General features: G+C 40.5%; 1 protein-coding gene across 10 annotated transcripts; it reads right to left on the bottom strand.

The window, feature by feature from the left end:
* Positions 1-4,358: 4,358 nt before the first annotated feature.
* Positions 4,359-86,501, bottom strand: KLHL13 (kelch like family member 13). 10 transcript variants are annotated; one of them, XM_086756347.1, is made up of 10 exons: positions 80,239-80,281; positions 76,124-76,188; positions 68,832-68,890; positions 65,280-65,325; positions 24,572-24,713; positions 23,443-23,575; positions 22,989-23,185; positions 14,964-15,759; positions 7,873-7,986; positions 4,359-5,913 (listed from the first exon to the last, which is right to left on the bottom strand). In XM_086756347.1, exons 4-10 carry the CDS (start codon positions 65,285-65,287, stop codon positions 5,426-5,428), a joined length of 1,878 nt encoding a protein of 625 aa, XP_086612473.1. In that variant the 5' UTR covers positions 65,288-65,325; positions 68,832-68,890; positions 76,124-76,188; positions 80,239-80,281; the 3' UTR covers positions 4,359-5,425. The 10 variants fall into 10 exon arrangements, with proteins under 10 accessions (XP_086612473.1, XP_086612469.1, XP_086612468.1 ...); XM_086756343.1 differs by lacking the exons at positions 65,280-65,325; positions 80,239-80,281 and adding an exon at positions 86,417-86,501; XM_086756342.1 differs by lacking the exons at positions 65,280-65,325; positions 80,239-80,281 and adding an exon at positions 86,417-86,478 and having other exon boundaries at positions 76,116-76,188.
* Positions 86,502-122,145: the final 35,644 nt, after the last annotated feature.

Here is a 122,145-nt window from a genome sequence, read left to right on the forward strand (position 1 = left end):
TGTTTTTTTTTTTTTTTACAGTGATGTTGAACCAGGAAGGTAAAGGCAAGGCTGTTAATTCAAGAGACCAAGTACTTTGGAACAATCGTGGACATAGGGAACACATTAAAATGGATCAATTTTAATTTTTTCCTTCATTAATTGATACTGTTCAGTGAGTGAATGTTTAAAATCTGAAGTGTTCCTATAGTTCTTTTTTCCCCATATTGTTGTGCAGATAGATGAGAGTAAACAAGCTTGCTCTCTGCTGAGATCTGGAAAGCGTGACCAAGCCCCGACCTTCCCTTCTGCAATTTCCATACAGGCACAGAAGAAAGAAAGGGCAGAGTCAACGGCCAAGAGAGAAGTACTGCAAACCAAAGTGTTACTGCGTTTACCTCCTTCCAGAGGACACAGCAGCTCTGGTACACAACCCTCCTTAAAAAGAGGACGCGGAGATTCTGGTGATCTTCAGATGGCAGGGTAACTAAAATTTTAGGTCAGCCTTAACAGATCTGCCAGCTGCACACAGATTTTAGCTGCGTTCGGGAACATCTTGCAGAGCAGTGAGGGGCTGGCGGGTAATCAGGTGTCAAAGCCATGGTCCTCATTCCACAGCTCCACGTGATCTTTAGCAGGCCAAAGCCACAATGTACTTTACATATAAGAATCAAAGCTCAGATTTATCTTGGAACTCAATCAGCAGGCAGCATGGAAGACAGGAGAGGTGCTTTTACACTTGCCCAGAGAAAAGAGATACCAGCCAGTGCAGAATGCTGTAGTTTAAGGTTAGCCAGTGACAGGCCAGCCAAGAGCGCAAGCAGGTATGAACGATCAAGCTCTAGTTCATCTAAGACAACAATAAATTATTAAAACACAATAGCTCCAGAAGGTCTGTGGGAGCTCAATGTCCAAATAAACCTCTGAATTGTTCCAAGAAACTCTACAAAAATGCTTTTTCTACCTAGAATTATAATTTTACTCTGCAAGTTACTAGCTTTCTGTGTTTCCAGTCCCAAACATATTTTCATGTGAGATCTTTTCACATTGCAAACTGAATTCTTCTAAACGCTTAGAGAACAGAGCCCCGAACAGAAAACTTTTTAATGAATATGTGGACATCCTGACAGCATGCAGCTGAAAAAACCAACTGAACCTTTCACTTCCACTACAGATTCAGAGAGGCATTACTCATTTCATTAATAAAAAGTGAAAAACTCTAACAGCAGCAATAAACACTCCCAAAGATGGGGAAAAAACAGCATTCAAGAGCAGGAGGCAATCCCCATTCCAGATCATCCCATGTAGGGCTCCTGCTGTAGCACCACTCCCAGGTTATCCCAGCTGCATCTTCTAAAAATCACCTGGTCGTTAACTCTGGAGGTCTCCTGCACATCACTGATGCTAGAGTTCCTGACAAAAACTAGCCATGTTGTGTCAGATACGTTGTGGAACAAAACCCATGACATTTTCCCTGGGATAGGTAATCAGCAGGTCCAACAGAGCTGGACGTCAAAAGATAAGAGCCTACGGACCAAGAAAAATTCACTTAATGACATGTAGAAGACTGGCACCAAGAACATGTGAACTGGTGCCAGTCAGTAGTTATCCTAATTCCTCAGCTTGTTCTCAGAACTGCGATCACCTTCCAACAGCTGAATGGGTCCTGCAATACTCATCGGACCAAAACTTTATTGTTAGGCAAAGCATGCATAACTCTGCATTTTAAGACCTTTTTTTCTGACCACATCTGTACAGAAAGAACTACAATTCACATTTTAACTAAAATACACAAGATACCTGATAAGCTACATACACTGTGCAAATAAAGAACACTTCCACAGAGCATGGAAAGCATAAAGTGCTACATGAGAGCTTGACTCATCCTCCAGATCTCTGGGGAACCTATCACTACACACAGCCTAACACACCACAGAAGGTACAAGCCAGGAGGAAACGGGACACGCGTTACTCCTTCACACACCCACCTTTTCCTAGGTTAAAAATGCTTATGTATTTCCAAGTATGCACACACTGAATTATGCTTACGTTTATCAAAAGGATATTAGACACCAGCAGTGGGCTATTTTCTCCCTTGATACGACCGACGACCATGCCACTAGAAAAGCTTCAGCTTTATCAATTCTGATTAGCAGCAGAGGAACTAACAAAGATGTCAGCTACAACAAGGAAGAACTGAAAAACTAACAAAGATGTCAGCTACAACAAGGAAGAACTGAAAAACTAACAAAGATGTCAGCTACAACAAGGAAGAACTGAAAAACTAACAACCAGCAGAGCCAGTTGCTAATGCAACAATGAGGTAATTACCAGCTAGAGGGTAAATTAAGAAGGAACAACAATTCTAGTAGGTAGAGTGAACTTCGCAAAGAAGTGCTCTGATCATTCCAGATCAGATAATCCCCAAACCTTTGGCTATAAACGTCTCCAGACATTTGTATTGCGCTTATTGCTGTGGCATGAAATTATTTTTTGATGTCCAACCAACCCATCAGCTTAATACTGTAAACCTTTGGGGAGAATTGTATTTCTCTATAGGCAAACTGCCCTAATCCAAGATTTTCATTCTTCTGCTAAAGAATCACACTATTGGTTTGAGCTTCTGACTGTTACTAAAATGCTACTCATTGAAGATTCCCCCCGCCCCAAAACCAGAATGGGCAATTTAAAAACACCACTGGTATGAGAAAACAACTCATTTTTGTCCTGGGAACAGGTTAAGGCTTACTCTTCATAAAAGCAGCCTTGCTGAAAATGGAGATTGAATATGTGCTGTATTGTATGGACATCTACAGCTGTGGAGTCAGAGGTGGAAAGGGTTTCTTAGGCTGTGGTTAAGAAAGACATAACAAGCATCAAGTCATTTTATACTGCATTACAGAAGAAAAGTTTGCTGGTTTGGCAAATCTTTGATGTTTGCTTTTCAGTCCTGACAAGTAGATGTTAACTAATGTCATTATGACTACTTTAATCCAGAGGGAGATATAAGAAAAAAACCTCAAAGATTATTTTGATTGAAGCACTACATTTAATCTGCTAGACTGTGTCCAACACTGATGACAAAATGACATTCAAAAAGAGTTCTTCCACTTTAAGTAGAATAGGTAATGAGTCACTAAAAAAAAATACATTAAAAAAATCTCTACATTGTGGCCATAAAACAGTTTCTGGGCTAGTCTCAAGGCTCAGACACAAAAATCTGACATCCTGACTTCTAACCATCTCTTAATGGTTAGAACCCACCCTAAGCTTCTTCCAAATAGAGTACCAGTGAAGATAACCCACTTTTAAAGCATGCAGCTCCCCATCCCCAGCATACAGCCAGCAGGTTATATTTACATGATCCAAAAGGAGTTGCAACTACTTCAACTCATTTTCAGTTTAATTAATAAAACAGAAATGGAATACAGATTTCAGGGGATTTAAACTCAAGCAGGCTCCAAAATCTAGTCTCTGAGCTGGAAAAAAATAAAATTAGTTGCATGTGACATTTAGATAACTGACACATACTTAAAGGACAGAACTACAGCTTCCTATTTGGTGCTTTGCACAGCATTAGAAGAGTATTCTTAAGGTGATGAGTCAATGCATCTTGACTGGCTACTTTCCAAGAGCATCCACTATTAACACCTCTAACACCTTGCACAGCTAGGCAGAAGTAAGATTTTTTTTTTTAAAAGAGGAATGATGCTTTGATTTTAAGCAAAACAATTATAAAACCTAAAGCTTACACATACATTTTGGTAGTGATCATTACTGGTAAACTGCATAAAGAATAAATATCAGTACTTCCATAGTAATACTGCTGCCTGATGCATCAAGCAGGGACAAAATACAAACAGTACACTCCCATCAAAAGCCTATTAAGCTTTACAGGGTTACTGGTAGTGGGCAGCACAATCAAATAAGCTAACTGATTTGAACAGTTTTCCCCAGATGATGCCACTCTGACTCTGTTCATTAGCAAAACCACTTGGAACAGACAATGGGAAGTTCAGAACAAGCACAACGGTATGAGCCTTCTATAAGAACTCAGAGTTGCAATCTGTCAGCAGTGTGCTGTATTTTGGAGCAAATAAAGATTTCTGTAAATCTGTGCAGCTGCACACAGAAGCAGTAGTTCTCCAAGGAAAAAAAAATTAAGACTGTTCTTTTGTCAGTCCTTAACAATAAAATGAACACATCAGGCCAAAATAGTCTCTTAAAAGTAGGTCAAAAATACCCATGCATGATCACTTCTGCATTGGTTTCCTAGCAAATTAATCTACCCACACAGATATACGTAATGCGTATCCTGGAGACAGTGAGGCAGAGGAAGAAAACCAAATACATTAATGAGGTAGCTTAGACTGAATAACTGCAGTTAAAAGTTTTATTGAACAAAAGAAGGTAAAATGTGGTAGTCCAAGTTCACTGAGCAAAAGCAGCTCTCTCGCTGAAGCTGCACTTTGTGCTAAATAACCTTATTAACTGAGACTATACAGAGGACACATTATGCAAGTTATCTCAACAGCAAAGGAGAAAAGGTAGATTAAATTTGATCTGATGGAACAACTGGGTCAAATTCAGTGGCTTAGGTTAATGTTTCTAGCCCTTATCTACCTATATTCAGTACAGGCATACAACAGACCATTCAACTGCACTGAATTCCCATTTGTTAATAGTGTGTGCTCCCATGCAAGCGGAAGCCAATTCCTGAAGAAAAAAAAAAAATTAAAAAATCCAAACATTTTTAATCCTCTGTTTGAAGCATCACTCAGACTCAGGAAAAACACTCAATATATGTTATAAAAACTCCCGGCCTCTATAAGGTCCGCTTCCTGTATAGTGCTAGTATTTTAAAATTATTGTATTTCTCCCCTCTGCCTAAGAAACTTCATATGCTCTGAAAGCACCCACAAAGTCAAGTGGGTAAACAGATATGTCAAAAATACTCTGTGAAAAGAGGGAGGTAGCTCAGGCCCCTTGGCAACCTTCTGTCATAGTTCACATTGATGTGGTCTACCTCCCCTTGTAACTGGCAGTCAAAAATGAAAGGAAAAAGGATATCAACTATGAAATTTAGTGAAAGAATGTATTCAATACAAAGTCTTCAAATTTGACTCACTGGGCTTCCAAATGTAAGCTATAAGGTACCTCACATCCAATACACAACATTAACAACGTACCTAGTTCATACATTTTATAGACAATGTCTTCTCGTTTGTTAAACATTTGGCTCGGGTGAGTACATCTTTTTTGTTAACCACTTGACAAACATTCTAGGCCAAACAAACAGCACAAATAATGTCAAAGTCTTTTTTTTTTTCCAGTAATTGTATGAAATGCTGTAGGCTAAGCCTAACAGAAACTACTGAAGAAAAATAACAGACTCCATGATGCAGTGCAAAAGTGTTATTACAACATCATAAGTCAAGGGATGTTTCTAAGGTGCTGAAAGAGGAGATTCTCTAGACGGTGACCCTGTATTGTCCTCCGGTGGGAAAACAGTAAGAGTGCAGGCTCGAATGCCACCAAGTGATTCTGGAAGGTCAAATACTTTATGCCACTCATCTTTTTCTGGATCATATTTCTGAACTATTTCCACCATACATCGGTTATTCCAAGAATATCCTCCAACAACATAGATTTTATTTTCAAAGACAGCAACCCCAACATCACTTTGCCCACGTAACATGGCGGCAATTGGAGTCCACTGGTCTAGAGTTGGTGAGTAATATTCACAGCTTAGAACATCATCATAATCGCTCGTTCCTCTAAAGTGATTTCCACCAATAACATAAAGCTTGTCTCCTACAGTACACATGCAATGCAGACCTCTGACTGTCGTCATCGGAGCTTTCTGAGTCCATTTGTCTGTGTCAGGGTCAAAACACATAAGTTCCTTTTGGAAAGTATCATGGGTAATTCCCCCTAGAGAAATAAAACACATGTTAGAACAGTGCTTACCCTAATAAGCAATAAATAGTAGAAACAAATTTCAGTGAATGAATTCAGCCTTCCCTAAAACTTTTTAACATTAGCTTAGATTACTATCACATATGTGCTCCACTTCAAATGACATTTTAAATATACCCTGTTCCTTTAAATCTGAATAGGGAAAGAAGTCATGTCTCATATAGTACTTCAGATTAAAAGAACAAAAAATTGCTACCTATGCTTCCTTTTGGCAAAATTATTTGCTTACATTTGCTCAGTTGGATAGTTTTGTGTCAAATTTTGATTGAACACTATTGTGTTTTAAGTGGTCCTATCACATAGCAGAATCTTCTTCAGAAAACTTTTTTCATCAACTTGAACTGAAGAGAGAGGGGACATAAATTTCAAATATTCTTCTTTCAATAGATGCCTACAGTTCTCTCTATATTCACCTCCTCCATGGTTCCCCGCAAAAGCAGTTGGAGAGGCTTCAGGGGAAGTCACAGGATGATTTCCCTCAGTGGATGAAATGTCCCACCTTTCCACAAGGTCATCAGGCAGGTCAGAAAGCAGTCACACCAATTTCAGACACTGCAGGCTTATTAGCTATGGTTTAAGACTATAATGCAACTATATTTGAGGTGCTAAAAAATATGCAGAGAGCACACTGCTACTGAACAACCTCCTGCCAGGCTAACCATTCAACACTGAATTATCACGCTTGGATTATTAGCAGACAGAGATGGCACGGTGTCTACAGGAGTTATGCAAGAAAGTAGTTAATTCTTCAGTTGGACAGTAAGAATTTAATACAGAAAAAATAGGACTCTCCAGCCCTGACACTTAATGACAGTCATAGCAGTTCCCACGCCTGTCAGACAGAAGAGTCTTTAATGACAAAGGAACCAATCCTCACATTTTCAACCCCAAAAGTGTCTAGACTCACGGGGATATCTGAAAGGACAGGAGAAAAAGAAAAACCTGCAGGAAATACACAGCATCTACATGAAAAAAACACAGCAGGTAGCATATACATGTGGCACCTGTAGTAAAACAAGCAAAATGAGCAAAAAGTACAAATAGCACAATGATTAGAAGCTACCCTAATGGACTTGTTCATAGAAAAATAAGAAGCTGTACCTTATGGCAAATTTTAAAACAAATCCCTCCTAGTCCACTGGCACAAGGCCCCCTGATTCAAAATACCAAGGCTCAACCTAGTCCAGTGCGTCACCCCACCAGTTCTTCACAAGCTAACCAACCTTGTCCCACCTCCTGCTCTGAATTTCAGCTTAGTTCTTACAGGAGATCCCTTAAAATCACAGCAGGAGAACATATATGGGTCTGATCTCTGTAGAGATCACTGACAGACAGATTGAATCTTCTTTAAAAATTGAGCAGATACCAGATTTTCAGAACAACTGTTGCCCCTAGTTTGGAAAAAAATTGAATGAAGCTGTAACCTCAGTGACTGAGGACTGAGCATATTACAAATGAAAGACCAGTGAAAGTATAGACATCATTCACATATTGTGATTAACATGAAAATACATCCCTTTCTATTAGCTCAATGAAGGCAGATGTTGTTCTTTAAAGTATTAAAATTTCCCATGCTTGCCAAAATGTATCAAAGAGGATGTCTTTAATGGTTATTGCTATAGAAATGTATATATGTGGCGTTGCCAGAGAAAAATGTATCCTGACAGCTGAAGCGAGTAACTGCCTTGGAATTCAGAGCTGTCATTTACTATGCAAACACTTATTATCTACAATTATTTTCTCACTCTGTAGCATATATGCTATTTGACTGGCTTCATATAACATTGCATCACTGCTTATACCACAGCAAAACTACTGCAACCAGAGACTTATTTTTATTGTTTTGCACTGAAATACTAAACATTAAATAAGTAATTGTTTCATAACAATTACATGATCATAGGAATTATTTACCTGAAATATACATTAATCCCCCATACACAGTTCCAGCGTGACCATAGTGGGGTTCATTCATTTTTGCGACATAGCTCCATTCATTCATTCTGGGATTATAACATTCCACAGTGGCTGTTTAAAACAAATGAGAACATAAAAACAATGAAGTTAGCATGGCAGTTTGGTTTTGGGTACAGTCACAGTGGCAGTAATGTATTCATAAACAGAGGAAGTATCTATGAGAAACATTGTTCAGCTGAGAAAGTGTCAAGGGAATTATTGAGCATTATGTCGAGACACAACACAGAAAAACCTTAAGCTTTATCCCAGAGGAACAAAAAGGAAGAAAACTCTCTCACATTCTCGCCTTCCACTTGTCTCATTCCCATTCCTGCTTGACACACAGCCTGCCCTGGCTCATGAACCCTGCCAGAGGTACAGCTGTGGGACATCAGAGAAAACAGCAATGAAGCTGGGTGAATTCAGCTTTTCTACCTTTTCCTCTTGTACCCTCAGTGTCTGCTGTAGAGAGATAGGGAATAAACTTAAAACCTGCCTCAAAAAGGATCAATATATCTGGCAACCAGAACAGACTCGTGTCTTCAGTAATGTCCCACCCACACAGAAAATCAGGCTAGGTTTTCTTCTTGGTATTTTGCACTGAAATGATCCTATGTCCTCAAAAAGGGGCAAGAACTGTTGACTAATTTTCTATTGTCTTGCAGCATTTTATTATGTATTTGCACAGCAACATACAGCCCAGCATATGCAAGTCACTAATTCAAACAGTTTACAAAAGCCAAGCTTTAAAAAGATACAGGATGAAACATCATTGAATCTCGAATAGAGCAGCAGTGCCTGTGTTGAAACACAGCTCCATTTGTGCAGCTTGCTTTGTGAACTGGAATGTTAAAACGATCAAAGGATTTATCAAATCAGAAATCACAGAGGTTAGTATTAAGTTAAAAAGAAACCCAGAGCCCAGTGTCCTTGCAGAAAGAACTTCTGAGAAGGAATCTTCTCTTCGAAGTGGGGTAGGAAAGATGCGTGGTTGCAGGAAAAAGGCTATGCAATAAGCGCAGAGAACAGAAACAGAAAGCAGATGAATAATGGATCTGAGCAAGCTGCAGAGATTGGCAGCTGGAAGAGTACAATATGACCAGAGGGGCAAGAGATCCTGAAAAACCCTGTAATACAGTGACCTTACGATGCACAAAGCAATTATCAGTAACTGTTATCTTAAAGACAAATTAAATCTCATTTTAAATTAAAATTAAGCATTGGATTCTAATGCTTGTTATATAATGCTTAATCTCTAAAGAGATGTTTATGAACTGTGCATACAAAATTGAATCTATCTTTGAAAGGCATTTTACTCGCTCTAGAACAAGCCTTTTATTCAATCAAGGGTAGAAAATCTAAGCCAGCTCTATGGAATCAGTGATGGTGATTTTCAATTTAAGATCACACATCAACTGAAGGACACCAAAAAAAAATCTAGAAGCTGAGAAACTTGTCATTTTAAAGGCAGAAACTAGTTAGTGTTAGTATAAGCCTGCAGAATTAGCAGTACTGGCCAGGCCAGTTAAGTACATCAATCGGTATCACTCGCACAGTGACTATAAGGTACCTCACACTAACTCCAGATCTGTCTTTAAAAAAAAAAAAAAAAAAAAAAAAAAAAAAATTCCTGTGGAGAACTTTGGAAGAGTAAGGTATAGCTATGGTCTCAGATCACCACCAAAAAAATCCCTAGTCATGGAAAAATTTAGCAAAGAGCACATTATAGTGACCTTCTGAATTATTTTTTAGCTGGTGTAAAACACACAACCTCCTAATTGTTGTAAAACAGGATGATGTTTGTAATTCCCTGCAATTAGTATCTCAAGATATTCAAAACAGAAGCTTCCAGTTCCAATATCAGGAATACTGTTTGACAACCAGGTCAGCATCATCTAAGGTTGAAAAAAAAAAATTATGGCACATAAGAATTGCTAAATTATTATAGCACACTGGATTTTCCTCAGCTTTTCCTGCACCCAGCAGCTGAAATTTAAATTTAAGAAATACAGAAAAGCGCTGGTCCAGAACATTAAGTTCAGGCAAAACACACTAAATTCCTGTTTCTTTTGAAACAAATTATATACATAGATTTCATAGGTATGAAATTATTAATTTCATATTGTCAAAATGTTTTAAAAACAGTAATGGAAAGCCTGAAATGCTTCTGCTTTTGTAAGCGCCTTGCACATGGGCTCCCACAGTTAGTTATGCCAGCTATCTCAGGGCTTTTTAAGATAGACAAAAGATAAAAACTGTTGCAAAGTAACTGAAGTCAAGTGTGTCTATACACTACTGTTGGCATGCCAGATTTGTGATTTTAAAAACCTGCCCAATATGGGTAAGTTTCCAAGTTTAATTGAAGAGATCGGTTCTTCATCAAACACTTTTCCTACAATCCGGCCTTCTTGTTTCTGCGTTTCCTACCTCAGCCACTTGAAATGAGCCTTGAGCTGCCCTTCACATCACACAAATGTACAGGTAGATAAAAGTCTGTATAAGGAAAGGTACGAAAACCCATTCAAGCATTCTTCTACAATGAAAAGTATTGAAAAAAAAAATCAAGCCTGACTTTTAAAAAGTCAAAAATATATTCTTTTTAAAATGTGGTGTTTTTCCCGTTTGATATCCTGCAGACTTTGTATATCCACCAAGAACTTACACAGCCATAAAGCCAGTGTATGCTGGAGACAGCCTCTTGCCCAAATAAAGGTATAGACACAAAGAATTGATTCCACAAATTACACTTAAAATTAAATCTATGAGTTGTATTTCTGTGTACTGCCATCTTGACACCACATGCAGTATTTGCCCAATTCCCAAATACACCCATGCATCCTTGTATAAATGTATGCACCCATTCCAATATTCTTTCCAAAAAGGAAAGCTCCTTTCTACTCTGCTCTATTTAGCAATCACAAGAAAACAAAGATATGCAGAAATTCCAAAAACAGAAAAAATCAGATATGACATGCAAGTAATTGTAGCTGTCCCAGTTCCACCCTGACAGCAGACCCTTCCAACCCGTTCACTGCTATGCTGCACTGAAATCATCATTCTACTTGCGTTCACACAAAGGCATCCTCTTTCCCATAGCGCATCCACTCTGTGCTGAGGTGAGGACCTTAAATTTCTAATATAATTTCTAGTATAATATTCTAGTATAAGGATGTGCAAAGCAATCACAAAGCCAGCAGCAAGCAGATTAGTATGGCATTCAACACTGGACAACGGTTTATCTCATTTTCCACTACGGATTGCATTTAAAAGAGAAACCATAGCCAAAAGATCACTTCAGCAAGAGAAGATAAAAGATGCAGAAACCTGTATACATTACTGCTGTCACCACCACCACGTTGTAAAGACATCAGTTACTGATAAAGGATGCTGTTGAGTCCAAGATCCTTCACTTCCTGATGTGGCTTCAAAATTCTCCTGAACATCACCAGTAGAACTAAAGTACTGTTTGACAGTACTTCAAATGGTTCCAACTCAAATCTACTATGCTCTAAACAAAGCTAATTATTTCCTAGCTTAAAAAACCCTACTGTTCTGTTTGCTTGTTCTGTGCAGTTGTTTCCCTGTTTCCTTCGCAAGGTCTTTCCACTTCTCTCTCTTAACAAGATCTCCCTCTGCACTGAAAAGGAAAAAAATATACAAAATTTCAGCTATTAACGATGCCTGTTCATGTAAAAGAGGCATAAGGATGTTCTACACATCATCTCCAGACAGAGCATCATTCACAAAACACTCAAAAGAACTGCTGCTTTACTGAATCTAAGTATATATTCTATGTAGCATGAGACTGATGGATTCATTCTCCCAACAGCATGAATGATTCACATCAGGCTTTATTTATGTTTCACATTGGAACTTCCGATCTGTTTATGTTTCACATTGGAACTTCCGATCTGTTTATTACCATAATCCAGGGAAGACAGGCCTCATTTTAATAGAATTAAGCAATCTCAAAAAGACACAAAGTTTTGGCAGTCCCAAAGGACACTCAGTCTGCACTCACTTTATAGTGCCATCTGTGATGCTACTCGAGGAGTATAGAGATATTTACCTCTTCTCTGTCAGTGGCTTCTAACGTGTCTTGAGGTTTACCACAGCAGCACTTTGCAACTCTGCATGATGGCCCAAAACCCAGGAGCTTCATTTTGTTATATTATTTCTATATTACAGCTTGCTTCTGCAGAACCCAAAGCTGACTTGGTTAAATTAAAGAGCCCCGAGTAATTTTGTCCCTAGCATAGCAAAGAGCCACTTCAAAATAACTTCCTATGCCAAGAGGTCCTTCAGGTCACACTTCAGGTTGATATTCACAGTACCATACAGACAGCAAACAGCCCACCTGGGTAATGATGCATATTTTTAAGTATCTGGGAAGTAGTAACTGTACAAGTTTACAAGCTTTCTAACACTTAAAGGCACAGCTTCTGCCATCATCATCAAGAATCACAACTGAACTCTTTCAAAAAAGAACTACAAAAATCTACTTGTCTGAGACAACATTATCAGTGCTCTGCACAACAGCACAGCTGGAAATTGCCAGTGAGCTCTGCTTCATGAGTAACTCTGTGAACCACACTTGGTTTTCCCTTTGTCTCCTTTTCCAAAAAGTCTTGCCTTTTGCATGCCTGCCTTCTCCAGGCTGGTTGTCTTTTCATGCCAGAGTGCTGTTCTCCCTGCTTTCTGGGACTACCTTTGGCAGATAGCTGCTTTGACATTTTCAAGGAATTACGTGCAGTCCTTCTAGTCCTTCTGTACATGCTTCTGCACAGCCCTAAGTTGTCACAGGGCTGAAAAATCTCAACTATAATTTCATAATTTAGTACATTTCAAAGATACATTTACCATATTCCAATGCATGTACCACATACATGCAAATTCACCTGTCCTTACCAATAAACCAAACTTCATAGTGCCATCCACTGTTAAAACAGCAGCTGTTTATTACTGCTAAAGCACATGCTACTGAGGGAGAAAGTCATATTTACAAAGTTCTCAGAGGATTAAACATGTGAAAACTGTTTTGGGAAGAGTCAAAAAAGTATGATTTTTATTCCAGTGAATGTCAGGAGTAAAAATAATAAAGAAATTCATTTTAGTAACTTTAATCCTTTGGTCTTTTTCCTTAAGAGCTCATCTTCTGGAAAGCTGAATTCAGGTTTTGGGAATTCTTCCTTTCTAACAACAGTCTGAAATTAGTTTGAACCCAAGGGCAACTTTTTTAATACCTGTCCAACACACATTTGACCTTCTCTTCTATGAAGAGCTTGAGAGTTTCTCATCTGAAGAGAATGGGAAGTTTAAGCTGCATTTCATCTTTCAACTGTCAAGGTTTATGAAAGAAACATGAAAATGAAAAGTGACTTGCCTCACAATTAAGAAGAAAAGAAACTGAAGCCCCAAATCAAAGCATGAAATAGCTACAATATTTAGCATTTATACAGCACCCTTCCCGCAGAATGATCCAATGACATTTTTCAGGTCTGTGTGGAAATCGTTGCAGCATTTTAATGATATCTTTACAGCAAAATTTTAGACAGGTGATAGATTTTGTACTTCAATTAAATCTGCAGAAGAGTTGAGGTTAGCAGAACAATACAGCTTCATCTAATTTAAGAAAAACACTGTGCTTAAAGCCTGCTGTACACACAGATTGCATTGGCTTAGTGACAGTATTATTTCATATTGATTTGCTTAGACTTGCAACTTTCACGGGACATTCTTACAACCCTACTCTGTTCAGATGGTACAGTACACAAGGACAGCAATGTAAAATTATCTGCTATTAATTCACACCATTAGAAAACAGCTCAATGAAGGTCAGGTTTTCCGATACGCAAGGTGAAGATCAATACACATTAGTTTGTACATTTGGTCTTTTACAGGGTATTAAGCTTGCTTTTAGAATACGTTGTCAGGTAGATAAAGTGACATGTAAGAAAAACTGAAAACCTCTGATCTACATCAGAAAATGGCTGTATATGGAAAACAAGTTATTGCAAAACAATTTCCCATTGTTTTTTTTGAAACAGGAGGCATTTTAAAATCTCTCATTTCAAACATTAGAATGGATTTTAAACGTCTAGCAAAACCAGTCCAGCTTTGTGTAGTGGAAGCAATGTACTATACGTTTCCTAAGAAAGCCTGCAATATCATCCTGAAACAAACTGTGTATGTGAATGACTGAGATGCATTAATTAAAAAAAAACCAAACCACCACAGATGCTGCAGCACAAATGAGGTTTTGTATTGTTTCAATTAAACGTGTTTCTTACTGCACTTAAATATATCAGCTCATTTCTAAAAAGCAGATCTTGGGAGCAAGAGACAGTGCCACAAAGACTTGACAACATACAGTTAAGTAGTGGGCTGAGAGCAGCAAACACAATAATGAAATGTTACATCTGGTTTAGATATAACATTAAGCTAAAATCCCAAGCATAATCACAGTAACATTTCAATCTTAAAGCACAAATTTACAAATGAGTGTACGCTCCCAGACTAGACTACAAATGCTAATTGTTATGGCTTTGGAAAATGCACGGGACAACTTCTACAGACTTTTGTTAAATTAAAAGTTACCAGGTATTTATGTTTCCAACCATCTTATTTCCCTGAAATCGGGGCGGGGGGGGGGGGCGGGGAAGCAGGCAGCCTTCATTCAACAGTGAGTTTCAGTTAGAAAGTCAGGTGTCCCTTAAGAAAGAAAAGAGTGGGCTTGGTTTCTCAGCTTAAGTAATTTTTTTTTTGTATAGTTGCATTTATATATGCACACACTTCATATTTGATGATAAAGGTCAAGACATTGGATATTATGCATTGACACACATGTAGTTGGAAATTTTTTTGTGGAAGCTGTTCTAAAACTGCTAATAGTATCCAGACAGATTTCTCTATGCATTTGCAGTATTTCCAGAAAGAAGCTGCACGTCAACAACTTCAATTTGTTTCCTCTCCACCCAATCATGGGGCAGCACAGTATTTTAAGGCCTAAAAAGCAGGGCAAGAAGCCATGCTTCAGGAGAAGCACTCACCTAGCTCACCCGCTGCATTTCGACCACCGACTGCATACAAATGTCCTTTGAGGGCACTTAGGTGGAAGAAGGTGCGCTTCTCATTTAAAGAGGCAACTTGCATCCACTTGTTGTAGCGAGGATCAAACCTAAAGACCGTGTCAACTGCCGTCTTTCCTTTTGTGTCGTAATTGCTCTGGCCCCCAACTACATAAAGAAAGTTTCCAATCACGGCAATGCCGTGCTGGTACCTTGGTGCATCCATGGGAGCTAAGGATTTCCATTCATGGGCCTTTTCGTCATACATCCGTAACTCTTTGCTGACAACCAGCTGCTGCCTCAGCACTCCCCCCAACGTCACCAAGTGAGTACTGTCCGACCGAATGGCAGTTCTCTCCGACTGCATCACTGGTTGCATGTATGGCATCATTTGGTAATTGCTGGCTTCCAAAAGCAAGTTGACACAGGTATTGTCAGTTCTCATGAAGTCCACTGTTTGAACATAGTTAATAAGATCCTGGGGCGTCATCAGTGGAAACCTGATGTTCTTCATTAGCTTTGCGGCGTACTCCATCCGAGGCTCCTCATAGCGTAGCCAGCGACAAGCCGCCTTGAAGAGTTCAAGTTCAGTGCAGTGCTTAAGGCTATTACTTGAAAGCACAAAGGCAAGACGTTCAAAGGGGAGTTTCACAAATTCACCAGTACTTAATAATGCAGGGAAGTTCTTCAGGATGAAATTATTAACATATTTATCCACTTCTGTGAGATTGTATGTGTTGGCAATTCGCCCAACCTCAACACAGTTTTCCAACGAAACCTATTAAGTAAACAGAAAGAGGAATCAAAACACTTTCTTAATTTGGTGTCTAAATGATAATGTAGAATTTAATGAATACTATAGAATTAGCAATATTTCACCATTTTGCAATGCTCAAGGTGATTTACACATGAGCAAATAAATATTCAATGTGATGCATATATTCATGACTGCAAGGGGAGACCCAATGTTTTTCTTATTTTGAAGAAAAATTAGACAAGTAACAAGCAGATGGCATATATTAATTATGTCAAATACATTATACAATGATGATACATAGCAATTATACAGCACTTCATCTTTGAAAAGCTCTGCAAACATCTTTGTAAGACAGACGTGGAAAATACAGTTAAGGAAGAGGTGATCAGCCCAAGGTTACAGAGAATAATGCAAAAGTAGGTCTCGCCATTAGGCATTGTCTAACATTATTGAAATTTTATTGTCGTAATGCAGCCAAAGAGAATAGCACAGCTACCTCTCAAAGTCACGTATTTCAGACAATTTATTTAGTGTTCAATCCCATGAATACATTCCTGAGAAATGAACAAAATTAGATCTTTAGTAAATCAAGCTGGTGCTCTTACACAGTATGTTCAAAATTAAATACATGTCAAAGATAAGACAAAAGTAGTGATTTTATTTTTTATATATATAATTTCTATAAGAATAATGGACCTATGAGGATTTCCCCTAGAAACAACCCGCACATGAAATGCTTTACCATTATGGATCATAACATAATTTAATTGAATATTTGAGTGACCATATCTTGGTAACCATTCCTTTTATACTGCTGCTGCATCTACCGTTCTTACATTTTTGGCTTCTAAATTTCTGAGGTCACTTAGGATCCAAGGCAGAAGGAGGATGAAAGACGGCAGGGACGGGACATAACTTCAAGTGGGTCTCCCATGACCCCGATCAATCAATTTCAACAAGCTCTATGGTACATATTGCAAAGCAAGTCAAATTTTAAATGCTTCTTGCTAAAAAATTGCAGCTTTTTTTTTGCATTCAATCATTATTCTACTCCAAGCTTCATTTACACACGCTTTCTAGTCTCTGTGCATGTCAGTCCTACTCAACATCAGCAGTTTCCACAACTTTGTGATTCTTACTATATTTGTAATACCAAAATAATTTAAGCTTCCGAATCTCAAGCTTATTTTTAAAAAAGATTATAAGATTGAGGACTATGACCTGATTGCAGCAAAAACCTTCAGATGACCTTGTGGTCATGACAGATTACAAGATTTTAATACTGTATAGTTCAATCTGATCATTGCCCTTTAATACTACACAATTCAAAAGTCTAATGAGCATGGAAATGGGAGATTATTTTAATTCACTAGAAACTGATCTAACTTGCCCTAGAGTTAAGTTCCACAGTCATCCAAAGTCTTCATTCATACATCCTGAAATGCCTTCATACAGTCAAATGTTCCAAATCTTATTCTTCATCTCCAGGAACACTAAATCCTGTCATCAGGTCCTATCTATAAGATGAATATGTGGCAGACTGTCAGGAGTTCTATTATAAAAATACCCATACGATACATACATGGAAATTATTTTTGTATAACAAGACAGATCACATTGTTTACATCAAAATACAATCACATCAGCTAGCAATGACCTATAAAACATTCTCTGATGTTTAAGAAACATTTTTTCTTCTTTTGGCTGTTTTTGAGATTCACTATCAAACTAATTTCTGTACATCTCCCTCTAGGATTTTTAATTTACAGAAATTAATTGCATAATGAAGGTAACAGCATACCTTAAATCAAGTAAATGTAACAGGACATTCTTCCTTCTAAAATTTCTTTCAAGTTATATAATAAAAATAAAGCAATGGAAAAATCACCCCTTAACAAACAGCTGACTTAGAGCGTACCACAAATCTTAAGTCTTGCTACACAGTAATCGTATTTTAAAACTTCTTTGGAACACTTTTACTGGCATCAAACTACAGAGATGCAGCATTTTCTCCATATCAAGGTAAGCAGATATTGCACAGAAAAGTATAAACTTAAAAGATCAAAGCAAAAAAGGTACAGATTATGTACCATTAATACATGGTGTTCAGGTTGCAATGAAGTACTTGGAACTATCGCAGAATGCATGCCAGTCATCAAGTGCCCAGCATACATCCAGTTGATGTTTTTTCATAACTATGTTACACTGTAAATCTATGCAACTGAATGTATTTCTGGAATGCTTACATTTGAGAAATTTATTGACACATTACACGCAGTTAATGACTGATGAACATGACATCAGTAGTTTCCAGTCATCCCCTAATTCTTGGAAAATTTACCTTACGCTGCCTTAACTAATCCACCAGAATTGTACTGCACTCAGGGTTGGTTTTTTCATATTATGATTGCAAGTACTCCCCATTATGCTTATGAAATTGTGCACTTTGTCTGGCTTACTAACAAATCCCACCACTCACCTCAAATCAGAGTACACTATTAAATATTTTCTTAAACGTTACTTTCCTTGGCAAAAGTACTATTACCAATTTTACTGTGCTCTAAGATAACAATGTACCAAGCTAAATTATATTGCAAAGATTTCAGTCATAAAAATATATACTCTAGAGATTCTTAAGTCCTGAGCCAAAAAATAACCCTTCAACAGAATGAAACGCAATAGTTGTCTTCTACCACATTGAAGTACAATGATGCTATTCAAACATTTAAGTTACTCAAGGGTTGAATTTTTTTTTATTTATTTATTTAAAAGAAAGCAGTTTGACTTATGCTATGGTACTTAAGAGAGGTGTGGAAACCATTCTCCATGGAAGTCAGTCAATCAGAAGCTCATCATCAAACAGAAGGAACTGCTACTTCTGAAAATCCCCCTGAAGTGAATGGGAGGAATGGCAATATCAGATGAAAATATAAGACTGGCTGTACAGTGAATCCACCAACTAGTAAAGATAGTCAAGAGTTAAAAGCCATAATTGGTCAAACAGCTAAGCAACTTCAGAGAAAATCAATAATTTTAAATAAATCATATTTTACTTGGACTTTGACTACAGAGCCAAAGCTGCTCATTCACATTATTCACTGTAATCGCTCATTAAAAAAGTAAAACTTTCAGAAAACACTAAAAACCTTTTCAAAAAAGAAAGGTCAAGCACAGTACATATTATTACAGTCTGAGAAACCAAATGCAAAAAGGCAAAGTACTTTCTTGAGAAAGCAGTTGACTTAATTCTTTGAAATTCTGAAGCAATCACTTCCCAAGTTGTGGTAAAATAGACCACAAAATACTACAAAACTGGACACAGAGCAAAATAATTGCAAAGATGAGAACCTTGGAGAACAACTCAGTAGAAATAACATGCACAGAAAATCAAGTCCTCAAGCCCAGTACCACAAAATATTTAGGCATCTAAATTTCTCCTGTTTCAATGACTGTTAAGACACTGAAGCACTTAATATGGTGTTTCAAAGGGTCTAAGTTTAAAAGGGGTTACATTCCCCTGAAATCCTCAATTTTTCTGTGGGCTCCCATTTACAGAAGTCCAGAAATAACAGCACAGAAATTTAAGCAGCTCAGAAAACAGAATTAATCATACCCCCATGTTAGCAAAGGTGAATTCTGGTGGCTGGCAGAGCTAGCCCTGGCATTAGACCCAACGCCCCCACAAAACTGAGACTGTCTTGCGCCATTCTCAGTTAACCAAGTTCCTGTGACAAGACAGGACTTCCAAATGGTGAGACTCAGTATTTGATAATTTGCTAGTTGTAACAAAAAATGTCAAGTACAGAGTTACAGAAGGAATAAAATTTACTTATGCAACTATATGAAAGATACAGCCAAGACATTAATTTTCAGTGTTTTAGAATGTTTTCTTTGATTACAGTATAACATCCCCTTCCCCATTACACTGTGATTTTCCCCCGAGTGCTGTAATTTACTTGGATAGGTTTCTCATCTTTCTCCATTTTATAGACTGCTGCTATGTTTGCAAAAACATTATTGTGCCTTCTCTGGCACTCCCTTCTCTGAAAACGTTTCCACAGATTTTTTATTAATTTTAATTACATTATGGCTCATCTAGATGTGAACCTGGGAGTAGTCCTAGTCTGTTGTACAGCTATAAATATTTAAAATCAATATTAAAAGTAAGACTGAAAACATCTTAGGAAACATTCCAGTGTTTTCCTGAGAGTCTGTTCAGCTGCAGAGCAAAGATTGTCAAAGCGACAGGCTACTTGACAGGAGAGGTGTAAATGCAGAATACAAAAAACATTTACAAGACAGCTACAACATATACCATTCTTTGAAGGTGTCACTATTTTTTACATAAATTAAGCTGTTACCTTAAGCCTTTGTTTTTCTTTGTAAATATTTACAATATCCTCTTATGAAGTAACACAGTTGCGTTATGCTTTACATAAACTAATTTCTATAATCTCTTTAATAATAGATTCCCTAGACAATTCAAAGACAATGCAGTATTTGTCTGAGAATGGTTACATCAGCTCTTAGATGCTACTCTCAGTCAGCTAATTTCAGTAGGAATAAGCTCAAGACTTGCCTGGAAACTCATTTAAATTACAGAAATGATCCTTCAAAAATGGAGTGAAACTAATATAATAGGGAGTAACTTTTGTAAATCTAAGATACAGTAACTTAAAAAACAAAAGAACTCAACCCATTTGCTCATCAACTCTTGTTCCAACAAATTCAAAATTAAGTTCATTCAAAAATTCTTTACATGAGGATGCTGAGAACATAATTAGGCTAACAGCACAAACTTAGTTTTGTACTTCCTCTACAGTTAAACAATGAGATTATTAGACATTGGTATAAATGAAAGTATAAGAAAAAAGAATGAATAAAGTTAAAAGAATGAATAAAGTCTTCCTGATTATTTCAAAAACTGGTATCAAACAAGACATTTCTTACTTGAACCAAAACAGTGACTGAGTCAACATCATAAGTGAAGGAACCTTCAGAAAACAAGCATTTTAAATGATGAAAAAAGTTATTGTAAATAACATGATCTAAGATGACAGAAGCTCTTTCCCTATCAAAGCAAAATAAACAAGCAGCTGCCCTACCCAGAAAGGGGAAAGAGCAACACTGTGTCCCTGGAGCTCACCTCCCATCAAAGGGAGGCCACTCCAAATCCCTGCTTAAAAAAAACAACAAGACCTTATTCCAAGTTGGCATTTACAGCAACAGCATCCCTGGAGAGGCATCCTTCTGGAAGGTAAAAAAAAAAAAAAAAAAAACAAAAACAAACCCCAAGCAACAAAAAAATAGATGGTGTAGGACTTAAGAGTATTAAGATTAATAAAACATCATCACAACATTGTCAGAAAAATGACCATCAGAAAATACACCAAAATTTAAACAGTAGTGTTCTAGAGCCTAAACGCCTTTAACACTTTCCTTATGAAACAGATTGCCCTTACTAGCAACCTGGAGTCCTCTTGTTTGCACAAATCCCAGTACAAGTCTTCATTAGGGAAGTCACATTTCTACACCTGCACCCTGAGCAGCAATGGGAATACCCGCCTCTTTATTTCTCATTACAGATTACCAGAAAGCTAAATTCCAAATAATATTATAATTCATGTAGAGCACACCAGTTTCCCTGTTACAGGTAGTTATTTCCAGTAAGGTATATAAGTAATTTACATTAACAACAGAAAATCTCAAGGAAACATTAGAAATCATGCCAAAGTGTCTCTCTAGGCAGAACTGCTTTCACAGCACAGCTTATGGCTCTCTTATTCTGCAACCCCACAAAGTAGGTGCTCCTTATTGTGTCAGGACACACAGTTGTATTAATACAAGACAGCACGGCAAGAACTAGGAAAGGTATTGAAACATCATGTATTGTAATTGCTTATACACTGTGTTTAAGTAAGAAAACAGGTAACTGCACCCGTATTTGAGATTGCACTGTTTTAACTATAGAAATAAAGTGAACATAACTGAAGCATACAAAATGTATGCAGTAAGTTGACTATAATGCTAGAATGAGTGTAGTCATGCAGTGAAACTCTGAAACCTCTGATATCTTAGATTTAAGAAGGATATTAAAAAAATAAAACCTCTGAAGAGCAACCCAAGCTGATCAAATGTGTGAGCTATGCTTAATACACAACAAGATTGAACAGAGGAGTAGAAATCCATTGCTTTTAAGAAAAGGTTGGAGCAAGATAAATGAAGTATTTTCATGTCACATCTTTTTCCTTACACATGCCTTTTTCCACCCATGAAGACAGAACCCAAGAAAATCTTACACAAGAAGCCAGTTACCATATAACAACCTAAATCTTGTAACAGCTCTCTTGCTTTTGCAAAAACAGAAGTTTGTTTCTCATACAGGGAAAACTGCAAAACTGTTTGACATTCAATTTGAAGGGAGCATGGCATTCTTCTGCAAAGCACAGCCTCAAAACAAAAGAGGGCATCAAGTCTGAAAAAGCAAAGGAAAGGAGGAGGAAAGAGGTTGTCATCTAAGTTCCCCCTCCCCCAAGAGTAGGTTCAGAACCTGAGATTTTCATCTCTGTAATTAACAAAAAATCAGCAGGGCAGCTCTAAACACAGTACAGGGACTGTACTGCATTGGAACTACAGTACGCTGTCTTGCAGGGCAAACTTTTTATTTGTTCCAATTGCACAAAAGCAACTGCACTACAAGCTGCCTAAGTATTATTTTTCTAACTAACCATTACTGGTAGAAGAGAATCAGGTTGTTACTTCAGGGGCTGTCCCCTGCTTACAAAAGCACTTATTTTGGTGATTGTGAAAAAGTATTTCCCAGTATGTATTCAAAGCCATTTTTAGTTCTGGCAAAATATGGCAATCAACATTAAAGCCTTGCAGCTACTTTTCTCATATAAACAACATCCCTATTAGCATCCCCTGTACTATCCCTATTAGCAATCTCCTTAGAGGATGTGTTATTCTAAAGAACTGCGACGAAGTGCACTGGCTTAGAAAGAATACATAATGGTCTCTGTGACAATCACTACAATTGTGGGCTTCATGCCCCAAAACAAAAGGTTTTCAAGAAAGGATATTAACAGACAGCAGCAGCGGCTTGGTATTCCATTGTTTCAATTTAACTCACCAAGTAGCTATCATATGGAAGGATACAGAGTGTGACAGCATGAAGCAAGAAACTCAGTAAGGAATCTGGGAACTATGATTATCATCATTGTAAGTGTGAAACAAGTAGTAAGTCTTACCCCAGAGATAAGAAACACTTTACAGAAGTCCAAAACAGGTAAAATCTGCAAAAAACTTGCAGCTTCCAGAGTGTCCTGAAGGTTGTCCATATTCAGGGAAAGTTTTGCAGTATAAATGAAATCAATTATCTTCTTTAGGCCTATTTTGTTCACACCATGAAGCTTAATGCACATTAAATCCTGTTCCTTCATTCCTCCTGAAAGAGACATGTAGGTAAGTTTATATGATCATTTTGATTGGGTTGAAATAATTTCTTATAAAAACATATACAAAATTAAAATATAATTTTAAACTTTAATTTAAAAACCCATATGCAGGAGTAGATAGTACAGACACATGGAGCAGTTTGCAATCCTGGCCTGATTCACATACAACACTGAACTTGTGTGTGTGTATCTCTAAACAACAGCAGTCTGAAGACAGCTATGTGCACTACTGTAACAAAAACACCACCTGTGAACATCGCCTTGAAGTAATCACTTGCAGAAGCCATCATTGCTCTGTGAACAGGAAAGACTTCATCACCATCTCCTGGAACAAGCGTCACATCACAAAGCAAACCTTCCACTCGCAGTTGGTCAAAACCCTGCAAGAAGAGCATAATGAGAAGCATCCATTTGATTTGGGAGGACAGTAGAAACCCCTTTCATTTCCCTTTTGTAAATACTTGTTAAATGTAAAAATTGAATGAGGAAGAAATAAGCTCTCAACACTTTGCTTAGTATTCAAAGGAGGTAAAGCTATGTGCAGACACCCAAGCCACAGGAACTAGAACAAAGGAATCCTTAGCTTCTCGAAGGGAAAAAAAGAAAAAGGTCAATTTTTTTCCCCGAATTTAAGCAACATATTTAGGCAGCAAATCAAAAAAATAAGTGGCAGTTCTCCAAGGAGCCATGCGATATAGAAGTCATTTACACTCTTGAGAAAGACTGCATTAGAAAGCAGCAAAAGCTGTGCAAGCCACGAGATTGACTCTGGCATGTAAAAGCTCCAGCAGAAATGTGAAGAAAAAAAATGACTTTACTCTCAAATTCTTAAAGCTTCATAGAGGATAACATAATCTTTTGGGTAACATTTTTATCCATTCTACCATACAGTAGTGCCATATAGTCAGACTCAGCACAAGGCATTACACCAAACCTGGCAGGACTCTGCCACCTTAGGGACATGAAGAAGGAGCATGGAGCTCTCCTCATCACATCCCCAAGGCAGCTTTCACACAGGAGACGATACAGCTGTATGCCTAACATAATTACATTATTAAATTCAAGAGAGCTTCTTTGAAACAGCTGTCACTTCATAGTTTAAATTACCTCTTAGAAATTAAGAGTGGAAAGAGATACAACCCAAGGAAAAGGCCAGCGTTTTTTTCCAAGCTGTTGCTAAAAGTCAAACCTTTAACTCCACAGCAAAAGAAATTACAGGCCATGCTTGCTTGTGGGCATTTTCAGCACACTAACAGGCATTTTTTGGAGGCTTTTTAGGAACTACTAGTCTGATAAAGTCTACAGAGCGGAGGCATTGTTTAGAGCAGCCAAAATTCTCAGTACAGATCAATATTGACACAACTGTATTTAATTACCTGTAATACCACAGAACTGTGAGTATTGCTGGTGAAAAATCTTGTGGTCCCTGTCTTCGAAGACTGTAGATGGGCAGAGACGCCCATATCGCTGGTACCAAGAGATACTTTCATATGAGGATCCTCCTCTTCCACCAGAGATCTAAGAAGATTAGAACAAAGAAACCTTAAAACCAAACTCATTTTCATTCAGTGCTCTTGTGTATTAAAACCAGCATCTTCTGGAATGAAATGCAACAGCATAGAGGCTACAGGTCAAAAACCAGCAGATGACAGAATCAGTCCTTAGTGGTCCTCTTCAGCTAGTCTAAGAAAGTGAAGCATTAACAGTCTCTAAAACAGCCTAACTTCAAAAACTTAATTTTCAGCTAATAAATTTTTCCTTTTCGTAATAAATTTTTCTTCTCTGATTAAGATACTTGCACACTGTTTTATTTCTATGTGTGCTTCCAGTATTGTAGGATGCTTGTAGGGGTTTCATTCAGTTTTCAAAATCAAGTATCTTGTCAGATTGCCGAGGAAAGCTACAAAATTGAAACTCTAAGTGTAATATTAAATTCAGTAATTTCAGTTTTACAGCTGTTACTCAAGTATAAGAATAGAAAATATACATAGTGGAATTTCAAGCTGTAACTTTAAGATACCTTTAGAAACAAACAACTAGAAGAACTCCTTTAGAATATGATATCCAGTATTTTGTGACTGCAGGCAACCACTTCATAAATTTAAGATTTGTCAGTGTGAAGTCAATACTTACGTTTTCGACTCCAAGCAATTACTGTCTAAATCTAAATAGGAAGGGCTAATTTTAGGTAGAACTGTTAAAGAATTCCTGCACTATTATTAGCCTTCCATTTTAATCTCCAAATGTAAATTAGGTTTACATAAAGAGATATGCATATGAGATTCTAACTACCCTAACCTGCAATTATTATAAAATGTAAATAAATTTCATCTCCAGAAATATTAACAATAATTAGTTCCTCTAATTTCCATGATCTAATGTACTACCTATTAGCATGCATAGCGGTATAATGCATATATACACAATATTAATTAGCACACATAAGCTGTTAATCCAAAGATGAGGGCATCTTCATTATTAATAAAGACTCCATGTTTCAGAAAAGATTCATAGCGGTTTGACATAATTGCTGCAAATCTCAGATACAAAAAGTTTTCCAAATTTTAAATGTGCAGGTAAAAACATTGGCCTCCAAGCTAGTTTCAGAAATTACGTAAGTGGCACGAATGTGCTTAAATTTCCCCCCCCCCTCAAATTTTAACTGTGTTCACTATGTTAGAACAAATTTGGAATTTGCAGATGAAATATAATTTTTGTAATTTTTTTCCCCAAAATTTTTGTTTCTTTAAAAAAAAAGTCTTCTCCCATTCTTTGAGTACATGGACTACGTACAGCAGTTTCTGAAACTCACACATCACCCTGATGGCACTGATGTGCCTTGTTCAAACCCGTGAGTACATAAGGTCAGCTATGAAAACATATTCAAAACAAATTCAACAGCATACATGGGTTTGAAACAGTGAGATTTTATGCACACAGACATAACAACAGATTTGTAGGAACAAGAGTACATCTAATAGTTTTGACTTCTAATGTAGCAACCCAATACTCAGCCATCTGAAAAAATTAATAAATGGGGATGTACTGCAGCATACAAGAATTGTGTCTTTTTTGAAACAGAATTCTCTCTACTTTATAACACTAATTTAGAGTGTAATTTAAAAGAAGTTTTACAGGATGTACCTTAGAAAAGTGCTCTCCAAACTACCTTTGGCATCTGTCAAATACATACAATGATGTCACACAGCAGCAAAGCAGATGTTACCTCATGACCCAAAGTATTTTTGTTCACTTTGTTCTAGGGTGCTTTGGGTTTGGGAAGGGGTTTTTTTTTGTATTTTCATTTGCTTGTCTTCGTTTTTAATAAAATCACATCAAGGAAAGAGTCTAATATAATTTCAAAGGACACCCAGTCTCTAAATTTGTACATGTCTTTCCAAGAAGAAATAGAAAGTAATGTGGTGAGACTTGTAAGCGTGGGTGGGAAGGAACTGCGGACTCAACTAGCACGAATCTGACTGTATTTGCTCCTGAAAGATCTTCCCGAAATGTCAGATCAGATAGGCATTATATGAAGGGGCTTTAAAAAGACTTCTAAACTCAGAAGAAAATAGAAAATGTACACATCAGTTAAAATCATTAGGAAAAGAAACGTACAAGTAAACCAACTTTCTTGGCTATTTGGAGTGGGCTTTTTGCCGTGTATGCCACATACACCATGCTACTTTAAGTATTTCCCAACAGCCAGCATACTTCTTAAGTTTTACAAATGAAGGCAAAGACCTTGGCCATGATTCCTTTATTCCAAGAACGGCAGCCATAATGGAAGCATTTTTCTGAACAGGCCACATTACTCAGAGCTTCTCAAGCTTTGTCCTAAAAGGTCCTCTGCAGCACAAGATGCCATTACAACTGCACAGCCAACAGAGAGGATACAATATATGTCAAAATACTTGCAATTCCTAATGGTATGCATTGGACATGCCAGGTGTGGCTATAAGCAGTTATTTCCCCTACCTGATTTTCAATACGTAATGGGCAGTTGTCTGATACACATAAAAACGCAGCAGCTCACAACTTGATGGTCTTCTGCAGAAGAGATTTTTCACTATTTTTTTCCACATCTGCTGTTACATATGTACAGGAACTTGTGTATGTGAGTTAGTCATTAAAAATTGCAAACTTCCACACTATAAAAATCTACCAGAATATAAATGCTACAGTTCTAGTCTCAAACATTAACTGTGCTGCATATGACTCCATGAGAATAAGCTTCTTTTTTGCTTTATAGCTAAACAACTATGACAATTTTTTTTTTTTTTTTTTTTTTAATATACAACCTTTTCTACCTACAGCTTAACAGCTTTGGAAGGCCGAGCATCCTCTCCCATTTTACAGAAAGTGACATTCAGGAGCTAGTTTTGCCAGAAGTTACAATGCAAGACAGCAACAAGACCTGGCGAGAGCACCCAGCCCTGTGACATTCACCGCGAGGAAAAGAGCTCTCCCGGAGCAACCAGAAATTATGGGTTTATCCTTGGCTTTGTATCAGTGTCAGCATTTATCTTCACACAACAAGAGGAACCCATCTTTGTAAGACAAAGTGAAAAATGCAACAGCTCTTACACACCGTGTTGGTACCAATATGCAAAGAAACAGCAAAACCCAAGCACTGTATTATATACAACGGCAGTAATTTCAAACTGCCCTGCAAAGAAATGTTAAACTTTATTCAGAATATAACTTCTGAGGGGCTGTAAAGTGAATATTCAGAAATAGGTCTGCCATTCACACCGAGAACAGACAGGTAACACACTTTCTATCTGACTGAATTCCCAACAAAAACACGGCAAGTAGATCTGTCTTGTTTGGACACCAAAGGCATTACTAACATTCATTAACACAGGTCTGCTAAGCACTATAATTAATTAGATAATAATGAATGTAAGCATATTAATTTTTTTACTTTATTGTAAGTACAGTATATCACAATTAAGCATACCACCAAAGAAGAAAGCTATTTCATTTTCTAACTAATTTTATTGTTCTGATCAACAGAAATCATTAAACAGCAAGTGCAGCAGTAGCATTTTAATCAGGGTTAGAAAAAAAAGTTGGAGGAGATAGCTAATACTGCAACAGCACGTAGTGGTAATTCACAACAAGCTGCTCTAAATGTGGATATTAACACCACTTTCCACGCATACACTTGCTCGGGGGGGGGGGGTTGAACATTATCATGTTAAGAACAAGGCAATCTTGGAATTTAATGTGAAATGAATATTAACATTGCAATAGCAAGGCTGAGGAGCTGCCTGACTCCTTCTGCAACCTCTGGGAAACAGTGGCTCGCGGTTCAGAGAAAGGCACCGGAGGTTAATTAGTTGCTATCACAGAATAAGCTGTCAGGTAGAACTTTCTTTCTAACTTTATCTTGATTTCTCAAGTTTTTTCCTAGCTACTGTAACTAAATATGCTTTTTTCATTACTCTAAGTTATCCTCCAAGTCCTTCTAACTGGTATTTGTAGTGATTAGATATTGAGTATATATTAAAATATATTATATTATATATCTTAATTTCCTAGCTTCCTGTCAATTTTGAAGGAAGATAGCTTTGCTTTTTACCCTTAAAAAAAAGATGTAAAAGTACGTTTTCTTTCTGTAAAGACTGCCCACTAGGTTTGCTTTCTTTTATTTTTCCCTCTAAAGATACTATTTTTGATCTTCTTCATCTACTAAAAGGTATCTGAATATCCTCTTTGACAATCTGTGCAATTAGCAATTACTTTAGATCTATAAAGATGACTGTAAGCCAAATGTCAAGCTATGGGAAGGAAAAAAAACAAACAACAAAAAAAAAAGACAAAAAAAAAAAAACACCACAAAAAAAAAAACCCAAACTACAATAGTTCAAGAGTCTTGCCAAGCTAATGTGAAGCTACACTGACCTTTTGGGTTTAGATTGGTTTGGGGGTTTTATTTTGGGTCTTTTTTTTTTTATAGCACAGGCAGAGAAAAAAACATAGCTAAGGACTACACTAGTGGAGAAAACACTTGAAATTGGAACAATTCAGTAGTATTATTTAATATTTTATTGATTTGCAAGATACAAGTTCAGTTGCTTTTAAATACTATCAGGTATATAATTCCCTAAATATTGTCACAAGGCAGGATAAAATATGGTGGGGTAACAACAACAACAGTTGACTTCTGTCAATGAAAAGAAGATTGGAAATCATCTCAATTGGTCTTTATGAGTTTCTAGGTTTAGTTGCTAACCCCTGCACAAGTAAATATCCAGACTGGCACAAACATTAAGCAGCTCAGTATTCCAGGAGAATACTAAATAAGCAATTTGAAAACACAGACTGACCAAAGTATTTGCAGGACTTCTGTCCATTACTGCTCCCAATTCTGTACGCAGCCTCTCTAGCTTATTTGCAGTGAATTACGGAAACTGTGTGAACTGACTCTAAAGGAGAACCTGAAATATGTATAGAGCAGAAGAGCCACCAGCCCTGTGACCAGGACAGAATAACAAGATCCTGTTGTCAGAATCAGAATCTGAACCTTATCCACTCAATCTTTAGCTGAAGGCTTGCTAACAAATGTAGCTGCCCACATCTCTAGCATAACTGTGATTCATACTTTCCTTCAAAATATGCTATGGGTACTGGAAATTTCCACCAAATATTAATAAATATTTTTAACTGGTTTGTGTTAGAACATGATTCACAGAGCACATTCTAAAGCACTTACCAAATATTAATCTGTTAAAATAGCTCGGATGCCTCCAGACCCATAAGCAGGGATCTCTGGACACCAAGACAGGTTTTACTGACAGCTAAAATATTCAAGTATAGCATTGTCATTTTGTATGGCACTCAGTGGCAGGAATGAAATAAAACAATATTCTGCTATGATGTTTTCTTCAGAGGTAGTTGAACTCATTCTGAAACAAGGCAACAACAATTATTATTGGGGATTTGTTCATTTATATCTGTAAACCATTGATCTGCTTGAAATTGTCAGCACATAGTGCACAGTCTTTGAAAACAAAGCGAGGAGATGAACCTACAGCTACAGATATTTTAGAGTGCATGTTCTCTGATTTATTTAAAACCCACAGTCTTTACATAATGCAATAAAAGCTTGCCAAAGCCATATTGGCCAGACAGTGAATTGGGGAAGCTCAATAGCTTGTTTTTGAAAGGATTACAACCTTGTTTTCTCTGCCAAATTACTGTCCAACGAACCGTGACTGCAAGTGTTCTGGTCACTGGTAAATGGCATCTTCAGTCACCCCTGGTGTGCACCAGTACTCTGGTATTCAGCAGCAAAGAAGCAGATTTCAATTTCATATTAAGATATTCTTATCACAAGACAAATCCTTACTATTTTATGATCTATCAAAAAAATCTGGTGTATTACAGAGCTATCCTACACTTGCAATTATGCATGTATTTTGCTAATGAACTTATTAAAGAAAAGCGAAATAGAATGAAACTTCAGTTTACTATTAGATATAGAGTAATTCTTTACTTTGTATGCATAGCGTGCCAAAAATTATTTTAGTATGCTTAGTCTGCCAAAAAATAATTTAAGTATTGACTATCTTACTGCCATCCCATTATGAACAGATGTTCCAGCTTCCTGACTAACGAATTTAGGAATTCCCCAAATTACATGGCCACCTAGGAGCTCAACAAGCATAACTGATATGGCAGCACTGTATAAAAGAAAATCTCATAATGCTTCTATTAAGAAATTCAATTATTAATATAATGCAGACGAACAAATGACACAATTATGGTATTTCACATTTTTTCCATTCCACATCATCTTCCCGTACAATTTCAAGAAATCCTTTATTCTGACAAAGAAGTCACTTTTACACTTGTCCTCCCCTAAAATAACATTTTTTTTTATTACTATTTTTAACAGGAGTTTCTAAGTTAATTCCTTGGTGGTATCAGCAACCCAGTAAAACTAGCCCGTTTTGTAATTTGTTAATGGTTCCTTACTACAAAAATACAGCAAACATTTCCATAGGAAATGAAAGTTTACATTTTAAAATAGATACCTGACCCAAGCTAGAAGAGAAAAAGACAAAAGGTCATTTTTGTTCCAATAGGTTGACGGAGTTAACTCCTCTCTTAACAGACCAGCCAACACATTCAGTAAACTTCAGTTCTTGCTTTGAGGGCATACAGATTCTGGAACAGGCTGCTGCTAAAGATCTGAAAGCAAGATGAACACAAGGACAGCGCTGGAAGGTAGGACTGAGATGATCAGTGAAAAACACAAAGCACTGGCAGTACAAATCATGGCTTTTTTTTCTTTCTTACTATGACCAGTAGTCCCATGCCAGCAGCTTCACATGTCACTGTTTTTACAGAGCAGTTTAAAGCCTGTATTTTTAATAGGTGAACTACAGGCTGATAATGTAACTAGAAACACTTTGCATTTATCAGGTTACTGCACTTCTTAAAAATGTCGGTTTAACAGTGTACTTGAAAGGGACCACCACTACCAGAAGCCTGCAAACCTTTCCCTTAAGTGATAAATGCAATAACATTGCATTTTACCTACTGTGGGTGTGACTTTCAAACGTCGCTACAGCAGGCAGTGCAGAATAATGCTCACTTCAGGCAATGCTCTAATGTTTTTATTTTAATATTTCATTTTTTACATCTGAGCTTATTTATAAATTAGAAAGACAACCATAACAGTAGAACATTTAAACATTTGTTTAGTAACTTGATACTGAAATCTTCTTCTCTGCTCCAGAAGAAAGGGATAAAGCTTAATATTTCTCAAATTAAAAAAACAGATAGATGTTCCCATATCAATTTTGGACCTTTTGTCTTAACTAAGGGTTTTCTGTAAAAAGAGAACAGAAAACCAGGCTCTACGTAGCAGAGCAAACTAGTGAGAAGTGGCATTTTACTTTCATAAGGCTCTGGCCAAGAGCAGCAGGAGAGGAGGATATAGGGCTTAGAAACCTCCCAAACCGGCAGAGACTGTCAAAGATCATTTCTAGACACATGACACTGGGCAGAAAGCAGAAGCAGGTAGGTCTCCAACTTTAACTGATCATAGTTACAGCATGAGATGCCCATTGCACTGACAAGCTTAAGAAGGTGACTAAAGGAGAAATGAAGTACTGAAGCAACATAGCCTGAGCAGCTCTGCAAGCACAATCACCAAAGGTAGCAAGGCCCCGAGGGGAACAACATCCTAAAAGCGACTTGAAGGACGGGAACACTGAACCTTGTTCCAACCAGAGTCAGCTCAAGGTAACCTACTCAAGCTATTCTGGAAGCAGTTTTGGAGACTAGTGCATAAAAGTCAAGCCTTTAACTTTTTTTTTTTTTTTAAATACAGTTAAGTCTCTTTGGACACACAATCTTGTGTGCTTAACAAAAGGTTTCTGCCCAAACACACAAGCCCACGATGTAAAGAGAAATGAAGAAAGCTACTAGAAACACTCAGATTGAAGACACAATCACTGTTCCAAACACCAACGGATCTGGGCAGAAGGGAGGACTACACGAAAATGAGGATATTCCCAACCTCACCTGAACATTTTTGTGTTACTTCAAAGTAAGGCCACATCGTGACCAAAGCCAGCACAAAATTAGGCCCCACAAAGCCAGCAGAAGAGGAGAGAGCAGTAACATCAACTATTTCTGTGTGATTTCCCAAGGATACATGCACAGAAAATATTCTCAAAATTCCTTCTTAAACAACTAAACAATCAGAGGTCTCAAGCTGTTTGCAGCATAATTACAGCCCACTGGTTAATTCAAATTTGTTTTCCACCGAAACAAAGCAATATTTGGCTCAGTCATTGCTATAAAGCTTTTGTTCCTAACAGTATTTAGTCTCTCTGGGAGCCTTAGTATCACATCCACATTTATCTATTTGACAAAGGGTTTACATTCATTGAACCATTTGTTGCTTAAATTTGCAGACTCAGATTGTTTAACAATGCTAAATTAGAAACAGCTCTCTACTGACTTTTTGCCAAAGTTGGTGTTAGTTTATTGATTCCTACTATTAAAAAGAGAAAAAGTAAAGCAAATACACATGCTTTGTAGATTTTCTACAGAAGCAGAACAACCATTTCCTTCACATTCAAAAAGATAGAATACAACAGTCACTCAGAGGTTTCACAGCTTGGCTGGACAAACACTGCACATCCTATTCTCCGCCCCTTATAATTAGTCTTCAGGCAAGTCCTAATTTTAGCTAGGCAGCTTAATATTTCCTGTGCATTACAAAATACTTAAGGAAAAACATTTGGCATGCACTAGTGGATTACAGTTCTACCTGATGTGTCTTTAAACATAGTTTTCATACACATAGGTGTTGTTAAGTGTACAGAACAGTTCCTTAGGGACAAAACCCTATGTATAAGGTGGCACCCGCACATTCAAGATTCGGCCATAGAATACACATCTCACTAACAGATTTACAAAAAACTCCTTCCCACAGTCTTGTGATTTTTTTTTTCTTATGTATGCTACAGAGTAATTTTGATAGCTTAAAAGCCAGCAAAAAAAGTAAACAAAATTCTGACATTAGGATTTGGTAATCAACCCCTTCTCTTTCTGCTGCCTAGGTCTGCTCTACCATTCTTAACTTTGTCATTTTTCAGAGTTGTTTTACCATTCCTTTATTACAGTCTCCTGGGGAGAATGTAGGGGGGCATTAATTACTTTACATCGTAAAATATTTTCCCCCTACATGGTAAAGAGTTTAAATCCAAGCATGTCAGATAACAGGTGTGGGTGACTTGTCCATCCCATGAAAAAAACCCACATTTTTTGCAACTTAGATATTGCAACAATCTCAGTCACTGCTAGACAAAATATTACAGCAATCATATGGATATGCACTTCCACTTTAGTATTATAGCTCCACATTATTACACAACAATTCCCACTATTACCATTTAGAACAAGTGACTATTATTTTAAAACCCCAATATTCACTAAGTACATTGTGAAAATCCATAGGTATCCCTGTCTAAACCTCAACAGAAAATACTGCATAACACTAGGAAAGCCAGTGAGTAGAAAGAGATTGGACAACAAGATTTTTCTACAATAACAAGGAACTAATGGCAAAAATGACAAACTGGCAGAACTGACATGCTGGCAGAATAGGCTGAGTAGCATATTCAAGATAATTCAATAAAGGTGCTGTAGCATGTCACAGCATAATGTCAGCATTGCAACATCACACTGTATAAGGAGAACGGGATTTTGAGGACCTGTAAGCCACAGTATTATCTATAAAGGTCTGCCCAGAAAAATCACTAGCATTGGGAAACTTCATGACAAAAAGGGTTGGGTTTTTTCCTAGTTTTTGCTAGTTTATTATTGCAACAGAATTTCACATTTTGAACTTACAATAATCTATTGAAATATCTATTATTTAAAAAGCAAAAGTAAGATCAACAGGCATAAATTAGAACTCAATTTACAAAATTGCTGGGATTAAAAGCAGTCTTCTCTTTATAAGATACAAGCCCCTTCTATTCTCCACCCACCCACCTCATCTGTTTGCATGCATTGTCAGATTAGTTTAAAAAAATATTTGGGGTGACCTGCACATTGACTTTCACATGTTGAAATCTGAAATATCTAGGAAGTAATTGCTCAAAATGGAAATGTTGCCTAAGACAGGTGAGTCTCTTTTGGTGTGAATACAGAGTAATCTGTCAAATGCTCAAGAGCCCAACAAAAGGGTATTTTTACTAAAAATGACCCATGAAGAGAGTAGAGACATAGGTTGGTTTCACAAAGGAAAACTGCCTAATACACGGTCTGATGAATTATGCATACACGCCTTTTCCCATTTAAGTATATTTCATTGTATAGCATAAATTCAAAGAGCTCACTGTAGAGCAAATCTTTTGAAAGACGACACAAAAGCATTAACCTATATAACCTATATAAGCAGCTAAAACTAACACTGATTACTCCAGAGTATTAAGAATTTATTCTACTTTTCTGCACAGCAACTGATTTCCATTACTGTGAAGTATTTCCTATCGGACAAATTTCACAGCCACATGACTCAGGACAGCCTGCTTTGCAAACCCGTTGATAGCAATATATTTGGAATATCACATTTGTTTATTTCTCCTGACAGTTATTTTTTAAAACATATGCAAAGGATATTTTCTATTTAAAATATCCACACACTACTCTATGTAAAAGGACAGAAGGCACTAAGTTCACAAACGGATTATTCTCCATTAAGAATTTTTTTAATTTTACTTATTTTTAAGCACGGCATGTTGGAGACAAAAAACATTTAACTGAAGATTTAACTTTTAAGAAAACAGCTAACAATCATTCTCATGACACAGGCTTATAGACTAAGCCTATGTAATAGTATTTTTGAAAATAGTATTTTTGCATTATTGAATTATTTGTAGATGTCCATCATAGTACTTTAACCTCCAGAGTTTCCACAAACATTTATTCAATTTGTGTTAATGGAAGATATGCACAACTTCGGAAGATAATACAAATGACATTGCTAGTGTGAATAAGAAAGACTTCTCTTCGTTCTTAATCTGTGAGATTACATGACCCGTGAGCAATAATTAGGATGCACATCCCTTTACACCTCAAAGCTGTTACATATAACCAAATTCTGAACTGTTCCTCACCCTCTCTGAAGTAGTGCTTCAATTCTGAACCTCTGCTTATGTCAGTCCCTGGTTTTTTTTGTTTAACATGTGGCCGCCGATACATAGCTACAATACCAAGGAATACCACTTTTCCAACTCTGTATTACCCTGTCTTCTTGCTGAAACTGCTCACCTGCCCACATAATATATTAAGTCACCTAGGTCTGTCCCCACATAGTTAACACAACCACAAATATTAATGATTTCATTAGTGGAGCATAAATCTGCTGTAACAGCTTTCACACTCATTTTGACAAAATAAATCTATATTCTAAACGCTAACGCCGTAAGTGTCATGAAAGAAAATGTAAAGCAGCTGACAAAGGCATGTGCTTGCGCACATATCTGCACATTCCTAACACCTGCACTAAGCCAGGCTGCATTACACCTACATACATTGGTCACATGCCAGTGCTCCAGTTCTAATCCCATCTAATTTTCCTTATGCAATGTCACTGGATCTCTCCATCAACTTGAGGGAAAGCTCAGGCTACTCTGGATCAGTTCCACAGAAGACAGGGCATGCCTGCGTTTCCCTTCAGAGGGACCCTTCATGCTTTGTGTAACATGAAGAGATACCTCTTGCAGTGAGGATATCCTGAAAATATCCCTAATAAATAACTGGTGGGAAATTAAATGACCAGCCAGAGGCAGCAATTTGCTGCTGCTCCTTCCCATTGCCAGGAAAGCAGTACCAAACTCAGCAAAACCAGCAGACTTCCCAGTTAAGAGAACCACATCTTCACCTGCAGTCATCAGCTCAACTCCAGCAGGTTCCTTATTTAATGCACTACCCAGCCACAAGTTTCCTGCACCAGTGGACTCTCTGGGACAAGCCCTTCATACTCATTCCCTATCTTGGGAATTACCGCAAAATTTTCAACCAGAAACTGCAGCTAAACCATCCCAGCTGCACAGCTTGCAGGACAGTTAACCATTTTATGGTGGTACTTTGTACGCAGATGCCTGCTTCATCCGAGAAGCCAAATGTGCTCATAAACACCAGTCCCAGCATTTCAATACAGGGAAACTGAGGCAGAGTTCAGGTATTGTGTACACAGACCAATAAAAGACTAATAAAATCTGTCTTCTGACAACCAGTTTAACCTCTAGGTTACTTGAAAATCACACGCAGAATTAAGCTTTTTAAAGTCAAGGTCAACTTTACTAGAAAAAAAACTGAAAAAATTTAGTTTAATTTTAAGTATTAAAAAATAATCTTTAAGACCTTCCTACTTTACATTACAAATTACAGTACAAACTTATTTTATAAGATTAAGATGTCAAGTATTAAAGACATTAAAAGCTCAATTATACCTTTGTATACTCTAGATCCAAAATATCAAGTATAGAAGCGTTCATCTGTGAATTCAAGAGTTTTATGGCTATTTATTTTACATCAATACATGTTCTGTTTCACACGTCACTTATTCCTGAATCTTTTACTTAAAACATAAGCCTTTTACCAGTATGCAGTGTTACTTATTAAAGAAAACTTATAAATACGAATGTGAAAAATATCAGATTACATGAAATAGTAGCAAATTTACTGTAATCTCTGCAATGAAGAGGATTAATTCCATCACCTATTTTACCGGTCAGCCTAAACGATAAGGGGTTTTTATCAGTTGATATATACTGCCTAATCAAATAGGTGCCATTTTGTAATGTTTCTCATTCTTTATTATAAAGAATATTAATAATTTTAACATTAGATGTAAGAGTCTTGCTGATGTCAGAACTGTGTGCCAGTGAAGAAATGCCTCCATAAACATTGGGATACACTGACTCATTATAAAAAGATGATTAAGGCTGCTGATCACATTTCTCATGCTCCAGATAAGCTCAGCATCATATAGTTAAGCGTGATCACTAAACCTGTTCACATACTTTCAACACTCTGAGATAATCAGCAAGACGATCCTCATCATGAGAGCTGGAGCATGCACAGAGCTAGATTAGCAATTTAAAGGCAACACACAAAAGAAATGCTCCGTTTCAGCAGCAGATAGATCAGACTAGGTTATTTCTGATTTTTCTTGCATTTAGTAACTACCATATTTCAAAAAAACAAAAACATAACATACAACACTAAAGATAGTGCTTCCCTGAAAGAGGTTCAAAAGCTTCACAATTCTTTTTTATCATTACACTCTCTATTTAGCCATTTTTTTAAAAAAAAAGTCGTAAGAAGCAGTCTGTTGGAAACAGCTTCTTGCTGGTAGCCTTAAACATATTTGATGCATCCAGTGAATGAAAAGGCTGAAGCACTTCCATGAAAATTAATCTTAAAATTGGAGCGTGCACGGCACAGGTTCTGTACAGCCAGGTTAGCTCCCTAAACCTCAGCCCTTCTGACAGAGAACAATAGTGACCACGCACACGGCACTGTATTGTTTCAGCTCCACTGCTTATCAATGCAATTCCCAGCAACAATCACAAAAGAATACATTTAGAGGACCTGTAAATACTGATTTCTTACAGCAGCTGGAGCAAAAGTCTATCTGCAAAAAGACAATACAAGCTTAAAAGTACTAATATTGTCAGTATTAGACTGGAATACTATTGGAAAGTAATAGTCTTTATAGTAATTCCCAGATAGGGAACTCACCTACACTGCTACTTGTGCATTTTAAAGCAACTCTTCCTCATTTTCAAAAGAGCTGCTTCCTTAAAGACAGAAGCCACTCAGTACCCTACACTTAGTTTTATTTCACAGAAGGAAAAAAAGCCACCTGTATATGCTAACACAGAACTCACTGCAAAAGGTGAACAAAAGCTTCATCAAGATTTAGCAAGAGAGAGGCATATTGTTTCCATGTGTATTAAAATACTCCTTGATGTGAAGCTACTTTACATGGACGAACTGCATAACTATATAAGTACTCAGATATGAATGATTTATATTTATGTTTTAAGCTTTTATTGTAACTTTGTAAAAAGACATGCAATTTGTATATTAAGGCTAAGACTTTCAAGAATAAAACAGGACCAAAGCAAGATGATTTCTTTTACACAAGAACTTACACAGAAGTGCAGTACAATACAGGAGGTGATTCCGTGTTTAATTTCTAAGTAGAATAGTCAGGAGGAGGAAATGTTAGCATATACACTACAAAGAAAGTCTGCCTCAGAGCTTAACTTGTCAATTCAACATCAGCTCTACAAATTAACAGCAACACGAACTTTTCAAATGAACATATACAATATTATTATGTATATTATCTGCACAATTCCTCTATGTTTCAACAAAGAGGGAAAGACTTGACACAACATCCATCATGAAACATCCAGGATAAAATCTAGGGGTCTACACAGAAAACAAGGTAAAAGTCTGAGTGCCAATGTCATTCAATACATAACAGAGTATTTTGCCACAGGGTAGTCTCACAAAAGCAATCCCACCTTATTATCCTCATTTCTCTCACTTACATGTATGCTGGAGAAAGTGGCGATGACCTGGATGTTTTAAGCACAGGAACTGGGAATTTCCAGATAGCAGGAGAGCTCGTTTTCCATTTCAATGGCATGTTGTCACCACGGTACTACAATAACAGTAAACAGCGTTTCCATAACAGACTACCAACTAGGACTTCCATTCCACACACTACTGACACAGCAGTGGCTGCTGCTAAGAACAAGGAAATTATTCTGCCAATGCCCTTAAACCGATGCTTCCAATCTGTAAAACGGGGCTGCAAGGCATCTCCTTTCAAATCCTGCTGTCCCCTAAAGCAATATGATGATTCTATCCTTCTAACTCAACAATAGTGCCACCTCGTTAGGGAAGCGCTGACTGCAGTATATGTTTAAAAAAAAAAAAAGACTGCACTGTGCACACCAGCACAATGCAGCTTTATTTAATAAAAGCAGCTAATTTTTAAAGAACTGTCTCTGATCCTATTGTTCTACCTTAACAGGGACACTGCAGCACTGTACTATATTCTCTTCCTATTAACCTCATTTCTGACCAATGGAAGCAGGAAATAAAAAAAGGGTTTCATATGAAAATGAAACAACATACCTACTCAGAATACACTTGTCATCCTCTGAACATTCTTCTTTTGAGCTGCAACAATACAAATGGGATATAAATCTCAGCATAGCCTTAGGCCACGGCTAATAGAGATCAGTGACTAAATTCAGCAGCCTGTTTTCCTCCTGTGCAAGCTCTGACCAAACAATACAAGAATGCCATTATGGAAAAAGCCCATTGCAAAAATCGGTCCTTCTAATCCATAGCTAGGAAGACAAAAAAAAAGCATAAATCGCTGCAGGTTTCTGCATGCTCTTCTAATAGCTTCTGCTTCAGGATGCTCTCATTTTCCTATTCTCATTTCCAAGGAGCATGAGCAAAACCTCATGCATTTTACAACATGCTATAGGAACACAAATATCACTCTGTCTTCTGCAGCAGAGAAGCAGAGTAGCACGCTGTTAATAGCGGTCCTTGTAGGGATGCTATCAACAATCTCATTCTGAACGCTCCCCCCAGCAGCTCACAAATTGCCTGAAGAACTGACGACGCAGACGGTCACCCAGGTGTCCATCAGGGACCACTCTGCAACTCTCTGCTCTTCTTGGTGACCTCCCAGGGCTGATGACAACGGGGAGCATAGAAGGCAAGCTATTAAAAAGGCAATGTAGACTTTAATAGCATATTATGCATAAGCAGAGCAGGTTTCTAGGGAAAAGAAGGTAGAGCTTCGACTATATTGACTCCCTTACAGGGGGGGAAAAAAAAATATTTTTAAAAATCCCTTTTACTATATTGCTGTAGAATTAACACCAAGACGTTTATTCTACAGATTTCAGAACAGTCTTTGTACAGCATGACAATTTTTCTGTTCATGAGGACAGCTTAATCCTATCACAAAAAAGTCAACACCCTGTCACGCTCCTCAGCAATAAAGAATATAGAAATTCTGCTCCTGGTTTTAAATGTAAGCGTTTTAGTAACATTTAATAACACTCTGGTAGGTTTTTCGTAATTGTGAAACCTACCTTATTAAGTTTATTTTTAGGATTAAGTCAGCAGGGAGTAATTGCTGCTTCTGGTCATTATTATTGAAAATGTTTGCCCAAAATAGTTTGGGCATTTGAAGCTGTTACCATAACCACAGGCAAGGAACTAAAATAACCCAGGATGATCAGAGCCGAGGACCAATTCAAAACCAGATGCACCTAGTTGACAAACAATTGAGGAGCTCTTTCCCATCTCTTTAAAGAAGTTCTAAATCACACATAAGCATGACACACGCAGGCAACAAATTTCATAGAAACTGCTATTGTGAACACTGAGCATACATTTGCTGTGCAGGACAACCATGTTTATAAATGCCATAAATATTAAGAAACACTAGCCCTGCAGAGAGTAAGTATGCAGTTTTAGCAAAAAAAAAGTCTTACTTTCAGTAAAAGAATTTATGCATTTACATGCCAACAGCCATGCCATGCTTGTCTGCTTGCATTGTGAATACTGTGTGCAACAGCCTCGTACATACAGATAGCATCGGACTAGCAGAGCACGCCTTCTCTGCACTGAAGGGCTACAAGTTAAGTTGAAAGGATAGCAGCTATTATAACCACAAATAAAAATATCACTAGTTTGAATTCAATACACTCAATCTTGCTTTTACATTTGCCATCACACAGAAACTGTCTTAAAAGACAATAAGCAAATGCTGTTACTCCCTCACGTGAGCGCATGGCCAGCGCAACCAACTGATAACCACTCCTAAAGTCTGCATCTCCCTGCTCTACCAGCCCCAAGGAGCTGACTGCACATTTTATTTATTAATAGCAGCATTACTAATGTAACAGAATGAGGCTAAGGACAATCACTGGACCACTTTTTCAAAAGTAACTCCTGAAATACTCTTTTGACCACTAAAATAAAAGCCATCTCAAGGCACACAGTCATCTCCAAGCACTGACTGGTATTTTAAGTCAATCAATGCACATCCAGAAAGCAGAGTTACTTCTCACTTCTGGCCCCAACAAGATCATTCAGCATAGAGGGCACCAATTGGTGATCAAATCCCCACTTTCCTTCGATTCCCATTTATTTTACATTTACTTCACAAGCAACCTAATTAAAACCTTTACAGAAAACACTGTAGCAGCAAACTTCACATTATTTTAAAAGTGTATGAATCCCAAGTAGTGCCCAACTTAATCTCCTCCTAATATCCAGCACACACTACTTGATCAAACAGTTAATGTAGAAAATACAAATTGAAGGATGTAGCAGTGCAGGTACTCTAAAAATAGGCAAATGCCTTTCACTTGCAAAAGAACCACCACATGAGAAATGAATCACCTATGTGCAAAATAAGGAGGGGAAAAGATTACCTAAATGTATTCTATGCTTTACATAAACTATTCCTAAGATAACAGAAAATCACAGTACATTATTCTGTTATTTTAACTTAAGACTTCAAAATAACAGTTTAGTTACACATTTAAAAATATGGGAAAAATAATCAGATCTCCAAGTGCATCATGCCCACTGAATAGACCACATTTTCTGTTCTCACATTACATTGCTTTGCCACCCGTCCCCAAATTAACTGCTACCGAAGGCCAGAAGCAGCATTACAGCTCTGAGCAGAATCCTACTTGCCGAGGAAAGTTATTCCTAGACAAGTGCTATGAAAACACACCAAAGTGGAGCACCAAACTGGAGATTGCTTTTCTTTAAGTTTAAAACTCTTAAATGCTGAAGACCCCATGATAATCGCAGATTAAACAGCTTCCTAGGACCATTCAAAGGGCTTGTTTTCTGTATTTTTCTCACAAGCAAGTTCACATTGTGTATTAAAAGCATCTGCCTTTTATAACTTGCTTAAAGTTATATTCTACTTATACCTGCGTCTCTTAAGTATCTTTATTCTGTACACAAAGATGAGAAAGAGGAAGTAACTGGTTTTTAAGCAATTATTTCCATGTTAGCATTTCCAAAGCTGCACTGAGAAGATCAACAGCAAAGTAACCGTCAGGATACCAAGCCCTTCTGCAGAGAACTCCTCCATAAAGTAACTGAACAGGTGGCATAAGAAGGAAAAAAGAAAATAAGAACAGCAAAGGCAAGATCTCAAGCTTCCATTTTACAGACCTGAGCTGGCAGCAAGGCCAGAAGCTATCGACTGGGGCTGTACAGCAGCGCAGCTCTGATCCCACAAAAAGAAGGTACAGAGAAGAGTGCTTAACAGAGCAATGCATTTCTTATCCCTCTTCCTACACCCCTCACCCCAAATCCTTCTTCACTGTTGATCAAAAAGCAAGGTTTGGCCCCAAATGAGGGAAACAGGCACGCAGCACCGGACTCCCCAAGCACATGAACAAACCACGCATGGAACCGCGCCTTGCAAGTGTGCTGAGCACAGCATCTTTTCTTCTGCAAGCTCTCCCTGATCTTCAGGGTAGGAATGCAGCTAAAACTGCTTCCCTTGTGATTCTCTTCCTTTTTCTTGCAATATCCTCCTCCTTCCTTTGTGCAACTTGAACACTAAGCTGCTACCACGTTGTTTCATACATACTGTCAATATGTATGCCTTTGCTGCCTTTTACCTGCATTATAAAATACAACTTCTCCACTTACAACCCAGTATGCTTACATTTCTGGGTCGTGTACACTTCCAATAACACTTTTAAACCATCTCTGCATTTCCCATAAGGCTTCCCTTCATGACTGTTCAAAGAAAGAAGAACTACTTCTTCACAGGCAGAAAGATGTAGCAGAGCCCAATAGCAACATAAAACTATACTAGTCTGGAAATATTTATTCTTAGCATTGGAATACCATAAGAATTTTGTAGGAAAATTAAGCAGTGTAAGTTAACCTCTAGACGTGCCACTGGATTTTCATCTGGTTTACAGATTTAGTTTAACTTCTTTTTTCAGTCCTCAAACTGATAAAAACAAACAAAAAAAATTTGCTCATTCAAGCAATTTGCTGCGGTTACAAGATCTGCTGTTCCACTCTAACAAGCTGCTTTCCTCCTTTTATTTATCTACCAAGTATCGGAGGAACCGAAAGCACTAGGTGGATATATGATTATGCTAGATGGAAACTTTCTCAAGTCTTGCAAACCCTTGCTAGCATGACCTGAAATGTCTTCTGCACTTCCTGAACCCCCAGCTTCTCTTAGCCTTACAGAAAAAAAAATGTTCAAAGTTACAGTGACTGGGTGATTTACATCTCCCATTTTCATCTCGAAATGTAGACAGACAGGTCTAAATATCTGTGTCACAAATATTATGTTTTCTAACATTAGACTATTTCCTACCAATAAAGTGTTTGTTAAAAGATGCCAGACTCAACAACACAGAAAAAACAGGCTAAAATGGTGGCAATTAAGACCAGTAAACATCTTCAGACTTTTGAGATTCTTTTCCCCAAGACCTATGTTCTAATAATTCACTGATACAAAGCCATGTTTCCATTTTAAACTTCTACATGTTGTTATATGATTAAAGCCTCTGATGACATTAGCACTAGCAAAGCTCGCTCCAAACTGAAGGCAGAAACTCAGTTTCACATTGGAAGGAATTGCTCACATCTTTTGCAGATCTTACAACAACCAGCCTGCTGAGCTGATGCATACTACTACACAAGACCATTTTGATACAGAAGAAAATAAAACAGAAACCCCAAAACCCAGTAAAACATTCATAAAGCTATGGAGCTCAAGTGCAGTGATAATTTCAACATCAAATCCTTTCAGCATTTTAAGTGTGGCTGTAAAGCCACAAATCCAGAAAATGAATGAGAACAGATAAGGATGCAGAATATGTTTCTCAGGATCCCTAAAAAACTGACAGCATGGTAGTTTCATTGGCTTGCTTATTCGGCTCCTTCCCCTGCACATGGATGCTTCTCACGTCTCTGCCTCTGGCTTTTCTACCTATCAAACTGCAGCTGTTCCAATTACTGGAAGAGAATAATTAAACGACAGTGTTGACAGTACTGCCCTATATACAAGTCAATTAATTAATGCAATTTATTTGACCATATATTCTGAAAATATTCATACTAACATTCATATGAAGGGAAAGTAGATCTCTGCCTAAAGAAGAATCCAAAGGAAACCAGTGCAGTTATGTTTGCAGTCCCCTCACAGTGACACTGTAACTCTCCCCAAATATTGAAGTACAGAAAAAAACTGGCAACAGGCACCTGGCTATTGAAACTACAACTTTTTGAGAAACCTTACAAAGAAACAGCCTTTCAGTTAATTTTTTTAATTAAATTAATAAGCAAGCTTTAAAACAGCTGAAGACAGTTCTGATAATTACACCTGTATTTTGACTTACTATCCACTATGTAGTCTCAAAGAATATTTTTTTTTTTATAACTGAGGGAAGAAATGCCCTCAGACATCAACTATAAGTTACAGTATCTTTTGGAAGTAATTGCACTGTAGTCATCAAGATGTACACAGCCTCATAAATGGAACAGAGATGCTTACAAAGTACTTACTATCAAATGTATTTAATTCTTTTAAATTAGGCTGACTGCTCAAAGAACAATCATAAATTGTATGGCATAAAGAAGTGAGATAAACTAGGTTTTGTAGCCAATCCCTCCTGCTGTCAAAATGCTGAAGCAGTACAGGTTCCTGTCTCTATCGCAGTATGTGTAGGGCATTTCTAAAACAGGAGGAAAAAAAAAATCCCCAAATCTTTAAATATTAAGTTAAGCAGTCAGAGCATGTACCATGTGTTTAACAAGAAGTACTGAAGTTTATCATCCACCCACTCAGCGTTTTTTTCCTGTATAAATGAGGAAACTGCTGCAGTGACATTCTAGGATGCATCATTTCAGTGAATATTATTTTTATACATAAATATACATATGCATACTATATATGTATCTGTAGCACATGTGTATATATACACATACTATATATATCTACACACACTTTATATATATATATATTTGTCATATATATATATATATTACCCCGCATCTGACACAGTCACTTCCCCTTCCCTCCCAGACACCTCAGTTAGGAAAGGTTCAAGTTCTCACGTGGTTTTTCAGACTACCAAAATGTACATACTTCAACAAACCAAAGAGGTAGTACCAGCTGGCTGACTGAGAAGTAATCCTGTTGAGTAATGAGTTTTTCCACTACACTCATTCTCCAAAACTTCACAACCTTGGTCCTTACAAGTATCACACATTAGTGAGAAAAATATCTTGATAGCCTAAGTATGAAATTTCTGAAATTATTCAGCAATAGTAAACAGTTAAAAAAGCCCACACCATTTCCTATCAGGTCACAATCAAATATTTTTAAAATGATTTTAAAAACATAACTTAAGATTTACCCTAAGTCAGCTTCCCAGAAACTCACAGGAAAAGGGGGACACACAAGAAATTAACAAACCCCCATCCCTGTAGTATTCACACTTCTAGTATTTAGAAGGGTTAATTTATCAAAATATTAAATTCATTTTCAAGTATATTTTGTAACTATACAGGCTCAAAAATATCTCAAATCTATTCTTAAGTGTGCGTTTCTGGCCATGAAGGTAGTTTTTATTTTATGCCACTTATGGATTCTCTGAATTTTCTTGCGTGTATTCCTGAAGAGGGCTTTGTTCTGAAATTGAGGTAAGATTTCAAGCAAGAAATCACTTCCAAGAGTCAAGATGCACTGTTAACTTAATTAAAAGCTACAGGTTTTAATATGGAAAAAATAAAATTCAGCTTTGCTTCAGCAAACTACTCTTACATAAAAGGCATTAGGTAAAATAAGGTCTTAAAACACTTAGTAGGAGGTAAAATCAAAGTGAGTTAATGAAGGTTTCCAACTTTTCATCTAAACCCATGTACTCTGCTGACAGCGTACTGCTAAGAAATACTTTTGAATTAACAGCGATTTATTCAGAGGACAGTGCTCATCTTCCCCAGGTGATTATATTTAATAAATCACCGGTGAAATCTGAATGCACAGTCACAGCAGCTAGACTGACCCAGCTGAAAATAATTGGTCTGAAGCAAGTTATTTTTATTAGGTCAAACTGTGAACTACAAAGAATTTATTTCTAAACTACTTCTCCACAGCTGTTATGATCTGTTGGCTGCGCATTTTATTTCAGTAAGTATGTCTAAACAGATTTACATATCTAACCCATATGATGCAAATATATTAAACAATTAAGTAATTAAAAGGAGGCTAGGATTTAGCACCAGTCACTAACAACTTCAGTATTTCCTGGGCCACAGACAGCAAACTGCAAATTACATTAGTCATGTGTCGATTAAAGTCTTTTGAAAATATTTTTAAAATAAAAGATTGTTGGCTTTTTCTTTCCTCCTTCCATTATTTACACGGATTCAGTTAGCCATTCTGCATTCCCTAAACCTTACTGTCTTCATCCATTGCAGTGAGTTTTTGTAGCCCTGCACACCTATGCAAAGCAGTCTCTAAGGAAAAGAGCAAGGATAGGGAGGCAAGAATAAAACATTGATCACTGCTCTTATTCTGCATTTCTGTAATGATTCCATTTCTTTAAAAGACAAAAAGATTAACTTTTTCTGAGCACAGGAATTCACACTGAATTGTCACCTCTGCTGGATCCAGTCGGCTAATCCACAACCTACAACGTTTCCAGATGTCAGCAGTCTGATGTCTTTATCTGAAGGCCAAAGTCCCTTAGGGAAGACTGACAGAGAATGAGACCAAAAAAGGTTTTGAGGAAGATGTTGATGCTTCAAGTCCAGGTTGTCAGAAATCACTGTGTGCAATCTGGGAGCCAAACAGCAGGAATGCGTCTTCTCCTAGAAGACTTGAAGCTGCTGCACCATGCTGCTCACAGCCACTGCTGCTGGCTGGATTCCTTTAAGGAGTCACAAAAAATATGATACTTATATAGATTCAATCAATTGAATTACTTGCCATCAGCTAGTCTTAAGCATGTTAGATACAAATTTTTATGAAATAGCAACTTGAATTTCAGCTTGCCTTCACACACAAAGGCATGTGAAAGGCTTACACAGCAAAAAGTTCAGTTTCAAATTTATCATTAGCATTAGTATTTCTCCTGCTTGATGGCGGCTGGTGTTGGGGGGGTGGGGGGAGGAGGGTGTGGAGAAGTACAGTTTCTCTACACTAGATAAGGAGTTTCAAGTCCACAGATCATTCCAACTAAATGCAGTGAGAACAGGTGGAATTAGTACCAAAGCTGGAACAGCTGAATAGGTCATGTGGGACAAAGGGAGTCTTGTACTACACCCCAATACTTTAAATTTCTTCAATTTTTTGGCCTATAAACCAGAGGCAATCAGGAACCAACTCCTCCTGTTTGACAAAGGTAGATCTAGTCCAAAAACTTGTTTATAAAAGACAACATGGGGGGAACTCCCTGGTTTGTTTGTTCAGCATCCTCCCTCCCTCAGCAAGTCAAACCAGTGATAACCTCCACACTACCTGTCCTGAAAAGGAAAGCAAAATCGAGTAACCAGGCCTCTTGTTTTGATGCTCTTCCATTCGGCAGCAGTGAAAAATTGACAAAAATTGATCGTTCTCACAGGTTCTTCCACTTCGGAGGGTGCCAGGAGCAAAGACACTGAAGATGTGTGCTTGCAGCTCGAGGAAGATTTACACCTCAATGATATCTGTAACCATCCTTGCACTCCTAAGTGCATGGAATAGCTTTAATTGCAAGATTTCCACAGAGCTGGATAGTACCTCTTCAGAAGATACCTAGTCATCTTCTATGGAAAAAAAAAAAAAAAAAAAAAAAAAAAAAAAGAGGTTTTCTGTTAATTTCCACTGTTGAGCGTTGTTATACAAAGGACCCAAAAAGGCACAGCCTTTAACATTCAGCTGAACAGGGGTGTAGGGAGAGTGTACAACCAATGATTATGTTAATGCCACAGAATTAACATAATCTTAGATGTTATTAACATTTAAACAAAAAAAAAAATACACAAGACTTTCAAAATTTATACCTTGCTTACACTTAGATTTTTCCAGAAGCTAAAAAAGAATGATCACAAAAATGATAATTCATATTAAATCGTTCAATTTCTCTGAAAACATAATTATATTCTAATTTGCCAAATGTCAAAATTCCTGCATAAGAATTAGAGAAATTTATAAACTGCTTGCTTCTCTAGCATCTATAGGAACATAAATTTAAAGAAAACTCTATGTTTCCTAGTCAAAGTTTCAAAAGATGCCAGTTATTTATTTCATTCCAGTTTGTTATGGTGGGCAAATGTACAAGTTATGAATTCATTTCCAAAAGCAGAATTAAAGTAATGTTTTAAGATATAAATTTAGCACACTGGAGCAACTTTGCAGTTACAACATCCCTATTTAGGGCCAACATAATTACCCAGATAATTTAGGATCAAATTAGGACATATTGCTTTGCATTTAAAAAAAAATTTACATAGCAAGGAAATCTAAGCACAAGCTGGTTTTAGGAAGGCCCACAGAAGAATGCTAATCTTCATTGGATTTTTTTAAAACCATGAAATATTTAAACCAAATAGTTTAAATCTCCTAATTGTAAACCTTTATTTCATAAAACTTCAAACATCTGACTTCTAATGAAAATTGAAATTCAGTGATTTCAGAAATGTCCATGTAGCAGCTTCTACAGGCATCACTGCTGAGCCATTTTACCAGTACTACCACACACTCCAGGCAGTCTTGCACAACATTAGAAAGATGTAGATGTGATCACTCAGGTTCACCCTGGCAAATGTCCTTTGTAAACACAGAATTGAAAAAAAAAAAAAAAGGCAAAGCTCTGAGAAGGAGAGGAGTGCAGAGAGGTGGGTGGAAGGGCTTAGCCCAGAGGATGACTTCCAAGAGCAGAGCTGCAGCACCACTTGCCTTCCACCTGCCCCCACAGCAGTTCAGTCAGTAAAAAAAAAAAAAGAGTTTAACAATTCTGCAAATAATGCTAGACTTCTATGCCAAACAGTCACATCACTCATTTGTGCTGCTTTAGTGAATCACAGCAGGCTCAGGAAAGAATACATCATAGAGGGGGGAAGAGAAGGAAAAAAAAAAAAAAAATCAATGCATGAGCATGGTGTAGAGGTCCCTGGGGTGAAATAGCATGGCACAGTTGTAATGTGCAAAAAGACTGTACAAAAGTCAGCTAAAACAAATATTTGCATTTGCAGCACTTTCTGCAGCTGCAGTCATCTACTTTTCTACAGCTGAAAAATCTCTTTTTGAGGCATACACATACAGCACCAAACAACTGTGATAACTGAGTTGGGACAAGCCTTTCTCTGAAATAAAGAGTTTAAAATAAAACAGATGTAATTCAGGTGTTTGTCTGCCAGAGGGAGCTGAAGGAAAGAAAAAAAATCCCATATATCCCCCTCAATACTTCAAAGTTCTGGTTCTGTCCTATATCAATTAATTTAACTATTCATATAGGAAAGGTTTCAATGGAAAATCAACCCCAGCTGTGTCTTGCACAGGGCAGTCAGAGCCTCATCCTACACAGGGCACCCCTGCATCAACACCCCCACTTAGAAAACCTGCCCAACTTTGCCCAATACACTCGCTCTACAAAAAAAAAGTCCCCTCGAATCTCTGAATGGAAATCTACTGTTAAGGTATATTTAAGTACTTTTTGATCCACACCACAGTGGAGATGACCGTGTCGAGACAGGCTCCTCTAAAAAGGAAAGTATCACCTAAGACGGTATCTAATGCCGTATTACATCACCTTGTCATTAAATGCAAGACAGCACTGCGCAAAGACTAACTTTCCAGTTTGCTGAAACGAAATATATATATTATGCTGAAAAGAGATTTTCATTTAAACTGGTCTCTTTTGCACGCTCTTTCCACTTACTGCTTCTAATACTTGATATGGGCATACCCAGACACCTGCATGTGGTCAGAGCTGTTACAGCATGAAACTATAATTTGTAATTTACCATATTAATAATTTATTCTTGCATAGCACTAGCTAATGTGAAGAGTTTAAAACAGACAGAAATTGGTCTAATTTTGGACTTTAGTAAAGCAAAATATCTAAATAATGTGTAAACAGGAAACCAGGATTCTGTAAAACAGTGGAGAGAATTCCACTGGACGCACAATGGACAACCCCTTCTTTCCATCCTGCACTTCAGTTAAACTACTGTTAAACTACTTTCAACTTCAAAAACTTTAGATGTAAAAGCCAGCACAAATCCCACCAGAGTTTCCACGTTTTGAAAACAAGCAGAATGTGTACATCCTTAAATTGCTCCCTTAAATATTTAAGGGCTAAACTGATCCAACTTCCCTTAGATCAAAATTTGACTAACAGCCTTAAAATAAGCTCAGTAGCATCCTATGTATTTCTTGCAATCAAAACACCTTTAGGAAAATCAGTTATGCCACCTTCTGGTATTCATAAGAACTGCTCTACATACAAATATGCATTTTCATAAATTCCCATTTTAAAAAGGAAAAAACAGCACAACCAGAAAACTCAATTCATATAGGACACTGATGCAAAATGACTTTTTTAAGTCAGTTTATTTGTGCAACATCATTAGCTTGGACTAGCTTGTGCCCAGTCTTAAAGTTCCTAAGCCTGTACTATCCGCTGTCAAACACAGCATCCTTCCCCCACACATCACCTGGTTTCGGATATGCGCTAGTCTGCTCTTTGCCCCATCACCAGTTACAGCGATAGAACCGGAAAAGGCAGAGAGTGAAAAGGATGAGCAAACATGTGAAATGGCTTCTGTACAAGAAACAACTTGTAGACTGATGTTAGGAGCATGGAAGGCAGATAGGCAAGAAGAAATAGATCAAGATTCTAGTGTCACAAAAAGCGTGGCAAAGGTGTACAGGGAGTCATCATTTACCAGCTATAAACACAAAGAGAACACTTCAAATGAAACTAGATGTCTGGTTAAAAATAAAAACAGAGGAAACTCCTTCACATAGCATGCTTCAGCTATTGCACCAGCAGCTTTTCAGTAACCATTTCTTCTTACAACATAGATTCACAGAAGCAACTGTGAAAAGTAATTTTACAAGTGGTTTGTACTGAGAGGCACAGTAGGTGACTCAAGCAGAGTCACATGCAAGACCAGCAAACTTCTCCACATTACCTCCCGCTGCCAAAGTATCATTAAACCCACAGTAGGACAAACATACAGATACATAAAAACAACTATAAACACTCTTCCTTCTGTATTATACCTGCATCTGTGCAATATAATCTGTACTGCTAAGCACAAGGAAGGATGAATTTAAGCTAGAACTTCATTTCAAGAAAATTTTTAGCATTTCCAATCTAAGCCTTCAATATAAAACTGCTTCCGTATGTGAAATTTAAATAGACAATTTGTCAAACAAAAAAAGCAGTGCATCTTCAGTGAAGGAAGGAAGAAGGCATCAAATGAGGTATGACATAAGATTAATAAATTATGTGGATAACTGACTCCAAGTCATGCTCTCATGCTCCACTGTTCTAGACAAACATCTAGAGATTCTCCAACCTTAGACAATCTTTGACCCACAAATTAAGATATTTCTGGCTATATTTTTCCACTGTAAATCTGAACTACACAAGTTTAATGTAATTATGAAATTGGGTGTAGGTATTAGACACAGCCAAGACCATGCTCAGGTACTTATGTACAAGTAGCAAAACCAACATAAGACAGCCGAAATACAAGGACATCCATAAGCATCTCACTTGCTCATCACACCTTCTCACAAGCCTTTGAATATTCTTTCAGCTATATATATTCAGCTCTTGCAGTATGTGTCCCATCGTATAATCATTTTTTGGATCTCTAAACAAAGCAAAATTTATGTTAAGCAAAGTTTTGCTCTAACTTGTTCTTACAATTAAGGTTTTTTACTCATTCTTAAGTTCAGCAGTATGGTTTCTGGAAATACTTTGGCCACACAAGGTAGAATGATAATATGCAGAAGGGTATACACACATCATGAGAGGTACAAAACATTACTTTAATCAAAAACAGCACCAGAAGTCATGCTGCACCACCACTTTATTTGCCTGAAAGATCTTCCAAGAACCTCAAAAATAACTAATGTAACACCAAAGTTGCACAATAATACCTCAGAAGAATCATGATAGTAGCTCAGGCCAGGCATAACATGACTGCGGCCACCTGAACAAAGCCTTGCTGCATACTGCACAAAGCATTGCCCACTATCATCCCACATAACGAAGTGTTAAAATAATTAAATTAAAAAAAAAAAAAGTCAAGCATTAACATCAGTCATGCCTGAACTGCTCCTGCCTGCCCATGTATTTACAGACATTTATAACTGACACTGAATAGATTTTTGCAGTTTAGCAAAGCATTTCTTCACTCACTTGTAACACCAACTCTAAATTGCAAACCTTAAACTGAAAGTAGCGATTCAAAGGCAAACTCAAACGTACTCAGTACTTTCATGCCACTAAAAATCCCTGAAAGCTGAAGCTTTTAAGGCCCTTGAATAGCACATACTGGAAACATGAAAAGAGGGCAAGATTAATTCTGGGGGCACCTGGGAAATCTCTATTGAGCTAGCCATATGCTGCTCTAAATCCAAAAGCACAGGATACAGCAGCCAGATTAGGGAAAAAGGGAGGGCAATAAGCCAGATATTTATTCAACAGGGTCAGTACTGAACTTTATGAAATGCAGTTGGTGGCTCGAGATAAGACGAACATTTGCCACAAGAGTCTCCTGTAAACAGCGAAATAAAAACCGTCCAGTGAATAATAAACCTATGCACTGAAACCAACAGATACAGCAACTACTGGACCACAGTAGTTTTATATAAACACTATTACAGAAAAGTGTTCTTTCTTTAGTGCTTCTCATCAAAGTCCTGCAAACTTACATTCTGGCTCATATCCTGAATCAAGCAACAACATGCACAAACATACCTTTTTCTGTTTGATTTTTTAACTGAAGTAGAAACATAAGCAAACTACCAACACCTTGCTGCACAAAAATGAGCTGCCAAGGAGAAATTTTTTTAAAAAAACATGACAAAATTTTGCTGCGTCCTGAAATGTGCTTTCAGGGATTTGGAGGAGAACAATGGCAGTATCCAATTTAAGCATAAAATACTGACTTATTAAAAAGAAAAGACCTCTTTGAAGACTACTAGGGAAGCTGAATAATTACATTCAATAAAGAGTTAAGAAGTTCTTCAGGATTCTCAGCCATCATATCAAGCGCCTAGATGCAAAATAACTAAATTCTAGAATTTGCAGATAAGCAGCGCATTTAAGATTATCTTTTATCAACACCCCAGAACAATGCACGGGACACAGTGTGACTAAGCTTTTACTTCATTGCTATAATCTGATGTAAGCATACAGAATCCAAAGGGCAAAAGTAAAATTAAGTAAAATTACTGAGCCTTAGCCTTCCATTGTTGAATGCACATAATAAATTCTTTTTAACAGCAAATTCCAGTAACGTGATTCAGTTCATTTACCCTCCTTCTCCCTCCCTTTGCTCCCAAGTTCTGCATTGTAAATGGTCTCATAACCCAGTACGTTAACTGTCCAGAGAACAAGGCCATTCCTGTTCTTAAGCAGCACTCCTCCTTACTCCTAAACCACACGTAGCAGAGATGGCTAGTCTAACGTTAGATCAAGCCAGCATCCATCACATAATTACTCCTCATCAGCCATAGTCTTTGTCACGCTGCACTAAACAGGAGCAATGAAAAGGATTTCCGGTTTACAATGACAGACCAGTGACATCCTGGCAAAGCCCCTGAGCAAAATCCAAGACAGACTACTATGTATTTTACTATACGGGCCCAGCTCTAATTATCTGAAAACAGAACTGAACACAGTCACATTGGTGCTCTAATTACTGGGGAGACAGAACAAGAGAGGAGAAAACCCCGCTGTGAGAGCAAAGAACCCAGACAACAGCCAAAGACGCTGCTCTAGCCAGGAGAGAACAGTTTTACAAAGCCGGCAAACGCTTCTGCTTCAGTTCTCACATTCTGCTTTACTCCCACATTGCTCTGACTCACTCAAATCATGCTGATCCACATTTAAGCAACTGCAAATACGGTTTTGCTATACTTTTCCAGCTGAGGTACTGAGGAACTTGCTGACTTGTTGATACATGACCTCTACACTCTTTGGGACAACAAAGGTAAATTGAGAACATCTGAAGAATTAACACAGTCACTTATTAAGTTTCCTTCCATATCCTTGGCTGGTACACCTCCACCTACCTGGTTGTCAGCTTTGATTCAACTAGTCTGTAACAGGTGAGCTGGAGCAGAAGAATGAAACTCGAAGTCTGGAATTTGGAACAGCGCAGTTGCACACTAAGAACATTTGGAATCCAATGTAATAGAGCTGGATGTGATGATATAGCTTGGGAAGATTGAAGGAGATTAGCAAGATGCTCAGGTTTCAGAAATGTCATAGGAAGGTCAAGCATAAACGTACACACAATATCGTAATGAGGCAGAACAGTAGTAGTTAGAGCTGAAAGCTTTCTGTGACAGACATACTTCTGCATTTTAATAGTGCACTGTTATTTTCAGTTGTTAAATTTATTACCTGCAGGAATCACATGGATACTTGGATTTCAGATTCCAGTGTGCATCTCTTTATGGGACTGGTGCATCTATGGGGATTGGCAGTCCCTATTCTATAGGAGAACATACTGTCTGAAAAATTGAGTTTTTTCTCTCAGCAGCCATCACTGTTCCTCCAGGACGCTTCTACAGGACCTCTAAAGATCACATGAAAACTTAACAGTTGCTTCAGCTGTCACTGTCCAGAGCAGGACACTAATGCAAACATAACCTAGCACTTCTCATTTTTACATGATATCCTTAACAACGTTAGCAAGCTTGATGTGCAGCTCATTAAAACAAATCAGTTTCATATGCAAAACTTACCGTTCTCCCCATATAGTGAACACCCAAGCAAGACTGAGTATTCTGTTTTTCCAGCATGGTCTCCATCACTGTGCAAATATTTTGTAAGATAAACCTGATTCTGCATTCAAGTGAACTAAAACATGAACCACAAACACATCTCAGATGTCCAAAGACAAATCATCAAGCTGCATGCATGGACATACACACATAGAACATCTCTAGCATTAAAAAAATTGAATATACAAGTGGATGGTTTTGTGGATTGCTTGGGTTTCGTAATACAAGGGCATTTTGGTGTTCAGATGTGGGAGTTTTTTCCTCTTCAATAAGGCACAAATATACACATTCTTCAGTTGTTCGGGGGGGGGGTGTTTGTTTTTAAGTATAGGAAGGATCAACACATTACTTAGCACCCACAAAGAAAGGTATACTTCCTTTTTCAGAATTAGGTGCCTTCTTTTCTTGTCAGCAAAACTAAATCAAACCGATCAGAAGCACCCACAGAAAAGTTTTACATTTTCTTCCCTTTCCCTTTATGAATAAACAATGTAATTCTTCCATATTTGACTATATGAGAGGACACTGATTATAGCTGAATGCACCAGAATTATTTTCTAGGAGTAAGAAATTTAAAGATAGTATTGTTGCTTTTCAAGATGACAACTTTTATTTCAAAAGTGTCCATAATAATTTTATGAACAGCTGCTACCTAAGGCAGATTACACTGCACATTAAAATGATTCATTTTTGAAACAGTAGGAGTTAAGTTTTTTAATGGTCTGTGCATTATCAATTTAAGAACAGTCTGTACTGAAAAGTGATATGCTCAGTTTAAATATAAGGTTACAATGAATAAATTACATGTAGAAAAACAAATCCCATACTCCCCTCAAAGCAAGAATGCTATACACACTATTTGAGTAGATTCTTTTAGATTTAGGACTCTAAAGCACATTACTATAAAGTCACTGGATAAAGCTCCTCTTCTTAACTGGATGCATTCAAATAAACACCAAACTGAGCAGGGAAACAATTACTCGTAACACTACACCTACCACTCGCCGTCAAGAGAACAGTTATAACCGATACGCATCCTCCGAAGTGACAGGAGACAGAGATACGGAAACAAAAGGAAAAGAGACAATCAGCATGAGATTACATTACACTGCTAACAACACATCACCAGTTGGGAGAACTTTCCAGAGTTGTACCTTTTTAGCAACAACTGCTCCTGCAGTATTGAACACAGCACAAACCACTCAGATTTTCCAAGCAGCCAGCCTGGTTTGCAAGCCTACCCACTGCATTAAAAGCAACACCCTCGCTTCCTTCAGAAAGAAAATAAACTATTTTAGATCCACACTTATTTGCTGCCCACATCAAGATGAAGTTGCAAACATGTCATGTGTCAAAGGCACTGGTTTACAGAAAATATACTCAAGTTACCTTTGGACAGATGTGAGGATCCAGAAGCCATGTATAGAGGAAGTTTAATTGCAACTAACCCACAAATATACCTGAACCAAAACCAAAACACAGCTTTACATATCCAAGAGGGTGTTACTACTTTGAACCATTGTTCCTTTCTTTATGCAAAAACAACAACAAAAAAAAAAAAAACCACACCACCAGTTAAATGCCACCAACTTATTCATCAAGCCTGCACATTGATTTCTAGTCATACAAGAACAACTTTTGCTTTTTTATCAAATACTCCATCATTACAAAGAAAACATTTTACCTAGTCAATATTGAGAAAAACTCCAGAGATTATATTTAAATGCAAGTCAACACTAAAGCTGCGAGTTTTTATTTTATTAATCCAAGTCATTTGAAACAGTTGGTTAAAAAAAGTAAATTTGAAAGGCTACAAGCATTAATTACAGAAACAAAAATTTGACTGAAGAGGTTAATTCTTTCCTCCTAAACAAGCACAAACATTGTCATACACACCATACTGTTACCAGATGTGACCAACACAAGTGTCCAACAAATAAGAAACTTGTAATCGCCTCAAGAAAAAAAAAAAAAAAAAAGAAAGGATTTTTTTCCAGTTCTTCATTTTCTAACTTTAGCTCTTACATAAATATATTCAAAAAGTTTTATATAAAAATGTGAACATTCCCATTTCAAATCAAAACACACTTGTTCTAAAATATCCAAGTGCACATGTCAAAGAATGTAAACCTAATGAGATGGAGAGAAAAATATAAGTAACATCACTGCTATGGACAGAGGCATGACTGCTAAATAAAATCAAGTACAACAGAGTAACTAGAGGGAAATTGGATGGAGTAAGGTAGTACAGTTTGGGATTACTAGAGACTGGAAGCTTCTGAACATGGAGACAATACATACATCCTAACAGTGCTCTAAGGAAAGCTTTTATAATTTTTAATTCAAGTTTCACAGCATTGTTCATCAAACAGCCATTCTTCGTGTAAGCAGAAATGTGACTGACCAAACACTGCTGAAAGGCTGTGTGCATTCCCTGAGTGACAGCAGCGTACAAGAACTTCGCTCATACAGAAGTCTGAAAAGTGAAACTTGAGACTGAATATGCTCAAGTCACCACAAATGTATCCAGCAGACAAAAGGCACTTGTGTGCCTGTTTTGAAAAAAAGGCAGAAAATCTGTCAGTTCTAACCCAAGATGACACTCGAAGTGAAAAATCCCCCCGGAAGCAGAGGAGCATACTGATGAGTCTGATCATTCTTCAGGAACAGTTTAGCTAATGCCAAAACAGAACTTCCATAATTTAAACTGTTTTCCCATTAATTCTGTTTCGACTGAGACCAAAAGTACACAAGATCAGTCAATGAAACTACAAAAAACAACTCTATTAGATTTCTGCAGTCCGAACTTGCTAAAAAGTAAGGTTGCTTAATGTCAATGCAACTTTTGGAATGGAATTGAGCATTTATTCTTAAGAATAACGCTCAAAACATTTTAAACATATATTAATCTGGCTAAGTAAAAGGTTTAAATGTCATTAACAATCAAAATGAAGAATGTGGAAGTCTTAAATGGCCTTAACAGAAAATTGCTAGTCATGAACGATGCCATTTGATGCAGTAATATTTTCAACCACCTACAAAGGAAAATAAATCCTACCAAGACTACTGAAACACTTATATTCATGCTACCGTGTTTCATACAGTGGTGCAGAAAAGCACCCAATAGATCCTTGTCCTGAGAAGAAAAATCAAATGAAAACTAACATTCTTGGCATGATGAAGCTCCTTTACAAAGGGGTGTCAGAAACTTTTGTGCCAGCAGATATTTTATCATAAACTTAAGACATCTAATCTTATGTTTTCTTTTCCATTTAAGCATGACAAAAAGCAAGAAAACTAATCAAGAAATAGCATAGGTCTCAGATTTTATACAGAAAGACACTACACAAAAATTGATTTTTCAAGTTCCTTTGAAAGAACGAAACCAGTCACTACAATACAAATTAATCAGATCAACCAAACTACCATTACAGGCGTGCAAAGTACAGCACAAGATAAAAATACTAAGAATTTTATAGCTTCCAGGTGCAACTACTTAAAACAATTGTTCCTTTATTAAGAACATTATTTCAAGAAAGGAAGACATTGAAATAAGGTCACTGGAATTTCTTCAAGGATAAGGTAATCATCTCAACTCTTCCTTTAGATCTGTGTTTTTTCTTTCTAAAAAAAGAATAGCACCAAGATTAAATAGCAGGTAAAATAAAATAAAGAAAGATAGAATTGTTAATTTTAGTATATTTTAAGACAGACATTCCTTTCCAGCCATGTCAGGAATGTTTTTAGCATACTCTGAAAGATTTGATAAGCAACTGTTATTGCCTCCTTGTTCTAAAATTGGCCTTTGGATACCTGAAAGCAGATGCAATGGCAGCTGGATCAATTAAATAAGAAAAACCCACAGAAGTCTTTTATTAGAGTACTGTTAAGACTAAGGCTGGTTTTGGTTTTGTTTTTCTTTTTTTCTGCTTGCTTTGAAAATCACAGTCTATTATTTGATGAACAAATTAGTTTACAACTCACTAACTAGGTCCTTTCATTTCTTAACTCACTTGCTAATTAGCTTTTCCAGAATTCCTTAGTTTTCCAGATGGAAAGAAAGGGTTTCCAGGCTGCCATCCTGAAAAACATACTCCACTGATATCTCTGCAGGCATTCAGGTACTTCCAACATACCTCTCATGCAGCACTGCTGACACCTCCCCTCTGAGCACAGAATGATCCATGCCGCCCAGGTTAGTGACTCCCCAAGGAGTCTCCTTGGTCCAAAGGAGATAAATGTAACATGTAATTCTAAATGAGAGTGACCACCCTGACATGTGCTTCACATGGCAGAAAAATGAAGTTACGGCAAATAACTGCCGAAGATCTGTGGAGTCCATCTTGGTAAGAAAATTAGTCTTTTTGTTTGAAGAAAGAATAATGAATCATAGAAAAGCACAAAGTAGACGAGACACTTTCTAAAGTTTATTCAGGCACAACAGTATCCGCAAGCTATCCATCTCAATACTACCTTTTGAGGTTTTTACAGAAATACATCAAGACTAGCAGCAGCAGCAAAAAGAAAATCAACTCAAGAATACATCCCATCAACTGAAAAGTCTGAAGTTAAAAAAGGACCAAAAAAGTGACACTATAAAAAGTGCCAATCTCAATGAAAAGCCTTTACCCCAACCTTCCACAAACCGAGTGCACACAAAACCCTTTCTGCATGAATTTACTTACTCTCTGCTGCTCTGCTGTGATGCCTGCATTGCTGCTACTCCCTTGCCTACCATGAACTTCAATTAGTCGTCTTCTGGCTTGCAAAGACAGGATCTCATCTAGGATGCTGATTTCTAATTAACTTGTCCTGTATTTGTGTGTACTTGCTTCACAAGGATGCACTTATTTTTTCCTTTTTTCTTCATTAAAAATCCTTCTTGAAAATGTGTTACAAACTGAATTACTTTTCAATTAAAATCCAACATTAAGTCACTTTTGTCACCACAAAGCATTCTATAGGAACAAAATATTTTGTATTTAAAAAAGCACTGATTTTCCGAGTTGTTCTCTTTGCCAACAAAGCATCAAGAATGAAAATGACATTCAAAAGTTGAGCTAGGTCTTCAGGCATTTTAATATTATAAAGCGTTGGGTGAATGTGACAATATTTCTATCAAAATCTTTTCATTTCTTCTTTTCTACCCATATACTACTTCACGTCTTTGAACAGATCTACATTTATGTTTTTCATCTTGCCTGCAGTACTACATCATCACATATGTGCAATTTTGCCTGACTGGTAATTTGTTTGCTGGAGGGGAGTAAAGAAAGTGTTTTGTTTGCAGGATCTTTTTCCTTGGCAAGAGAGTAAATATATAGGAAACACGAAGGGTGCTGATTCTCTAAAGAACTTAAACATTCAGATCAGCAACAGCCTTAAACAAATGCAATTACATTGACAAACGACTTGCATCAATTTATGTTATTAAATCAGCTAGGATAAACTGGGAAAAAGCCATCTTCCACAAGCATACGCTGCCTGTATAAAGAGTTAAGTCAAACATACAACAATTCTTTTGAGAACTATTTCTTCAGCATTTTCAAGATGCAACCTTTTCTCCCTCATTATCTACACAGGTAAAATCCATCTTTCACAAAATTAAATTATTCTGGTTTCAGGCATTTCTTAAATCTTTGAAATTTCTGAAATGTTTTCCTGCCTTGTCCCTTCAGGCACATTAATTTATTACTGTACATCCAATACTCCTGCTTCTCTCAACATCAAGCATGAAAAGCTGCTTTCTAATGCCCTTCAGGGCTCAGCTTTGCTGTTTTTGCAACATTTGTTCCCCTTAATTAGATCAACCTTTGGCAAACCATCCAACAAGCACCTCTGTTTTCTTTCATGTGACCCCTTGTGCACAAGGTGCCTTAAAAGATGTCTTAAAAAAAAGTTATAATTTCTCCTTCAAAACAACCAAGTCAGCATACGGCACTTGATATTCGTCAGAGTGCCGAAACATTGCAACTGCTTCTTCTTAGTCACTGTTTGATTTCCTGTAGATCACCATCTGCACCTGCTCTCTTTTTGCACTCCAACTTAAAAGCACTTTAGATGAAAGATGTTTTGTTTTACCAAGCATTGCTTGTCAGGTGAGTATTCATAGAATCATAGAATGGTTTGGGTTGGAAGGGACCTTTAAAGGCCATCCAGGCCAACCCCCCCGCAAGAAGCAGGGACATCTCCAACCAGATCAGGTTGCTCAGAGCCCCGTACAACCTGGCCTTGAACGTTTCCCAGGATGAGGCATCCACCACCTCTCTGGGCAACCTGTGCCAGTGCCTCACCACTCAATATTCAACCAACACATTACCTAAGGAGAGTTTCTGCAAACTAGATACTGAGCTGTACTTTCCACAGCATTTTCACATACACGCAAAATTAAGTAAGAGTGTATAATCATATATTCAAAAGAATAAAAGATCTAAACTTGGTCACAGAATCAATTGTTTATCCATATAAAGTAAAAAATGAGAAGTCTGCTTCCTAGGAAAGTTCATAAATTTCTTCATTTTTTTATTTTTTAATTTAAAACACAAGACTGCATCCAATAAGGTAGACTAACCATAAGCCAGCAAGAACCAAGAGCTCAAGGCTGACACAGCACAAGTAAGCATTTCAAGTGCAAGTAGGCAGCAATTGTTAAGGTAGCACTTTGCCCATTACAAAAAGCTAATTATATCTGCTCAAAAGCCACCGAAACTAAACATGATAAGAGAAGCAAGCCTATTGCTGAGAACTCTGCTAGCACAATAACAGCAGAGATGCAGGCCCTTCCATTGGAGGCTATTCTGATCCAGCTGCAAACATGCAGATGCCACATCTGTTGAGTCAGGGTTGCTCAGGAGCAAGTGTTACAGAAGGCATCAGACAAACATTTTTAAAAAGATTCCACAGGGATTTTTCTTTGATGAGACACTAAAACAATGATCCTTATTATGTTTTTAAAAATAAATAAATCAATGAACAGTTATCAGAGCTATTCCATTTTCATTCCTTGAAGCAAAAGCAAGAGATTATAAAAAAAAAAACAAAAAGTGTTGTGAAATTCTGCAAAGTCTGAAATTTAAGGAAGCCTCTGTTACTAAAAAACCAAACACACTTCATATTGCACACAGGAGTCCATTAAAATGCAGCAGTAAGCATATGCTGGGTCAGTTTAGACTTCCTGAAATGCCACTTACAAGCAGCATAATTTCAGGTAAGCCGCAGATACTAAAAAGGAAGCGAGACTGTTGCCTAGAACAGGATCCACTACACTGAACTCTATAATACAAAACCATATTTAAAATCAGTGCAAGTAATTCTTGTTTTATGTAAACCATTCTACTGCAAAACTATCTTGTACAGCACACAACAGAGTACTATTAAAGCAATGTAAACATTTGGCTTGTGAAAATTACACTCCAACATGCAGGATGCAAGCTGGCAATGGAAACACTATGAATGTACAGAGTGTAAAGCTCCAGAAGATCTCCTGCCTTCCCCCATTGTCCTAAAATATGTCCCAAAACAGTCCAGAAGGATACCTGCAGCAAAACAGAATACAAACTGTTTCAATGCACAGCTAAAGCAACCCTTAGTAAGACATCTATCAACAGCAAAATAAGCCTCTAGAGCTGTTACACAGCGAAAGAAAAACCTTTATACAATCTTAATGTAATCAAACCTATAATCTCAAAATTATTCAGCAGTTTCAACCTGTGCATAGCATTTGCAGGAGCACAATCATGCTTCTGTGCTCCCAAGCTAAAACGGGATTATATCATTGCTCAAGTGAACTGGCATCTGTGCCCTAACAGATCATGGCTCTCAAGTCAATCTGTGTTTTGGCAGTTACGGGCTTCCTAATTTGAACTCTAAGAGTGACAAGTCTGACAATACTGGACTCATTGTTACATTTCGAGGCAAATGCAGTGTGGCATTTTTGGTAAAGGTTTATGTAACTGAAGTTTAAAAACAGACCTGTCTGCTTACACACTTGTTAAGTGACATACAGGACAATATGCAGCTGGACCACACTCTCACTGAAACTCTAATCCACTAGTTTGTGTCAGTCACAAGTCATCAGAGATGCCTCCTCTCCTTGTACATTATTTCTACAGTTTACCTGGAATAAATCAGTTACTCTTTCCACACCAATGACCTTGAAGATGCCACTCCTTTCAACCTGTACCCCTGTATCTAGACTAACCCCTCAGCCATCTCCTATGGCTGACAGCTTCACCAAGAGCAGACAGACAGCTCTTCCTCACCAATACTTCATATCCAGTATACCCCACAGACACATCTCTCCAGACTGCAGTGGAAGGGGTACTTCTTGCCACGTCCACCATTTCAGGTTGTATTTCACAGTAAGCTGTGAAGAACCGGGCTAGTGAGTCCCACGCACCTAAAATGGGTTACAGGTAGCAGAAAGGTTCTCCCTTGCCCCCTTCCCTTCCATTCTTCAATGCCCTTACTTTGCTGTCAGCAAAGTTAGCTTTTACCTGAAGATGTCCAAGGATGAAAAAACCACCTTGTTATACAGCACCACATCTTTCCCACAAATGGGGCAGGTACCTGAAACTCATCTATTTCCACAAGCAGCTGCATGTGACACCAGGTCAGGGAACTGTGTAAGGACATTCTCAACCCACTGCACTGAAAGTAAAGTACCAGAAAGTAGAATTTTTGCAATTCTGAGGTGTGTGCATCAAAACATTGTTTTAAATTAAATATTCTTTTGAATTGTAATTCAGCTCATCAACCATTTCATGCCTGGATTTGCACAATGAACCAAATATAAACTCTCACATATTTATGGCAAGATTAATCAAAATATTATGAAGCTTACTAGTTGACCCAAAAACATCTAATCAGTGTGATATAGAAGCTTTCCTAAAATGTTTGAGTCCTTACAGATTTACTGTATCTTCAGTGTTCTGTAAAGGATTTGCATTTCACCTGTATTTTCCATCCCTCAGTAAAGCCCTTCTCCAATATAAGTAACTGATGCCTACAATTTCAGCATATTAAAGCTCATACATCACCATCTGTATTTAATCAATTCAAAATGGTGAAATAGATTCCACTGACAAAAGTTTGATCAGACAAGCATTGCATGTGAAAACAAAACCACACAGAGCAATCCAGTAAATGTAAGTAAAAGAAAAATGTGTGTTATTTACAGGAAGACAACAGGACTCGTGACACTTGGATCTCACTTTCTCCTCACTAGCAGTTAAAAAAATCCTGGTAAGAAACCAGCTGCTGACTGTCAGTTATTTTAAGAGCATAAAGCTTTATGTGGTTACTAAGATCAGGGAAGGCCAATGGAACATATTAGTCCATTCACAAGGAAACTGAATAGCTTAGATAAAAGCATGTCCCTTTGGTGTCCAACTTGTCACATACACCCCTAATCTACTGATTACGGAGGGCACAGCTCAAGTATCTATTACTATTGTACAAATTAGACTTACTCAGACATGGGCAGATGTCAAGTAGAACCACGCACCCTCATTCAGCCTGTCAGGAAAAAATCAGCGTAGGGAATGGGTGTGCATCTCTGTTTCAGTTGAAGTACTTAATGGCTACAATTTTAATTCCTAAGTATACTGGATAATATTTAACTTAATATTTCTGATGTTTATGAATGTACGAGTCAATAGTACTAAACAAAAAAGCTTTTATTGTGCATTCTCACTTTATTAGCAAAGACACTTTTTAACTTAATAAAGATGCAGTATATATTTTAAGCCCTTTAAAGCTTGCTGCTTGACCATTCAAAAGGTGAAACATTTTTCCACTTTTAATGAGAAATACCGCACATTCAGAAGTGCACAGTAATAACCATTATAAAAACAACAGTAACAGGTTTCCATTATACATCCCACAAACTTTATATAACTATAAAGACCACTCACAGAAAGAGATATTACAGCACAGAGGTTAAAGCTAAGGTTATGATCCTGTAGAACTGTGAAAGGAAATGAGTTCCCGCACCTCCACTCTGCAACAAGGACTAAACTATTAAATTCACAAGCTATCCCATTATGTCTGACTCATTCACCTTTGCAATAATCCCATAAGAAGTAATGAAACTAGTCAAATAGACATTACCTGTTATTGCAGCTACTAATGCTGACACAGAGGAGTCTTAACGTAGGCAAATCCAGAAACAGTGCTCACAGCGGGTGTCATTGGCTGTAAGCCTTATCCGCTCTCTTAAGTATCAGAGCACAACCTGACCCAGCCATACGCTGAAGACCATGAAAAGCTGACTGCTATGCAGCTAAAAGGTCCTTAACAGCAACCATCTGTACAAATTAAATGCTGGCCTCACAAAATAACTGCTGTCTATTTTTCACAGAGCCTTTTCTGAAAATTACCACACTAAAATGATAGTCAATATCTATAAATACACTTAAAAAAAATGTATGTGCTACCACTAACTATGAAAATATTTTAAGGTATGTAGACTGATACTTGGAAAATTTACACCTAAATTATATTTCTTGTTAAGAAAAGAGATCGATCAAGTTCCAATTTTATTAAGCTGCTAACAACGACAATATTTTATTAAAAAAAAAAATGAACTTCTTTCTACTGCAAACTTTTCCAGGCTCTGTAGAGTGATAGCCAGTTGGCAAGTAAACACAACTGTACTTATCTAACACACTGTACCTGTCTAAAGCACAAACTTATGCAAGCCTGTACCGACCAAATGGCCACACAACTTCTACTTCCATCATTTACCCTTATACCTACTAGAAAGCTAGAGCAAGAGTTTAATTTTTTTTTTTTTTTAAAGGGCACAGGTTTTCAGTTATGGAAAAAAGCTCCTTTGTCCTAAGGAAGCAGCCTAGAAAGTTGGAACAAAAGAACTGGAACCAAAGCAAGTCTTTGGTGATATGCCCTCACCTCATTACTAACAGCAGAAATCTTTGTTGTTGAGCTTTGAGAATTTAAATAGGGACACTTTTAAGAACAGTGTCATTCACAAAGGAAGCAGCCTAAGAAAGTCCTGCCTGACTTACTGGGTCAGAGGTGGGACTGCCGAAGGACAATTGTCTCTGGGGCAGAGCAGAGCAGTTTGAGAAGCTGCAGAAGGAAGCTCTGCCCCCCTCTCATCAAGGGACTCTGCTTGAGCCCTGACCAGAAACTGAAAAGAAGGAGAACAACATGTGCCATGACCAAGGAATCAAATAATCCACTACGCCGGTTTATCTGCAAAAGGCATCACAGAAAATATTTTTATTTAAAATATTATTCTTCTTAAAAGTTATATTATTAAATAATGTTCCATATTATCGCTGCTACTCAGCCAGCTGTCACTTTGACCACAAGAAAGTGATCTCAAGGTCACAGAGTGAATCAAATTAACACTATCTCCTGGGTAAGTCAGCTGGATCAGCACAAGGATTTCTCCTGCTGCTTCATAAAGAATCCAGCACCTGGCTAGGACACCAATACAAAGAAATCCTCCTGCAGCCTTCCTGAATTGGCAAGCAGAGCCTAGAAGAAGCCAAAAGAAAGACGACTACATGCCAATATTATCTGGAAGTAGATTTTCTCTTGACTGAAAGCAAGACAGACTACCAGCCCCTATTTGCAGATGCTGATCTCAGAACGAGGAAATTTTTAAAAATTGTCACTAAGGGTTACGTAGTTACTAAACTACAAACCACAAAACTGTACCTATGAAAGTATGCAAATGGCTCCGAGACATGGGAAGCCTAAAAACCATTTAAAAACATTTTTCTTAGACCTAGGTAAAAAAAAAAAAAAAAAAAAAAAAAGGCAAGTCCCAACTGCTTCCTACCTAGGAGTTTAAGCAATTACTAGTCTATTACAATAAAAGGATATTTTTCAATTTTTAAAAAGAACAATTTTCATGGTGTAGCATTAAACTGCAAATGCAAAAAAATATATTAGAAATCAAGGTGCCTGATGTAACAGCAGTTCTTCTAACTTGAGCTCTTCAGTGCAAAGAAAAGCACTGAAGTTGTCCACAAAGGCACCATTCTCCTAGATAATTATAATTAGAACAGAGCAGCAGCTCCAGAGTGTCAAAACTTGTGGTTTAAAAGGAAGCACTCAAGACCACACTACTTGTATTATACCTTTAAAAACAAAAAAAAGGCACAAAGACTATAATGGAAAATGCTAAAATAACATGCTGCTTTAATTCTCAACTGTTACTGGAAATTTGGCAAACTGAAGGAAACACTGGGACTAATCGTCCCAAAGGAAAGAGTTGGTTGATGAATCTACAGCATTGAAACATAGCATATTTATGGAGTCCATATGACAAATAAGACATTGCATCACCTTACTGCGATCATAAAAAATTATCTTCTTGCCACAGAAGTAAATCCTTTAAGTACTTATTTAGATACAGTTATATTCTGACACAGACATTCTTCCTTTCCTGTAATATTTTGTGAGCACAGTTCAACTGCACGCTCCCAGAATACTGTTGCGTTCCAGCAGACAGAAATCAAAAACTTTAAGGAAATCTTCTATAGACAGCTACTATTCTCATCCTCTTTTACAGCAAATATATCAGAATTCCAATCAAAATCAGACAAAGACAATACAGTGTTAATAACCTGTCATGCAGAATAGAAAGCACCTGGAAGCTTGACAGAAGAGCTTCTGTCAGTATGTAGTTAACCCTACTAAAGGTTACCCATATGCCCACTGTCAGGGGGTTTTACTGATGTCTAGAACACATTCAGCAGTCAACAGAAAAGCCTTTGGTAGACTGATCACTGTAGAAAAGTTAGGCATCATAGTTAATCATTTATGAAACTGTACATATTCTGTTGCTCAGTCCTCCAGCTCTTTATTTCAATGATCAGCTTTGTCTATGCTTTCCATGAAGGGCTCTATATTAACAGCTTTCCAGAACCAAATGAAACTTAGGCAAATGGCACAGTTACTCTAAATTAGAGGAGAAAAATAAAATAATAATAACTCCCACATTAGCATTTTTGGCTTTTAAAAAAAATCATACGTCTGTTACTCACAAAGTGTCTCTCCACATCATCTCTGATAAGCGGAAATATCGCCTCTGTTCGTCATGCACCTGTAGTCAAACAGAAAAGAATTGAAGTAGAGTCACTCATAGACATCCCAAAATAGCACCTGCATCTCAGATCCCATGGATTTGCACAAAACAAACCAAGATTTGTTCTAAACGTTCACACACAATACAACTTTTTCCCCATTTCACTAACTTTCTCCAGTAAAATTACAGAGATAAAAGAGCACAAAAGAAAGAAAACTGCTTCTTGTTCACATGTATTACACTGCTCTTTGCTGTGGAAACAAGGATGAATTATGAAAACTAATCAACTGAACAGAGAGAGCACATGCCCTAGATTTTTCAAATAATCTCTTGGTTTAACCCAGTTGTTCCTGAGCCTGCCTATCTTATGAACAATTTACTAAAATGGAAGCTGTGACTCATTAAAGCCACCTTTTATTTTAAGAGGTAGAGAAACAGCTCGAATTATTTATGTGTAAGACGTAATCACATTAATTCGTAGAGAAGAGGCCAAAACTTTAATGAGTTCCATTTTTAAGATCTAATATAGTTGATAAAAAACTCCTCCTATTTTTTTTCTATGTATCAAGAGTACAATATCTTACAGTCATTAACCAAAATTAAAGACTACAGATTATATTCAAGTTTGTGAACTCATACTTCCACTTGAAGGGACAGTGATAACATTGTAACATTTCAATTTGCTGATATCATTTAGCAGCAAGCATTGCAAAATATAAACTATGCAATATTCCTGGAAAAAAGCCACACGTCTGATTTTCAGTCCTTTATATATTTTACATTGTTAAATGTAAGTGAATGTTTAAAAAAAAAAGTAGCTGTATGAATTAGATATTTCTTTAAAGCAATTTACTATTAACTCACAGCCTAAAGCAGAAATTCCTATTTCTTAATTAATACTTTTAACATAAAAAAGTAAATTAGTATATTTAGATATGATCATAAAACAGTAAATCTAAGTAACAGATTTGAAAAAACAAACAGTTTATATATAACAAAAAACAGAAACTTCTGCAAATTATTCTCTCCCCTCCAACTGCTCCGTACCATTACAAATAAAATTCTGACTGCAGAGAGTAGGTCCCAAGCAATGCTTATTTAGGAGTCTCTCTAAAATTTTATTTTGTCACAGCAGGTTTAGACATTCAGTGGAAGGAAATCACACACAATATTTGTAAGTATGAATTATAAATTCAGTGTATGCTTTGCGATACTTAGATATGCCTTAATAGAGACAGCATCAAACAGAATTGCTTAACAGCATCGAACTTGCCCACTCCCTCCCACTGATGCTACAGCAGTTGGCAGAATAAGGTGGCTCTTAACTCTTGGTGTTGCTGCACCTGGTGACATCCTCTTGTTTCAAATAAACTTGAGGTTTTCCTATATTAAAGAAGTCTACTGAGTAAAAAGGAGATGTTTTATCTATCCTCCACCATAAAACTAATATGTTCAAAAAGTACCACGTACACCTGAACTGCTTTCCTACTGCCATACTCAAAAACAGTTATTTGCAAAGTCTGACCTTTCAATTATTAACTACAAATAAAAGTTTAAAAAAATCTTCCATTTTACAGTTTCCCTGAACAGTTCACTCCAAGTCAACTTAGCTGCAAGTTTGTTAAAGTTTTTGGAGAAATAAGTGTTAGTAGCACACAGTAAATTTGTGCTATACCAAACAAAACTAGACCTGAATTGCTGAAAATATCAGTTTCACCTTTTCTTCCAGAGATTGTTTAAGGCATCAGACTGAACAAACTATTTACATACAGATAGTACTACTTCTAACACCTTTAACCCTATCATCTACTTTCAAATAAAAAGCTATTAGAGGAAGACAATTTAAAAGAGGTGTGGTTAAGACCTATGTAAAACTGACTAGCATTTCACACAGAAGTTAAACTACTTCCAACTCCATAAAATAAATAAAAACACTACCTGTGTTGGTCATATGCCAGCACACACAACTTGCACAGCAGACACCCTGTGAAACCGTTTTATTTTTATGTATATATCTCATCTTCTACCAGAGTGCTCTAGATTTTTCAAAGTTGATAGATGATGCATATGGCTTATGTAGGTTATACCTATCAGTTACAGTCAGCTCTTCAGAAATAATAGCAAATTAGTGACACGAGACATGTCAAGGAGTGCACGGGTCAGTCTAGGAAGCCATTAAATGAACAACTCCATGCATTCTCAGTGTCAAACATATGAGCAAACAATGAACAGGAAAAATATACTCATTAGGTCTGAGGACAGACCTCAAACATATTGTTTCTACACAAGGCAAATTGTTTTCAAATGATGCTCAGAAATTACAAAGCCAGAAGATGCTGTGATTTAGCCTGATCTAAAATCTAACACAGTCCTTTCTCCAACACAGTAGCCAACGAAAATCAAAACCGTAACAAAACAGAACTGCTGAAAAAAACCACACTTTTGGCTAAATGAAAAGGGAGCAAGAGGCTAAATTCTAGTCTGGGAATGTTAATTAAGGATACATTTGCACATTACACTTAGTCTGACCTAACTACCACTTGCCTACCTTGTGCTGAACCTAACAAACCAACAAGCTGCACAATGCAATAGAGGGAAAGAGCTGCCCAGCACAGCTAACATGGCCCCCCGCTCATCTGGTGGCAGGCACACACCGCTGGCACCCACTGAGCAACCATGCAAAGGAGCAGAAGAAAGCAGCATTGTCCCTTTTAGCAGCTCCTGATTAAATCTGACATTGAACTATACTCTTAAAAAACTGCTTTAATCTCTGAATAAGTACCACCAATAAGAGAATCTCTCTCTAAATACAGAGAAGTACATGCCTTAAAAGGCATTTTTAATCTTAAAAGTAGGAGGTAGCTTGCCTAATGTAGGCAGTTTTCACTGTGAACTTTGTACACATTTCTAAACATTAGCACAGCCTCTCATCTTTTTGTAACAGGCATCAGAGTTGCATTACCTGAGAGCAACATTAACACATATCAAATATCACCTGATAATCAATAATTAACAAGTTGAATCATTACTATTTTCCACCTACAAAATAGAAGTATGTAAGTATTTTAACATATTCAATAAAAATCAAGTCCACATACAAAGGAAACCCAGTATCTTAGACAATAGAAGATACCACTGAAGTTACTAATTTGCTTCAGTCAAGCAATGTACTGCATTTTGGAAAAACTCAGTGTCACAAAGGAATCCAATAAACTGTTGAAATACAACTTTAGGGAACAGATCTTATCCTAACGGAAATTTAGTAATTGTATTAAGTGAAAAAGTTTTACTTGCCAAAACAATGCTACCATGCTCGTTAACTGCAGTTACATAACGTCCTTTGTTAACGTACTTTAAAAATATGTTCAATAAAAATTTTATTTTACTTATTTCAGGAACACAAAATAAACCAAGCTTGAGCATGTTCACACAAGGCTAGAAGTCTTCAGTAATATTTTATCTATAAAAACAAGCTCCTCATTAGTATGGTATTTCACTCATATAGCAAGACAAAACAGTTCTCTGAAGAAGATCAAACCATTCATTCACTGCTTATAAATCACATCCAAGTAAAACAGCTGCAGTTTAAAATGGCACCATAGGCAGTAGGAAAACACTATGCCGTATTGAATGCCCCTATATTATGCTCTCAAAGTCAGGAGCTTCAGCAATTACAGTATGGAATAAACCAACCCCAGGGAATGTGCTTTTCTCCAATTAGGTTGAGCCCTGATGAGACCAGGTCTGCACATAGCAATCCTAGACTGAGACCAAAAGAGAGGGCGACAGGGAAGAGGCTGCAGATGACACACCACAGTGACAGGGAGTTTAAGGTACCAGCACAGGAAAGGGGCAAGGAAGCAGCAGGGACCAGTGTTCCAAAACATCAGACAGCACAAGTGAGACAAGCCAGCTCCCTGCCAGAGCCCTGCAGATCTGACAGGCTTTTCACATCAGCTTTCTTGCTTGGACAGCAGCGCTGCTCTGTCTCTTCTGCCCTTGGCCCAAACATCTCCACCATCTCTTCATCCACAGCTGCAGTTCCAAGAATCGTTCAGAGCTGTGCACAGTACCCAGATGGTCTGGCAGCAGCAGCTGCCTAAAACGCTGTTGTCCTCCTGCTACCACTACACCCACAAGCCGGAGCAGGTCCCTACTGATAACAGTGCCTGTACTCCTGTTTGTGGGTGCCCAGACTATAAAGCAAGCATCTTCCATGCCACCCCTCTGTTAAAGGCAGTGTGGGCTTCTGCCCCCAAAGATTTTAATAATTATCTCTCAAGAGCCCTGAAAGTACTGAGTTATGATTCTCAGCCTACAGGGATTGCTTCCATTTGTCAGGAGCTCCATTCTGGGGAGTGTACGCCAGATTTAGAGGCAACAGCTAAATACTACTCTGGAAGGAGTAACGAGGCCACTTCATGCCAGACTGAAAACAAGTGATAACAACAGGAGGTGAAATGCTGTGAAGCTTCCTAGTAAAATAATGAACACTTCAGTAGACTGAAATCTTCCAGTCTTCAAAAGTGACTTTTGGATAGCCAGCTTATGTTATCTGACCAAAAAAAAAAAAGCAATAAAGCTCAAATATTAAAGCCCACTTTCCCATTTTCTGCCGTAAAACGTTTTGGTATCCCTTCTCCTATATCACACATTGAGTATCATAGCCACCTGCTTCACTGAGAAATTAAATCTATGGTATATCCTTAAGCTACCATTCAAGTATCCAGGTGACAAGCCACCTTGGAATCACTTTCCACTAAATTAAGAGCCTTCCCACCTGCTGTTACTTTTGTCAGCCACATCCTTTACCTGCAGGCTTCATCTAAACTACATCCTTGGAAAAAAAAAAATCTCTCTACATATGCAAATAAAGGCCTGGGAAAAATGCTTCTGGACCAGGTTAGTCAGGATGATCTCAAACACCACTGTCAGCAAGCTTACTAATTCTGGAGTGCTATTAAAGGTGGAAGCTAAGTGAACACTAGGCTGCAGATCAACTTAAAGGCATCAGTTTTCCTTTGTCTTCTAACAGCTATTTTGAGCATACCTTAAAAAGACACAACCACTGAACCAATAATTCAGGAAATACTAGGCCATAAGGCTATCCAGAGCACAACACAGCACACATCTCTCACTGGCTTATCATAAGCCAAACAAATGACGTGAGAGCTGGATAAAGATGCATTTCACATGTTGGTAATTTAGCTTATTACTTAGTAGCATGTGGACATTTTCTAACACTCTAGGATTAATAGCGATGACAAGATTTGGATTTCTAATGCCACGTGTCCTAGAAATGGACATTAAGAATCTCCTAACCGCAAAGACCTTGAACACCAGTGCAACCACAGTCCGGCTCTTTTATGCTCAAAAACCACCTCAAAAGAAGAGCTGGAGAAACCACACAGCTTTTAGATAATCAACTGGCAGGGGGCAGAAAAAACAAAACCAAGATCATTCTTGATTTCCTGACTTGTACTGAAAATCATTTCCATCCTTAAATTCCTGTTAACTGCACTGTACATGCATGATTATTCTCTGATATTACATACCTTTGTTCTCAATTCCACAAGAAATCACAAAATTTTGGTCAGAGCAAGTCTGTGAACAGCAAAGTTCCCTGGTTTACCTTTCAAACAGTTAAGCTTGCTAACAGGATAGTTTAAAATGAATCAATGTTTTACCCTTCAAGCAGCACAGCTTATAACTGTTAGCTCAGTCTACCCCGATCAGAAAAAGTAAATTGAAGTTTTAGCCACATTCTAGTAAGATTTCAAAGCTATCTCCAAATACATACATTTGTCTTTTTTCCAGCTGAACAAACTTCTCAAAAAGCAGAAAGCAATCAGTCTTAACAGTATCTCCTTTTGTTGCATACGCTGTTTTGTACAAAGAACTAAACAGTCTCCTGTGTCTTTATCAATTGTTCTGATAAATGACCTAAGGCTATATAATTTGATCCACAACAATTTAACAATTATACTGTTTCCATCAAAGGAGATTTCTGAGATTTTCAAGGTATTACCATTGCCTAGCATTACAAGTATATTAACCAGCTTTTGAAAGCCCTGGGTAAAACACTGCTCCCATGGAAGAATTAAAACTACATGGTCAGTGAGTTATACAAAAGAAAATGAAATATTTTTCACTTGAATATTTGCATGTTAAGCATTACAGCTGCTGCAAAAAGTTTACATACAAGAGTTTCCAAGAGTTGTTCATTTCCAATTGACTATATCCAAGTCATGATATTTAACAATAGAAAAGCCTTCCAATTTCTGTCCCAGTGAAGGCTGGCAAATAGCGTCAATGGCGTCTGCTGAAAATTTGCACTTCACAAACACACTACTCACCCCCACAGTCTCTAAGTCATCTATTTTGTACTGGGAAAATTCATGAGAATAAATTTTCAATGCATCCAATTAAGGATGCTTACTGCAACATCTGGAAAAGGTTATATAAAGAACAGAGCATGTACATATATAAGTGTTTATTTATCCTTCAAACTAGAAAGTTTCAGGCCACCAACAAGACAAAAACATCTGAATATTTCAATCAATACTCAATAATAGGTGCCTGCTTTCTTGGATACACGAACCATTTAATCAACATCTATTAAACATTAATTTTCATATAAGGAGAGCACCACACTGAAGTCAGATATGAAAGGTCAGACCAAAGATCTAGTTAGCCAAGCTAGCTGTCTAATAGCAGTCAATTCAGGAGCAGTGAGAGTAAAATGACACTGCACTGTGAAATCTTCCCTCAGCCGGCATTTTAGGGACTTCCTCCCAGAACTACATCCAGAATGCAGTCTTTACCATTCCACAATTCACTTTTTTCTTCCACTAATTTGTCTAATCACATTTCAAACTAATTTGCATTCAAGACATTCTGTGACAATGTAGTCTGAATATAATCATAACAACAGAGTCCCATAATATAACTACACATTACAGGAACATCCTTCAGCTACCACCTCAGTAAGTTCGTAACACACCAACCTCCAGTGTCATACTGGCTGCAGAGACTTCCCCAGTATTGTTTCCCAAAAGAGTGCTCCCCTACTGAGCCACCCCTGACTTACTGTACTGCCTCTTTACTGCATGAAAAGTTGGAAGCACATCCACACTGAACTACACAACGTGTTGCCTAGTTGTGTTAACTGAACAGGAACAGTTTCAGAGGAGTTTAGTCATTAAAAAAATTATTATTATTTGCATACACAAAGCATCTCAACTTTCTTACTGTTCATGGCAGGATCCCAGGGCTATGTTTCGCCATTCCCAAGTAGTCCAGGTTCATTTTGACATCTAGAACAAGGTTCAGGAAGAGAAAAAAAATTGTCACACACGTTTGCACACTATTATTCACTGTAGACGTTATTTTAAAGAACTGCAGGTTAGAGTACCTCCAACAGAGTTAACTGTTGGCTTATGCAGTTCTTTGAGCTCTATCTCCACTGCAAGTGGAAAATTGGATAGCCTCACTTCTTGCCTGGAGGGAAGGTTCACATAACTCACTACAAATTCATGGCATCCTGCTCTTTGCCATGTATACAGAGTATTTAATACACATCTATGCAAGACCACAGCTTAAAAAAAAAAAATATATCAATTTCAACAACAGTGAGGAAGAAAAAAAAGTCAGAGCTCATTTCTGCTTTTAAATTAGCCCATCTCTCTGTAGTAGAGCCATCATTTTACGTAAATCACTAAATGCATACAAGTCACAGGAGGTACAGAAGTCCTAAGCAGAAGTAATAATGCCTTGCATCATGATACTAAGCCAAGCATGCTGTTCATAAATTCACCCCACAGTTGCTATCACAGCAGGAAGCTATCTGGCTGGGTTTGCAAAAAGCATCGGTCACAGCAGAGTTGAAAGAGCACAAAGCTCCAGTGAAAGGTTTCAAAGCCAATTGGAAGTCATTTTACTGGCCAGAATGAAGAACTGGAGAGCGGGAGTTGAGAAGAGATGCTGCTTTTCTTTTTAATGCTGAAAAGATAACATGTCCCATTGAAAAAGAAAAAAGCAGCCAGTTACCCCAAAATGCAAAAAAGCAATTAGCAGTACTGTAATATGCAATGGCAGTCTTTTTTTTTTTTTTAAACTCATTCCAACGTAACTCAGAGTGAGGAAACACTGTCAACAATGCTGCCGGCTTTGGCTTCCTCTGCGCTTCCTCTTAGAAAAGAAAAAAAATTGAAACATTACACTTGGCAACTCATTCTCACATTCAGTTAGCTCATAGAAGTGACCCGCACTTATTAAATTCAATGAATGGACATTTTTTCAATTACAAGCCTTCGCCAATCTGAAGTTATTAATTCAGTTAAAACACTAAACCAATACTAACAACAAAATCACATAGGAAATCACAAGTTAACCAACAGTAACAGGTAAGAACTATGGGACACACAAAATTCTTAACCGAAACAAAAGAGTTACCTGAAGATTAGAGAGGCTATTGCAGTCTTACTTCACGAAGCTTTTTTCCTTTTGATACTTCTCCTTAAAATGTGTCAAATTATTTTGGTTTTTATATATGCAGATCTATGCCATCCGAAAGACCCACATTCCAGAATTAAAATGTTAATGTGTCAGGAATGACACACACAATTCATTAGGAAGCATCTTACACAGGTCATTTTGGTGAAGAAAGCCAGAAAGACAAGAAGTTAAAAAGTAGTTTCCGGTGGCAAGAAGCCCTCTAAAACTGGGAGTAAGATCCAGACTTCCCACCATCGCCTATCACAGCATTTTGCATAACCTGCATCTCTGCAAAGCCGTGTCAGGCTGCTCCAGTAACACACACGCGCGTTACAGTGGAGGGCCTTATGAAAGACTCTCAGTAATGAAAATCTCAAACAATGTCAGACTTGTTAGACACATCTGGGATGGCACTGAAACAATAAATTCAATACAAAGATAGCATTTTGTTCTCCAACCCACTCATTTTTTTCCTCCTCCCATTTATTTTTCCACCATTATTTATTCTTGACTCCATGTTCAGGACTGTAAAGTGCTGCCATGCAACCTCTTCTCTTGTACATTCTCATTTTCCAGCCCAACTCCCTCCTACCACTAATTTCACTAATGAATAAACAATCTGAACTAGTACTGGGAGCTGGTTATAATCATAGTGTGGACTTTTCTGTTCGCAGGTGGTGAAGACAGGACACTGCAGTCTTTTAGCTTGTGAACCTCTGCCCTGGGTTTGGATCTCCTCCTCTAGATACAGCTGTGCCCTGGAAGAGCTCAGCACCCTCAGCTGCTTGTCATTGCTTTCTGCCAGAAGGCTACCAGCTGAGCTGCTCTTAAGTACTTTCTAACCTATTTACTCAGGATCAACCAATACAAATAGTGATTATTTAGGCTGCTTAAACCACCTCAGCTTATTTTGGTTGCCATTCTGCAGAAAAGCTCACATAATTGTCTCAGCTGCCAGAGGAAAGGTTTACAGCCCCGTCACTGAAATATTTACTCCTTCTACAAACCAGGAATGATGGCCAACAGCAAAACCAGACAAGAAACCCCTGCCAGCATCCCAAAAGAAACTAGGGCTCTCCATACATTTGACATCACCCAAGGAATGAATTTTAAGAGGAGGGTAAGTCTTGTTTATATTTGCTCAACCCTTTCCAGGGAAGTAATTTCCCCTAGCTCTCAGCAAAGATACAACTCAGAGCTCCACAAGCCAGGACAGCCACGCGAGCACCTAGAGTAACACTGCATGCAAGCCTTTGCCCTTGAAGAAAGGCAAGAGATACTGGGAAAAATCTATTAAGTTGTCTCAGAGCTACAAGTCTTCAAAGAAAAAAAAAATGCTACTGCCATAGGCTACAATTAGATTACATGCTTACTGAGATGTTGCCTACGATGTTAACCATTTTGTTATTCTGCTGTACTCACCCCACCCACAAACCCCACAAAAATAACAGGTGAAAGACAGACTACAGTAGCATAACAAGTTTTGGGAACAGAAACTGCCTTTTTGGTCTATGCATGTGAAGCACTATCACACCAAAGTCTTGGTCCACCACTGTGGCTCTTTAAATAGTACCATCAGTTTTACAAGGGAAAAAAAGTACGAGGATAGACTAGATATGATCATATCAATGTAAGTTAGACGTACTCATTAAAAGTTATACAGTATAGTTTCCCATTAGTGATTAAAATTTTCTTTAAAAAAAAAGTACAAAATCCTAAAATTTAATATCAACCAAAAATAGCAAACTTTCTAGAAGTCCATGCCATCAGTATATAAATCAGCAAGATCATTTTTTTTAATGATCAATAAGGAATTGTGGTAGGGGAAAAAAATAAATAAAAAAGATAACCTCTAGGTCTCTTAACTTCTTACTGAAAGGAGGTGCTAGGGGAGTTGTATCATGGTCCATCTAGAGCTTCACTGCAAACTCCTCCATTTATTCAACCTTACGTTACGATAAGCTACTAAACCATTCCCCAAAAGAGATTAGCCTACTTGCAAAGATATGGGCCAGGCTCTCTCACAGCAAGCGATACACCACCAACTTCACTAAGATGACTAGTTGAGTTAATGACACTTCCACCAACTCCAAGATAGCTGATAACATGATCATCTCATTACTGCTCTCCTTTAAATAATAAAACTCCCTCTTTCGACATTACAGACAAAGTTTTCAGACTCAGGGGAAAGATACGGTATCAAGTCTCACCTGGATTACAAAACTCCCCATGTTAGCCCTTCTACCAGTGTCTTATATTGCTCAAGTCTAATGAAGAACAGATACAGTGAATGCTTGCACATTTACCATTACTGCTCCGTGACAAATGCGGGCAGCCACAAGAGACTGGTCTGATTTGCATAGCCACTGAGGGAGCAATGTAAGGCAACTTGAGCAATCTAGTAAATTCAGATTCAATATTGCTGAATTATCTAGATTTTTCCTTTGATTCTTTTGCAGCTGAAGAGTTTAACTCATCATTTCCAGCTTGAAGGTGTAAGCTTGCAAAGTCTTTAGTTTATATAAAATATGTCTTATAAGGCATATACCTGGATGGAAATACTGTAATTCTGGAAATGGAATATTCTGGAATATGGATGGAATGGAATATTCTGGAAATACTGGAAATTCCACTGTATGAAAATACGCTTAGAACAGCAAATACCAGAGCCCAGCTTAAATTTCTAGATATAACAACATCACTGCTAAATTACACATTTGACATTAAAGAGAACAAAATTGGTTACATTCTGTTCCTCTTAAAAGCTTCCAGCAAAAAGAGGCAATAAAATATAGTTGTTAATAAGTGACAGCAATACAACCACATACGTATTTTGTAACTTCTACTTGCTACTACTTAAAGTTACTCACTAGTAGTGAGGAGAAAGATCATCAGGGAGTGGATAATCAGCTTCTAAAAAAATATATATATATATATATGTATACAGGATACATGCCAACATCTGTAGGATTCTAGTGCCGCTCACAGCTTTCTTTAAAAAACAGATGTGCTACTCACTTCCTCTGTTCTATTCAAAATCTGTAGGCAGCCATAAACTCGCCCGGAACCATGCTTGTTTTGTAACACCAAAGCTACTTGAGAGTGGGGCACTCAGGAAGCCAAAAGTTGATAAGGCAGAATAGCAACCCATTTCTCCCTCTTGGCTTCCTTCAGGAGCCAGATACCACATGTGAGCAGGATGCAGGCCAGTGCTTTGATTCCTGCAGAGCAGAGACAAAAGCTTTCCCCCTGCCTTACTGTAGTGCAGAATTCATACTTTCGTGTAAAGATTTTACTGAAAGCATGAATTTATATGGATCATTTAGCTCCTACACAGGTGGAAAGCTAGCTGGAGAACAGCAGTCCCAGGAACATCTCTTTAAAGGCATCTGGAAACATGACTAGTTTGAAGTGGGAGCACTGTCCCAGTCCTGGAGTGCTGAGTTTGATGCTCCATCCCCAGCTCCTGCTGGGAGAAGCAGTCCTGCTTTCCCTCCACTCACCTCCAGCCACAGCATTCCTGCCTCCACCTGTGAGAGCAATAGCAAGGTGTAGCCACAGGGTGAGTTAGCAAACTGATAAAAACATTACTGAGTGGGTTAGTTTCCCATGAGATAAGCAGCATGAAAGAAATCACCCTGCAATCACACAAGCATTAGCTCTGCCAAGGGAGCTGCAGCAGCAGGTCAGGGGCACAAGGCAGGACCACCCAGAGATGCATCAGATGAGGTACCTGCAGCACCAAACTGCCTCCAAAGCCTCCAGCTTCAGATTTTGCCCTCCAAGTCTGAATCTTCTAATTAATTTTCAATCCATAACAGCTTTATTAATAAGTTTTAAAAGAAACGTTTTGCATTCACTTCTTAAAGAATTTTTAAATACATAGAAAATATACAACTTAACAGAAACAGAGCTTCAACTATAGAGAGCTGGGTTTCGTGCCAGTACAGTAAAAAACTGTTGGATATTTCAGACCATCATTGTAACCTAGTGCTGGATATTTCACATTAGTATTATCAGATAAGGTTAGTTATTCAAAAGAATCAAAGTTCCCACGATGCTAAATGAAATGCATATGAAACACAGTCAGCTTGAAACTAGAACAGACCACTCACACGGAGAATTCAAAATATAATCAGGAAAAATTAACTGGGCTGAAATTCGCATGTTTAACCTTGCTTTCTTCAACCTACAGGATTCTCTCTAATATGTAATCATTACCACTCATATACCTCAAAAATTCTGCTTTACTTTTTTCGCAACATGGAACCTCACCTTCCTCGTAACATTTTGCACTTGACCAGATGGAGGTGCAATCAAGCTTGTTTACAATGCACCACAGTTTTCATTTGTCATGTTGCTAAATCCCGTTCTGCAATTTCTGAATGATACAGGTTGATAAAATTGGCCCTCTCAGTTTATTTTTCTCACCAAGAATAAAGGAACAAAGCTCTTCCCTTGCTTCCCTGCAAAGATGGACATTTACACTCATAACAGGACAAACACGGTGAGATGCTAAGCACTGCAATACCTGTTAAAACATTTACTTTTAAGTCCTCAGAGCTAGGACAGGCATGTAAACCATCCCATCTCTGGTTTTAACCACGAGACCCATGCAACACATCCCACAGGCTTTGTACCAACTATTTTTCTACTAGCAAGGTGGAACAGCTTAGACAGGACCTCCATCCTAAAGCAGCTTATACCTCCCACCTTCGGGCAAATTAAGAGACTTCCAAGAGGAAGGACAAACAAGCGCGTACACCAGTGGGCCAAAGGAGCCACAGGAAGGTGCCTGACATCATGGGTAAATAGTCCTGCTGCTTTGACTACTGACAGTCAGTTCTGTTTCTGATCCCATGCACACCTGCACAACAAACCATCAGCAGTTCTGTCCTGTCAGTAGCCTTCCACGAGCACCACTGCCTGCCTGGGCACCTCCTCAGAGAAGAGCACCAGAACACGTAACTTGACAGTTCAGATAGGCATGGGGCACCTGGCAAGACTGATGCTTTTTTATATGGAAATAGAAAAAGGTTTTAAGTTTTCCACAAAATTTAAGCAACTATAAGTCAGGGTAAAAGCTCCAAGAATTTATTCGAAAGCAAAACTTCTGTTCAGTCTATTGTCATTTCTATTTTCATCTGTCCATAAGTTTTCTCATATTTCAAACACTTCCTACTAAAGAAACCAATCAGAATAGCTTTAAAAACAGAGAGTATGCTGGCATTGCCAGACAAATCTCACACAGTTCACAGCTACAGAACACACCACCAAGCAGCTGCCTCGATCACAAAAGTTAAAACAAAAGCCCCAAGAAATCATATGGCCAGCGTCATTAGTATTTACAACAAAGCATTGTTTCCACAAAAGGAAACAAAATGGCATATTTCCACAGCAAATTTAAAGCAAAACCATTGACAATATAAATCAGTAGCCGGTGCATTCTTCAAGAAATTAGTACACCTGATTCACTTAACAGCTTCTCAGATGGGCATGGAAGACATCGAATTCACTACAGGACACTGAATACAGGAAATATGTTGAATTTTCTTACTGTTAGTTTTCTGAAACACACAGGCCAATTAAAGGAGTCAGATTTAAATTTTGTCCCAGCTTGCAAGCTCCTCTTGGATTCAAACAGATCCCTTCCTACCTCATAATCCAAATGATATCTTCAAGAAATCCACTTCTGGAACACTCCTGCCATCAATACCAAGTCACACATTGTAATTCCCTCTATCTCCCATCTCAAGGCACTTACAGCTTTGTTCCCTTGTCAGATCCTTCTGGCACAGGCTATCTGCACTATATAGCATAGGTGTGCTTTCACCCCAAAACACTTCCTGCTGTGTAAAACCCTTAGAGACAAAGTTCTATGAAAATAACTCAGATGAAACCAGTAAATTTATCAATTACCCTGAACACCCACTGAAAGCATGCCTTTTGTTCCAGAGACTGCTATCTACCATTGCTTAATTACCTCCTCGCTTTTGAAAGACACTTTGCTTAGGGATGGCAAATATACTAAGAAAAGTTTCTTCCACACTAGTGTTTTTAATTTATCCATAAAACTCTAATCTCCCAATTTTAAGAAACCTGTTGCATCACAGGTTTCACATTCTTTAACAAAAGGAAACCATACAAATGTTTCCATCCATTATTCTGACAACGCAACACAGCTGTGAGAATTAAAAAAGCTCAAAGCAGAGAACCTTGAAAGGAAAGCAGAACATATGTTGCCCCATCTATTTAAGCTTTTACCTCCCACTCATACTGACACCCATATACAGGATGCCAGATCTGTGATAAAAGCATCTATCCCTGTGAACCTAGCTCGAGGCCATCAAAGTCAACTTTCATAAGCTATTAAGAGTCATTAGAAAAGTTTTGTAGCATTGATACAGTGAAACAGCCAAACATCAAATACACTCTCTCTCAGGCTACTAGCTCTTAAAACAAATGGTTCATAATTGTTTAATTTTTGCCATAGTGCACTTTCTCAGAAAGTTTTGCCAGCACAGATATATCAACTAAAAGAGTAAAGGGAAAAAAAAAAAAAAAAAAGCCATGTAGTAAACATCACAGCTACTGCAGCAATGTAACAACCATGAAAAAGCAGAGCATTTTTGACAGCTTTGCTTGTGGTGTTTCTGGAGGTGATATAGCAGTGCTAGCAGAAACACTCCTAGCAGAACACATTGCAAATTCATTTGGAGTCTTCACCAACACATTTCTTTGAAGTGTGGACTAATTACCCCTTTCTAATAGCTGGACCACACTAAGAACACATAGCCCTTGAGGTAACATCATTGAAACTTTTAATTCAGACAGCAAAGGTTATGCCTTTAGATCCAGACATCCTTGCCTGTCAAAGAAAGATATACAAGTATCATATTGCACCGAGATACACTCAACATGAGATAGCTTGTTGATTTTTGTTTTTTAAGGAGCAACATTTTTCTCAGCTTGTTGAAAAACAGGAAAAAAAAAAGAAAAAGCCACAATTAAGGTTACTAGAATTCAGGGAGAAAAAGCAAAGCTTTACTTAGTATGCTTACTCCCACTGTGCTTCTAAGCCAGTTCATGTGCCAGTACAAGAGCCCTTTCTACAGCAGCTACATTTCACTTCCTCTCGGAGCCCCCTTAAAGCTTAATGAAGGATTCATCACCCATCTCTCACATTGCCTCTGTAGTGACATCAGCTGAACATGCACCCTCTCTGCTTCACCCAGCTCAGCCCTGCTTTGAGTAAGCCAAATTCTCACAGGCTGTTTAAGATGATCCCAGTGCTCATCACCTCCACACAGACATGCTCTGCTATCACTTGTGGGACTGCACTACAAACTGGATCAGGGAGTCTATTTACGTCCCTTTTTTTCTGGCTGGGTAAGTTTGCCAATCTGCTTCACGCCTGGCATCGCCAGAAGTTGTGTCAGTGACACCACGAGTTGCAGAATTCCCCAAGCCACCATTACTTCTACAGATTAGGTACAGTTGAACTATGGCCTCAGATGACTTTCTGTTTAGTGACTCTTTTACAGAAGAGCAGAAGAAACTCTTTCGAATGAAAAAAAAAAAAAGTGCTGGCTGGGGCAAAGTCACTTCAATTCATTTTTGACACCTGGTGTCAAGCCAAGGCTCACTAGAAACAGTCTTGCTTCTTTGAAGCAAAGCAGCATGCTAATTTATGCTGGCAGCTCACTACAATTTTTTGAACTTCAGAAGTGAAGGAAAATGTTTAGAAGCACAATTTTTAAAATCACAGAATCAAAGACATCAAAAGCAGCACATTCAGGATAGCATTTAATCCTAGATACTACACAAACTTTTTTTTACTATCAACACTCTGCAGCGTATTCTAGTACTAAATGAGATTGCAGAACAGGCTTTACCATGAAATCAGAGAAGTGGGGAAAGTGCCCTGAAGGTTCTTCATTAGCATTATCTCTATGTGTAGCTCACTGGGGAAAGAATAAGGAAGACTCCTCTGTGGCATTCTATTCAAATGTATGAGCCATATTTAAATGGGTAAGGGTGATATTTCTGATGCAGACTTCACAGCAGGTCCAGGTCAGCATCAGTTGCAGTAACACTCAGAAACATCCAAGCTAAAGAGCCCTTTGCCATACAAAACTGAAAAAGATGTGGCCCTTGCATCTCCTGAATTATACAAAGGACCCGAGCCAAGACCCCAAGAGCTCTCAAGTTAATACCACGCTTTTCATAACGGAGACGAAAAGTCCTGAGCAGTACCTAGTAAAAACAGAGCCTGGCCTAAATTTTATGCGAAGAGGGAGAAAAGGAAACCGGCAAGTTAATTACAACCTACAGTTACATTCCCATTTCTAATGGCTGCATCTCAGAACTAAACCCCAAAACTCCTTCCTGCACCCCGACCTCAACCGGTCTCTTTTAAAGACCAAGGAACGACAAACACTGACGAGCAGAAAGAGGTCAGGAGAAGGAAGAAAGCTGCTACAATGACTGCAAAACAACGCCTGGAAAAGGAGAGTTGAAGGCACTTTTTCAGAGGCACAGAGCACAGCACCCGCTCCCAAAGCGAACCGCCCGCCGCGAGCCCCAGCGAGGGCAGCGCCGCTTTGTTCCCCTCCCGGGACCCCCGTCCTTCGAGACCCCCGCGCCTGCCCTCACCGGCCTCCTCCTCTCCAACCTCCTCACACCCCCCGGGGCACAGCACACTTTCGCTCACCCCTCCTTCTTCCCCCTCTTCTCTTCCTTCACAAAATTTCCCCCCGTTGTAACGCGCTGCCCCTCCCCTTGCAGAGGTTCCCCCCGCCAAGTGCAACCGGGACACCCCCGTCCCCCCCCGTACGCAGGCAGCCCCTCGTCCGCAGGGCAGCCCCTCCGGCAGAACCGGAGCCCCCTCCTCGCCGCCCCGGCCCCGCGCTGCTCACACAGGGCGGCCTCGCTCCCCTCCGCCCCGCGACCACCGGCCGCGCAGGCCCCGCAGGACACAGGGCCCCCGGCCCCTCCGGGACCCCAGGCAGGGCAGAACCGGAGAGCGCCCCCACGCACCCCTCTCACCTGAGAGCCGCAGCTGCCCGCCCGGCCCCGGACGCAGGCCCCGCTCCGCTGCGTCCCCAAAGTCCCGAGCACGGCCCCGCTCCCCGCGCCCACCCTCCCACCGCTTAGCCCCGCCTCCCGGCACCGGCGTCACCGCCCGCGCCAACATGGCGGGCCTCCGGGGCTGTGCGCATGCGCTCAGGGGCAGCGTCTGAGGGGGGCAAGGCGCGGCAGGCGGGGCTATGGGAGGGGGCCCGTCAGGGGCGTGGCGACCGTGGGGGAATGGGCGGGGTTAAAGAAAGGGGCGTGGTCTCTGTCCCCGCGGGAAGTGACTGGCTGGGTGGATGGAGGGACGGGATGGGGGACGGGATGGAGGGATGGGTGGATGGAGGGAGGGAGGAATAGAGGGGCTGGGGTGCACAGCAGCAGGAACTCTGCCAGCGGGGACTGTCTCCAGGAGCATGGTGGGTCCGGAGCTGCTGGAAGAGCAGGGAAGACAGCAAGGGGCAGCAACAGCCCTGGGTGACTTCGCGAATGCGAGAGACAGATGTACAAAAACATCTCATGTTCTCCAGGGATTCATCTGGGACCAGCATCATTACCAAGTTAAAGGCCAACCCCAAACTGCTCTCCCGACCACAGCATTTGCTCCTGGAAAGCTCAGAATTGCTTCACCTGCCCCTATGACGCTGTGGGATGGTAACCTTGAAGTTTCTTCACAGTCTCTCTCTTTCATGCGGCTGCAGCTCTGCTTTGGGAACTGTTGTTCTTCTGCCATTCTGCCTGTATTGTTTCCTGTAAATACACCTTTAATTACTGAACCCCCAACATTCAGCAAATTTTTGACTCTAGGTAATCTTAGGGCATATAATGCCTTAGTTAAACGCAGTCAACCCTAATGAAGGTACAGGTATTTCAGCAATGCAATTCAGGGCACAACTTGATGCACAACTCATTACGAAGCCATAGGTAGCCTTCCAGCCAAGACTGCAACCATCTCCTCATAGCAGCTCTGTAACTTCAGTGCAGTAAATGCCCCTGGCTTGAAAGATGCCAGCTTTACCCCCAAAGGAAAGGTGAAGCAAAATTTGAAACCATACCACACCATTTGAGCGTTGCATATCTCCAACACTGCTTGCTTTTAAAGCTGTCTTTTATCCGGCAGTTTTCAAAATCGGTTTATCAAAGGCAGTGCATCATCTACCGCAGAGCGAAAGAGGTTCTGGTTAGGTAACGCTCTAACAGATTTTGCTATGGGCAGTTTCAGTTTCACTTCTGCTTGCTTTACATCATTAAGAGCAACTGAAGCAGACTCAAGCACAGAGAACCAGCTCATCACTACGCTCAAGCTGACAAGAAATTCAGTATCTCATTTGCAGAAGGAAGCAATTTTTGTGTCTATTTTTCTTACTTCTGTCTGTCAAAATGACCTCTTGCATGAGCCAGTGCCAATCTCGATTTATCTTTACAAAGCTTTGGGAGGAACCATCTCTGCTGAGAAGAGACATGGGCATAGCGACACACCGGATATTTCACAAATGTTCCCAAACAGAATAACCCCAGTCTTGGAATGTGCTCACTCACAATGTTTTACAAAAGGGAGGTTGTAATAGAGAGTTCTTCGCCTTTTTATATTTATTTCCGTTAGAAAGAAAGTGAAATTTGTCAGATAAATAGACTGTAGCTATTAAACACATGTCCCTCTATATACAATGTTCTTGCAGCCCTTTTTACTCCCAAGGCAAGGTAATGTCTCTAACACACATTTAACACGGGCTCTCATCCAAGCTGCAAACCAATCCCACATTTCTAACCACACCGAAACTTTCTGACCCTCTTTGCTTGCTCACGTGACAGAAGGAGGTTTTTTTCACAGCCCATGCTCCGTCTCACTGCACAGCTGAATGTACCCACTCTTTTTGCTAAGGACTTGGCAACCAAATGCAGCACTAATAGTGCTCCAGTGTTCTTGTAATGGTTCTACCTTGAAAACCAAGCATGTTTTCCCAGGCTTTACCTGGGGGCTCTCAGCACCAAAACCCACGGATGTGCCTCCAGCAGCCCCCAGGAGAGAACAGCCCAGTGGGGCAGGGGAAGGGCTGGAAAGCTCTGTTCAGCAGACCTAAGCTTTGTCACTAAGGATTTCTTATTGAAAATACGTGTGCTAAGGCTGCAATATGTTATTCTGTTGTTAATAAAATTGTTCTAAGCATAATTTTCTACAAAGCTTTGGTGGCTCTGCTATGTATTTCTCTGCAAGAAATCCACCCTGTATTTGCTGTAGACTCTCTGACAGGCATCTTGTATTATGAACACTACATAACACAAATATACAAAATTACTAACATAAACCAATTCACAAGCTAATTTCTCTATACATAACTTTACCACAAGACTGTAATCACAAACATTTCCTATTAAAGCCAACTTACAGCATAGATCCTTTCAAAACATCATTCTAATTATTTATGTCCAGAAATCTGACATTTGATAACAATACTGAACACAATTTGCTGTGGCAATACATGTGCTCAGCATCTAACAGCAGTGTAAAAAATGAACAAAATTACCCATTCAGACAGCGCGTGTTTTTACTTTGATATTACAGTTTATATAGAGAGAATAATATCCACTAAGCAATAGTGTTTCCTGTTCAGAAATTTTATAACGTGATTTTATGTAAAAAGGCAACGCATACCCACCACCTCCTGAGCTAGAAACAGTTCACTTTGAACATTTGCCATAATTTACAGCAGAATCTATTACAAAGCTGAACACAGAACTTGGGTAGAAGAGGAACTAAGCTCTATTAAGCTTCAATTGCTTGTGACGAGGTAGATTCACTATTTGGAGTTCTGCAGATAGTCACTGGTGAGCTTAATAGGACCGTGTGAGCAGTTGCAGTGGGAGTACCCACGCACGTGTGTTCACAGCAGCGTTTCTCCAGCTGCTTCGACTTCCGTTGCCTGCCAAAGGGAATGGTGCCATCCCTGACCCCTTCTCCAAGCATAATGCTGTAGACAGAGACATGTCTAGCTCTCCATCTCTTGAAACGAACTCATGTGCTGCACGAGCATTTTTATTTCCTCTTACCTTTTGCATGCTGCAGTTTAGAAAACAGTTACTTTCAGGATTTATATTTTCTCCATACCGAGAATGTTCTGTGTCGGATAGATCTGCGTATTCATGCCACACTAACAGCCTCACAAAATTAAAATCCTTCTAAAATGAGAGGCGAGGTGCATATTTGTCAAGCAGTAAACACTGAAAATATTTTGTGATTAAAAAAATCATTCATTTTAAGTATTTAAGTATTTTAAAGCCCTTCCTCCTCACCCTCAGCTATTTATTCCAGCCAAACACAGTCCATTTCCAAAGTTCACTGACTACTTTGCTCCTCACTAATGCACAACAAAACCTACAGAGCTGTTTTTTATAAGTCATTTTATTAACCTGGAGTAAAAAGTAACATCCGCTGAGTGCAGGCAGCCGGTTCGCGGCTGTTCCCTCAGGCCGGCATCCCATCCCGAAGGCCAGGATGTGCAGATGGAAGCTGCTCGGCAGCCGACCATCTGGAGTGGCTCTGTGAGTATTACTCCAGCCTCCAAGAGGGAGAAAGGGATTTGAGCAGCAATAAATCATGTTTGCCGAGGCTGGGGAAGCCTCATAAAAAAAAAAAAATCTTTTCAGAGTGGAGCATACCTACATCCTATTCTTGCTGTTTTCCCACGGTATGAGTTGGAAATTTCCCCAAGGAGGCTGCCAAAATAAAAATCCCTAGAGGGAGGTTCACTGTCCCAGCAGAGCTCTGCTGCTCTGCTACGTTGTCCTACTCCATCTCTGCTTCCAGCAGCACCCTGGAGACACCAGCCACTTTCCAGGAACAGCAGCAAGGAAAGCATCCCCCGTTTCCCAGATATTCCCTGCAAGGCACGATGGCCTCGCAGCCTCTCTCTGCACAGAGCTGCAAGCACCAGACACTCTTGGTGCCCACAGTGCAAAATTGAAATGCCAGCTTCCAGCCTCATGCTTTAGGGCAGAGAAATACATATTATCTTCCTCACCACCCTAGTGCTGGTAGGATCAGAGCCAGCTGAAGCTCACAGAGTGCCTGCCTAGGCAGTTGCAGGCAGTCCTCAAAAGAAAATGACACTAAAATATATATTAAATCTTCATGAAAAAGATATTTGAAATGTCTCTCCTGGCAGAGTCAGTGCCTTTACATTACAAAACAACCAGATATCAGAGTTTTTCGCCATGCTTTGAAGAGGAAATAACTGCCTGGTATGTGCTGGCACACACTAGCATTTTAAATCACAATTATAATAGAGATAGACCCTGAGTGTGCAAGCCTTGATTTTCAACCTTTTTCAACATCCACATTCATTTCCAGAAATGTAAAAAACAGGGTAAAACACCAACCTAACCACTAATTTTTGTTGACGTCACTTTTAATGTCTCGTCTCTCTTTGCTCTCCGTACAGTCTCCCACCATGGAAATGATAATTATTGGGACAGCAGAGAATCACAGGCTGTTTTGACAGCCTGCCCTTCTCTTCCAGGCAAAAACACACCAGAACAGGGAAGAAATCAGCGTAAACATCACTTCTGTTCTCAGAGAAACGTTTCCAATGTAAATGGAGCATCTCACTGGAGAGGCACAATCAAAATATTAACATATGTAGGAAGGGGAAATTATTTTGGCCATTGAGCATTAAAATTCATCATGTGTGTGGAAAAAAAAAAGAAGCAGAAAATATTCAGGGTACAATTGATCCAAACCTTAGGAGTTTGGAAGATAAATGACATGTGAAAGGAGTGGAGGGAAATATGGGGAAATCAGAGAAGACGACTGCAGGAATTACAGTCCGTAACCAACATCCAGGCAGAAAGGAGGCCATCCAGTGCAAGCAGAGGTTTAAGTGCCTCAGGAATTTAGAGTGGTTGCAAAATTTAACATAGCAACTACAAAGACGGTATCTGACTTAAATACGCTGCTTACGTCCTTACGTTGTCCAGTGCTACAATAAGCTATATAGTTTGAGAACATGAAGGACTAAAATGAAAGTAACACTGACATTTTAATCCTATTTTTCAAGCTTATACATTATGAGATTCCTGATTGAGTTATTCTTTTTAAGAAATAATAGCAGATCCTGCCTGCTGTGTCATGCTGGCTTTGTACAAACAAGTGAATTCCCTTTCATCACCAGAGGTCGGTGGTATATCATGTGGACACACAAAATGTTTTACCCACTTTGTCTTGCAAATTCTTGCGTTGGGCAACATTTACATTTGTAACAAGGGCTTCCTCCTCTTCAATTGACTAAATTGTTTTGGAAGCCTTCGTTGGGCATATGAGCACTGAGAAATAACAAGCCTTTACCAGCTGCAGTCTGCCAGTCCCAGCCTGAAGTCTTCCCTTACCTTAAAGGATTTCACTCAAAGAAAATAAATAGCAGTGGAATTTTTCATTTCCTCTAAACTCATTTTGAAGTTTATCATGTCTTTCCTCCAGCTAATCTGAATGAAGCAGAATTTTAGATTTGGAGGAATAGCTATTTTTAAAATAGACTTATTTATCCTATAAGTATTCTAATGGAATATAACTATCAAATGACCAGCAAGTGCTTTTGCTTAGTAGGAGTAGAGGGAAGGCTGCAGGTGATGCCCAAGAACTCGGTGCAGGACACAGTGAAGCCATTTCTTCGGTAATTCAGGTGTTCTTCCACAACAGCCTCCATTTGTAAGTCGTACAGGAATATTCCTGTAAAGTCTTTCCTTACTTGCTCTCTTTGAGATAGATACTTATAAACTCAATTTTTGAGTTGTACTATTTCTCTACCTTGCTCTTTTTCTTAATGTCCTATACACATTTTGAGACAGTCCAGAGAGAGGTAGGAATTTGAAGACCACACCACAGATTTTCAGGAAGTTCAAAGTCCCAGTTATCTGATTTTTTTTAGCCAGCTTTGTATATTTAGCCTCTCTTTTCCAAGGTTTGTCTTTTTTCTAGCTTTTACTACCTTGGAAAAAAAAATAGTGAACTGTAATTCTTTTTTACTGTTAGGCAGTAAGTGAAGTAGTACAAGCAAGGAAATGCTTCCAACAAATGTCAGAGGAAAAAAGCAAAATGCAATACTTCACTTCAACTCCACACATTTCCAAAATGCACTACAATAGGGCTTTTAATACCATTCTCATCAATCTCTCTCTTTTTTTGAAAAGTCTGTACAGTAGAATGTACCAGCATTGAGCTTTGATGTTCTAGCACGGGGATGCTTTATGATTCATGGCATAATTACATTCTCATTTACCATAAACAAGTTCCAACAGTCAACAGAAATGCCAGATTAATCAATGTCTTCTGCAAGTCCTCACTGCTCTTCTAGTTTGGACAATAACTGCAACAACACCTTTTGCACAGGATTACTAGTCACAGCAGATAACTGCTTCCACCTCTGTAGGCTGTATATTCTCCAGGCTAAACAATTTATCACTGCACGCTCTTATGCTTTTGTTCCCTGCTGGCAAACGGCACAAACTCCTCTCCTATGACTGCAGGTCAGCTTTAAGAATATGACAGGAATTTAAAAAAAAAAAAAAATCAGTCAAACTTCAATAAAATCACCTTGCTTTTGACTCCTAAAACTGGTGGTACAGGTCTTTCTTATCACAAAGAGGAAACAGGGAGCTCAATGCTCCTCACCTTGCCAGGATGCGGCAGGATAAAGAAGATCACTTTCATCTTCCTTCCCGTTCCCACAGGTGGGGACGGACAAGGAACAAGTGCCAGCAGCGGAAACTGCTCCAGCCAACACAGTTCAACCAGGATGCAGGAAAAGTGGCCTGTGCCAGACAGAGGGCTTATGTATGTAATTCCCCCTGGAGCAGTAGGGAGAGCAGCGGCTTTTGATGAGGCAACAAAGCAGCGCGGTACAGCACTGCACTGCTCTTTTGCTCAAGGCATAGAGCGTAATCCATATGCTAGCTTGGTGCCTGGGAATTTCTTTCCATCTAGAAGAAAGCAATGCACCTCTGTTTCCTTATAATTAGAAGTAAGGATAATTTGGTCAGTCTTAATAAATTATCATTTATCACTACGATATCAAAACAAGATACTAACTTCCGTCGTACATAATTTTTACTATTACGAGAAAAGTATTAAAACCCAGATTTTGCTTGCCTTTTGCAAACACCCATGCTGATCTCTAGAGCACCGCTCATATGAAAGTCATAAGATCTGACCAAAGCTGGTTCTGACACAACACAGCGATGTCCTGGCAGAAGAGCTATGTCTTACCTCCCCTAACACCACAAAAGCAGTGGAAGCAACTGTGCACTCCTGTTCTCCAGAACATAAGCTGCTAAGTGGGCTTTCTGCAGCCATCAATAGTTCTTATATCCAAGCAATCCACCTTTAGATTCACTCCCAATTAAAGATCACAATGAATATAAAATAAATTATTGATTGCTGTCAGGAAATACATTAACAAATCTGTCTCCAAGCAAGAATAGCTCAATGGTTCCAAGTGGAATGAATTTAGTGACTGTCAGTGGTGTGGAAGTACTCCATCCATCAGCTGAGCTCACCCAGCAGTAAAGCAGCTTTGTAACCTCTGAGCTACTCTTGAACTTGATCAGGGGAGCAACACGGGACTATGCAGTGGACATTTCCAAAAGCAATGCTTCAAGAAGAAATTTCAAGTTGCCACAGGATGAAATGTAGCGCCTCATCATGACATTCCAAAAAGCACGGGAAGTACATGTCAAACTCACGCGCTCTCCTGCCCTGAGGCAGATTTAGGGACATCCACTAAGGCTAAACAGCAGCGCAGGAGCAACAGCGAAAGGTTTATTTGCTAAGTTATTTCTTCAGAGATAAACAAATCATCATGAAATCTGCTGGAACCACTGAGATACTGCAGCACGCACAGTATCAGCAGAATCTAATGAAACCAGCTATCTCATTACACCGTATTTTACTGCAGAAGCTGTACGAGTATAAATCCTTCGTTTTGAGTTGTGACCGCACAAAAAGTCTGTGCCCTTATCTTTCTGTCCAGCACAAGGATATTGACTGTGGATAGAAAACAAAGAAGCCGTTCAGTCTCATACTTCAGCAACAGGGGAACATTTCAGCTACTTGCACACCAAATAGGTAAGACCAAGATCTGTAAGACCAGAGAGGACAGAGGTGAATTTTAGAGACCCCCACTGAGTCTGAGTAAATGGTACAAGGAAGGTAAAAGTCACAAACAAAAATACAACGCAACACACATCAGAAGAGAAACAACCTAAGCTCCGTGCAAGGTTCACAGCCTGACTCCGGCACAGACCGATTGCTATGTGAGCTCTGCCTGGAGATGTCTGCTCTGGCCACAGAGGTTTCCTCTCTTCATGACCTTTGTAACATGGGCTACATTTAGGGAGGCATGTTTGGCCATAAACAACAGCAATCAGGCCGTAACAGCACGGTTTCACCAGTCCTAGTGCATCTCCTGTGTATTGCATGTAGAGGCTGCATGAGCAAAAGCTCCTACATATACGAGCTCTGTATCCATCGAGAGGTCATCCCAAATTTTGTGTATGGGAGAGGATAGGGCACAGCAAAGACAGTCAATACTGACAGAAATCTTGATTGCCACCAGCCCTCCTCGCTGTGCCCCAGAGCCTGTAAAACCCTGCTGTTTATGTTGCCGGAAGGGGAAGATATTATTTTAATTTTAAATTTTGATTCTCTGTGTTTTGGCAGAAGTTCTCAGCAGCGTGCAACCCTCCCTTCAATGAGACAAAATGAATTAGCCGGGGTTGTAAATTACAGTTCATTGGTATCGGCAGGGAAATTATAGGTGCTTGACAGCACAATAAATACTGGAGGTGAACTTGGCCAATTGCTTTCAAAACTCCTTATTTACTGCTGGCCAGAGCGGCAGGGTTGTGATGGCTGTAAACATCGCTCCTGAATAATGGAACAGAGATCACACTGAAAGTCTGTCTGTAGGGTACAGAGGCAAACCCATACACCAACCAGTAAAGTGCAGCAATGAAAGTAAAATGAATATACAGGATATGTAGGTCAGTGAAACTGCACTTCATTCGGTTCAACACATCATTGAAAATAATTTCCATTAAACTATATAGCAAGCATTTTCAAAATACTCTTGAAAGGCTCCTGGAGATAGTTGCAAGTGCCTGATGAGCGAGCACAGCCAGTGCTCCTCTTTGTTCCACTAAAACCAGAGGCACAACAGCAAGTCCTGATTGTCTTTTCTCCACTGTTCTGTTGTCTGGGCTCCATGACAGTGTTTTTTATGCGATGATTGGAGGCTGCACGGCTGGGAATTCTGAGGGCTTCATGAGGCAGATACTCTGTTTTCTTTCAGAGATCCAGGACATCTGCTCTCTAGCAAACCCTTCAACACCACCGAGGGATCCTTAGGGAAGCTCTAATCCAGGTGGCCGGGCAGAGAGAGGAAAAGAAAATTGTTTTTCCATTTCCCTTCAGGAGCAGAGGTTGCAACATGCTCAGTCTGCGGGCTGTGCCTTGCAGGCAGCCCTGTCTGGTCCATGCTTAAGGATGCAGCTGATGGTCCTTTGCTATTTCACAGCGGAGCACAATCCCTTTATGTGATGCGCACCTTCCCAAGGACGCTGACCACACTGTCATGCCCAGGTGCATTGTATCACATCCATTTAACATCGAACCTCTGCCACCTTCACATGCTTGCTGTTCCTTTCCACCCGCATACCCCGGGCACCCCAGCCACAGTCGGCTTTCCTCACGTGGGCACATGTGCACCCAGAGTGGCCCTGGGATTTTCAGGAGAAAAAAAGACATTGAGGTACTTCCAGTGATTTTTTTTTTCATCAATAGACTTAAAACATATTTCTAACAGCAGAAACTTTCACTGAGCCCACCACAAGCGCGGTGGTTTAGCTACAGTCAGCAATTGAGTACCACACAGCTGCTCAATCACCATCCAGGGGACAGGGGAGAGAATCAAGAAGAAAAGAAAACTCATGGGTTGAGATAAAGGAAGTTTACTAGGATAGAAAAAAAAAAAGTAATAATTATAATAATATTTATATTAAAAAAATAGAAGAATAGTAATTAAAACCAAAACAAAACAAAGAAACAAACAAAAACAATTAATGATGCAATTTCTCACCACTCGACGACCTAATGACCAATACAACCTGTCCCAGGCAGCGATCATGGAACAAAACAAAAAAAAAACTGTACATGATCCTGGAACAATTCTGAACAGCGAAAGAGAAAAAAAAAAGAGATCTCACCAGCACAGCCCCCCCACTTAAGTACTGATCGTGACATTTATGGCATGGAATACTCCCCTTGGCCAGTTTGGGTCAACTGTTCTGGCTGTATTCCTCCCAGCTTCCTGCACCTGCACTATAGAGAGTGACCTTGGTCTCTTTATCCAGAACTAACAACATCAGGGTGTTTATCAACATTCTTCCATACAAAATCCAAAACACATCAGCTACTGAGAGGAAAATTAACTCCATCCTAGCCGAAACCAGGACACCAAGGAAGCCTGAAAAGAGGAATTACTGCTCTTGCCTCACTATCCTTCGTACTTGCCTGTGGTGCTGATGCTCAGAAATGCAGACAAGTGTCCTGGATGCTGCCTGCTCTTTATTATGCAGCTCCTGAGGGGCGATGAGGAATCACACTTTCATACACTGCATCTGCATTTTAATTGAATTGTAGCCTGCAGCTAAGTGGAAAGACATTAAAATCAAACTTCAGTGTTTCACTGTGTAGTTGATGTTCCACTATACCTCTGAAATAATTTCTCGTATCTCTCTCTCTATATTGTCTCTTTCTTCACCCACGACTCTGTGAGCCCCTGCCAGCAGCCAGTACAACTTTCCAGGCAGGTCACAGGGACATGGACCATGTCCCAGTGCCACCCACTCACACCACTGCCTGATTCTGACAGTGCCGCACCACATGTATTTTCTGTGTAAACTATATTTTAATGGGGACTGCTGTAAGGACAACATTTTACAGATAAACCCTGAGTATAAAGAGGGACTGTGACAGAGTAATCTGAATCTAAAAGAAAGGCACCTCTCTGAGGAGGTTGTCTAAGTGAACAGCAGCTTCAGGTTGTCTAAGTGAACAATAGCCATGCCTAGGTTGGAGGTTTTAGGCACTTCAGCTCACAGCTTTCGTTTCAGAAGAGAAGGGCCAAAAACAAGCCTGGATTTCTTCTGGCTAAAGACATCTAACAAATCATCTCTCCCCCATCACATCCCAGCTAAAAGCCTCCACTGGTGTGCAGCCCCTGCTTAGCCAAAGTGGGATAGAAATCGGCATCGTTCCAGTGGAAGGTGTCTGGCCAGCAACACAGGATGTCTGTTGTCAGTCCTGCTGCAAAATGTCAGCAGAAAAGCTTTTTTGCAGAGCCACAGCCCTCAGCTCCCTTCTCAGTGCCGCAGACGGAAGGCAGCCCCCAGGCTGGCACCTCCAAGGTAGCTGGGGAGCGTGGACCGCAAACAGACACATAGACACACTGCAGCTGCAGAAAGCTCCTGCAGAAACCAAACAAAAAAAAAAGTATTATATATGCTAAAAAGCACAATAAATAAATAGCACAGACCACTTCAAAAATTATATGAGTCACTGTGCACTTTGTAGCTCCCCAAATCAATTGCTCCTTGAATATGATTCAGTGGCAGCTGCAAATCTATTTGATTTGAATATATGTTGGCCCACCTAATTAATCCTGCCGGGCTTTTGCAGTGTGACTCCATCCTGGTGCTGCAAAATACAAAGTAGGTGTCAGAAACAAAGAAACAAAAAGGTATTAGGTACACTCATCCCTATGCCCTGAGATTTTGGGCATGCAGCGCCCCAGAGACAAGAGCGGCTGGGATGCCCGGTCCCTGGAGCATCCCTGGCAGCTTCCCGAGGCTCAAGAGGTGCGGACGCTGCTGGGGCTGTCAGCACACAGGCTCCATGCACCACACGGGATCATGGCCGTCAGCGGAGATTCTGGCCCCTCCTGAGCCACAGTTTAATATAATCTGCTGCTACAGCAACTGCATCTGCCGTGCTTCTTTTCCAGGCATTATTTAGTTCTATTGTTCTCAGTCACTCTACATGTAGCACGAACATGGAAAATGTGCAGAGGATGGTTGTAAAAGTTGCTGTTTTAGCTGGAACTCCACAAAAGATCAAGAAAAAACACAATCAGAAACATGGAGCAGCTATAAATGGACACTCTTGCAAGAGTGGAGATGCAATAAATATTTGAATATACCAACCTCTGAAATCAAAATGCTGAAAATAGTCTCTAGCTTTCGTTTTTCAAAAAGTGAGTTAGCAAAAGAGATCTCTCTAGTATTTAAGAGGAGAGGTTTACATCACACTTCCCAGCTGATGTGAACCTGCTGCTCACCAAAAGCAATGGGAGACATTTGGGTTTTGCAGAAGCTGCTTCCCACAAGGCGTAATCACAGTGTCCATGCCATGTCCATCCCCACTCCGTCCCCATCCCCGCAAACCACAGCAGGAGGAGAGGGCCTCTCTCCTGCACTTCCAGTCGCTTGCTGGGGCAGGAGAGGAGGAGGAGGAGGAAGGGCTCTGGCAGCTCTACTCACTGCAGAGGCAGCACCTGGAAGAAACTTCACGTTTTCCCTATGGAGAAGGTTGAGGTTTTTTTCCCAAAGCTTTGAAATCATTTGCGGAGCAGGAATGTCCGCCGTGGGCAGCTTTGGTTTATGTTACTTTTCCACATGAAATTGTGAGTGCGGGCGCAGTGTGTTGGTGCAATGCGGCCACAGACTGACCTTTTTTTTTTTTTTTTCCCAGACAGTTTAACTGCCCAACACCATCAGTTAACCCCCAGACACTTCTCCATTTGCATTTGAAGACTCTGGCTGCTATTTCAGACCTGAAATGTGGGCTGTATGTGCAAACGTGTGTTGCTTTTTCCAGCTGTATCAATGTCACAAGAGAAACAGCATCCTCAAGAAACTTGTTCCACTTCCATTCTCAAATGATCACAACTCCAGGAGTGCCACTGCTAAGTATTTTCTAGCCATTTTTCTGTTTTTCCAGTTTTTTCAGGGGGAGTCTTGCTTTAAAGAGAAGTAAGAAAGTAAGAAGCAACTTCACACTGAAGACCAAAACTTCCTTAGTATGTCCTGCTTCACCGTTGGAAGATGAAGAATTTTCCCAGTTTAGCTCCAGGGATCCTATCCAGCATCCTCCACAAAGATATTTCACAATTCATTTTGTATATTTTATGAGTCATTTAATGTGCATGGAAGAAATGAACAAACAAGGGTCTATACGCCAATTCCTTGAAATGTCTGTGATGTAGAATATAAATATTATTTGTCTAGAAGGAAAAAATAATACTCCGAAGAAACGAAAGGCCACTGAGGAGCCTTGCACCACAGCAGCACCAGCTGGCTCATGGCTGGCTCTGCTCCTTGAGGTGATAAAGAGGGATTTGAACCTTTCTGCCACTTCCAGCCAGTGGCATTTGGGGAGAAACTGCTCACCCTCCTGGGGCAGCATTTGGAGGCTGGCCCGAGCTCACTCACCCGCTTCTCGGGTGTTCAGGGGGTGACAGCGAGCAGCGATGGCAGGACAAGATGGTTTCCACTGAGATCTGGTTACCTGCCGCTGCTGGCTCATCGCTGAGAAAGTTTACAGACTACGCTGAGGCCTCCACCAGGCATCAATTCCTGACGCTGCTACTTCTGTAGTAGCCTTGACCTATAAAAGAACACTTAATTATTTCTACAAAAGCTTTTTACTTTCTATGGCACAGCTTCAGCTTTTGGGGAAATGATCCCAAATAGGAATTCCTTGCATTTTTTAAAAGAAAATGTAGATAAAGCACATAGTCCAACAAATAGGACAGACATGGCCAACAGAAGAAGGCATGGTTACGCCAGATGTCACGGGCTCTGACGTGCTCCCTCCCTGCAGCCATCCAGCAATGCTGAGCTGCATCCATACCATTTTTTTTGCATCGATTTGAAGTGGTTTATGTGACTCTCACATCCTCACAACCCTCTATTCAAAGCGGCTGCCCCTCTTCGAGCAGGATGGGGCATCACTGGAGCTGGGCTCTGCCTGTTTCAGACATCTGCCTGGGGCTCATGGGGAGCCGCAGGGAGGAATGGTCCTTTTTCATCTGCCCATCAGCCTTGGAGTGAAATCCATTTGAACATACGCATACCACCACAGAATGTAATTGTATTTACAAGCGTGAATGAATCTCATCAGTTTTACTTATTATATCCAGGAATTTTTGCTTGCTTAATGCTCTGTAGTTATAGCCTCTGCTGTAGAAGAGACAAAGCTATTGCTCTGTTCCCCAGTCACAGCTATTTATATCTTATAATAACACTCCTCAGGATACAAGGCAAGGTATAAAACCAATAGTGAAAAATTAGGACAAAGATACAACCTCCAGGGCCTTTCTGCTCAAAAGCTGTCACTAACGTTCCCACCTTGCTATTGTTTCCTCTGCTGTATTGGTCCCCTGCAACCTTTCACGTAGATGCTCTTTAATTCTGTTTATTTAAGCTTAATTCAAAGCAAAAGGAGTCTGTGTCTTTGGGGAGATCGGTCCCATGTTGAGCACTAGACATGCTGACACCTCCAAGAGCCCAGCGACAATAAACCCAGCACCAGTCTGGTAACACCCCAGCTCTGCCTTGATCCCAGCTCTTGCTGTGTGCGGTCGTCGCTCTGCATTGGACATGTCCGAGCCTCCTGGTCAGTGTGAAACCCCTCGCTGGGGAGAGATTCCCAAGGGAGCAAAGGGAAATCCAGCCACACCTGAGCACTTGACAGGTACTTTCTGTGCCATTTAAAATGCTTCCTTTAACTTTAAAATCACAGCTTGTCTTTTCAGGGGTTTATCAAGATACTGCTTTGCTGCCCCTGGGATCTTTTTCCCTTAATGATTCCCTAAGGAGAAACTGTCTGATAAAAATAAGTATTTAGTGACTCTTTGGAAATGAGATGTGGATGTTATTCACTTAAATATCTGCTGCCAAAATATATACATTTGTAGCATATATATATAGTTCCTTGTATTCAGATTATTCTCTAGTTGTTTCCCCCGCTATTAAACCCATCTGCTAAAGTTTCACAAACACAACATCAGAGGTCCTACTCCTCAAAAAAAATTTCAGGGCTTAAAAGTGACTCATGTAACCAGATGTGCCGCAGTGTTTCACGCATTCAGTGGTATTTTTATCCCACTCTGTTTTCTTCAATGATTAAAGCTTTTATCCTGTATCCCAGCACTTTGAAACGGCTGCTGGAGTTCGCCACCGCAGTTCAGTGCTCCATCACACATTAATCCCTCCCTGACTGCAGGGAGCTGCTGCCCTAAACGCGCTGGGCAGATGGAGCCGTGCTCTGAGCAGAGTCGCAACGCTGCCTTTTCGGGGTTTTGTTTTGAGAGGTGTCTCCTCTGGATGGGGATGAGCTGTCTACAGTGTCCTTCCAGGTCTCCTTGGGCCTCAAGAAAGCCAGTTCAGGCCAGGAGAGTTACAGGGATGTTCCCAGTTTGCCTTCATATCATGTCTGCCCACCAGTTGTGGCCCCAACATCACTCAGCATCAGTGTGTGCTGGCCAAACAGCTCCACAGCTGCCAGCGGGGAAAGCAAACATCAGCTCATTCCCCTGTTCTTTTCCCTACTTTTTTTTTTTCTCTTTTAGAACACATGCAAATTGAATTTGTACATGGCAATTGAAATAGTACATGGTTTCAAAAAATTTCTATTACTGGATAAGGGTATCAGAAAAATGTCAGTTTAAAAAAACCCAGCTATTTTATAAGGTTTTTAAAAAAACACATTAAAAAAAAAAAGCTGTCCATATTTCAGACCCCAACGCTTGTGACTGAGAAGCAAGGAGCAGAGCTATGCCTGTGCGTGTCCCTGTGCATTGCCCCATCTCTGCAAGGAGCACGCCTGGGGCTGTCCCATCCCTCCCGAAGCCACCTGCACCTCCACAGTTTCTGCCATCAGCTCAGAGCTGCTGCCTCAGCACCCGGCGGCAGGAGGGGGGTGCACTGGGTCTAGATAACAAATATGCCTCGTTCAACAAACATTTGACTAGAAATCCAGACAGCATAATCAAGATACCCAACTCCTTCAGAAAAGGCTTCTGAGGAGTTAAGTTACACCCTCACTACGTCATATATCCAATTATAATTCAGCTCCCCCCTCTGGGAATTAGCATGGAAGCTGATCACTATGTAAACTGCAGAATGTGTGGGAAATTGTCTTTTATCAGAACCAGTGTTACTCCTGGGAACGGGAGGGTTCAGGCACCAGTATGCAAGGTCCTCCCTGCAGCAATGCCGCCCGCTGCTCTTGGCTGCTGGGTGGTTTGGGGATTGGGGAAAGCAGCTGGGCCCAGGGTTTTCCCTGCCCCAAGCCCCGTGGGGTGGACACAGCTGCAGTCTAAGGCCAGGTTTGCTTCTCGCTGTGGGTGGGGATAAAAGATAGAAGGGCTGGTGTGGTGCCCGAGAGCCTCACTGGAGCCTTGCAGCTGCTGGTGCAACGATGGCCACAAGGGCCAAACTGGGAGGAAGGCTCCAGTGCCCAGGGCTGACTCACTCCTGGCACACACTCGCCACCCCTGAAGGGCAGGTTAATTCACCCTGAGCATCGCCGGGGCATCTGCAATCCCCATGGCGAGCGCTGAAGCAAAGCTGTTGCTCTGTAGACAAAGATGAGTCACTCTGCTCCAGAGCAGCAGCTTCCAACTGCCAGGCAGGCAGGGTTTTTTTCCCAATAATGTTGATTTTTTCGCTTGATCTTGAAAGGTACGATCGAGAGAGCACAAACCAAATCTAAGCACATGCGGGAAGTCACTGCATTGGCACATTGCTTTGGATTTCCTAGTTGAACTTTTCTAGGAGATAATGCGGTATCTACTAACTTGGTGTTTTCCTTCCTGCCAAGAAATGAAACACTTCATTTTGAGCCAGATCTTCAAGTTTGATGCCTGTTATTCCGTACTATCAAATAAAAATCTTTTCCATCCTCCCCCTGGCTGAGCCACCACCATGTCAAGAGGAGGGTGGTTCTGACCCCAGCCAGGGTCTCTCTCCCATGAGGATGTAGGCAGGAGGCCCTGAACTGCCTCTCCACGAGCATGAGCTGGTATATGAGACACTGAGCAAACACCTAGCCGTACCTCTGGAGCAAGTGTGTACTTTTAGAGTGGAGGAGGTGTCTGGCACCCTGGGAGGGGTAGGGAGTTGAGTCATTACGTGATGCTTCCCTGGGCATCATGGCAGGGCAGGCAGTCCCATCACAGTGCTGAAACATTTTGGCATTTTTCAGTGTATGCCTTTTTTTTTTTATTTAATTTTCCATTTAACAAAGGCATGATATGTACACAGTGACCTGATCCAGGGTAAAATAATGTATCAAGCTGCTGGCCTCTCCCCAGGCCTCTCCCCATCACTACTGACCTTTGCTGAACAAAGAGCTGCCCAAACATCGTGTCCTGAGGCAAGCTCTCTGCTCCCACGAGGCCGCTCAGGCTGAAGGTACAAACTGGGGCTGGGGATTTGCTGACGGACGGTGCAGCTCAGGGTATGGTGGCAGCAGGGACAGACCAGTGTTGGCTTTCTGGGACATTTGGAAGGACATTTGGAAAACTGTACGGGTACATTTGTGTGCTGTTAAGTTACAGAAAGTCTGTGGGTCATGGTCCTTGATTTCTGAAGTCACTTTGCAGAGTTGCCTTCATCTTTTCTATAGCCAGCTACAATTTGCAGTTTCTTATTGCTGGTGTTGGCCCACAGCAAACAAGCAGCAAAAGTCACATTAGCATTTTCCCACAACAGGCTCCTTGCGAGCCAGGACTGTGGTGCTGTCTTCATCAGAGCAGCAGTCAGTCCCTGAGCCAGAGCCCTGATGTTCCCTTTGATTAGGTGCTGTGACAGGAGAGCTCGGGCTTGGCACGGCACCGTGCGGCACCCATGCACCCAAGAGCCCTGGGGCGGACATCCAGGCACTATTCAGTCCCAGAGTACTTCAGATTAGAGAGCCCAAAGCAAATATTGCCATAGTTTCCTGTTCCTGACCAGTTCTCTGTCAGTACACATCAGCATAAAAAATTGGATGAGTCCTCAGGTTGAAGCAATGTGGTTATTCTTTAGATCTAATGAATGGGCAGAAATACAGCGATCATTCCTGGCTGAGGAGTAAATCAAATGCAAGTGGCTGAGGTGACAACAGAGTCTAAATTTCAGCATGCTGAGGGCCAGATGCATCCACCAAAAGCACGAACATTGTGTTTCCTAACAAGTCGCTCTTCCCAGCATCCCCCTGAGTTAAACGCTTCGAAACACAGACTGCTATGCTTTCTGCTGCACCCTGAGACCACGGCTCTGTGACAGCCACCCCTTGTGAAACTCCCTTGCATGGTCGCCACCTATGCAGAGGTGAACGAGTCATTTCTGCATGTGAGTGTGCAGAGTTTGGTGTGCTGTGCTGGGCTTTTGCATGGGCTTTAAGCCCCACTCAGCTTGCTTTATTCAGTCCCTGACTAATGGAAAGTAATTTGACCACAGGTGTAATCCCTGGGTTCAGCAGAACAGTTGTTAGAAGGACTGGATCTGGCCCGACCCTCATTAGCAGGAATAAGGACAAGCTGCCACAGTTGCCATCAGAAGTCCCCGTCTGGCCCTGCCACTGCACCTCAAAGGTTTGCATCCTGTATAAATAATAAATGCAATAAGCCAGCCTTGAATTTTCCTCTTGAAGACTAGATGAAGCTCTGTTGAAACAAATTAAATCTGCTTGCTCTTTTTTGGTGATGAACTTGAGGTTGATGAAAGTGAACTATTTTTAGTGCTAGCTAGAGGCACAAGCAAATGGCTGGCAAAGCAAGGAGCGCGTCTCCCTGTCCTGCCAGCGCATCCAGCCGGGACCTGCACTGCGCGGGCGCAAAGGATGCCACAAGCCTCAGCGCTGTTACGCAGCCCTGCTCAGCCGTGCCCCTGCTCATTTAGAGTATGCTCTGCAGTGCCTTTTTCACATGGAGAAGCTCCTTCCAGCCCAGATCTCCCTTGGGTTGGTGGGTGCCTGCCTTGCTTCACCAGTGGCAGGGGAAACATCACTGTGTTCAGCATTGGGGTGCTGGCACGCGGACCCCATGGTTTTGCCCCTGGGCAAATGCTGCTCTTCTGCCTCAGAACAGCGCAATGGAAAATCCCCCCGGTGCAGCTGCTCTGTGCTGTGAACCAGCACATTGCTGACACTGCCGTGCACTGGAGAAGGAGCAGAAGTCATCTGCCTTCGGTTCAGGGTCATCCTCAGTAGCATGAGCTGGAAATTGGCTTCTGCTGCACACACTGCACCTCGCATCATGGCGGGGGGGATGCTGGTATGGGGGCTCTGCAGAAGCAGCCTCTGTTTCCTCCAAGTGCTCTGAGGGCTGCTGACGATTTCAGCTTTACTTATTGTAATGTGTCCTTTACTGTGGTCATTTGTCTTGTTTTGTAAAGGCTATGGTCTGACATTTGGTCTTTGCTGGATTTCACATTGCTTCTGAGAGTAAAGGTTCTGTCTGCTTAAATAAAGTCTTATCTCAGATGCTATTTACAAGTTTCTCTTCCCTCCTCACCAAAATGTCAATATTTGCTTTTACTGCAAGCTGGCAGGGCATCTCATGCCTGTTGCTGAATAGCACTGCAAATTGCATGTGCTCAGCTGCCAGCCAGTGTTTCTGAGACTGCAGAAGAGGCTTTCTGGGACCTTGTGCCCTGGGGAGCTGGCATTCGGCACTGCCAAGCTGACCCCCGTACATCCAGCCACAGCTCCCCTGGGAGGAGTTGTACTCCTTTATTTCAAGTTTCACACTAGCAATTACTCATCAGGCTTTTTTTACAGCGACATTATCTCTTAAAGCAAGTGCCATGTGGGGGATGCACAGCCTGCACTGGAGGAGCAGGACGGTGTGGGAGGTGGTGGTCCTGATGGTCAGAGGGATCAGCGAGGGTGAAGCAGGGTCCCTGCCTGCAGCAGCTGCCAGATCCAGGCCAGCACAGGCACATGGGTGCGTGGCTCGCCCTATCGAATGGCACGGTTGGAGCACTGCTCTGTGAGCTTTCATCCATCCTGCTTATGCTGCAAGGTTTGACATCTAAAAGTAGCAACGGCTGCATCACCTGAGAAGCCATAGAAAAATGGCTTGCAGGGAAGAGTTTGACAGGAATATATAAAAACCATCATGAACATGTTTTTCCACGTGATGAAGGATACTTGGTCTCTTTGCGCACCCCAGTCTCAACAATGTACAGAGGTCCTTTGGTTACAGGGAATTGCCTTGAACTCACAGGAGTTCATCCGTTTACATGGCTCTGTCCTGCTGTAGGACACCAGACAGACTCTGGACATCAGTGCTGAGGCCTTTTCTCATACACCCTGTGCTGAGGGCTGGCGGTGGATTTTCCACTGACAATCGCCTGCAAGCATACCATGGATGGGCATCTGTAAGTTCTGCAACATTATCTGGGAGAGTCAGAGGCTGGGATGGCTGCGAGAGCGGTTTGCGGGATTTACTGTGCTGCAGCACTGCCCATTCTCCTGATGCCAGCATCGCCCTGCGAGCCCTGTACCAGGGAGGAGCAGCCCTCCACGGCTTTGCAAAATTTTGCATATCAGGCGTTTAGAGAAAACTTCAGCAGCCTGTATGCCAAACAGAGCATGCTCAGGGCCCTGATGCTGCTTTAGCTGTAGAGGCAGAACGGCTCTGCAGTGGATCTGGCAGCAGACATCCCCCCTGGCCTCAGCGTGACCCTTGCATTCACGCACACGTGGTCCCCCGCAGCGGTGCCACCTGCACGTGGCAGTGCCCTGGTTCTGTGGAAACATCCAAACCTGGGTGCCAGGAGGGGCAGAGGAGCCCATGGGTGCCATCCTCAGAGTGGCACCCAGTGCCCGACCCCCTCCTGCCCCTGCTACCCGGGGGCTGCTCTGCCCCAGTGCCGAGGAAGGGGAGCTCCATTTCCACTGCACCAAATTGCATTCCTTCCCCGCAGCAGTACGTTTTTTCCAAGCCATTAGTGCAGAAGCAGTGTTGCTTTTCTCTTATAACAGAATTACCTTTCACTCCTGCCTGAGGAAGGGTGTAGTGAAATGCTGTGTGCTCTGCTTTAAGATATTGTGAGGGGAGACGAGCACCAACCAGCAACCTAAGCAATCCAGTGAGCTCTTTCCAATAGACACTGGCCTGCGCTGAGACCTGTGCTTTGTACAATGAATCAATGACCTTCCCAGAGATCTTATGAAACAAGATTTCCTTAATTCCATGGTATTCAGGATACAGAGCTAAATTTGCAAGAGTTAATCTATTTAAATTACTCTGTGATATATATTCAAGAAAAGAGAGGTATACTCATAAGAGTTAATCCATTTAAAATTGATTTTGTCTTTCAGCCTTTCTGAAATATCTGTGCAGGACAGCCCTTGGGCCTTCTGCATTTTCCAGCTAGAAAAGAGACCAAATCAGCATGAGGCAGGGGCAGACCTCAGCTTGCTTTACTGCAGACACACAGCATCCAGTATTTCAACTGATGCCCAAGAATCAAACAGCTGGAAATGAGCTGGGAAAAGCCACCAGGGTCTTACTTCTTGCAAGAAAGGGAGAGAAGATTAAAAAAAACCCAAGAGCTGCTGCAAAGACAAGCAAGCAGAAGGGTCCCGAGTGAGCACACCCAAGCTCAGCTCTCATACGGGGGCAAAGAAAGGGCTTTGAGTTGGTGCCTTTTGGCATCCCCTGCAGGAAGGCATGGGCCATTTCCCCTTAAGAACGGCCCTAGCTGTTGTATACCAGCGGCAGGACACGGTCCCTTTCCCCTCAGAGTATCAAACCCATGTTGACCCACGGGAACCACTGGCTCCAAAGTCTCCAGCAGGGTTTGAAACTGGGGCCCCACTGTGCAGCCCAGCTGAGGAAGGACCCACAGGGCTGGCTGGGCAGAGGCACTGGTGTGGGTGCAGAGGCTTCATGATCCTGCCCCAGTGCCCAGGCACTGGGGGCATCACACCCACCTCACAAACAGGGCTGTGTCCCCCCTCACCTTGCTGGAGGCTGCCTCTCAACCCTGGCTGATGTCTGCAGCTTCAGCGCAGTGCGCCGCTTCGAAGCAAAATCAAGGTAATTTCAGCCAGACAAAACACTTTTCCTATGTCTTTTAAATCTGTAGCCATGACTCTCTGTTTTTTTCACTACAGCCCAGGTAATTTATTACCTCTCTGATATGCCCTTGCTCTGGAAACATCCCCGCACACAGCTGTGCATCAGGAGGTGGTGGGATGCCGCAGCAAGCCCAGGGCAGCTCCCACAAGCTCTGCCTCTCAGCTGCTCCTGGCCTAGGGGGCAACTGGAGCCCCTGCTACCAGCTGTGCACACAGTGGGGCCTCAGGACAGAGCAGAGCCAGGTCAGGCTGGCCGTACTCTGGCACGCTGCTGCTGAAAAGCAGCCTGGTCCTGCTGGCACTCACCAAGCGTGCCAACGTAGCCCAGGAGCCACTGGCCATCGCTCTTGGTTGTTGTTTCCACTGCTGATGCTGTCAGGCAAAGCAACAGCCTGTTCTGACACGCATCCCAGCCCCAGCAAGATGACACCGTCAACCTGTACACAGCACTTAGTCTTTACTGACCACTCTGCAATTCTGCGCGATCAGCAAAATACCATAGACACAGGTCTTCTTTTTACGGAGTGAGACTGTGCCCGTGAACAAGTGCCAGGTTGGTTTTCCAGTGTGCCTTCTACCCTGGGAGCTGTGCCAGCAGCACGGGACTTTGCACCCTGATTTTCCAGTCTGGATAAGCAGGGCTCCATGAGAGTGGGATGCAGGCACTTTTCCAGAAAAGGGCATTGCGAGCAGCTGGCATAAGTTGCTCCAGCATAACTCAGAACAGCCCTGCAACATCCACCCAGGCTCTGCACTGCAGGTTTTAGAGCTGGAGCTACTACATCCAGGCAGGGACTGTAAGTCTGGGCTGGCTCTCCCGGCTCATGTGCTGTGGATTCACAAATGGCTCCTGTTACCCACAGCTCGGGGACTGAGCCTCGGTGCCTCTGTGCTGGCTTTTAAGCTGTGAAAAGAGGATATTTATTGGTCATTGCACAGCCAGCTGTACCATGTGGCTGTGATACCCCATGAATGCCCAGGAGGAGCAATATCTGAAATGGCTACACACCTGGAATTATCCCCCCTTCCCCATGCTGCCCGCCTGGCGACCTGCTGCCTCCGGTCCTTACTCCTCTCACTCCTCACTGGGACCAGCCCTCGCTCAGACCCCTCCAACCTTGGTCCCTCACCAACCCCTTCCTCCTCTGGCCTCCTTCTCCCACATCCTCTGGCCCAAGACTGCCCAAGATCCCCACCCCACTCTGCCAGGTGATCGCTAACGCTCAGCAATGAATTTTGTCCTGCAGCACTTTCATCTGCCTCCCCCAGTTCTGCTCTGTCCTCAGGGGCACTCCTGAGATCTCCAGCCTGTCTGCAGCGGCTACTGGCAGTGCTGGTGCCAGCCCTCGCCAGGACCAGGTGCTCTGCATGTGGTGGTCCTCTGCTCTTACTGCCGAAAATGCAGCCAGCACAAAGCGCACAGGGGCTGGCAGGGATTTGGATCATGCCAAATAGTTGTCATTTATCCAAAGGAATTGTCAGAAATAAGCTGTTAAAAAAGGATGTATTTACAAAGATTCTTACATCACCTGTTCTTTTAGGTGAAGAATCTTAACCTTTTTAAGGCTTTTTAAAAAAAAAACTCTATAATTTTATTTGGCTTGATCTCTTTTCGGAAAAAAAAAAATGTTTTTTTGTTTGTTCCCTGATCAGCTCCAGCTCAAGGGAATCACCTCCAGGAGGAAGGATGCTGCTGCAGAGGAAACCTGGAAGGAGAAGCGAAACATTCTGTAGCACAGAACTACACAAATGTTGCTCATGCCAATAGATACTCTGAGAACAAATTATGGAATAACTTTAGTAACATGCCATGGATGTGAGTACTTTAGATTCACTTATAAAATACTCCTCACATTATTTATTGTCCCTTTCAGGATTAGCTGAGGAAGGAAATGGGAAATTGTACTCACTGGCATGTCATGAAGGAGGCTGAGATGCTGAGGTGGAAATGAAATAGAGGCCAGCTGACAACAGCACCTTCTAGCTGAACCCCACAGGGTGGTTTTGGGCTTTGTGAGGAGCGAGGCAGCTATTGAAAGACTCAGCATTCCTTGGATGAAAGTTTAAAATCAAATCAGCACAGTGGGAAGTATTTCTGCTGCTCCCTTTTGTAACCACCAGCCCTAGCCCAGCCATGAACTTGAACGGAGGATCCCACTGCGGAGCTGAAGATGGTGACAGGCCTGCCAGTGAAAAATCATAGAATCACAGAATGGTTTGGTTTGGAAGGGACTTTAAAGGTTCCAGCCTTTATTTGGAACCCCTCTGCCCTGGGCAGGGACACCTTCCACCAGACCAGGTCGCTCAAAGCCCCATCCGGCCTGGCTTTGAATACTTGCAGGGATGGGGCATCCACAGCTTCTTTTGGCAACCTGTGCCAGCGCCTCACCACACTCACAGTAAATAATTTCTTCCTTATATTGAGTCTGAATCTGCCATCTTCCAGTTTAAAGCCATTACCCCTTGTCATCTCACTACATGCCCTTGTCAAAAGTCCCTCTCTAGCTTTCCTGTAGACCCCCTGGAAGGCCACTATAAGGTCTCCTTGGAGCCTCCTCTTTTCCAGGTTGAACAGCCCCAACTCTCTCAGCCTCTTCTCACAGGAGAGGTGCTCCAGCCCTCTGATCATCTTCATGGCCTTCCTCTGGACAAGCGTCATGTTGTTCCCAAAAGCCAACAGTGATGTGTCCCTCACCCCTCTGGTGAAGGTCACTGCTGTTCTGCATGCTGGGAGACACAGAAAGGAGATTCAAGCACACTGCCTTCCTGCTGGAGAGGGCATTTCCCTCCTGTACTAAATATGGGTGTCCACATAAGTAGCTCTCCTGTTCTTCTCAGGGTTGGCTGGGGCACAGGAAAATCTGGAGGAGCCTTTTCCTTAGCCTTTGCTCCCAGCCACTTCCCTCCCACTGCCAGCAGAGCCAGAGCTGGTGTGACAGAGAGGGCTGGCCTTTAGCATCCCACTGCTTCAGGAGTTTTAATTTTCCCCCAAATGCTTACCTGAGAGCATGCTTTGCCTCCGGGCTAGCTCCATGCAGAGGATGTGGTAAGCACTCACAACCAGACATTTGTGTTGGATTTCTTTCCCTATGCCCAGTGAAAGTTTGCCAAAACTCTGACCCTGCTATGCAGTATAACCATTGGCAGGGCAGTGATCGCTATGGGTGTGAGCTCCTAAATCACTTACAGCAAGAAACAGAGAGGTGATTGCACAGCTTCAGTGGCTTTGCTGCGAGCAGTAGCAAGGCCAGTTCTACCAAATCCAGCACCTCAGGACGGCTGGGATGAACACGTCACATCCACACAGGGTCCAGGCACCCTCCTCCCTGGGATGCACCCCCAGCTCCAAGCCACCAGAGCCTGGAGACATAGGAGGAGCTGCTTTCTTCCAGCAGAAAGCTGGATCTAAAATAAGTTACACCTCCTTCATTGTTTCTTGGCTCCATCCTTTAAAAGTTCAGACTGTTTTTGTTTTTCCTAGTGTTAGTCATGCACACAGATTGGGAGCCTAACCTGTAATTCTGGCTTTACTGCTGCTATAAAGCATTCACACTGTGCTCTTCTAAACCAGGGGCAGAAACCTTTAATTTAATTCCACTAGAGGAGTTTAATCTAGGACTATGACATTTCAATTACTTAGTAATGCATATTTAACATTTAGCTGTACACATCTAAAATTACACCAAGAGAAGGAAAAATGTTGTATATAAGCAACTACAAGGATTTTATTTAAAGCCAGTAAAAGCTGTAAATCTAGAACAAAGATCTAAACAAAGACCTTAAAGTTACCCCTTTTGCCTATTAGGCCGAATGATTTACAGAACTCTGTTCAAAGCAAAATGTCTGAGATTTCTATTTCTCCCTGGTTTTGAATTTTTGGCTGATGAGGGACAGAAAAGTCTAAAATATTGAAAAATTCCCCAAGATAGGAAAACCATTTCTGTGGGATGCTGGTCCTACTCTGAAGTACACAGATGTTCCTCATCCCCAGGGGTTCAGTGCAGCAATACAGGAAACCACTCAGGTTTGTTCCCACTGCTGCCAAGGGCCAGGTGTGCTGGTTTTCAGCCTAGCAGTCCACAAAATAATGGGATAAACAACACACTGGTAGTTTTGTCCCTCACACAAAGAACACAGGCTCATTGTTCCCTGCTTTGACTTTATAGGTCCTCTCTTGGTCTTCAGTGGGGCTGTGAGTTCCCTAGGGCAGGGCGTTCCTCGTTGTCCCACGCTGGTGCAGATACTGGTCAGCAGTGAGGTTGCTCATCTAGAGCTTGGCATTGCCATGCTGCAGTACGGGAAGCACTCAATGGCTTGGCTTTCTTGAATAACTGCATCATTAAGAAATATCTTCCATTTTATACTCTTTAACAGTGCTGCTTTCTGCATCCCCATAGATGGTTATTTATTGCCCACTGCCAGAGAAGTTTTTGCTTCTCTATAAAGTAAGCACAATGAATCAGGATTTTTTTAGCACAGCCTCAAGAATTGCCAGAGCGGTTTCAACTCTCCCAGGCTCATAGTGTGACTCAAAGTGGCAAAGAGATAACTAGAATTTCCCATTCCAACCCTGTTTCTACCCAAAAGTTACTGCTGGATATGGTTTGGTTTCATTTCTGTGGTGGTTGGTACTGGGGATCTCCAGCCTCTGGCTTAGCAGAGCACTGCAGGAGAAGCAGAGAGGCAGTTGTGGCCCTGGAGAGTCCACGCAGCAGGTGCAAGGCAGGCTGGAGAGGTGGACAAGCAAGGGAGAGGTGATGAACAGCAAAGGAAACTTGGGAATAAAGGACGAAATCCTGCCAGGTTGCAGTGGTTTGGGAGCAGCCGCATGGAGGCTGGGTTCAGCGGGGAGAGGGGCTTGCTGGCTTATGCATACACATTGGCCCACCACGTGTAGGACACAGCTGAGTTTCTGTACTTCCTAAATACTTCTAGGATTATTATTATTATTATTATTTTTAATTAATATATGAAATTAAGGGAGGCAAGAATGAAAGTGCAGGTGTCAGCAAAGGAGGTGTTTTGTTCTTCCTCACCCAGGGCACAGCAGGGACCTGCAGCTGCTGAATAAGCCACAACAGTATCTACACGAGGTTCTTGGAGCTGCTTTTACAAATGACTACTGATGTGGCTGTTAACTTCCACAGCACATATCAACATCTGTAGAAGGAAAGAGATTTATCCCCACTAATAATGCATTGTCTGCTAGCAATGTCAAATACTGTTAGCTTCATCTAAGAATGAAATACACAGGCCACACAGTGCCCTTTTAAAGCTCAGATGGGATGGTTGTGCTAAAGTCACAGTCACTGAGATAGGGCAGGCTGCGCTCCTGGCTACCAGAGCATACGAGGATGTTAATGTGGTCCTCAGTGGCCTTTAGAGGAAAAGTAAATACTGACTCTCATTAAATATAATAACCTGATATTCATTTACTTAATGCTCATGCTATTAATAGTAGATATTGACCCAAATGTGGGGATAGCCTTATCCAATGTTCTACCGTCTACCATTAATCCTTATCAGCTCTGTGGCTGTGTCCAGAGAGATCTTCCTCGAGTATGTTTCCTGGACATCATTAAACAAATAAATTGCTTCTTCTGGCTATAATTAAAAAAATACATTCAGCAGTAAAGGGACACAAATGGAAGTGTATGTCAGGAATTCGCTGCACCCTATGTCATCCTTCAAATGGAGTGCAATGGCAGAATAAGGCACATTTCTTACTGTCAAGGAAAAAGCAGAAAAGAGAATGAGATAAACACAGACTAGATGCAGTGTGGTCTCTGGGGTGTCCAAGAGATACCATAGCAAACACTTCACTGATCTGGGAGGGCTATGGCTCGTTTGACCCCAGCACCTCTGCTTTCCACTGCTGCTATTCCAGCTTTTGCTGCCACACTTCATGGACACCTCTCTGCGACCACGGGGTTTTCTCTGCCTGGCTCTGTCCTTCCACTAAAGAGTACAGCTCATCTCCAGGAACAGGGCAGGTGATTCAACGAGTGGTTTTTTGGTAGACTCTTTCCATAAAAGCTCAAAAGGCCCATTTCAGACTGTTCTCCCACATCTGGCCAGCCAGGTTCGCAAATATTCACCACATGCTGTTTCTGGGCATTGGAGAGAGCAGCAAAGGACTATTTAATTTCCTCTGGAACCCGGAGTCCATCAAGAGAAAAAGCAGAGAAAGAAGACACTAGAAGTAAATAGTAATTATCATCAAAAACACAGATATATATGTAAACTGGGGTTAAACTAATACTAAGGTTGAGGCAGAAAACCATTAAAGCAGGAGAATTCAAAGCTGGGACTGCCATGGCAACCCTGACTCATGCCATGGTGGTTGGGCATGACAGAATTTCTACAGGACCTCCCAGCAAACACTGATGTTTTACGAGCATTTTATGGACAGGTAATGGAGCTGCTGGAGAAAGTGACCAGTACATTTGTGGAAGGGGATGCAAGTTTTGAGGCAAGTTCTGGAAACTCTGTCCTGAAGGGTGCAAAAACACAGACCAGTAAGTCTGGGCTCACAAGTGAGGTCACACATGAACCGCAGTCCCAGCAAGCCATGGGACCACTAGAAGCTGGTCAGGAAAGCAAAAGTTTTAGTCACGAAACTTGGAATACTGAAATCTCAGCTGCAAGCCCTAAATCAGAGCCCATTTGAGCACAGGTCCTGCCTACAGAGCTACTAACTTCCAGCTCCCGCTCTGCTCGGCAGATACCTCAGTGTGACAAAACGGCTTTATTGTTCTCCAAGTAAAATTCCTTACTCTTCATACAACTGAGTCCCATTTGCAATTGTTCTGTGGAGGAACAGAGTCTAAACCAGAGACTAAACCAGAGACTGGCAGCTGATAAAATCTCAGTTAAAAACAGTCTGACCTGCTGGTTGTAGCTGAAGAGAGTCTGCGTTCTCCCCAAACCACACCAGAGAGGCAGCGTCCAGGCAAGCGGCTACCGGTTATTAAACACAGGAGCCAGAGAAGAAGTTTTCTTAGTACTGACAGAGTTCATTTAATGGCATTTATAAAGTTATACCTTCCAGACACCATATTATATCTTCCAAAATCTAACTGATTTTTGTTATGTGAGCGTTTTTAGAATGCAGCAACTTCTGTGTGAATTTGGATCCCATACAGAAAATGTATGCAATGCAATTCCTTCTCTGTAATGTTATTATCTTTTTTATTTCTACTTTCCTTTCAGATATAAGTGTTCTGTAGAACCATGTTAAAAAAAGCTACATATTTGTTTCTCATTCAATACTTAAATTAATTTTGAATTTTTTTAAATCTTCACAAGTAGCAAATTACCTTTTCAAACCTGACAAAATTCAGTTCAAAGCAAGCTGCTCACAATTCTTCCTTACAAGAACAGCAAATGCACCCTCTTTCAGTGTGCATTGCTTTGATCATGACTTTTGGTGAGCTGCAATGAAGAACAAAAGTACGTCTCCAGAGGAAAGCATAACTCACAGCTCCGCTATACAGTGATGTCCCAGCTCTGATTCATAAACTAGCAATATGCTTTTAGGCATTTAGAGATGGAGCATAGAGAAAACAAAAATGTAACCATAGTATACGAAAGCATATGCATCTACTGAGCATCTTCAGACAAAAATAAAACATGGAAATTCAGAGGACAGAGCATTTGCATTGACAAAAGCTGAGACACAACTCATCTGCACATGCAGAAATTGTCAGCATGCCAGGAAGAATGAATAAAGACCGTGTCTGTGTAATTAAATTGGTTTATTTGTGAGAGCAGATGATGTAGTGCAAGTCAGAGCAGCAGGAAAATTCTTTGAATACAAATCCACATGCAGTCTGCATTTTGGGAGGGCACCTCGAGAGACAGATGGGGCTTTCTCGATCATTTCTTATTTCATTCAGCAGGCACAAAGTTTGCATCTCACCTTCAATTTAGTAGCTGCACGCCATCCTGTTTCACACTTTGGGTAGCTCCCCATAAAAATAACAAAGCTGTTTCACTTCCAACAAACCAGTTTGATGCTCTGGTTCTGTAAGCAGAGAAAAAAAACATATTGCCAGTTTTGCTCAGCTGGTGCTGGCTCCTTCTTGCAAGGGACCAGCCGCCGCTGCGCAGCTCCAGGCACCACCCTGTGCCTGCGGGATGCAGGCAGGGATGGAGGGAGGGATGGAGGCAGGGTCCACTCTGGGCTTACCCTGTGCTGGGAGCAAAAGGGGACCATTCTCCCCAGGGGCCCTGACTCTTCTTCGTCCCACCTCTCAGGCCACAGGAAGGTGCCTCCCTGCTGTATTTACCCAGGGTAGGACTGGTCTTTGCAGAGAAAAATCAAGCCGACCACTTCAATTGCATAAAAAATCCCCTACTGAGCACCTCTGGGCACAGGAAGCACAGCCCCATAAGGAGAGAGGCTGCAGTCCTGACTGCAGCTCCTCTGCTCGTGGCTGCAGGGCTGCGCTGGGACTGCTGAAGGACCAGAAAAGTTGCATTACAGGAAAGTCTCATCACCCATCTGCAGTCATTTATGCCTCGGGTTATGTCCTTCTGGGACATGACTCTTCCAGCCTGTCGTCTCAGGAATAAAAGGAAACCTGCCTTTCCTGAAGACTTGCTACTTCATCCGGGTTGCAAATGGAAGAAAACCAGGACTAAAGAAGGATGCTGCAGCCTGTCTTGCTCACACAGTTCAACGAGAGCTCCAACCCTCCAACATAACCAACTCGGCAAAGTCTGTCTATGCCAGAACACTTTTTCCTCTTCATCATGACAGGAAAAGACTATCCAGTCCATTCAGAGAAAACATTTTCCACATCTGCATTTCACTGCTATGTGCCTGGTGCTGAGCACTTCCCATGCTCCCAGAAAGGAAAGGCACGTGTTGTAGCACCATGTGCTCTCTGCCAGCCTCATAACCTGCATGAATACAAACTGTTTCATCACTGCTGGTGTAAACAGCCCAGGCTTGCAGTGTGACTTGCAGTGTGACTTAGTGATCAGCAGCCAGCAAATGCCACCGTCTCTGTTTCCACAGCTGCCATGCACAGTAGCAGCCACAGTCAAGATTGCCACGTCTCTCTCCCTTGCCATGCCTTCTTCAGGAAACATTTGGCTTGACATATTTTTGTCGGTGCGTTTGCAGTGATCTGATTTGGTATTTAGCAGGAGGTTGTTGCTGTTGTTACCCGGATGCTTGGGAAGGGCTGTGTGGGAGCCCTCAGCTGGGTATGAAGCATTTCCTGGTGCAGGTTTTCCACTTCTCTGTGCTTGGAGGTGGGTGCTGAACCACATTCCACTAGTTGTCCCCATATTTGCATTTCTCAGCACCTTACTTCACCCCCTTGCAGGATCATTTGAACTCCCCTTATAGCGCTTGGCTCCCCACTCGCAGAGATCCTCAATCCCTCTTCCAGTTTCCCCTGTTTCCGCTCACTGCCGACACTCTCCCAAAGCTTCTCACCCCTCACCATCCTGCTGCGGCCCTCCTGGTTCTCCCACACCATTTTGGGTAGTGGTAATTTCTGGAGGCTCTGTAACAGTCGGCAGCAATGCGGTATTATCAGTGTGCTGGGATAACACCAGGGAGCATCGTATCTGCTGGGCCTTCACCTGGGACCAAGGTGGAGGAAAAAGTAAGAGAAAGCAAAAGGAGATAAAAATGATCAAAGGAAAGCAAAAGAAAACATTCAAGGCTAGGTTGGACGGGGGTCTGAGCAACCTGATCTGGTTGAAGATGTCCCTGCTCCTTCCAGGAAGCTTGGACTTGATAGCCTTTAAAGGTTCCTTCCAACCCAAACCATTCTACGAATCTATGAGATACAAGAGATGGAAATCCAGATGAAAACACACAAGCACCTCTGAAAACAAGCTCTGGCCGACTGCCCAAACTGTGCACAAGCAGCTGTTGGATGGTCATAGCTGGCCCACAGCTCTTCATACTCTGCTCAGCCTCTGCTGCATCCTCCATCACACTGCCTTGCTCCCTGGCATACTTTCCTGGCCTGTCAGCCACAACAACATGCTGTGTGCATGTGTGTCTGCATACCTACGGATGTGTATGTCTGTGTGTGCCCCTACACATGTGCACACACATCTGCTATTTGCTGCAGCAGAAGCCACAGGGCACCTCTACTAAGGACAGGGCCAGGCTGTTAGCTCAGTGTGTAGTTAAATCTCATTCTGTGTGACCACCATCTGCACAAAGCTGCCTGTGCAAGACAGTCGTGACCCCACCAAACCTCCCAGCAACCCTTCTCCCCAGGATGGGGCAGGGGCCAGGGTGCTGCCACGGACGGCTGCAGCAGAGGGTGCTGGGGGAAGCTGCCAGAGTGGCAGCAGTGACTCAACAGCGGTTTGTAGCACTGGGAAGGAGCAGTTCTCACAAAGAGAACCAGAAATCATGATTTACATCAGCGGGCTGTCAAACGAGTTGGCAAAGATAGATGCCCCTGCACGTGTGCTCAAGGTATGCAGCTTTTCCTGTTTTCCTGCCAGCACAGGCTTGGTGCTCAGGACTTTAAATCAGAGGGAATCACCCTCCTTTATTTGGCCATCAATACCATTTCCAAGCCACATCACAGCTCCACATACTCTGGTCATCTTTGTCTCTCCCCTACTCTCACCAAACTCTACATCCCAGGGCAGCAAGGTCACACAGATAAGCATCTCCAAGCTCTAGGATGTGATGTAGGAGACCTCCGTGCAATTCTTGGTTCAGCCACATGTTTCGGGCTTGACTTTGACCGTCTTTTCCCCACAGGTGATGTGGGACCAGCATTTCTTCCAGCACATCTCCCCCTTGCCTCTCCTTCAGAGTGCATGCAGGAATTAGCTATGCTGCAGGAGAGAACCAAGTTCTCTCTCAACATACTTCTTACCCTTATTTTTTTAATGCAGCAATAAAAAAAAAAAAAAAATTGCTTTAAAATCTTATGTCCCTAGGTGACCAGATGAATCAGGAGACTGGTAATATTTTGCAGAGGCTGCAAATCCATCCTGTATCTGTTTTCAGTGAGCATATTAAGGTTTAGTGGGAGCAAGATCCATCTGCCAACATCAGCACTGCTAGGATATGAACTAGGAGACAACTGAAAGGGAATCCTGTGCTTTCTGGGCCTCTGAACTACAAAAGCAGCAGCACTCTTACTTAAGCAGGCACAACCCTTCACACTAGAAGTCAGCCTGGCAGTGGCAAAAGACTGGGAAACTTCCACACGTCAGCGGTGATTTTGGTAGGATGGTCCTGCTGACACCGCAGGGTGCTCGAGACAAGCTGACATGTGAGCTCTGATTCATGGGAGTGCTTGGGGGAAGTTCGCTTCTAAGCCAAAAAAGATAAAAACTATCATCACCTAGTCAGAAGGGGAGCGGGCACAGGGCTCAGCCACGGGGTACTGGGAAAGCACTGGGACCAGTCTGTGTTCAGTTCAGTGTGAAATGGTCTATCTGTTGAGCAGTACATAGAAGTCGAAAAGTAATTAAAGTAATTCAATTGTGTATTATTTTACATTAGAAGATCCTAGCAAATGTACTATCCACTATGCCGAAGAGTCTGCCACTCATTACAACTTTTATCTATTACCTCCTCTTCCTCCTCACGTGGGTTTGGCCTTTGGGACAACTAGGCCCAGGGGCGATGCTGGATGTAAGTCTGAGGATTTAACAGCCCAGTTCTTACCAAGCTGGCCATTGCAGTCCCTCCAGGCCAAAGCATGCCACTTCCATAGCAAGGCAAGATGAGTCCTTGCTTACGCTCACTGGCACCCTGGTACTCATCCCTGGCTGCAGCCCGGGAAAGGGCTGTGCCAACCCCAGGGAGAAAACACCTGGGTCATTTGTAAACACTAATTATAACCTTTATCTTCTGTCTCTGGAAACTTTGTCCCTGTTATACCCAGCAGTCCTCTTGCTGATCTCTACAAACAGTGAAGATAACAGCAATCAGCCCCACCGATGCTCTGCAAAGCCCCAGCAACACCCTGCAGAGTTAGGAGAGCGTGTAACCCCGCTGGCACCTGCTACGGGCAATAATGCCATCCTGCTCAGGCTCTCTCTTGGCCAGTGGGTTTCCTGATGCTTAGATGAGACCTTTGTAGCCAATATTATGTTTGTCTCCATGGACAAAGGCTGTGTCACGGTGGAGCCGTGGTTATAATCCTGGTCTAGGGGCTCTAACGGCCTCTGAGAAGCCACTCTGATGCAAAAGGCAAGTGCATTTGGAGTGGCAAGGTCAAGATCACTGCAGTTAGGCTGAATTTTAATCATCACATAGGCCTGACTAAATGCCAGAACTGAGATTTTGTTTGAATGTTCCTTAATTCCGCAACTATATAATTTCCTCTGCATAACAAAACATGAAGTCATGCAGCTGCACTTACTGACAAACTGCTAAACAATTCAAGATGCTTTTCAGCAGCATTTTTTCCCCAGTTTCTAAAGCCGTCTGTCTTCTCAGCTAAGGTTACATCATTGTTGTCTTTAATAATTTAGAGACCATCCTACTTACGCTAATGCAATCGTCGTGTTTGGCTGTCAATTAGAGCAGGAACAGTGAGCAATGAATCACAAGTCAGTAATTTTCTGTACTACTTATTTGCCCAAATTCTTCAACATTAAGAGCCTAAGGCGTATGTGAGGCTCATGCTTCTGTCTTTTTAAGAGGAATCAGAAGAACTGCTCATGCGTTTCCAATTTGTCTCCTTCCCCTCGTCCCGGTCCTTCTGCTGGTTTGGCTGAGAAGCTTCATGATTTTTGAAGGGAGCAGGAGGACGTGGCCCCACACCGTGTGCGCGTGCCTGTGTATGCACAAGAACCTGCATGTCAACCAATTTGACAAGGGTAGAAGTCTCAAAAATGTTAAGCTTTTACTTGTTTTACAAAACCAAGGGCATAGATAGAGAGCTCTAGTTTGTGTCGCTGCTTTGGGAAACACTGTGCTTGTTACAAGATGGAGAGGACTTGGAAAAAGGGCTGTAGCCTAGCTAAGGGTACCAGAGAGCAAGACGGGCAGGAGGTCAACAGGTAAAATGTCGAGGGAAGCCTAAAATGATACTGAACCTGTCATCATCACACGTGTCGGTGAAGGAATATTGCTTTGGCTTAGAAACGGGTACTTACTGCCATGCAGAGATTGAAAGAAAAAGCATTCAGGTGAGTTATTGCTGCCTGATCATTCATAATTCGATGGCAGAAGAAAAACGACGGGAAGACCCCATGACATTTTATTGGAGGGAAAATGCAAGGAAAAGCAAATAACGAACCCTGTAATTAAATTCTTGCTACCGGTTTGAAACATTCATTACAGAAGGTAATTAGAAACAACTCTTTTAACATTTCCGAGCAATTCATCGAGTCAAACATCCTCATTCTGTCCGTCTGATTCTCACTGTGACCGTCACTCCGGTCTCCCCCTGTGGCCAGGCTGACAGGGACAGAGACACGGACAGGGACAGAGACAGAGACACGGACAGGGACAGGGACACCAGCACCTCCTCCCCCCTCTCCCCTCTCCCCTTTCCCGCTCTCCATT

Source organism: Chlamydotis macqueenii, chromosome 11, assembly GCF_036417535.1.
Source record: "Chlamydotis macqueenii isolate bChlMac1 chromosome 11, bChlMac1.mat, whole genome shotgun sequence".
Classification (NCBI taxonomy): domain Eukaryota; kingdom Metazoa; phylum Chordata; class Aves; order Otidiformes; family Otididae; genus Chlamydotis; species Chlamydotis macqueenii.

Bases quoted from the DNA above. Each gene is read 5' to 3' on its own strand.
- KLHL13 (XM_086756339.1), bottom strand. From the start codon at position 39,399: ATGCCATTGAAATGGAAAACGAGCTCTCCTGCTATCTGGAAATTCCCA. The intron at 24,714-39,301 runs GTAAGTGAGAGA...TAATCTTCTTAG, and splicing joins CCACTTTCTCCAGCATACAT to ATCTCTGGTGGAAGAGGAGG. The intron at 23,576-24,571 runs GTAATTAAATAC...CTCTTCTTGCAG, and splicing joins ACAGTTCTGTGGTATTACAG to GGTTTTGACCAACTGCGAGT.